Here is a 144,179-nt window from a genome sequence, read left to right on the forward strand (position 1 = left end):
GTGCCACTGTCGTGAGGTTGAGACGGGCACGTTGCCTCCAGCCAAAGTAGCGGTCCCAGCGGAAAGGCACTCTCTTGTGCTGAGACCGGGAGGAAGAGAATGTACCTTGGTGATAGAATCCAGAGCAGGAGTTTCCACAGAATTCCATGTTTTTCTTTTTCTCTTAACTCCAATTTCTTCACACCAACTTTGTTCTTCACATAGTGCCTGGATAAAAGGTGGTGGTTGGCCCTGTCTTGTAGACCCCAGCCTTGAAACCATCGGGGAAAACTGCATGAAGCAGAGCAGAGCAGCCTCTTGCAGCCCAGGGGGTTGCAGGCACGCCCTGCCCACTTCCTGATTTTCCTGGGATACTTATGACAATCATCGGCAGAGAGAACAAAGCCATCCTTCTGCCTGCTCAAGCCAGAGCTGTTGTCTCTTTGGTTCCAAACATATGAAGCCAAGTCAGGAGAAGCTAAACTTTCTGTGGAAGGGAAGGAAAGGAGGGACAGAAGGAAAGGAGGGAGGAAGGCAGGGTGGGGAAGGAGGAGGAAGTGAGGGGGGAGAGGTCGAAAGAGCACAATACTCTCTGTAAGCCATCTAAGTTAGTGGCAGGGAAGTTTCCAGGACTGCAATATCTCCACCTCACGCAACGCATCTTTGCAAAGATGAGTGTGTGAAGAATGTTGTGTTGATTGGCTGAAGTGTGAGATAGGGGAGCACACACAGGTTTTGTCTTTGCATCTGCCACTGGCATTTTGCAAGGGTTTCTGGGCACCATTTAAGCTGGCTTTTTTGACGACTCCTTCCCATCAGTCCCCCGGCGTCTATTGTGCTTTGAAGCAAAGCATCAGCCTGTGATGCTGCAAGAGCAAGGCAACATCACTGTCAGGACCCAGACACAAGTCTGGACCTTCTTGTCACTCAGCAGCTGGGGACAATGCCAATTGGAAGGCAGAGGAGAGCACAGGACAATCAGGGCCTGTCTCTGTGCAGGACATCTGTTCCCTAATAGCCTGTGTGTGCTGTCATTGAGGAAGACCAGACCTTTAAAGGACTTGAAATGAGTAAGTTCCCAGGTGTCTTTTAAGAAAATTAATATACTTTAGGCAATTCCTGTAATAATTTGATGTAGGTATATGTAGGAAAATGCATGGTTTAAGTTCAAACATAGCTTTTGCAAGTGATCAAGGGTTGCTGTTCACAGTGAAAAAAGCAGCCAAGTGCTCTCGTATGTGAGACCAGTGAGCGCTAAGCTCTGTTCTTTGCACACAACCTGCTTTACAGGGTGGCAGACAACTGTCTGAGTGACTTTGGACTTTTGGAAGTTCTGCTGCTTTCTTGATACTGCAGACAAACAAAAGCACCTGCCAAAAGCAGACACAGGTTTTTCTAGCTTCTCAGGAAGACTTCCGGCTGAGGTGGGAAGGGCTGCTCTTTGCCATCTTAAGAGCTTCAGAAGCCAAAACGCATGCTGACATTTGCCCTGCCTCCAGCTACAGTAGTTACCAATGGGTCCTGCAGCTTGAGAGGCTCCCTGTGACACTACTGGTGCTGGTGTCTGAGAAAGAGAAGTGTTATTTAAGAACAATTAAATATACTTTGTAACTATAGTTTTTCATGCTGCCTGGGAGTTTTATTTTGAAGCCCTTCTGAAGGACAGCTAGGATGGGTCTGTCAGAAATCATTGTTGTAGTTGAGGGGGACAGACTTGTCTCCTGTTGCTGCTGTGCTTGCTGCTGCCACAAGCTTGGCTGACCTGGCTGCAGCTAGTGGTGTCGTGTCCTCTTCAGAGGCAACAAGCCACAAAACAGAAAACAAAAAACCCCTATGTTAATGGCTGAGTAATTTGTTGCACCAGAATAACCTAGAGCTGAGCTCCATCCCCCATGAATGCTTTAGCTAAGTACCCTTGGAACCTCTAAATGAAATGAAATTTTATGATTTGTCAGGAAGAGATGGTGTGAAAATTATTAAGTAGAAATTAGTGAAGGAAGGATAATTTAGTCTGCCTATCACCTAAAAATGTAGCATTGGTTCTATATTATTAATATTCTATATTGTTCTGTAGGTTGAAAGGTTGAAATTTCTGGGTTAGAATAGAATAAAATATTACAATGATCGTCTAGTCCAACTGGCTGACCACTTCAGGGCTGACCAAAAGTGAAAGCATATCACTAAGGGCATTGTCCAAATGCCTCTTAAACATTGACAGGCTTGGGGCGTCAACCAGCCCTCCGCGAAGACCTGCCCCAGTGTTTGACTACCCTCTTGGTAAAGAAATGTTTCCTAATGTCAAGTCTGAACTTCCCCTGGTGCAGCTTTGAACCATTCCCATGCATCCTGGCACAGGGTACCAGGAAGAAATGATCAGCACCTCCCTCTCATTTCCCCTCCTAAGGAACCTGTAGAGAGCAATGAGGTTGCTCCTCAGCCTCCTTTTCTCCAATCTAGAAAATCCCAGAGTTCTCAGCTGCTCCTCGTAGGACATTCCTTCCACCCCCTTCACTAGCTTTCTTGCACTCCTCTGGACACATTCAAGTACCTCAACATCCTTTTTAAACTGTGAGGCCCAGAACTGCACACAGTACTCAAAGTGAGGTTGCACCAACACTGAATACAGTGGGATAATCACCTCTTTTAACCAGCTGGTTATACTGTGTTTGATGCACCCCAGGATGCGGTTTGCCCTCTTGGCTGGCAGGGCACACTGCTGACTCCTAATGAGCCTGCTGTCAACCAGCACCCCCAGATCCCTCTCCAGGGCTGCTCTCCAGCCACGTCTCCCACAATTTCGACTTGTGTCCAGCGTTACTTTGTCCCAGGTACAGAATTGTTCAATGCTCCTATCTACCCACATCCCTCTGCAAGGCCTCTTGTTCCTTGAGAGAGTCAACAGCACCTCCCAGTTTAGTATCATCAGCAAACTTCCTAGGGGTGCATTCAACTCTTGCATCCAGATCATTGATAAAAATATTGAACAGAACTGGCCCTAGAATTGAACCCCAAGGAACACCCCTGGTGACTGGCCACCAGCCAGATACAGTCCCATTCACTACAACACTTTGTTATGTAAAGGGTTGAATTGTTAGTCATGGCCATCACTGTGAGACTCCGTGCTGCCTGGACCTGGGCCACTGACAATCTGTAGAGAAAAATGACCGCTAGAATAGGATCTGTTGGTCTACAGATAACCACAGACTGCTGGAGTTGGTGTCCTTAGCCTATGGCATTGGCTGATGCTGTGCAAGGAGGAAAGGACCAGGGTGTGGTCTATTACTCCTGGGATGTTGTGCCTCCATTCTGTCTTTGGTGACAATGACTTCTGTGCTGGTTGCCAGAATATGCTCTGCCATGTTTTGTTACGTTTTGAATTTGATAAGGTTTGTAGCTTTCTCTCTGGTATGTTTTCCCTCCAATGACAAATTACAGGAGAATTACTGCCTGGGAGCTCAGCAGGGTATCCAGTACTTCTCAAATGGGGACTGCTACTACCAGAGGACTGTACTGTGAACACAGCAGTCTCAAAATGACCACTTCTGCCCACCAGAAAAAATCTCCATCTTACTGAGATTTAACAAGTTGTTCTCCATCTACATAGTGGCTAACACAAACGTTCTCTGGTTACAGAGCGTACCTTCACCCTTACAATTCTTAACAGGCACTTACAAATCCTTTCCACCACTGTAGCATTATATGTGTGTTGTCTTTGTTTGGTTTTGGTGGTTTTTTTTTTTTCTGTTTCTTCTTTTTTGGTAGTTGTTCAATTGTAAAATTTTGGAATTTTCAACCAAATTCAATCACTATGGCAGTAGGGCTATCCTAGGGATAGATATGCCAAATGAAAAGATTCCTGTAGGCTGCAGTTCCATTGGCTTCAGCAGAACTTTGCTAAGGTCCAAACTTTTGGACTCTCCTATATCAATAGATTAAGTAGTAAAAATGATTACAGGATGCAACAATGCACAATCTGATGACATTCTCTACAAAGTCAGGAACATCTAAGTGGTGTGAGAAATTGTAACAACTGAGAAATATAAGAAATTATGACAGAGGTGAGATATGAGAAGTTCTAACAATTACTATTGAAAAGTTGGAGAGAATTTATCCTTTGTGTCTTTAAAATAACATTTAAAAAATAAATATACCTGAAAATTACAGAGTAAATATATCATTTGAAGTTAGAATACAAATATAATAGCATGCTTAAAGATACTTTCTAATATTAGACTGAAGTGAATAAAGCTTTTCTTCCCTATTTGGAGTCTAATAAGCTTCATTTCCTCAGTGGCTGCAGACGCAAATGCAAAAATACTCTGTAAAAGGTGTTAAAAATATTGAAATACTATACCAGCCATTCAGAAAATTACAGGTTTTTTGTTTGATAACAATCGATGAAAATATCCAGTTCTTAATTTTTCCTTCATTAAATCTTATTTTAAAATATTTTTTAAAAAAAGAAAAAAGTATTCTACAATACCTCCTCTAAAAATATATTTAGTGATTTTCCTCTGCAAAATAATCCAAGTTGCCTCTACAGCATGACCAAGAAGAAACAATGTCTGTGCTCCCTCTTCTGGCTCTGCAGCAGCATTGACCTAAGCAAACCCTAACAATGCTGACATCAGGGCTGAGACCTGCACACACAGAAAGAACAAAAACGTAAAGCACAGTACTTTTCACCTTCCTTAAAGAGAAAAAATAAAAGTTGCTTCAAACAGAAATTAAAATGGTTAAAAAAATATTTTATTTCCAAACTTCCTGAAAATTTTTTCCAAGATCTAACAGTTGAAAAATATAACAATGCCTTGCACAACGGACGACAGCACTTTTTCAGTGGGCATGGTGGTGTTGGGTTGATGGTTGGACTTAAGGTTGGTCTTTTCCAACCTTAATGATTCTGTGATTTCTGCATAGGATTTGCATAGCAAAATACACAAGACAGCACCAGCTCAAAACCTGCCACTCCAGGAGTCAATGGCCCACGTGCTGTGCAATGTGGCCCAAAACCATAGGCTTATGGCAGAGCATTATCTGGTGTATAAGACACACAGTAGACAGGAGTTTGGAAATAACATTTGAGATGGACCTACTTAATTACGAGGAAGCCAGCCTCTCTTCCCCAGATGTAAATCGGACACACAGAGCATGTGCTTCATGACACGAAAGCCGAGACTGCAATGCCATCATCAGCGTCACAGCAGCCTCCAACTTTGGCCAGGCTCATGGAGCCACCATGTCCCTGCAAGGCACAGGTGCCTCGTGGCTGCCTCCATCACAATGGTTTGCCCGAGGGAATTGGCGAACATGTGCAGCCGCTTATCCCCGTGCACAGGCACAAACCCAGGTGTGGCTCTGCTCCGTAATCGTTTACTGGCACAGACCAGAATGACACAGTTAGTACTCGCTGACTGCAGTATGAAGATTTCTGGATGGTGAAGCTCTGCTGGTTGGTGTCATAGGGGCAGAATTATGAGCTATGTCTTTCCTGCTCTACCGCATTTTGGGAAGAAGATGAGGTATTAATTATACCCTGGGCCCTTTCCCAGTCATCCTTCCCATAGGCACAAGCAGGGGCTAAGCTTAATTTTGCTGCCATTGGCAAAGTGGAGCAACCCTGTCCCCACATGAGCACAAGTTAATGAGCAACTACACAACAAGCTGTCCCCGCGTTAGTACAAGCTAACAACGTTCCACAACACAAGCATCTTGTATTACAAAACTGACCCATTTTATTTTTTAAAACACAAGGCCATTTAGAGATATACAATATAGACTTAGCATAGTATGACTTCGGAAGTGTGATGTATATTGTTAAATATCCACTACTGGTAATGTCTCTATATTTAAACAATAATAAAACCCACAGAGTTCGTAGATTTGACTTTTGACTGTAACAACTTGTTCTGACCTTGACTTTCAAGAAAACCTGTTCAACAACTGTTAATGTCAGTTCAAAAAAAGCAATGCGCAATTCTGTGACTTGCAATCTCAGGCTAAAGGCTACATGCACCATCTACAAATACCACGAACACCTGTGGCTTTGGGACACTCTGACAAAAGCCTTTCATAGAACCACAGGATGGTTGAGGTTGGAAGGGTCCTCTGGTCCAACCTTCCTGCTCAAGCAAGGCCACATAGAGCCCTTTTCTCAAGCTACATCACCTATGTTCTTCTTGAAGCAACAGAAGCAGGAGAGATACACAATCCCATGGCTTAGGTCTATTGTATGGAAAGACCATGGTCATGAAAAGTTGTCTAATGTCTACAGCATATTTCATGATTAAATTTTTGTGGTTTCAAGATTAAAGGAAGACATTCAGATCTTAAAGACCATCTGCTCTGAGAGCTTTTCCAGGCCCCAGTTTTTAAGTGGCAATGGTGCAGTTTGATTCAGTTTACTATGCAGGAGTCAACAGTAAAAAGCAAAGGACTAAGCATTCATATAAACATTGATCCTTTTGAGGCAGTCTACTTGACTGTAATACGGAGCTGACCTGCTGCTCTGTTGAAGCACTAGTAGGTGTATTTATGGGGAAGGGCAGAAGTGCCTTAGTTTTCAGAAGCTCAGGACCTGACAGACATTTGCTATTTTTGAAGTATGGAAGGGGGTGTCTTCAGGTCTGGATCCATTCTGTGACATTATCCTCAAACTTCATACTGATGCCTCCTGAGATGAAACACACTGTAGAGTTGACAAGGAGTATCAGGAGGAATATCATTCAACCGCTTCTAAACAGAACAAAGGCAGGACCTCTACAAATGTACAGATGTTAATCTATCCATACCTAAATAGCAACTGACAACAAAATGCAAAACTCAAAACTCAATGAAAGTACAAAGTAAAAATCTGAACAACATACAGAAATGCTTTTGTTCCACCAAGCTATCTGGTTGCCATGCAATTTCCTCAGCCCTGCTGTTTTAGCCTGTGCTCTGATGCTAAGGGCCGTGGTATGCTGCAAGGAACCCTTGATCTCCAGATCATCCACTCAGATACATCTGAGGCCTGTGATGCTTAAATGCTTTTTCTGGGAAACACTAGGGGCCCCAGTTCTGGAACTGGTGGATTATATCTGTTATGCAAAACAGGAATCACATTTAACACTAGTAGAAAATCTATGATCAGAGATGAATGTTTAAATTCAATTGCAAGTGCAATTGCATTTTCCTAGTGAAAAAGGTGAAGTGTTAGAAGGATAGAATGAAGAATTTCATAATGCCATAGACCAGCCTGGCAGCTTCAAAAAAATTAAACTCACTTATAACAAATCCAAAAAACAAACACACAAACAAATAAAAAAGAATAATAATTAACCTTTTTTCTGTATGAAATAAACACTGACTGATGGAGGTAGGATAGGTTTGGCAAAAGATGGATGTGCCCAAAAGTTATTCTATTCTACAGCTACTTTTTGTATTAAAAAATTAGAGAGGCAAATCTGACTTAAAAAGAGATCTATGGACATTTAAGAAAATGTCAGGTTTCAAAGAAAAATTTTTAACACTTAAAAATTGCAGCTTTACAACCTTTGACAACATTGTCAAATATTGTTTATAAGCACAAGTCCAATGGCTTTGGAGAGGCGTTAGCAGAAATAAAATCTCAGAAATCTCAGGAAGGATTGATATCTCTGTCTTGGCTGGCAACATTCAGCTCTCAGGTGCGTACGTGAAACAATAAAAACATGAATAAACACAACTCATTATTTTTAGACGTCAAAGGTCACTAAATTCAGTTAGATAAGACTACTGCAAACTAAGCACACACCAAACCTATGAACTTTGGGAGTTATTATATAGGAAAACATCTATGCTACTCTGAAGAACTTCACAAAGTTTTTATAAGACAAAAGGGCTTTTTATAAGACATTAGGAATCTGTAATTCTGATGCATGAATAAGTAAGGGAATTAGATTTGCATTACTTTATTAACATAACAATTTATTTATATTTTAAGATTATTGATGTTAAAACGTACTTTTTGTATTAATCTACAGAACATAGATGTCTATTTTCATATTTTTGAGATTTCTATTATTTAGTTCCTATTAAATGTTTGGTATCCATAGATCATATACATGATACAGAATATCACTACCATTTAGCAACAGGAACTGATTTTTTAAAATGAAGGTGTTAGATTATTGAAACCAAAGGACAGACTGTTCAATTTTCTTTTGTTGCTTTCCAGTCTTTTCAAAGATTCAATTTTTTCCTTGTTACCTTCTTCAGGGCTTTACTTGTACAGGTAGGGATGAAATTTATGGTATGTTTTATTCTGCCTTGGACAGTTCATGAATTTTACATTGAACAACTACAGGACAAATAGAAACTTACTTGTCTCACAGAAACATTACATTGTAGAAGTTAATAATTACTTTGACCCTTTGCACAGATTCTCTATTATGTTGCATTAAATGAAACATTATCTTCAGGACTTTTTCAGTTGAAGTACTGATTTCACGTGTGACTAAGTTTGATTTAAGTAAAAACTATTCCTTATTTGGTCTTTTTAAAATTGTTATTAAGAAGCTAAAGATGTTGTGTCTTAAATAGAAACTACTTTATGTAGAGAAGTCACTTAATATTTCAGAGGAAATGGCTTCCTCAGATCTAATAAATAGTTTTATTTTGTATTCCTTTAATTCCTGACATGAAATGAAATTAAAATTGCCTGAAAGATGCTACAGAACACTGCAGTTACTTCTGAAGATGTGGGATCTAAATCTTCATAAGGCCTTAAGATTTCAAGTCTGCAAACTCTAGAACTGGGAATGTCAGCAGCTTTTATTTATCTGTTTATTTATTTATTATAGTTACTCTGATTATCGCCACAGAAGTGTAATAACAGCATACTTCTATCAAAACAGTTATGTTCAAAAATTGCCACATGCATACAAGTCTTATCCAGTGCACATAATGTATTCATTAAATCCTTTTGCTGATCACAAATTTCATTTACTTACAGCACTGTGCTTCTGAATGGCTGGAAAGCAGTTTAGAAAATGAAATGTCAACCACAGAGAAGTTCCTACCATGATCCATCTATACATTTTATGTGGGGAAGCCTTAGAGGCTGTGTTTTCTTGCTGGCCATTGTATATTCAAGGATCAAAGGTAGTTACAAAGATGAGAGTGGACTGACACAGTGCTTGCCTGAATTATTTCCACTAGACACTGGCTTTTTCAAAGGATTAAGAGCCAGATCCAAAACCAAATATAGATTCTTATCACAATGCCTAATTTCTATGTGCCTGTCCCTTCAAAGACCCATCAGAATCCCAAGCTTAGTGGCCCTTTTTACATGTTCAAGGGGAGTTAACTTACAAGTTGGTGACTGTGAGCCAGGGACTTTTTAGATGTCTACAGAACAGTCTCCAGATAATTTCAGGCTCTGGTGATTTCCTGTCTACTGACTGAATGTGCTCTCCACTATGCAAGGAAACTGAAGTATCTTGTAATTGAGAAGTCCTCACTGAAGTACCTACTAAGCTGGCAGTTTATTTGGTTGGCTTGCTACAGTCTGCAGTTTTCAACAAACATTCAAGGACGATAATCAAGTCACAAATAACCATGTGCAGGCAGCCTCAACCTCCTCCATCTCTTATTTAGCTGTCTCAGATACTGGATTTCTTGACAGTCTCCCTGTTGAGGTCAAGTGCTTCTCAGTGGCATGAAAAATTGTAAATAAGGGTCATCATTGCCAATGACCCTTGCTCCGTTACAGATGCAGCGAAGTAAAGTTGAACTTTTTCACACAGAAGTAAGCATTAGCGGTCTGTGGTGGGTTTCCATGGGCAGGATGAAGCTGGGCATGGTTCTTGAAAGAGTTCCTGTGCCAGGACAACAGGCAGGCATCTCCCTTATATCCAAACACGTCTTCCTGCCTTCACCCCTGCTCTCTAGAGACCCTGTCCTGACTCTATGTGACAAAAGTAGGGCTTTGGGATGCTGAATTTATGAATTGACAGGCCAGCCAAGACCACAGTTCCCGTCTAATCTAACCCAATTACCTAAAGTTCCTCTCTGAGAAAATTAGGCAGGCAGCTCAAGAGTCATCCACTCTGCCCCGAGAAAGGCAGGGTGAATGATTCCTTTGAAATACTTGCCTCTGTTCACTCACTGTGCAAAACGTCTCACTTGGAAGCTCAGGTGAGACACCTTTTGGAAGCCCACCAAACTGACTGAGATAAATTCACTGCGAATGTTTTCTTTCATCACTTGGTTAATCCAGGTTACTGGCAAAAGCAGCAGTACATGAGAAGGCCCCTGCACTGGTGGGCACCGGTTTTCATGCAGCCAGTCCATGCGTCCCCATCACCATTGCCTCTGGGGGTGACTGAGCAGCTGTGTGGGCTCAGCTCCTCCATCAGGCCCACTTGTGGGGCCTGAATCAGCTGGGGAACCCCCATGCACAGGCCGTTGTCAGCACCCGCCGGCACACTGCAGCGCCCCATCCCACCGCGACGTCGGGAAGACACAGGACTTTGCTGTCAACTCGCATCCTTTCAGAGAGATTTTTCACTCTGACTTTTTTGAAAGAAAAAAAAAAAGATTTTTTTTTTTTCTGTCGGTTGCAAACATTTACGGGAGTTCACACCACGGGAGAGGGAGCACTAGCTGTGCCTCCCTTCCTGCTTCTGCCGCGCGCGTTTCCTTCATGCAGCGCAATCCCGACTACCCGGGGGACCGCTCGTCCCTCTAGAGCAGGGCTGCGACAGGCCGCTCTCCGCTGCTCCACCCGGGCCACGCCGATGGCTGCCACAGATCGCAGCCCAGTGCTGCCGCTGCCGTCCCCCGTCCCCGTCCCACCCCTCCAGGCCCCGCCTCCCGGCAGCCCCCGCGCGCCTCCCGTCCTCGCGAGACTCCTTATTCTCGCGACAGCGGGGCGCCGCCATCTTACCTGCTCTCTCGCTCCGTCTGGCTCTGCGGCTGAGGGGAGCGGGGTGGGGGGGCGGTACGTTTCGGAGCCGCGCTTGGGGCCCGCCGCTCGTCGGGCCTGTTGGCTGCGCTGCCTTCCGCCCGCCGCTGAGGCGGGGGGAACTTCGGAGTGGTTGGACCGTACTCCCCGGCCAAGGAGCGGCGAGAGCGGGGCCCGCGGGGAGCAGCCGCCGCTCGGCTGGTTCCGCCCCCTTCGTGGCGCTGGGCCTCCGGCCCCTGCCAGGCGGTCTCTGCCGAACCGGGAGGCGGCCGCAGCTCCGGCGGGTGAGGGGAGGCGAGGCGGGAGCCGGACTCGCGGCCGGCGGGGCGGCGCGGACCCCGCCGCCCTTGTTGCTGCTGCTGCTGCCGGGGAGGCGGGAGGCCCGGGCCGCTCTGGATGGTGGTTAAAATGATCATAGAAAACTTCGAGGCGCTAAAATCCTGGCTCAGCAAAACCTTGGAGCCCATGTGAGTAGTTGCGACCTTTCCTCTCTTCCCCCTGCCCCCTCCAAAGTCAACCTTCTCTTGGAAAAGACGGGGATCCTTAGGGGAGGGAAATGCGAGGCCGAAGAGGCCCGTGAGGGCATCCCGGGAGATGCCCTCCCGGCGCCCTTCTTTTCCCGGCCATCTTCTGGGGGGGCCCTGCGCGGGGCTGCGTCGTGCCCCCGCTCTCCGGGTGCCGTCCGCAGCTGGCGGTAGGACCGTCTTTCTCCGGAGGATGCAGCTTCCCCCCCCTAGCGACCGCCGTCGGCTTTCCCTTTGTAGCCCAGGGCGAGCGGAAGGGAGCGTGTCTGCCTGTGCGGCTCGCTGTTCCCCGCGCTCGGCCCCCGCAGGGGCCAGGCGAACAACCACGGCCTGCCTCCCTGTCCAGTGACCTTCTCGGAGAGAGCTCGGGCGCCATGGAGGTGTTTTCCAGGATCTTGGGCGCTTCACAGTAGCGTTTTCTATAGGTTCATCGCACGTCGTTCTCAGTCCTTTCGAATATTTTATGCTCTTATTTCCCTTCCCCCGAATAAAAATTGCATCAGTAGAGCACTTGGGAGTAGGAGCCCCAGAGAATAATTTGCCTATTTGTGAATACCTGCTTGGCTGCTAAGCATAACATTCATGTGAGTAATTGGGGCTCTTCTGCAAATAGTCCATGTCTTCCTTCTCTGCATTTTAGCGGAATTTATTTTAGTGAAACTGTAGATGTGAGCTTGGTTTTAAAGGTTTTGTCTTCTGGACGTATGGCGTCTATAGACGTTTTAGATCAAAGCATCCACTTGACTTGTCATTCTGAAACACACCATTTTAACATGTCTGAATTGAATTGATGGACCTTGATTTGAGTCAATAGAACTAGAACTTAAAAATTAATTCTGCTATTAACTTTTCTTCTGAGATGTTTGGCCACTGTTAGTTTTACTCTGATGCTAACAAATGGGGAAAAACCGAAATAAACGGAAGTCTGCTTTATGGCTTCCATATATCTATGTACATGTATAGTTTGTATGGCTTATGCTGAAATAACTTGAAAAAGTTATAAAATGCTGGGATGTCTTTAGGAGAGCTTCACTTGTGTTTTGGGGGAGAGGGGGTGTGGTGCCCTTTTTTTCCTCCAAAGCCTAATCCAAACCACACTGAAATAGATGAGTCTTGAACTTAATTTCAGCGGACTTTGAATTAGGCCTGCAGCAAATTACACTGAGTGCCTTTATAGAAGGGGTTTCACCCTTAAGACTATGGTAGGAGTTCTGGGTTTTTTTATTTGCGAAAAAAATGCATCATTTTCTTGTAAAGGCGTAGTTTTGGGAAGGTGAATCAATCTTTTTCTTGAGTCAATATAAGTTAATATTAGAATAACAGAGCACGTTGTGTTCTGTGGTAATAGACCCAACTAGTCCTCTGGTGTAGAATGCTCCCTGTTAGTCTCTGGATACGTTCTTGCATGAATATTCTGTTAATGGCAATCAGTAGTTTGATATCGGTATATAGAGTATGCTGGTCAAGAAGCTTGGAACAGGCAATATTTAACTTTGGAAAATCTTGTAATTCCCAAAATACATGTTGGTAATTTGAAATGATAAATCATACAAACTTACCTCGCAGTTGGTCAGCAGCTGGAGATTGGTATGCTAGCTTCAAACAGTTTACAAGGAGCATTTTTCAATTACATTAAATCTGAAACTGGAAGTCTGCTAGTGGCATTTACAAGAGGGCTTTAGTTGACTTAAATCCTTTTATTGAATTAAAACATTAGGTTCTTTTGATTTTGCAGGTCTGTATCCAAAATTCATTTATATTTCTGCTCTTTCTTGGCTATTATGCATCAGGAACTGATATTTAACTTTAACCAGTGAATAATGAAGGTCTCCTATTCACAATATAAACAGTGTCAAAAGTTTGCCAGATACTATTTAGCAGGACGTCGGTGTGGTTCCTCAGTCTTTCCCCTCAAGGTCCATTCATTTGCTAAAGGCATTAGAGCAGTCTTCTTATCCTGGTAACTTCTTATCCTGGTAACAAACTCATTTTTTTCCGTCTCTCTCTGAAGTTGAACTGTGATATCTGCTAGTAATAGTCAGCAGTTAAAGGGTGAAATGGGATTTTCAGCTTTTGTGATCAGTGCAATTTTCTGCTTTTGAGCACTAAAAGGACCAACATGCTTCTCTTAAATGTGGTGTGTGAGCAGTTCAAATGTGGTTCTCATGCTGGAAAACTGTGTCTTGGGGTATTGAATTGATGACCTGGAGGATGTTGAGTTCTCTGGATTTTTAGTTTTGGGAGGAAACAAGCCAGCAGGGACAGTTAAATTCAACTGTCATTCAGTTTTGTGCAGTGTGCAATATAACTGCATTATTCCAATAAATGTTGGAATTAGTGGAGAAGTGTTGTCATTTCTTAGAGTCAAATACTCTTGGAGCTTCTTCTGATCTTAGCTATCTGAAATGTGTACCTATAGCCATAGCTTCTGGCTGTATAAAAATTTTAGTGTGCAGTTACTTCTAGGTGCAGTACTACTACAATGAGGCCCTAAGTGCTGGTCGTGTGGAGGTGTTACCGTAGCCTGAAAAGAATTTTTGACTTGTCTTTTCCTTTTAATGAAACAAAAAAACGTGCCAACTGTTTTTTCTCTCGTGACCCTTTCAGAAACCTTTAGCTGCAAGACAGGCAGCTGAATTTCCTAACTAGACTAAGGAAGACACCGCTGTATTAGATCATCATGGAGGTATTGTCTCAGTAGTTTTTAGGAAAGAAGTGCATTGAGGAAGATGTATAAATAAATTTTATACACATGTGTATAGGTCTATATGTGCTAGTTACCTAGACCTGAGTAGTTAAAAATGTGTTATTTTCCAAGTTGCCTGTTTCCAAGTAGCTAGCAGTTTTTAATCAGCATGTATAGTTTGTTCCAAAGGCCATAACATGTATGCTTCTGAAACATGTTTCAGACCTAGAAGATGGCAATATCCATAAAGATTGTTTCATTTTATCATGATGTTTTATCTTTAAACTATTTTAAAGCATTAGCAAGAATGCTAACTTTTCAGTGTAATGAAACATGTGAGTGTTACAGTTGTATGGACTGGACATGGTTTGGTTGTTGGGTTGCTTTCACATGGTGCCTCGGGGAAACACTGTTCATAGGCAAGAATGTTTGAAGGAGAGGGATGATGGAGGATTTGAGTTTTGGAATTTTTTGTTTGTTTGTGATGGGTTGTTGGGGTTGGTTGGTTGTTTTGGACTGCTCTAATGCCTTTGGCAAAGCCTTGGTGATCCTCCATACAAACACTTGTTATCTAAATTTGGTGGTGTTGCAGTAAGGTGGAAACTGCAAATGTTACCATGCTGGAGCATTTACATAGTCCAGCTATGCTTGAGGCTGGTAGTTCTCCAGTAACTTTCTACAGTTCTCCAAAGAGAGGCTGCTTTTGTGGTTTTGGAAATAACTCTTTGAGCAGCTCAGTCTGGTATACAGAGAATTACTGAATAGGCACACAGAACTATTATGGATACATCTATGTAAATGTACTACCAGTGTAAACAAAGTGGTAAGAGGTTTTTTTGTGCTGTGGCTTCTCTGTTTTTGACTAGAAGTATCTCATATGTTCAACTCCAGTCAGCTCTGTGAAGAAGGCATTTGTCAACAGTCATCTTTGTTGCTTGCAGACAGCAGTATGCTTAGTTTCTCGTGTTACACACTTTTTCTTGTCTTGTAAAGTGTTTGAAAGAAATTCTAAACTTGGAATATAACCTTATGTCTATCACTTCTAATTTCTGTACTAACAAGGCCTTAGCTGAGCCGTGTCTATTGTGATGGATTTCTTTTCTGCAAGTCCATTCCAGATCCTATGTAAGCTGTGTATATAATCCTTGCTGGAATATCAGGATCTGGCTTGGCAAAGTTCCAAGTAGGGATTTCTTTTTCATTTTTGTCTTGAATTTGTTTGAATCTCTACCTGTGAAAAAATTAGCTCTTTTGTACTAATGCTGTACTCACCCTTTTGCGTTGTAAAACGTTGTAATGTTCTCCCCCTTGCCCTAATTCTTTACAGTGGAAAATTTTCTTGTTTTTAATTACTTTGTGTAAAAATAAATTTAATTAAAATCCTCCACTGGCGCACTGAATTTTACTTACAACTTGATTATTCCCATATCTAATTTTTTCCACTTTGCTGTGTTTACATTTTTATGAAGGTTTGTTCATGTACTAAATGAGACTTGCAAGGAAGATGAAAAAATACATAAAACAATGTTTATGCAGTATTTATGCATACCCTATTAAAGCAGAAAGGTTTTTTGCATTAGTTAATTTTGTAAGTGATCATGGTGTTGTAAGTACTTATGTCAGAGGGAGTAAAATACAAATTGATCGAAGAATATTTTGAGTATATTTATCATTGGAATATTTTATCGCAAACTATGTTCTGGCATTCAGTTATGCCTTCATGTTCTATTTTTTGTTTGTCATGCTTTTCAACCTTTCTTTGATAAATATCATATTTTTTGTCTGTTTGTATCTTTGCTTAAATTGTTAATAGGTTACTGGTTAGTGATCTTCACCCAGTTACTTAAGATAGTGAATAAAAAAAGTTTAACAATGGTGTAAGGAATCTGCTAATAAGCCAAGATAGTGAAAGAGTTGAAATAAGTTAAAATGAAAAACTTCAGCATTCCTTTCCACATGTATCTGGCACACCATCCTGCTAACAACACCATCGGCCCACCAGGAGGTTTCACTGTTGTTTCCCATAAAACTTCCTCAGAAGTTCAAAAGCAATAGATGTTTCTTTTCTTTTCACTTACTCTGTTAACACTTTACATTAAGCTCTTTATAACTAAGATAAATAAAGCACAAATACACATCATTGGTATGTCTGTCTCAACACTAGTGAAGTTACTCTTCTGCATCTCTTACAAAAAATGATAGTTTGTTCACCTGACTCGTGGAGAGCTGCTGTCTTTGAGAAATTGAGGTTCCTAACTTAGAATGCAGATATTGCTAATCTTCTGTGTAAAAATACTATGATAGGATTAAAATACTGATATAAGGTGTAGTTGAAAGCAGAAAATAAAGAGGAGAAAAATATTGCTGCTACAGGAAACCTTTCTTGTTCTTACACTGAACATCAGCAGCAAAATGGAACCCCTCAGCTGCATTGTAGGTCATAGAGACACTATGACGATTTTTACTTTCTGCATTGAATGTGTGTTGGACAGCCAGCAAGTGACAGCTGTTCTGTGTCATGAGAGCATCTTGAATCTAGAGGTGGCATTTTAAGCTGCCAGTTATTGGTCGCAGCTGCATGAAACTGTCAGATCTGGGTATCATGACAATCTAGAACTATTGTAATGACAGTAGTAATTTATGTAACAGTATTGGAGGCTGTTGTGTTCCTTGATGTATTTCTATTACTTCAAGTACTGTTAAAGAGTTAATGAAAGTGAGAATTACAGGAATGATCCTTCTCATCTACAGTAGCGTCTCAAGATAGAAGTTGGATCTTGCTGAATGAGTCTGTCATTCATTTTACTTATTGAACACTGTAGCTTTTTATAGATCTTTTTTTAGTAGCAGCTCAACAGAATGGTACAACTGCCTAAATTAGGCTAGCTGTTCTGCCCAATATGCAATGTGTGTTTTTCTGCACTCACTCAGCCCTGCAAGTACGAAGCATGTCTTCTCAGCCTTCAAACATAACTATGTCCACCTTGGTTAATGTCAAGAACTGAGCGGTATTCCAGAGAAGTATGAATATTAATCTTCAGGCAACAAAACTAGACTCTGAAATTTAGGTTGTAAATTCTTGTGATGAGAATATGACAAATAACATCCACCTACATGTTATTTCCTTTACAGAAAGACCATTCACTGCCTGGAGGACTTCAGACATGCTTTTGCAGTTTCAATGTATTGTGGTAGTTTAAATTTGTCAAGGAACTAGTTTTGGGACTTGCAGCACCTTTTTGGTCTGTACATTAATTTTAAAAAATGAAGGAGAAAAAAACACCTCATAGTTTATTTTACCGTTTTAAAAAAGTAGTGTGTGCACACTAGCTGTGTCCAAAATGAAGCCTAATTGAGGGTCTTGGCTTGAAATAAAGGCAATGAAATATATCTGAAATGAGTAAGTAGCGTTTTTGTTAAAAGGAAACTTTATAGAAGTTTCTTTTCTGTCCTCACTCCTCTTCCTACCCCAAGCACACTTTTTCCCCTAAGTGAGTAACCATGTTCGTTTTGCGAAAACTGTCAGATTACACTTTTGACAGCTTCAGCATGAGAATTTTTTTTTTCCTCCCAGATGGTAAAAAGGTTATGTTCGCTATAGTTAAACACTACTTATGTATATCTCCCTCTGAGAATTTGCATACATTTGCCAAACATTTTTCACCAGAGGGTAGACTTTGGAATACTAGATTTTTTTTTTTTTATATATAGTAAAGGCATGTAAAAAAATGTGAATTAAGATATATTGCTGAAAAGCTTAAAAAAAAGTCACATTCATTTTCTGTGTAATGGTTGAGTTGTTGTCTCAACTAAAATTTAAGCAGCAGTTTGTTTTGCCATGCCAGTGAGATTTTTCGTAAAATAAAGGATTGTCCTCATGTTAAACTGATTTCTATAGTGTTTACTACAGTACCATAGTACCATGTCTGCACCAAATACTGTAGATACTACTATTAAAATCATTACCAGAAATTACTACTTTTTTAAGACTGCAGTTCAAAGTGGTTACTTTACTTACTAAGAACTGACTTAAATGAAGAATTGCAGCATGAGAAACTTAATAGCACTGGAGATGTGGGTTTTTCTGAGGGGAAAGTACCTGGGTTTAGATATTTCACACCTTTCCTCAAGCTGATTAGTTAATACTTTAAAAGGCTTCAGCTTGATATATATGTAGTATACTTAGAATATGCATCTTTACTTATTCAGTGCTTTGTCATGTTAGAAAATGTTATTCAAGGAAGTCAGACTGAATTAGGATAGGCAACATTAATAAGCTATTTAAATACGTGAAATTTTCAGGTATATTCTTATCAATTTCACAGCTGTCATTCTTGAGTCTGCTTGCCATATTTTAATCCTTGCATTTCTTTCTCTTTGGTTTAGTGATTCATCAGGGGTTTGGTTTTTTGTTGTTTGTTGTGTTTAGTGTTTTGTTTTTACTGCTGTTGGTGTGAGTATTTTAATATAAGGCTACTAGGACTCCTATTAAGTGTCAACCTGGTGGAGAGTTTAGGGCCCTGTTGGGGAGACATGCCCAAAGTTCTCAGTTGTTAGCGGAATATTCAGTCCGGCAGAGTTTTTCAGATCTGCCTTCCCTTTTGATACCTTTTACATTAAAAATACTCAAATAAATAGCATCTTTTGTCTTTCATTTTAATAAGTATTTTTGTACTGATGCTTAAACACACATTCAAAGGCACTAACCTGGCAAAATACGTCCTCAGCGCACCATACTCAAAGCTCATGTTTATTTTCTCTTAAGGCTTGAGAGAGATGAATGAGGTATGCTCCTATTCAGTATCTTCTAAAATGGTTCTTACGCAGTATTTATGTACAAAGGTAGTGGTTTAGCTTATCTGCCTTGTTGATTTACTTTTAGCTATTTTGGCAAAGTCTTCCTAAGTCAGTATAAGCTCTGTTGTTAATAAGGGGGTTTGTATGTACCGCTGTGCCAGTAACGTTTTTTTTCAGACAGCTTTAATACATATTCAACATTCACTGAATTTGTAAGTTAGGGCTGATGCCTGTAATTGCATCTTGATTATAAAAATTAGAGTGGGTTCTCAGAACCTATTTAGTATTTTATGTTTTAAAATATGTAAATCTGAGTATTGGAAATGGATTGAGTGGTGTTTAATGACTTGCAAAGTATGCAATTAAAAAAAACCCAAAAAACAGTACAGAGAAGTGAGTCCTCCAAATTACTTTCCTCTGCTTAAACATTCATTATTTTTAAAAAACCCAAACATATATTTAAGGCTTAAATTTACTTGTAACAACTTCAGCTTTCCTCTTCTGCTTCATTTTCTTTATTTCAAATGGTAATTTCAAATAATTGAAATTTATTATTCAATTAATAATAATTAATAAGTAATTTCAAATAATGACTGCAAAACCAGATGAGATCAGAAACAAAGGATTTTGAAAGAGAGATTTTCAACTTTTCAGGGAGGTTTGTTGCAGCTGTGAACTTTTGCTCCTACAATTGAACAAAATATTTGATTGGCTGTTACTTTCCTTTTTGAAGCTTTTCTCTGGTCGTTAGCTTTTGGAAGTATCTAGGTCATTCTCTGAAGAACATGTAGAGCTCTAGCAAGAGAATTCTTCCATCTTTGCCTGTATATTAAATACTGTTTATTGAAGCAGGATTACCAGAGCAGTTTTCCTTGTTTAATATAGGGCAGTAGACACTGCTTATTCTCTGGCAGACTACAGGCTCTTTAAAAAAACATTACTAGAGGTAAAAGCGTTTAGCATTACTAGTTAGGATCATATATTCAGAAAGTGGGTGTAAGAAAACATGCTGTGGTGTTTAATTGTAGCAGGCCATGGGATGTACTTGCTGCAGTGGAAATGAGTTCAGATTACTTGTGCCAACTGGTTTTTGTTTCTTTGTTAAAGAAAACCTGAAAGAGGAAACAGGAGGAGAAATGTGTGTGCTTACTGATTCTTAACACTACTTGTAGCACATGCCTACAAAAAGTTGGGATGTAGATATGAGATTCAAAGTTGAGAAATGTTGTTTTACATGTTTAAATGCATGCGAATGTTTTCCTAGTAGCCAAATTTTAGCATAAGAATGAAGTTATGTCTAAATTTCTGTCACACTTTTAACGTACAGATTCCATTTATGCTCAGGTCTGTGATGTACCACACCATGTTCAAGTTAAGCCAAGGATTCAAACCTGTATCTAACAACTGAAAATGTGTATCTTTCAGTGAACACTAGAATTGAAATCTAAACTTATTTTTAGTTTTGAATACAACTTAAACTATTTGAAATGTGTATGTGGTGTTACGATTTTTTCTAATTTTCTGAATTTTCAGTTAAGGACCTTTCTCTATTAATCTTAGAATCTGCAAGAATATAGCATGATATATACTGTATGGTAAGTCATCACTTCATAAAACAATGTTGACTATAAAAGCATAAAATACAAGACAGAGAGATTTAGAAAAACTCATAAAGCTAGCTCAAAACGGGTGAAAGATCCATGCATGCACAACAAAGATACAGCTAACATATTGCATATTATCACACAGAAAGGTTACCATTATGTAAGAAAATACTGTCAAACTAGAGAACGTAAGAACTTGTTTATTAGAAAAACTCAAGGCCCCTGTAATCCAGACCATCAGACTTTGACCAAACCAAAGGATGGAGAATTTACACACAACATTTCAGAATGCAATTTGAATGAAAAAGTGGAAAGGAGTTCCTTTTAAAAATGCAGCTCTCCCCAAAACAAAACCATTAACAATAATACCCAGAACTCTAATAACTATAAAGAACAGCAATTTTCAGGCAGACCTCCTGTATTCACAGTTCTGTAAAGTTTAAACTTCTTTTTTTACTTCATGAGACCAGTTATTCCTCTCTTCCACCACTTCAGGTTGCTAGCAATTCAATTTTAGCATCATCTTAAAAAAAAAAATGCAGCAAAGCATTTTATAAGAGTCTGAAAAAACAGTAAAGGATCAGACTATAATCCTGTTAAATCTGTCTAAAATACTAGCTACAGAAACAAGCATTGTCTTTACAATAGTGTGGAAAAAACAAGTCAGTTATTTGTGGGTTTCTTCAAGCTTTGAAAAACAGATATAGAAGAGGAGGCTTCTGTTTCAAGTCAGTACATAAAAAGGAAGTTTTTATGTACTGTGTAAAGATGTGTAAAGATCATTAGCAGTTTAATTTTAAAAAGTGAAAAGAAATCACATAAAAATCATAATGTCAATTTAGCAAAACATTTTCTCCATCTCACTCTACCACAAGATGCATTGTATTCATTATTGTTTAATTAGCATCAATTTGAAGTAATTTATCTGTTAGTATTTCTTAAAAAATAGTATTTCTGGAATAGCCAAAATAAATACAGCGTTTTAACTTGAAAGCATGTAAGTTCTTCCTGTTGTGTACAGGGGAATTTCTACACTGACGTACTGAATAATAATAGAGTTCAGTATGATTGTTTTGCATTGTTCATATGTGGTTGTATCGCATATGGAGTGATAAATGCTGAGACAGTGCCACAGGAGAAAGTGATTCTGTGTTTTGGAAATTAAAAGTACATTTATGTACTTTTTTATTGAGGATATTTTCTTGAGAGTATCTTGGAGTTGGGTGGATGGATTGAAATTCTGAGTTCATTCTGGAGTGGACAGTATTGCTGAGATTTCCAAAATCATTGTTGCAGGGGAGGGAGGAAAGCACTAATTGTGATTTTTAAACAAGGGGTTTTTTGTTGTTGTTGTTTGGTTTTTTTGTTTGTTTGTTGGTTTTTTGGTTACATCTTTTGGAGTCTAGATGGCTTTCCAGACAAGATTTTCCATTTTCTACCCTGCTCATGAGAGAGGAATTACTTTAAACTGAATATGAGGTTGTTGTATAGTCACTACTGTAGGAGCTCGTGAGTTAAAATACATTGCAGTAGCCAACAGCAGTGCGTTTTTACCTTGTAGACTGACTTTTTTTTTCCTTTTTCACTAAATAATTTTGAGTTCATGTGTTGACATTTAAATCAGTTGTAGCAGATTTTTGAACAGTGACAGCTGACACTATTATCAGATGAGAACCAAATTTGTGGAAATTGAAATAAAACTATTTAGTTTGTAATGTTTACTCTGATTTTTGTGGAGAATAGAATGGAGAAGAAAACAATTGAGGATTATCATACGAAAAGTGACTCCTCCCCCGCCAAAATGTTTTCCTGTTACAACTATGGGTAGATAATATGAAAATAGCACACTCATTTTATGAGGCATGATTCAGCTTGAAACTGGGAGAGGACTGAAAATCTTCTGTAGTGACATTGAAACTGCATTAAGGAACAGTAAATACAAACAAACAAAAATTTCCAAATCGAAGCATTGAGAAGTTATGAAATGCTGGCGTTACAGCCTCCTGGGGGCTGTACTGGACAAGAACCCTTACTGCAGCATATGACGAACACTCTGTTCAATATCGGCCTTACAGATAATCTGCTTGGATGATGTGCTCAGGTGCTAGCAGCGTAAAAGAGACCGTGCAGTCCTACCGCTCTTGCTGTAGGAGGTTACTTGTGTGCCTGCTTCCGAGATGACTTGGTGCTTGGACAGCATTTTCTTCTGGATAAAGAATTGTTAAATCTGGCAAACCAGATGTGATAGTTGAAGGAAAACATTTCTGAAGAACTTCCAGTCAACCTGCAGTGTGTTTTTTGATTAACAGTATGTATTTGCATTTTGTCAGTTTAATGTGTGCAGGTTCTTCTGGAATGTAGACTGATTGTGAACTCCCATCTCCTGTATCTATGAATAATGCAGACTAGTACAGACTACTGTGGTATGTCCCCTAGCAGCTCAACTTGTTTTTACAGCATGAAATTCTGCTATTGCCTGCTTTCTAGAGGATGCTGAGTTATGTTTGAAGCTTTGACCTTTAACTTCAGAGCACTGTGTGCTGCGCCCAGGCTATCGAGAGGATCTCCTGAGGATGGATGCCAACAGATCTGCTTCCTTTGCTTGGTGGATATGTTGGCATGGAGGATGTTGCTTGCTGTGCAGGAGATAGCTTCTTTGGAGAGAGGAATTAGGTAGCGTGATATGGTGAAGGATTTGGTTTCCTCTGCCCAGTGTCTAAAATGCATGTCATTTAGATGGTCAACATTCAGAGTTACAATTAAGCTTCAGCGCTGAAATGTCACTTGTTTTAATGTGGGAATTTGGAACTGCAGTTTTATTCCGTCATTGTGACTAGTGGACTTCTGTGTTTGAACAGTATTTGTGTGATATTCGTACTCAGACCGCAGTTCAATTTTACTTCTTAGTTATTTTTGCCAGAGAGGATGTGCAGTTAGGATGCATCAGTACAATTTTTTTCCTCATGTTGTAGTTCTTTAAAACACTGGTATTAACTTTGTCACCACCCAAACAAGCCAGCTGTCTGTATCACATGACCAGTGTGTGTGTGTTAAATCCTGTCTGGTTTTGTGGAGTCTGAGGTCTTCCTTTGGTTTGTGCTAAATAATGGGATTAAATGGTTTAAGAAGATGCTGCTGTTCTGCCTGATAAACCAGTGCCTAACCATGTCACTAGTTACTGGTTTTGAATTATGAAGCGTGAAATGTTTTCTGCAGTATTCTCGTTTGCTTTGGCAGGTTTTACTCTATAACACGACTGCAAAGTTCATTGTAGATTACTATTTGTGAGCGTTAGTAATAAAATTATATCAACTATATTAAATAATGTTCTTCATTAATGTGCATATACAGCTTACTCTGTTCTAAGTTCTTTGTTGATGTGCACGAGACCATCAGCTTCTACACTGAAGTGCTCCATACTTAATATTAGATTGAATTTAGATGTCTAAAACGGATAATGATCCCCTAAATTTCACTTCATTGTCTGTGTACCTATTAAGGAGATTTCTGTGGTAATATTGTATAAACACTTGTTCCTTAGGCTTTTGAAATTAAGATTTTGCAGTTAATCTGCTCTTTATGGTGTTCATAGTAGGTGTTAGTAGTAATAAGATTCTTTAAAAACATATTTAAGAGAGTCTGTCTGAGAGTCTGAATTTTTTTATAGCATAGCTCACTTCTGCTTTATCACTGTATTGATTTGTAATTATGTAGACTGACTTTTCCCTGTTCACAGTCACTTAGTATTGCACTCGGAATTACTGATTTCATCATTGGGGAAATTATGGAAGTATTTGTTGTATTTGTAATTGTTTCTAAGACTATTAGGCAGCTGAGGTTGGTTGATTATAAATAGTTCTTCCTAGTTTGCGATGAGGTGCTCTGTGGAGTATTGTTTGGAAATATTCTAGGCAACTGCTTCTCTGGAAAAGAAAGGTGATACTTAGCCATTTTACATGTCTGGACTCTATCTTAAAAAATACCCCTCAGTGTTTTTCAATTACTGTGGTAGGAAAGGTTTTGGTCCTCTATATGTATTGGTCATACCAGTTTCAGACATTAACTGCTGTAAGTTAATTGCTGCTTTTTTTTTTTTTCTTAATTAATCTATTCACAGATGTGATGCAGATCCATCTGCCCTAGCTAAATATGTTCTGGCTTTGGTAAAGAAGGATAAAAGTGAAAAGGAACTGAAGGCATTGTGTGTTGATCAGCTGGATGTATTTCTTCAGAAAGGTATGGTCTTTGTCATAACAGTTAAGCTTCAGTGAAAAGTCTGTCTTGTTTAATTCAAAGAATCTTTTACCATAGAATTGTGTGTTTATCTCTTCATTAGCTTTGTTACTTTGAAGTATGGAATTCAATTTTCATGAAGTAATTTGTTTTAAAAAACAGGTGCATAGCACAATGTGCATGTTAGGTATGTGTTTTGTGTCTGTTGGTGTTCCTGGAAGACAATTACAGATGTTAAGAGTTACTGACAGAATTAGAAGTATTGGAGCTCTGTATATATTCCAGAAATATTCTTCCCGATGTTTTATTAAGAGACATTAAATAATTCAATTTTGGAAAACCTTTATGAAACATTATCATTATTGACATTTCTTGACTCTGTAAATGTCCTTTTTAAATACAAAATTAGCAGCTGAGAATTTAAAAATTGTACTCTTCATTGTTTTAACTATTTGGTGAATGTTGATTGATTGATTTGTAAAGCAGATGTTGACTGAAGTTTTCAATAATGGATATTTGTACGCTTTTTACTTTTAGAAACTCAGATATTTGTGGAAAAACTGTTTGATGCTGTGAATACAAAAAGCTATCTACCTCCACCAGAACAGCCATCGTCAGGAAGCCTGAAAGTAGAATTTTTTCAGCACCAAGAAAAAGAGACAAAAAAAGAAGAAGTAGGCATTGATTTTATTTTAAATTTATGTCTTTTTCTCTCGTTCCTGTAGTTTGCTTATGTGATTCAACTTCATTGTGTTTATTTGTTTATTAATAACAATTTCCAAACTTATACTACAGCATTAAAATATGTCAGAAGATTTGTGCCTAGTATGTTGAGTACTGCAGCACAATTTTTCTAAACCTTAGTGGGTGCTTCAAAATAAACCAAAGTGGTTCTGACTAGGCAAATGTAAACAAAGTCACTGAGTAGTGTAGGAGTTGCTGAACAACCTACATTAGCTATTTTCTCAGGATAACTGTTTTAGTTAGCTGCCCTTTAATTCAGCATAAATCCAGGCTGCCATTGCAAATGGCAGTCCTCATTCCTCCAGCTGCTTGATTCAGATAACGTTCTTTTTCTGACACAAGTGTTTATTTTGTTCTTTGAGCCAGAAGAGTAGGTTTGTCCTTTCCAACAGCAGCCTAGGTTTGGCTGCATGAAAGTGTTTAACCATGATCTAAACCAGCTAACCTGCTGATGAAGAAAATACATTACTCTGTCAGTTGTTGAATATTCATGTCTTCCTGCATCTGTTACTGCACATTAGTATGGATTTTTGTCCACCTGTAGTAAAAGCAGATGTATTTTCAGTGCAATACAATAAGCATTGCTTATTCTGCTTTATTTTCTCCCAAACTGTGCTTTGAACATTCCTAGAAATAGAAATCTAATAAGTTACGAAGATTGTCTAATTGCATTAGTTGCAAAAATGTTCTTTCAGTTCAGTGTTACTGCTGACTTTGCTCAGCATTTTGAGGTTTTTGTTTTTCTTCGATTGTGCAGAAGTCTCCATGGTAATGTAGTCATGTTTTGATCTAATGTACATACTTTAAATTCAGATAGTTAAAGAGGAAGAGCGAGAGAAAAAGTTTTCTAGAAGATTAAATCACAGCCCTCCTCAGTCAAGTTCTCGCTACAGAGATACCAGGTAATAAATTTTGCTTAACCTCTTGTATTGGTAATCAGATGGATATGGATTTTTAGGGTGTTATTAAATTAAATATTTTCTTTCCGTATGATCACCTAATATAAGACTTCTGTTGCTTTTATGCATATGTAGTTAAGTGGTGAGTGTGTAAGTGACAGTGTAAACTGTCTACGAGTTGTGCAGAACTATCACATTTGAGTTTTATGATTCATTTTTATGTTAGATTTGTGGTTTATATTACAACATTTACCTTGCTCAGTATTGAGATTGAATTGTAATAATTACAGTTTAGAAGCCTTCCCTTCAGTAACTGTTACTGGTGTTTCCAACTTGGGGAAGGTGCAGTATTGAGCAGACAGAATTTTACATACATTTTAAAATCTTATGGGTGGTGAATGGATGGTAAAATGCATAAACCAAATTTTAAAAGACTTCTGAGAAGAAAGAAAGGTCCATAGTTAGATTTCATTTGTAGCTTTTCTCTAATTTTCCATTGCCATTTCTTGAGGTTTTTAATGGTAGTTAAGGTTTTAAATTATGGCTTCATAATTCTTGTTATTAACCTACAAAATTACATGTTTAGAAGCCGTGATGAAAGGAAAAAAGATGAACGTTCTCGGAAGAGAGATTATGACCGAAATCCTCCTAGAAGAGACTCCTATAGGGATCGATATAATAGAAGAAGAGGGAGAAGTCGGAGCTACAGCAGGAGTCGAAGTAGAAGTTGGAGCAAAGAGAGATTGCGGGACCGAGATCGAGACCGGAGCAGAAGCCGGAGCAGAACCCGAAGCAGAGGTACCAACAGTTGGTCTCTAAAATACGGTGAATGTTGCCTACAAAATTTAGACACTAAACTTAAACACAGTGTTCAAGATGTTCCAAAATTTCCTCTGTTCTTGTTTCTTTGTTCAAATTTAGCTTGGTTTTCTGTGGAAATACGGCTTAATGTGATTATGTTTTCAGTGCTTGTTTTCCCCTCTTTCCCCTCTTCTGTAGAGAACAATGGAGATTCTTCTCTAAATACCTTTGACTGTGTTGGCCACTTTTAAGCAGTGTCGTAAGAGAGGCAGAAGAGTCCGAGTTAGTTGCATTTTCACTAAGTTTTAGGAAACTCGGAATCTGGTTTGAGAAGATACGTAAATTAATACCCATCTGTAGAGGTAGAACTGGCAGAAATTACCTGTTTGACAGCAAATGATTCATCAAGCAGAACAGTACAGCTCTTTTCTTGTTGTCTTGTCCCCTCCTTGGTGTCGTAGGGAGGGACTGAAATTATGACAGTAAATATTTGCATTCACAGATGTATATGTAGGTAGGACTTATGGCTTCAGTACAGTAGTTTTTCAAATTAAACTTCTTCAAAAACAAAGCTGTTTATTCAGCTGAAAAGAATGCTTTTCCCCCCAGTACTGTTACTGATAAGTTGGAAAAAAGAACTGAGTCATTTTACATCTTTGTTCTGTCTTAAACAATGTAGAGGTAGAAATAGGCTGGTTTAAGTCTCCTGTTTTTCTTTTTGTAGAATGGGCCTTGGTAACTCAGCCTTCAAAGTAGGAATGCAGAGTTCCTGAAAGTAATGCAAGCAGATATTTTTCCAAACAACTTACCAACAAGCAAGTTAAATAGCATGCAGCAGTTTAACTAAAAGATTACAAAGTGATTAAATCTTCCTTTAAGGATTATTTTCCATAAACTGCAACAGTAGTATCTTACACACAGTATCTTATAGTGAAAGCTTTGTTTTTTTCTAAGCACCTCAAGAAAAGTCTGTTTTATCTACACTGCCATCTTTAAGTCATTTTTATTAATGTTCCTTTAATGTGGGGTTATTTGAGTCTACCAATTTACCTCATGACAGAGCTCTTCTGTCTTAATCTGGGTGCATATTGTTTATTTGATGGTAATATTAGAAAATTAAGAGAATAGTTTGTATGTATTCAGAATAAAAGGTCGTGTTACTGCTGTATCTGTCCAAGAGTGTTGCGCACCTGTTGAGCACTATTATTTCTCCAGTCATGACAAAGCTTTGCATGTGACAAATGTATGCATTTGAATGCAGATAAAATGAAGATAAACAACATGAAGATGCAATAATAACATTGTCTTGAAACATTAAAGATGTGTAACTTTCATAGTGTTTTCAAGTGGTGTTTACCTTTTTCTTGCCTGTTGCCTCCCTTTATTCAGAATAACTTTCCATCAGAAGTTCTTAGAATATATGCATCACTACAGAAGACGTAATCTGCTTGAAGTTAAATAGTAAATCCTTTACTTTGTTTAATAACAGCTGCATAGCTGTTATTAAAATAGCCCAGTAGCTGACTATGTACTTTCACGATTATTATTTCTCTGATTAAACCTTCGGAACGTAAGATTATGGAAGAATTGCGGTTGGAAGAGACCTCTGAAGGTCATGGAGCCCAACACTCCTTCGTAAAGCAGATAAACTGGAGCAGGTTGCTCAGGACCCTCTCCAGTTCGGTTATAAATAACTCCAAGGGTGAAGACTCTACAGGCACTCTGAGCAATCTGTAGAACAGTTCCGTTATAATTTTTATATTTTGAATTGAATTGATACAGATACTTAAACAGGTTAGTGGCTGCTTCTGGTGAAAATGTGCAGAAGGAATCATCCAATATAACTTTTTTTTTTTTTTTCCTAATACAGAGAGGGATTTGGGAAAGCCAAAATATGATATGGATAGAACAGATCCATTAGAGAACAATTATACTCCAGTTTCTTCTGTGACAAATATTTCGTCTGGCCACTACCCTGTCCCTACACTGAGCAGCACTATTACTGTTATTGCTCCTGCTCATCATGGAAATAACACTACTGAAAGCTGGTCGGAGTTCCATGAGGAGCAGCTGGACCACAACTCCTATGGAAGACCTCCGCTGCCAAAGAAACGTTGTAGAGATTACGATGGTAAGTCTGTTTGTTTATTTAATTGCTTCCTGCAGCTATGGTTGGCCCCTTTCTGAAAAATTGAGGTAATTTTCCTTTCTTTTCCTGATCTCCTCTAATACTGTGTACTGTGTTTTTTCTATTAACACAATTCTGGAATGCAAATTTTATCCTGCTTTTTTATTAACTTAGCTTTAAGACAGCTTGCTTTGTTAGTGTTTGTATAGGGTTTTTTTAGTTACTAGAATCATTTTATATAGATGAAAATTAGTATATTTATATAAAAAAGTTATTTTAAAAATCCAGTTTTACCCATGTTTTCTGTCTCATGTCATGTTCAAGCCAAATACTGTATTTGGTAGTTTTGACCGTGGTTAGCACCTTACTGACCTCATCACTTTTTTATTCCATCCTATCTAAGAGGTAATTTTTAACTACAAAGGTCTAGGACTGCAACTTCCGAGGCTCATGTTAGCCATTTTTTCCCATGTAGGTGTCTCTTAAAATTGGGTGGCTTTTTCTGCTTATCTGTGTCTTAAGCTATTATTTTGAATGTCTTGTGCCAAAAGCCACACAAGAGGCTGCTGCAGTTGGCAGTGACTTAACTAAATTCAGGCAGTCAACCTGTCAGCTCCGAAGAGTTTAAATTTCCCCCTAAAGTTGTTCCTGAGTTGTTTTGTTGTTGTTGTTGTATACCACAAATGATGAGTTTAAGGTCTAGGCCAGTTTACATTCAGAACTCTGATTGGAATAGAATTTATTTTTAAGTAAAGAAAATGGGAGGCTGAACTCTGAAGTGTTGGAATAGTTGTACTTGTGAAGAATAGCTTTGCTAGGATATGTCACAGCAATACTGTGGAGCAAGTAGAGTTGTGAAAGTGTAGTTTTGTTTTGAAGTTTCTTCTAAAGCAAGCAGAGCTGCAGAATGTTGTGTCATGATCTCCCAGCTCCACAGGATTTTTAGAAAGGAACAAAATGTGCAGACTAGTGTACTTTTGAAATAACATCTCCAGGCATGACACTGGGACTTTGTACCTTTAACAGTCTGTCTTTTATAGCAGCTTTATTTCCAATTTCTGAGTATGAAGTAAATGGTAATTTGTTGGAAAACTGTGATATAGTTGTCCTCAGTTTTTTACTGTTTTTTGTTTTCTTATGTTTCTGAATGTTACTAAAACGTCTCAGTCGATGTCTCTTCCATTTACTTTTTTCATGACTGTTTGTGTGTTCTAAATTTATAAGCTCATCTCTCTGTTCAGTGGCTAGCTGGTTCTAACATGCTGCTCTTCTTGTCCGCACTTTCATGTTTTTTACTTAAACCTCTGCAGAACTTCTATTTTTCCTTAATGTTTCAATTTATATGTTCTGTAACTCTTCCTGAAGATGAGGTAATACAGACTGCTTTTTAGCATCATGTTTTGAGGAAGTGGACAACTCTGCTTTCTTCCTATTTTATAGGAAGATGTTTTGAATTTTCCCCCCATATTGCATTGCATTTTATTGGGTTTTCTGTGGGGGCTGTTGCTAAAGAAATAATCATAGAGTCATAGAACGGTTTGGGTTGGAAGAAACCTTTAAAGGTCATCTAGTCCAACCCCCCAGCAATGAGCAGGGACATCTTCAACTAGATCAGGTTGCTCAGAGCCCCGTCCAACCAGACCTGGACTGTTTCCAGGGATGGGGCATCTGCCACGTCTCTGGGCAACCTGTGCCAGGGTTTCACCACCCTCATCATAAGAAAATTGCTTCCTTAGATCTAGTCTGAACCTGCCCTCTTTTAGTTTAAAACCATTACCACTTGTCCTATTCGCAACAGGCCCTGCTAAAAAGTCTGTCCCCATCTTTCTTACAAGCCCCCTTGAAGGACTGGAAGGCTGCAATAAGGTCTCCCCAGAGGCTTCCCTTCTCCAGACTGAACTACCCCAACTCTCTCTGCTATCCTCATGGGAGAGGTGCTCCATCCCTCTGATCATGGTTGTGGCCTTGATCATTTTGTGCAGCCTTCCTATGGACCCACTCCTATGTTCTACTTGCATGTAAAAAAAGAAAATGAATGCATTTTCATTTTTATTTATATGTGTGTATTTCATATTTACATATGTATGTATTTATACACATATAGAATACATATATATGAAAATAACAAAATTTTTTGCTGTTACATAAACACATTAAACTATGGCAAAATATTCTAATTCTTCCTGAAATTGAATTTTCTTATGTTGGAATTTGATAATATCAACTTTTAATGTTAATAGGGGTTTCTCAATCCCAGTATCTGCCCTTTTTACTTAGAAACGCTGTGTTTTTGTTAATGTGAGGACACATGGATTTCATCCTTTGCTTTCAGAGTTTGTTACAATTCAGTGCAGATTTAATTCCTCGAGAAAAATCTGTCTCCTATATTTATTCTGCTAGAATGTCACTACAGTCTTCCTGTGTGCTGACTGTTGAAATTGGCCATTTAACTTTATTTTATTTTCTAATATAAATTTCTGTTGGTATGTGAAGCTCTTAATTTACAGACTGCTGCATTACACATAGAACATTTCATATCTACTCTGAATCAAACTACAGCTGTTGAATACTAACAATTTTTTTTTGTTTTGATATTTCAGAAAAGGGTTTCTGTATGAGAGGGGACATGTGCCCTTTTGATCATGGAAGCGATCCAGTAGTGGTAGAAGATGTGAATCTTCCTGGCATTCTGCCTTTTCCAGCACAACCCCCTGTTGTCGAAGGACCACCTCCTCCTGGACTTCCTCCCCCTCCACCAATTCTGAGTCCTCCTCCTGTTAACCTTAGACCTCCAGTGCCACCACCAGGCCCTCTACCACCTAGCCTTCCACCTGTAACAGGTAATTAAAAAAGATTAAATCTCAGTTTTTAGTAGAAACGCCTGGATGTTACTTGGGTGTATGCAGTGCAAAAAAACTTGTTCTATGAATGCCGCTGTATGTTAAAAAGCTGTACTGTGCTCTACTATGGCATAGCTTACCCCCAAATGATTGGTTTTTATAGTAATTGTTGCATGGTTGATGTAAAATTTGCATGTTAAATGTGAACCTTGAATATGGAATAATATTTTAATTTTGTTTAAGCAAAAGTATGGAATGGCAAAACTCAATTCCTTGAGTTTTAGAGGAGAATTTGTCTGAAACTGACTACTGTTAGAGAAGAAGGGAAAACCCTGGAAACAACAGATACTTGGCATTTCATTTCTAATACTAAAATTAAGGAGGGTTCATGACCATATCAGACTTAACACCTGAAAGTATGTCATTTGCAATTAATTTTGAAAATAAAGTTGTAAAGTAACTAAGAAAGAAAATTTGCCAGCTTGTTTACTCTTTCATTGGAAAGTACTTTGGCTCGAGTACTAAAAATTACATGAAGACTTGTGTGCCTGGCTGTCACTTATAAAATAGCATTTAGCATTCAGTTCCCTTGTGTGGTTCAAAAACTTTTAAGTGAGCTTATCTGATTATTCCTTTCTCTCTTTTTTTGTTAACTTGGGTGTCCCACTTGGTAAAATTATTCAAGAGCAATCGATATTTGATATTGCTTGAATATCAAAACTGTTTTCATTTCCGGTTGATAGTATATTTCAGTAAGGATGGCATTTCTTTCTTTCACCTAGTATAGAGAGTAACTGTATTCCTGGGGTGATCAGTTCTGCCTTACATGCGGTTTCCAGATCTGTGTGAAAAGTCCAAATATGTGACTTTGTATCTTTTTCGAAAAGGTGGTTTTGCCAATGATTAAAGAGAAGATCAGGCTTGACTGCTCTGCTTTGAAAGTGTCAGGTTACCTTTTGTAAAAAAGAGCCCAGCCAACCAACCAAACTAAAAAAACCCTCAGTTTTAAGAAGGATCCCTTTTACTTTCTACTAGAATTATAGGTATTTTGGAAAAATAATTTCAATCAAGTTTAGTTATTGTCATCATAGAATATTTTTGTTATACACTGTTAAAAAAAATAGAATTTCCTTCTTTGAGGGGGGCTTATAGAGCTTTAAAGATCTGTTGTTTATGAAGATAAATACTGGTTTAGCAATTAAATTTTGCTTATAGAAGGGTGTTCGGAGAATTGTTAACCTGTTCAAATGCTTTTCTCTGTAATTAAGTTCTGAGTCATTTGCTGGTGGGGGAGGTTTTGTATGAATGAATGGTACAGCATCATGTCTGTATACATGCCCTCTCACACCCTTTTTTTTTTTTTTTTTTTTTAAATAGCCTTAAAAACATTTCAGATCAGTTTCCTTATAAGTTGAATGTAATGCAAGTCTAGTGGATAATAAATGAATGCAGAATCCTTTGTTTCTGACAGGACCACCCCCTCCACTTCCCCCATTGCAGCCTGCTGGCATGGATGCTCCCCCAAACTCAGCAACTAGCTCAGTTCCTACTGTTGTTACAACGGGTATTCATCACCAGCCGCCTCCTGCTCCACCCTCTCTTTTTACAGCAGGTGTAGTACTGAGGCTTTGCCCACAAGGTTTGCTAAATAGAATAACATTGATTCATATTATACTGTACTTTTTAAAGACTATAATTTTATAGTTTGGGAGAATAAGTTTGTATCATTTAGACTGTGACAGTAACTTAACAGTCTTTTTTTCTAACTTAGTTCAGGACAGAAGTAAAATTTGCATGTTAAATGTGAATCTTGACTATAGAATAATATTTTCACTATGTTTAAGCAGAAAATTTGGCATGGCAGTTTTTAGGATAGTTGTCATACAACTCTTCCATTGTAACTGTATCTTGTAATTTAATGAAATGTTATATTTGAAACCTTAGGGGTTTTAACTGCAATTTATTTTAATTAGACAATTTCTTTGTTACCAGAAACGTACGACACAGATGGCTATAATCCAGAAGCTCCAAGTATAACAAATACTTCAAGACCTATGTATAGACATAGAGTACATGCCCAAAGACCAAATTTGATAGGACTCACATCAGGTGATATGGATCTACCACCCAGAGGTATGCTTTCAAAGCTACACTTACTTCGTTTAGCTGGCTGTCTTACATTAATGCAGATTGATGCAGTTTTCAGAGAATATAATACTGGAAAAGAGTGTATTTTTTTAAACCTTCTGGAATTAAGAGAAGTTTAGTTGAACAGGGAGTTATGCTCATAGTTGCTTTGTGTGTGCATTTTTACAGGTAAAACGAAATCTTTTGCTAGAGTATTGCATGGTTTACACTTGACTAATAACTGGCCACTTTGTACATCTTTTATACAGAAAAATATTAATATTTCTGTAACAGACTCTTAGGATGATTTTTGCTGTGGAGAGGAGGGAGTCCTTTTTATCTGGTGGCAGACAGTTATGCACTAGTAATCTTAACCTCATAGTTCCTGTAGCCCTGAGAAGAAGCAGCAGTATACAAAATGAGAAGGAAGAGGGATGAAACCAATTTTTTTAATGTGTGTTTGTTTACATTTGTACGTATTTGTATTTAATCTTACTATGTTTCTATTCGTGTATTTTCAGCAAGGAGTCCCCCAATATGATTCCTGTTCTTCAGCAAGAGACACTCTTCTCCCATCCCATCCCTAGGTCTTGCTCCTAGTTGTTAGTGCTCTGAAGTACTGTACATTTCCTATCATGAGCATTTTTGTGTGTGCCATGTAATAGTAGAATGGAGGTGTTAGCAGAAATGGTCTGAGCCTCAGAGTATTGTATGGGACATTGTGAATCAGTGAGTGCAGTCAACTTGAGGCAGATGCCTTCTGTTACACCTCTTTTGTTTTCCTTATGTTACTGTGACAAAAGGAAAGCTATTAGCTGTTTTGATCTGTCACAGCATCTGTTGATAGTTAAGAAAAGTCTGTGACCAAGATTTGAATCAGTTTGACAAGGATCATAGTCATTTAAAAATAAACAGTTGTGTTTTTCAGTGCAAATTCAATGTGAGCAGAATACCTTTTTACAATCAAATACACAGAAAATACAAAAAATTTTGTAAAATCTTTTTGTCTGTTTGCAGAAAAACCTCCTAATAAAAGTAGCATGAGGATAGTGGTAGATGCTGAATCCAGGAAGAGAACGATTGGTGCAGGGGATGGTGGAGTTCCTACAAAGAAGACATGGTTTGACAAGTGAGTGATCATTAACACAAGGTTGGCTTACAGTAACTGGTTCTGTGGATCTCTTTTCTGTAACCAGAAACATATAAATCTGTATAAATTGCAAGCAAGTTAAACTGTGAATGAGCTGACTGTGCTAAAACAAATCACACTATAAAGTGATATGTATTTGACTGTCTTCTCTCAAAGGCAGTATAGAGATAGCTGAAGTTGCCTTGGATGATACCAAGATCTGCTTCCTGAAAGCTGGAATCATCTAAGAAACAGAGAAGCTGCAGTGTGGTGGTTGTTAGGGATGACTGATCTTAGTGAGTTGTGTCATTGCTATTTTGGATTGAGTTGCCAGGTATGTTACTGAAGAAAATACAGGGTGCAGTGCTCAGTGTCCAGCTATACCTGGGGTCACAAAAGGTTGGAAGGGATTTTGAGAGATAACTGGGACTGAGGAGAGCATTGAAAGAATAGTTATTTGAAACATTAGTGGTGAGATTCCATGGGATAGCTGAGAAATAGTTTTTGGAGAGGAGCAATGTGGAAGTCATGACTTACTGACACAAGCAAATTATTGTGAATTACCTGGCAGGTTTATGCTCTGGGGTACGCCAAGAGTATCGGTGGGGAACACTGCAGGTATATGGGCCTGTGTGCTGTACTCTTCTACACTTTTCTAAAATTACATTTTTTAAGTCTGCAGATCTTTCTGTGTCTCATACACACATGCTCCTGTGCAAGCATGTACAATTTAATATTGTGTTTGTTAGCTTGCTATGGATTTCTGGCTTGATTTTTATTTGTTGCAGGCAAAATTTTAACAGAACAAATAGTCCAGGTTTCCAGAAGAAGGTACAGTTTGGAAATGAAAATACAAAACTTGAATTGAGGAAAGTTCCTCCAGAACTTAATAATATCAGCAAACTTAATGAGCACTTCAGTAAGTTTGGAAACTTAGTCAACTTGCAGGTAAGTCAACAAAGGGAAGGCAGTATGCTTTGACTTCATGATAGATGTAGTTGCTAAAAGGGAGAATGCCAATTATTTCTTAACTGGTTCGCTGGAACTATTCTTACTATTTTCCTAACTTGTTTCTTAAACATGATCTCATTGTTTTTAACGGAAGCAGAAATGAAATATTCTGGTCTTTTTAGGTTTTGAACAAATGTTTTCCTCACAGATAAGATTTAAGTTACATTGTTTTAAACATTGACAATTGATTGGAAGTGTTTTTCCTTCACCCCTTTTCTCAAGTTTGGATACGATGGCATAAACCCTCTGTATTTTTTTGAGATAAATTGTAAATACAGAAAACCTGTATTTCTGTGACATAATTGCTTTCTAGTCCCATAGTAGGGGCAATTTATCCCTTAAAATTACTTCATAGTTTGTCCCTTATAATTACTTTGTAGTGTATCTGAGTGACCCACGTTTATGAACAGAAATAAGCAAACAGTTAGAGAAAGATACAAAAGAGTTTCAAAGAGCTAAGGCCTAACTTAGCTTCCAATGTGTAACATCAACCTATATGTGTAATGTCAATATTTCATATCCAGTCTCTAAGCTACTCAGTCTGATCTTTTATCATGTTTCATTATCAACAAGTATCAGATGTTAGTTAGTGTTTTTACGTATGCTTTTGTGTTTGCACTGAGTTGTTGAATGAAGAGGTGTAATAGAATATTTTTGTGCGTACTAATTAATACATTACAGAATAAACCTCCTGTGCCTGTCTGAACACTAAGGGAATTTAAGTCTCTCTTAATTGCTCTTAAATATTTCTTAAGCCTTTCCATAGTTTACCTAAGAATATGGGTGTATTAGCAAGCAATATGATTCAGTAAGGCAAGTAAAATTGTGTGTGGATGTATATAGAGAGATAGACAGATATGCAGATAGATATTGCAAGCTATATTTTCTTCCAAAAGGTGTAATTTTGTCCTTTGAACGTCTCTAAAATAATATATTAATGTTCACAGGAGGAAAACCAAAATGAACTTTGTGTCTAGCTCTGACACTAGATAGGACATTTATTAACTGACCTCTGTATTTTTTGTAGCAGTTTTCTTTATTTCAGTGATGCTGCTTCTTGTCTTTCAAACAGTTACTTATATTTGCAATTATAACTACTGTTTGACTGTTTAGGTATTTTACTTCAGTGTGTTTGGGGTTTTTAAACTATTCTTAGAATTTATTAGCTTAATCTCAAGGTTGCTTCTTGACATCAGGCTTTTCAAACAGAATCATGAACAGGAAATATTTATCTGCTGACCCATATTGGGTTTAAATTGTAAGCTCTTGAGCCTTGAAACTAGTGATTTTATGATAATGGAGAGACAAATGAAAATCCTACATGCAGTAAGTTTTGTTCTTCTGTTTTAAATCTTAGGTTGCATATCAGGGTGATCCAGAAGGTGCCCTCATTCAGTTTGCCACACATGAGGAAGCAAAGAAGGCTATATCAAGTACAGAAGCAGTGTTAAATAATCGTTTTATTAAAGTTTATTGGCATCGAGAAGGCAGTGCACCACAAATCCAAGCTACCACACAGAAGGTAGGAGATCTAAGTCTATTCTGGCTAGAATGTTATGCAAAATAGAATTTTTAAACATTTTCTAAAAATGTTTATAGGAAGTAAACTAAATACTTTTTAAATAATGAGTGCTTCATGTAATGCTTTTCCAAAAGTTACTCTTTAATTGTACAATTTTGACCTCAGGAGTTGATTAGCAAGGTAAGACTGAAGGTATTTAAAGAAAGCCCTTCTGCAACTTACTGAGAATTCCACTCTGTCATCTCATGTGAAGCAAGGTGTGATGCTACTGTCCACTGAATAACATCTACTTTGCTTTAACTAGTATAGGCTTTTTTTTTTTCCTTCTGCTGAGCATAAGACAGACAGCGGAGGTATATTTCTTTTCTTGGAAGATAATCTCCATTTTCTTCCAAAAGGTGCTGTTTTTTCCAGTCTTTTTCCTTTCCTGTTAGGCATGAATATTGCTGTAGAAAGTAGCAGTAGAATTTGTTTTACGCAAGGGTACCTATATGTATATACTGATATACACATGTATATATGTAGAGAGAGAGGACATGCAAACAACAGTGTAAGAAGAGCGCTGCGTTAAAGAGACTAATTTTGCGGAAATGGATCAGGGATGTTTTATATTTTTAAGTGGAGAGGGAGGTGCTGATCTTTTTCCCTGGTATCCAGTGGTGGGACATGTGGGTGTGGTTCAAAGCTACACTAGAGAAGGTTCAGACTTGGCTTTAGGAAATATGTCTTTACTTGAGAGAGTGGTCAAACACTGGAAAAGGCTTCCTATAGAGGTGGTCGATGCCCCATGCCTGTGAGCATTTAAAAGGCATTGGATAATACACTTAATAACATGCTTTAACTTCTGGTTAGCCCTAAAGCACTGTAGGTCCCTACCAACTGAACTATTCTACGTTTTTTGATTGAGTTGCACGGTGGAGCACCTGTTGGTAGTTGTCATGTGCATAGTAACATTGGCAACTTTTTAAGAATATGAAACGGCAGTTACTGTTGTGGAGCTTAGATTTGTAGCCTGTGACAAGACAGATCAGATCTGTTAGCAGGCATAGTGTTTCTGCTCAAACATAAGGGGAAACTTGGATTCTCTCGAGTCATGTAGGTTATTGGATAGAGAGCCTTGTCAGTTAGCTCCTGGTGTAGCAAGTCCCTCTGAATACTTGTGTATCCTGCTTTATTGGATTTGCTGTCAGTGTGGAACAACACATTCTACCCTTAGAAAATACGAGGCAGGCTCTGTAGAAGAAACATTCATTTATTTATGTATGCTGATATAATGAACAAGTGAGCTGTTAGTGGATTCTTTCAACTGCTGCTCTAAGTTTTTAATTCCTTCTTTCTCTGGATGGTGTATGTCATCATCATTCAGAATCAATGACGCAGTTTTCCATAGCAATCCTGCTGCAGGGCATTTTAGGTAACAGTTTCCTTTCTCTCCTTCTTTTGCCCCACTTTTTATCTACAAAAATGCAGTTTTAATGATGCCTTTCTCGCTGTCTCCCCAGTTATCATCCTTTAGACTTGGTTTGGATTCAAATGTATAAATATCTTTGCTTGATCTGAACTAGTGCTTCTCAAAATGGTATTTACTTTCTAAGGTTGATTTACATCTGGTCAGCCAGAAGAGGGCAGTGGAGTATGTAATTTGCATTCATGCAATTGTTACCTCCCTTGAGAAAGGATAGCTTGAACAGTTACTGAACTCAGTTTACTTGCTGATTATGCAGTATGGATTATGCTGATTATGGAGTATTGACTATGTATTTCCAAACAAATATCTGATCTATACATTTGTTATTTTGCAAAACATCAATTTTAAAGAGTCTTTTGGTTTTTAGTGATGTTACTAGCTTCCCAGCACACCACCCTTGTCAAGTTAACCTTGATGGACTGAGAATGAATTCCTCTTGGTACCAGGTAACAGTATTGAGGGTTCCTGCTTCACAAAGGACAGTCTTTCATCATGTGGCAGGAAACTACAATTTGAAGTCTGTTATGGGTGATAGAGGGCACACAGTGACAAGAAAAATTTAAGCAGGAAATTAAAATTTTAAGTGCGATGCTTTCATTTTCATCTACCCCAAAATATAACAGTTATCAAATTGTTGATTCAGTAAACAGGTATTTTTAATTCATAAGCCTTTCAGAAGCATGAATATTTACTTCCCTTTTAATTGAAATTAATATTTGGTATCATATCTACAAGTAGTATGGAAACTTTTTTTTTACAGTACCTCTCATACTAGTATTTTAATTTTTGTCAAGATTGCTGGTGTATTAATTAATTACAGCTGAATGAATTTCACCTCTATTTATAATGATTTCTAGCCAGATATTTTCTGTGTCAGGCACTAAAGACAGGTGCTTGAATTTTTTTAGATGTAAAATCAAACTTGGCTTTTAAGTTTTCCCTTCAGTAGTAGCTGGTCTTGTACAATTTCTTGGTCATTGTTGTTTCCTCAACAGGATTACTTTGGAAAACTCTTACTGTGGCAATTCCAAAAGCAGTGAAATTACTTAGTAAAGATGGTGGGAGTCTACCATAATAAATCATCAAATAAAAGGCTTCTGGGAGGAAGCAGAAATAATGTCCTCTCCACATCTGTGGTAAATAAAACAAGAAGTACTGGTCTTAAAATGGAGCACAGGAGATTTAGGTTGGATATTAAGAAATAGTTTCTAATGCTAAAGGATGCTGAAATACTTTTGCCTAAGAGAGGTGAAGGGACCTGATAGGACCTCTTTCACTGGAAATCTGTAAGAACTAGATAGGTAGATACTGCCAGTAATGGCTTATGTAGAGCTGACTTTGGAATGTGCAGGAATGGATTAGGTGATGTCCTGAAGGTTATAAATATGACAGGAGGCTTGCTTGGAAGCATATTATTTTAGTCTTTAATGTTTTTGTCAAAGAAAAGATGGCAAGGTGTTAGCTGTCAGGGCATATCCATGGTAGGTTCAAAGATTAGCTGCTCTGTTTTATTTTTCCTCAGTCCCATGACTCCATGTCTATATCCCTCTTTCTTTTTCTATTTTGTCTATATTTGCACATAGGAGATGAAAAGTGATACATTGCTGTAAAAAGTGGGAGTCTTAATGGTAGAAGTTTGTATTCTGCCTTTCCATGACTAAATAGTTGATGAAAGATTTGTGAATGGAATCAGAAGACTGCTTATTACTTTTTGTTCAGTTCTAACAGGTGGAAATTAAGATAGTCTAAGTAGATTCGATTAATAGAAATAGATCAGTTGTTTGATCACTTTTGTGAGCTGCAAGTGCAAAATAGATGTTGTTGCTGTATGCACCACACAAATAGTATAACACCCGAAATCTCATGAAGTGTTTATTTTTGCCATTTGGTGAAAAAGCTACTGAACGAAAGAAAGGAAGAAGTGTAAATCTAAATGCTATTGCAGCAATCTCATTGTGTGTTTATCAAATTACATATGTAGCAGCATTTCATTGTTAATATTATGATGTGCTTTTTTGGGGATGGGGTGGTGTTACAGGTAATACAACCCTTAGTTCAGCAACCTAGTTTACCGGTAGTGAAACAATCAGTCAAGGAGCGATTAGGTCCGGTACCTGCAAGTAATATTGAACCTGCAGAAGCACAGAGTGCCAATACAGAAGTCACTCAGGTATGTATGTCAGAAAAATCACATTTTTCTTTCTGTAATAGTTTCCATAGTGTATGAATGTATCCGTTACACTTACTTGTATAGTGCAAGTACATCTTTACTACTTGTAAGTGCATCTAGGTGTTTTGATATTAACATTTTCCTCAGTGTAATGATATTTGGCTTTCTTAACCCAAGAGTGATACCTAATTTTCAGTATCATAGCTTTTTACTTAGTTTAAAAAAAAAGACTGAAAATATTTCAGTAATGTTGTGTTAAATTGCAGTTTTCAGATTTCAAAATAAAGTTGGTTTCTATCCAAAGAACTAAAAGCTGTCCTTACAGCTAAAACCGTTAGAGACCAATAGTCAGCATCTAAAAGTGTTTTCAGTATTTGTACATCACCCTTAATACGAGGAAGTATGTAACCACAGTACCAATCTGAATAATGACCGAATCTGGAATGTTACTCCCATTAGAAATAGCCTTTAAATTTTTATTATACTAGAAGTATCTCATTATTGTGCCACTACTTTAGTTTTACTTCTGAAAAGGAAGACCACCATGCTTCAGAAAACATTTGTAGTTTAAATTCAAACAAATTTCTGCAATTGATGCCTGTAAATACCAGATTATAAAACACAGAAACTGAAGTGTATTTAAAAAGGCCTGTGTAGATGATCGTCTGCCAGCTAGCATGTCATGGACTTGCAAAAAACATGTAGTATGATCTTTGATTCCAAATTTGGCTTTATCTTTGTCTTACCCAAACTATTATACATGTATAGTAACTGTAAAATCCAATATCTAAAATTGTTTTTATCATCTGCTTTGGTATTATTTATCTTGTATTGTTGGACAAAATTCTATGGTTTTATTAATGAAAAATGTTTCTAATTTCCTAAAATCTGGAATTACACAGGAAACAGTAAAATACTCCTAAAGTATATTTGAATTATAATTTTGTTTTGTTTTCTTAGAGTGTGACTAAATTATCTGTGAAGGATAGACTGGGTTTTGTGTCAAAGCCAGTTACTCCAACAACTGAAAAGGTAAGAGAATGTCTCTTATTCTCTTCCTCACATTTAGTTTCAGTAGAATTAATTTTATTATCAAACCCCTTGTGTCAACATTAAGTTTGTTTCATAACTATAAATTTATTTTTTAGAGTAAGTTTTATGAAGTATAATATATCAAAACTCAGTGTAGCAGATGGCTAAATGATTATACGAATAATAAAACATGCTAGGACAGAAGCTACCATTTTGTGGTGTTTGTTTTAATATAGTGGGTTCCATTTATTCAGTCATGAAAATAACTATGTATGTTCCAGGATCCCGAGTTGTTAGAAGAATACAGAATTAAATTTTAAAAATTAAATAAATTTTGACACTATATATGAATCTATAGAAAGCCTTTCTATAAAAATGTTTTTGGGGTTTTGTGTCCCTTAAAAGATGATGCTGTAAACATTTAGCCTCTTATTTGATCTTACAATTTGTGGTACTTGTGAAAAGATAAAAGTGGAAGTTAATCAGTGCAGAGAGGACAAAGAGAGGTAAGGTGGGAAAGGTGTATCTGGATCATGGTTATGAGTTGTGTGTTTTTCCCAGTGGTTGCAGCTTTCAGAACACTGAGTTGTTGATGTGTTTACTTTAGTAGCAAAGTTCGTGATGCATGTTTCCAGATCTATTTAGCACCTTAGGGGAGAGGCTTCCCCAGTGTTTATAACATTCATTTGAGAAGAGTTGTGGTAGAAAGGCAGCAAGTTTTACCCAGTAACAAGATTCCTCTGCTTAGTTATATATCTTTTCCATTGGGAATTGGCTTGACCTGAAACGAATAAAGTATCCACTGCATTTTACCACCCCCACCCCCCTTACAGGATGTCAGTTAATGCATTTAGTAGAATATAATGAGTAAAATTCACTTCAAAGATACTATGCTGTACTTAGCATACAAAAGTGACAATACTTAATATTGAGTTGTAATTGTAGAGGATGTCTCTTCAGCTCATTTCAAGCCAAGCAGTCCACCTAAATGCACTGATCTTGGCTTCTTGCCCGAAACACTTTTCTACAAAGAATAAATTCTTGTTAAAATGGTTTTCCAGTGTGTGTTCTGACAGTACGGACTGATTTTGATTAGCTCCTGGGCTGTTCAGTGGACTGGTTGTGAAGCAGCAATTTCTTTGATGTTTTTAGTAGGATTTTGAAACTTGATTTGGCGTGTTTTTATCTACTACTGTCCCTTTACAAGGAAATACCATGCTCAGTTTGCAGTGATAATGCTCTATAACCATTAGAAATTAAATTATTGACAGCTGTCAAAAAACATAGATGTCATGTCCTAGATGTTTTTTTTTGCTTCTGACTGAGTGCAGGATTTGAGAAGAACTTTCCAGTAAGAAAGTAGGTAGCTATGCTTCCTAAAGGGCAGAAGGAAGAGGAGATGAAACAGTCACCATGAGACCTTTGAAAATCTGTATATAGGGCCTTGGAATTTATGAACTGTTGAACAGATTTACACTATTCCTTAGCTTGGGTAGTATTAAGAGATTTAGAAGACACTAATGTGTTGCTTCTTCCTCTTCTGTATTAGTTCATGCAGATACATCTGCTGTGGCATCTGTCCTTATATTAAAAGTGAGCAAACATGATCCACTTTGCCATGAAGTCCGTTCAGGGCAAAAGGAGTGTGTCAATATTTTTGTCTTTACTCGGTCCTCTGTTTGTTAGTGTAGTCTGTCCTAAAGCTACTTTGTAATAGGAGCTGTATTATTGGGATGTGTATACATTACTGTACTTTAAATAAAAAAAAAATTCCTTCATCTCCTTTTTAGTGGTGTGGTGAGGGCATTTTATATCACCTTTTATAATACCCTATAACATGCATTTTTAAATTTTTTTATTTATTCTCCTCTCTGCATTGTCTACTCTAGAAAATACTTTACTGTGGGAAGAAACTGTCTAAGTAGCACAATAGAGTGAAAAGTTTTTGTATGAAGTGTTCCTTTTGTAAATTCTTCTGATCTCTTGATCTTTTCTGTCTTTCTAATGTTTCTTGGCTGTCTCTTTTTTTTTTCCCCCTTTCTTCTCTCCTAGTGGTGGGCATTGTGTCTCTCTTATGGCATGCATGGTGACTGATAGTCTCTGCATGCATCTTCTAATTTTCCACATACATAAAAAGTATTTTTAAACTCCCAGAAATGATACTGATTGCATAATTCCTGTGATTTGCTAACAAGGTGGACAAGATCATGCCTGTGTTCTCTCTGGCACTTAGCCATGTATTTTTCAATACTAACATAGCCAAAATATCCTTTAAGGAACATGATAAGAGAACAGAATAGTCCAAATCTTAAGGTATTGTGGAGATGTACATAGTATATTTTAGAAAGGTTGTAAAGCAGACAGCTGTGTTCTCAGTAAGTCGTGGAGAAATTTTCATACCTCATTACCAATGTAGGAAAGAGAACAGAGACTTAGGAGTCTCTTCCTTTGCTGTATAATGTTGAAGACTTCCCTCTATTTGAGTTGCTTCCTCTTGATTGTGCAAGCTCTACTACATATGAAAAGGAACTATTGTATCTTCTTTGGACCTTAGTCTCTAAAATTATGTTGAATTTTTGCTTGGAAAATTCATGCAGCCATGAAAAATTGCATTTTAAACTTCAAAACAAAAAAGAAAAAGTTCAGTTATTCTTGGGAAAATCTCAGTCTTCTGTTTCCTTAATTATGCTCAATTACATGACACTTCATATATTTGAAACTTGAAAGTACATATGAAATCTCAATGGAAAGGATTTATAATCTGTTGTTTATAATTCTTAGATAGCTGATGTGGTGCTGCCTCTTTAAAAATTGTTTAACTTCAGCAACTCCAAATATAATTGTTACACCAAATTTTTATATTCCATATCATCAAAAAAGACAAAAGAAAAGATGCTTATATATTTTTAAGCAATCATGTTTTTTTTTTTTTTAAAAAAAATTGAAGTTCACTGGCAAAAAAATAAAATGATTTCCTCCTATAGGTTTTATCCACTTCTACTGGCTTGACAAAAACTGTGTACAACCCTGCTGCTTTGAAGGCAGCACAGAAATCTTTGCCTGTTGTTTCCACTTCCGTGCTAGACTCTAATGAAGCACAGAAGAAAAAACAGGTAAATTAAATATGCTTCTTTATAAAATGGACCTAGATTGGGAACTTGTGACCACTCGAGATAGTGCGCTGTGTATATTCATCTCAAGGGCATAGGTGAAAGTAGTTATAACATGAAATTGACTATAATGGTTTCTTTTCAAAGAACAAAAAAAATCAGCATTGTTCTGTTATTTTTTTTCGGTGTATGTTCAGGCATTGTTAAACAGGTTTAAAACTCTCTAGAAGTTCAAAATCTGAAACACTTTTTCTTGGAAGCAGAATCTCCATGTTGAGGCATGAATTGTCTGTTGTGAAGTGAGAAGCGAGTGTAGTACAGTCACTGTTCTTCTCTCTTAAGCCTCTCTGGAACTGGCCTTTATTCTCAATATGTTTTGTACTTGTGACCAAAATTGTTTCTTCACTTGAGAGAAGTGAGAACTGTATGACTCTGCATTTTATTGTTTCTAAACTATAGTTCTCCTGCATCCATTTTTATTTTTTGCATAGTACTAGGTTTTCTCTTTTTTTTTTTTTTTTTTTTTTTTTAATGTTAGAGAGAAAATGCAACAAAAATGCATTTGGCCTTGAATAGATCACTTGAAGTTTAGCTTGGTTAGAATTTTCAAAAGAGCCCAGTAAAGCTCCTCTTAGTTTGTTCTTATCACTTAGCAAAACTAAATGTCGGACAGTGTTTATCTTACTGGTTTCAAGACACAAATTAAGAGTTCAATACTAAGTTAGATTCAAATGTAAGTATTGAAAGCAGTATAACCATTAAACAAAGATTTTAACCTATTGGTAAACTTCTGTAACAAATGTCTTATGTAATTTGAAGTAGCAGTTTTTCACTGCATGTCAGTTGTGGCATTGGTCCAGACTTTAAAGAAATCACTTCTAATTTTGGGATTCCATTTCCTATTTGTCCTGTAAAACATGTTTTTCAGAATTAGAGCATTTACCTTTCAAGTGAGGACACTAAGTGCCTGTGAAATGGCAAAAAACCCATAATGAAATTATTGACTTACTATAACAGCTGTAGGGGTTTTTTTGAGAGAAGACACTGAAGATGTGCTAAGTGATTGGCTCTTTTTCCATGTGCTCGTGTGTTCTTCCCTGTCTTCAGAGGTTTCTATTGCAATATACTAGTACTTGTGGAAAAACATGATTTTGTGGGACTCACTCCCTTCTTTCCTCTGTCTCCCTAGTTTTTCTTAGCATTCATCCCCTTGTCTTATCTTCCCTTTCCCTTCAGAAAATGATTGCACGCTGTATTGCAAAACTAACATTTCATGCAGCAGGATTTGTCAGTATTTGGGAAGGCATACAGAAACCTCATTACTGTTTCTTTTTTATGGCTGTTGTGCATTTACACTCTTTGTAGAAGGTAATCCACTTGCAGTCTGATCTCAGTTGATTAGTGATCTAGAGGTACAAAATCATCATCTGCCTCTCCTCTTTTATCCCATTAAATATATTGGTATCAAAGCTCTTAATTGTTTTCTGCAAGTATCCTGCTAAGACTTCTGTATCTGAGAGCAAGAAGCAATTGCTTTCTCTCAAGCAGCATTAGTAGGAGCTGAGCACAGCACTGAGGCATCTCCTTCTGCTTCTCCTGAGTGCAATATGTCACAAATTTATCAGTTTCAATTCATTTTGATTTGCCCATTGCAATGTCAAGATTCTGTTCTTAGCAGATTGAGTGGTAGTCCTTGCGGCTTCCAAGTTATAGTCGTCAGATGCAAGAGAGACGGTTTTCTTAGAGTAATGTTTTAATTTTAGAAAATAGAATTTTTTTTTTTTTGCTTGTAACTGTACTGTAGAATGTGTTTTAATTGATGGATTTGATTTACAGTTGCTTTCAACATACTGTCCTTGCACATTTAAACTCTAGTATGTTGTACCTTTTGTGGTAGTGTATTATATTGCCTTTCAGCTTTCAGTGGAGTTGTGTAAGGGGTTACTTTGTATGTAAATAATAATGAAGTCTTCCCAGCACAGATCTAACCAAGATCCTTAGCTCCTTCACTCATTTGATGATGCATTGTTTTCCAAAACATAATTTGAAATATTGCCTATTAGGACCTTGAGTTTCTGTTACTGATTTTTTTTCCTGTTATTGTATGTTACTACTGTTTAGTTGTCAGGTGCAGTGTATTATTCTTCTGGCATTATTTTTCAAAATCTAGAAACTTTCTGTAATTTTTTTTATGCTTCTAGGAAGCATTACGACTTCAACAAGATGTCAGAAAAAAGAAGCAAGAAATCTTAGAGAAGCACATTGAAACACAAAAGGTAAGAAGTTATCATTAAAGAAAGTCAGCAATTCAGTTGTAAAATCTCAGGTCACTTCTCTAAAATATTTCAGAATTTGTAAGCATGAGCTACAAAACTGACCTATAAAATAAGCATTCTCTTAGAAAGGTATTATCACTTGTCTTGTTAGTTCACTTCAAAAAGTTAGTTCACTACAAGCTTATGTAGTTTAGGTGCTGTTTGAGTTAAAATTGCCTAATTTGGGTGCAACATGCATATGTTTTTTGGGGAGAAGTGGAACCCTGTGAGTTCTACTTGACAGTAGTCAAGTAGTCAAGAGCAAGAGAGATTGATGTAGAAAAGTATGCCTGACTGCACTCAGGCTTAGGAGGAGAAAAAGGCAAAAATGTAATTTAATTTGAATTAAAGTTTTGGAATATTTTAAGTTTGTTTAGCAAATCTGTCCAAATGAGATGGAGCTGTCAGATGTTCATTAGCAAATTAATTAATTGGAGATTCAGGCAAGGATTTTAATTTAATATAAGCTGTTAAAAGCCCCATGTATTGAGTTTGAAGATCACAGCAAAAGAAATACAATATTCAGTTTTTCCATTAGTTGTAATGAGTACTGGAAAACAGATCTGTAACAGTAGTTGCTAAGTAAAGAGGTTTTTATTTTTTTTTTTAAATTGGACAGATGCTGATTTCAAAGCTGGAGAAGAATAAAGCCATGAAGTCAGAAGACAAAGCAGAAATCATGAAAACACTGGAGATTTTGACTAATAGCATTACCAAATTAAAGGATGAATTAAAAGGTGTTTCACCAGGAGGAGGGGCTCCTTTAAAAAGCATGAAAACTAAGACTCAGGTACTCAAGTTTTGGTCAGCTTTTTGATAAGATGAATTCACATGCTTATGTCAGCAGAATAAAAATATGCAGCCGCATCAGCAGTATTTAGAACCATACTGGTTTAATTCTGAAGTCTTCTTTGAAGTGAGATTGGTTTTGCCCTCTTTTGAAAGGAACATAGTTAATTTTAAAACCATGCTGTTGTGTAAAAGGTTTGTCCACTCTTACACAGGTATTACATCATCTGGACAATCAAAAAAAAAAATCTTACTTATTTTGCCTTATCTGATGTTTTGTCTCTAGTCTATTGCTTTCTTAAACTTTTAATAGAAATCATGAGAATAGTATTTCTTATGCAAAAGGATTATCATTATGCAAAACATATCTCCTGGTCAGATTTAATACACGAAACAAACTGCTTGATGAAACTAGTTGACTACTGTACCGGTACATAATTTTCTGGGGTTTTTTATGTCACTGAAATTTTTCAATATATTAAGCTTTTTAGATGGAAGATTATACTGGTCAGTTTTTGTTTGATCTAGCTGCCCATGTTTGGGTTGAACCTGTGAGAGGAGTTTCCCTTCTCTGCTATCATTCTCGTTAGTATATGGCTATAACCAGTTTCCCAACAGCTTAAAGATGCAATTATATTACCTTTTCAAAATGCAGAATTTTGCATTTTATGGAAGTATTTGCTCTTAAACAGGTCACAAGGTGATTGAGAATTAAGTGAGGCTTTGAGAAATAACAATTTAAGAAATTAATGTGTTCTTTTAAACACATTACAAGTTTTTCTTGCTTTATCGAGGACGTGCATAGTAATAAAAGAGCAGATAGTTGTACGGTGTATTTTCCATCAGAAGACAAAAAGCCTTGATCTCTTCTTGCTGTTCTCATTCAGTTCTTAAATCTTCAGAATGCTTAGTCTTCTAATGTTTGACATTCTGTTTTAAAAAGCTGATGTAACATTACAACCCAGATTTACTTTAAATGGATCATTAGTTTTCAGTTTGAAACAGCATTTCTGCTGCCTTATTTTACATAGAAATACAGGCGTGTTGTGTTTTAGTCCCAGCTGGCAGCTACGCAAGGTACAGCTGCTCACTTGCTCCCCCACTCCCCAGGTGGGATGGGGAGACAATTGGAAAAAAAACCTCGGCGGTTGAAATAAAAACAGTTTAATAGGACAGCAAAGAAAGGGCAAATAATAATAGAGAAAGGAATATACAAAAACAGGTGATGCACAGTGCAACAATTGCTCACTACCCGGTGATCAATAGCTGATCCCCAAGCAGTGATTCCTGCCAAAACACAGCACTATACCAGCTATTAAGAAGAAAATTAACTATATCCCAGCCGAAACAAGGACGACTGCAGTGTAAATTACAGTGATTTCAAAAAGAAATATCAAAAAGAAATACTGAAATGACCTGTATGTATTCACCGTAGCTTTTTAGATCATTCATCGCTCGGGAAAAAGTTGAGGCAGCACATTTTTGTTCTGAAATTGGACATAGATTATAATTTCTTGAAGTTAGTTTATACCTCTTAAAACAACTTCAGTTGCAGTGGAGTGCAGTACTGTGTTTTGGAGACGGAACTAACTGTAATAATCCCAGAATTCAGACACTGCTAGAATAAGATTAAATTTCTCTTTTTTGGAAGATGAGACATGAGGGTTTTTTATTATGTTTTTGGCAGAGAGTGGACGTTGTTTGGTGAGAAAATGTTTCTGAGAGATGAAGGAAGTTACCTACCTGCAGAGTAAATTTGAACTGTAAAAGTCCCAGAAATTGGCAATATTTTCAAAGCTTCATTTGACTGTTAAAGCCTCTCATGTTTTTGAGAAATACTCTTCTGCTGGTGGTGGACAGCACTTCCTAAATTTGAACAGGAAGAAGAGTTCGTAATAATTTTGATCCAAAAATAACAGTTGGTTGTGGGTTTCATCACATGCCAGGGAAAGAATCCAGACCCATAGAAATGAAGAAACAAGTTGCATCATGAAAACTTTGCAAATTCTTGACTAGAAAATTGTGAATACAGCATTTTAACCCGTGACAGTTCTTTTACCCCGAGAGTGGCCCAGTAAATTCTTAGAGTTGACAAGAAAATAGTCGAGTAACACAAAATTGCTCAAAATGGTTGAGATGGAAAAGTATCTCTGGGGATCATCTTGCTCCATCACCAGGCACAAGAAGAGTCTGGATGTCTTCTTTACTCATCCTGTCCCCCCACCGCCTTCTCATGCTGAAGTCAAACATTTCCAGCTCTGTCAGCCTCTGCTCATAATAGTAGATGCTCCAGTTCCTTAAGCATCTTTGTGGCCTTTTGCTGGACTCTCTCCAGTATGTCTCCCTTGTGCTGGGGAGCCTGGAACTGGACACAGCACTCCATATGTGGTGTCACCACTGCAGAGTAGCAGAGAAGGATCACCTCCCTTGATCTGCTGGTGGTGCTCTTCCTAATGCAACCCAGGAGGCTGTCAGCCTTCTTTGCCTGAAGGACACATTGCTAGCTTATGTTCAACAACAACTCTGCTACCAGGACCCCTCAGGTCCTCTTCATCTGGGCAGACCCCATCCTGTACTGGTGGATGGGGTTATTCCTCCCCCAGGTACAAGGACTTGACATTTCCCTTTGCAATGCAGGAGGTTCCTCCTGCCCCATTTCTCCAGCGTGTCAAGGTCCTTCCGAATGGAAACGCAACCAGCTCCTGTAGCAGCCACTCCTCCAAATTTTTTGTTGTCCATGAATTTGCTGAGGGCACACTCTTGTCTTACCATCCAGGTCACTGATGTACATGTTAAACAGTACTGGCTGCTGGGGTTCACCACTAGTGACTGGTCTCCAGCTGGTTTTTCTGCTACTGATCAGAACTCTTTGAACCCAGCAGTTCAGACAGTTTTCTGTCAATCTCACTGTCTACCTATCTATTTAGCACTTCATCCTTTTGGCTGTGAGGATGTTATGGGCGACATTATTGATAGCCTTACTGAAGTCAGGCTAAACAACTTCCACTCTGCTCTTGTCCCGCAAGCCAGTCATCTCATTGTAGATGGCTGTGTTAAGGTTAGTCATGATTTTTCCTTCCCTTTCCCCAATCACTTCTTGTTCTTAACATGCTTGGAAATGGTTTCCAAGATTATTTGCTCCTTTGTTGTGATGAGGTTCACCAGCATGTAGTTCCCCAGATGTCTGTGCCTTTCTTGAAGATGAGTGACACTTGCTTTTTCTCACTCCCAAGGGACCTCCCCTAAATGCCATGACCTTTCAAAGATAATTGACATTGGCTTTGCAATGACATCAACAAGCTCCCTCAGTATGTATGGTTGCATCCTATTGGATTCCAGGTATTTGTGTATGTCCAGTTTGTTTAAATGTTTCCTAACTTGATTCTCTTCCAACAAAGGTAAGTATTTCTTGCTCCAGGCTTTTCCACTGGTCTCAGGATGTGGGATTGCTGAAGGCAAGTCTTTCTGGTGAAGACTAAGGATTAGGAGGTTTTAAGTATCTTGACCATTCTTGTGTCCTTTGTTGCCAGGTCCCCTTTCACATTCAGCAGTGGGCCCACATTTTTCACAGCATATCTTTCCTTTTGTTGCTGATAGGCCTGCAGAAGCCTTTCTTCTTGTTCCTCACCCGCCTTGCCAGATTCAACTCTAGGTGGGCTTTGGCTTTCCAAGCCAGAGCCTGCATGTTCAGACAGTTTCTCTATATTCCTTTTGTGATCTGACCCTGCTTCCACGTCTTGTGTACCTTGGGTTTGGATTTAAGTTTTGTTAGGAGCTCCTTGTTCATCCAGGCAGGCCTCCAGCCACCTTTGCTTTATTTCCTGCATGCTCTGGAACTTGAAGGATGTGTTTCTTGAAAATCATCCTTTCTTTCCAGCAGATATCCAGGCCCAGGGTCTTCAAACAGGAGGCTTCTTCCAACTGTCCGAAGGCAGCCTCATCTGCTTCTTCTACCTAATGAGGCAGTGTGTGGTACACACCCCCACTGCAACATCACCCGCATAGGTCTGGTGTCTTAATCCTGACTCATAAACTTTCAACTGGCTCATCATCTGGCCCCAGGCAGAGATCCATGCATTCATACTGTGCTCTCACATAAAAGACAACTCCTGCTTCTCACCATCCTGGCTTGTCTTTCCTTAAGAGACCGTATCTGTCCACTGCACCATGCCAGTTGTGTGAGTTTTCCCACGATGTTTCTGTAGGCCTAGTGAGATTGTAGCCCTGTAACTGTGCACTGACGTCTAATTCCTCCTCTTTGTTTCCCATGTTGTGTGTATTAGTATAGGCTCTTCAGAGAGGCAATGATTTCCCAGAAAATAAGTGAGTTCTTCCCTAGTGATACTGTTATGTAGGCCCTCCCTCATTTATGTGGATTGGTGTGTGTATGTTTGAAGTGGTAGCCCTTCAACCCAGTTTGTTGATCTTGAGATCTCTTCTGCCCACATCACTCTGCTTGACCACCTGGTCCACCATCTCCTTGTGTGATTGTTGTTTTTACTTAGTAAAGTGAGGTGGTATGCTAATTTGAATTACAGTTTTAATGAAGTTCTTGAGCTGGTTTTCCATTTCCTTTGTAATATGGAAAGTGAAGAAACACTTTAAGCAAACCCATTTCATAAATGACAAAATACCCGAACTGTAGAAAAGTTGATTTTATTGACAGCTTTCCTCTCAGGGAGACTCTGCCTTGTCTGTGAACCCTGTTAACATTAACATTGAAAGAGAGAAGACAACCAGTCCCATCTGACCCTTGTGAAAGTGAGGAATTAACAGAGCCTTTGCTTAAAACTTACAACTTCAATAATTTCTGAAAGACTTTGCTCTAGGTTCTCTTGCATTTTCTTAGCGTTTAAAACCTGGGCAGCTCAGAAGACCCTGCAAACTTTAAGATGAGGCCCATGTGACTGTGCCATCATCTTTATCTATTTTTGTCTGGTTCCAGTTCATGCAGATTACAAAACACCATTCCCCCATGAGTGTAGAAACTTTTGCTGCCTCATGGTGTATGTTGAAGGAGGTATTTTCTTCTTGAGACCTGACACAGCTCTATAAAAGAGAAGTCTTCATTAAGACCACTAGAAATAATACTCAAAATTCTAGACACTTCCTTGATGACACCAGTGTCACTGGCTGCTTTGTGAGTTCTCACTGCTGGTCATGATTAAACTTCAGAAGTGGTTGTTTTGCCATATCATTGATGTGCTGCAACATGGTGGGATTTGAGAGAAACACTGTTTCCAATTTTGAAAACTTTGAAAACCATTATGCAGGAAATAATGGATTTTTTTTCTGTGGTTGCTGTAGATAATCAGAAAATGGGGCTGAAAGGGGTTTAGGTTGAAGTTGCCAGTTGAATAATCCAGCTTTTTTTCTTTTAAAGCTTCCAGGAAAAAACAAAGAAACAAAAAACCCCCTTCTTTATCATTCAGTGGTGATACTTGGTTTCCAACTGTCACAACTGCGAAACCTTCATCTCTTGACAACCAGCCTTTGAATACATTACATGCTGTGGTTCTGAATCAACGGGTGTAAATGTAAAACTGTTTCACAATCATCTATAATTTTATCCTTCATTTGTGATGTCACTGGAACATTTGGCTGCTGCTTTTTCCATTTAAAAAAAAAAAAAAAAAGCAAGGTTCCAATTTGGAATAGAACTTCAAATAAAATTTCCATGGTCACATAAAGCCCTTTCCTGTACCAGCACCTGCACCTCAGTGGTTGCAATGAACATGTCTAAATTTGGGTTCAGAGACACCTTTGCATTTCATAGATATTTTTGAACTTTCTAATAATTTTTGTTAAGGTACTGTGTGCTGGAAGGCAAGTCCAGGTGCATCAGAGACCAGCCTTTTGTTAGCAGAGGTCTTGTAACTGTTTTTTCTACTGTGGTCTGAACAGAACTACCATTTGTGCTTTTTCCATTATGGAATTGTGATAAACATAGAAGCTTTTTCTTATTATTAATTATAGATTTTGTATTCATTCATAATTGTAATGCTTTTTTTTTTTAAGACTCCGTTTTTATCTCATCATCACTACCATATAATTTTGCATTCTCTATTTTATGTATCTCTAGTTTAGAATAGATTCCATTGGCTTTGGCTTTGTGTGGTAGTCTAAAAGTTTTGACATCGCCAAGCTCAGAAACGTACTACTACACACTGAAGTTTTATCTTGCCAAGAAGGCTCCTAAGCTTGTGCTTGGTTTGTTTTTGAAGATAGAAATCTAGTGTAGTAAGCAGTATACCTGCAAAAGTTACAGCTGTGATCTGAATAATAAGCCACAACTTGGGTTAAGTTTAAAATTTCACTATACCTTCTAGTTTTCAAATTCCCTTTCCTTAGAGTTTCTAGGAATTTATTTTCCAGATAGAGGTGCTATGGCAGACTACTACCTTACCTGGAGGCCAATGCTGGCCAATCTTTTAAGTCGCGGGGTATTTCTGAAATAGCCTGCTGATAGGAGCATAGTAGTAGATTGTTGGATTTTATCAGGAATTTTTTTCCTCAGTAGAGAACGTGAACTGTGGAACTAATAATTTACCGTAACAATTTCTTAGATGCAGAAAGAGTTACTAGATACTGAACTGGATTTATACAAGAAGATGCAAGCTGGGGAGGAAGTTACTGAATTAAGACGAAAATATACAGAGCTACAGTTGGAAGTATGTTTGTCTCTTCTTTTGTAGCTATTAACTTTTAATCAAGTATTTTCATATAAGTTTATTAGCTTGTGTATTGTATCATAAACTTTTTTTTCCAGAGTGCAATATTAAGTTGCATGTAGATGGAGACATTTAGCAATAACATTTTTTAAAAATGAGTCTCCTAATTCCAGTGAGGAAGACAAGAAGTATTGTCTTTAATTTTGGTTGCTAATGCATTTAAATTTTGTAACTATTTAGATGATGTGATATTTTGTAGATTTGTGGTAGTAATACGTGAGAGCGTGGAGTGTTTTTAAATTGTTGCCTGTAGGTGGTGGTGTGTTAAAAAACACTGCTTGTTCTTTTATTCTTAAGTGTTAGTGTATTAAGCTTAAGTGTATTCTTAAGCTCATCTTCTTAAAGAGATGAGCCAAAAAGGCTGAAGTGCCAGAAGTAATACTGTTACAGGATTGGTTTCAAGAGGAGAACTTACCAAAAGTAAATACAATGTTTCAAGAAGTGTATAGAAACATGTTGTTTTCTAAAGTACTTTTGAAAAAATTCACAAGACTGTGCAAAGGTCTTCATATCTGTGTCTTATTTTGAGAAATTCTGAATGCTGTGGGTGTTATTCTGTGTTATATAGGCAAGACAGTGCCATATGGTTGTGTAACATCTACTGAATTGCATGATAATCTTCTCTTCTTACTGTTAAGCAGGCTGCTGTGTCACTTAAATCCCTGTTGTCTTGAAGTTTGATCATGTCTTATGTATAAGTACATATGAACACAGTGCACATATATACGGCTAAGTTGCATTAAAATCCTACTTTAAAACTAAGTTGTTATGCAGCTTTGGTAATTGTGAAAATAGGTTTGTTAATAAGCCAAGCCAGTTGAATATAAGTGACATAAAAGCTTATGTTAGCAATATATATTCTGATGGTGAATAGTATTTCATAGGTGTACTGAAAGCTTATTTATAAATCGTACATTTTAGGAAATAGGTGAATGGAATGATCTGTAAAATAGCAGTAGAAAAATAGATTCTTGTTCAAGATAAAGTTGTACCATAGTTAAGTGTCCTAAGACTACTCCATCTCTCGTTGAGTCTGTTTGAATTTCAAGTTGGAAAAAAAAGTGTAGCTCTTTCAGGAAAATAATTTTTGCTAGTAAAATGAATATTCTGAGGCCTTTAGCAAACTGATCAAAGTGGATGGAGAAAAGCAGGGTTATTAGTAAAGCATACCAGTATGTTTCAAGGAACAGCATGAAATGTGTCCCTTGTAAAATGTACAACAGGGATGTGGGGTTTTTTTCTCTTGATGGTTGTTTGATTCTTTAGAAAAACTTTTATTCACACGCTGTCTTAGTGACTCTAACAGCCACAACATACGTGTTGCTTCTATGGCTTATAACCTGCTGTTCTGTTCCAGGTGGCCCTGATTTTACTGTGAGAAAATCCAAACAGTGTACAGCTTTATTGTTGTGTCAGCATAATCTTTAACTTCCTGGATTATTCATTTAATCATTTAAAGAAACACAAAACCTCCAGGATTCTCTTTACAAAAAATAAAAAGTGATACTATTGTATAATTATCTGAATAATTTAATTAATAAAGTCATAACAGATTGATTTCCTCATGGATGACATCAATGGCACACGTTACAGTAGTACTATAGTGCTTGAGTTGTAAACACTGTAGCATGTGTTTTAAAACATTGTTATGGTGATTTCATTTAACACTTGATTCCTACATCAGATCTATTTGGGATTGAAAAGATTTTTTCTTTTTCTTGTTACGAACATTGACATTAAATCCTTTAAAGTGCTTTTCTGAAAATCCTGAAAATTACTTTTTAAATGGCTGTCAGAGATACTGTCTTTCGCCTTTGACTTATCTTGGAGAGTCAATGCCTATTCTTTAAAAGGGAAACACTGATATTGTGGGAATGGAAATTAATGAATACATAGAGCCAAATTTTTAGCAAATACTTTGTCCTTGGAGGTGCTTGTTGGAGCCTCTGTTTCATTCTCACAATTTTGTGGTGAAAAGCTATTACGCTGCATTAATTCTGGTCAGAATAAAAGTTCTGTCTCGACTTCCAGAGACAAGTCAAGAGGCAAAAATAAACTAACGAACTAAGTAGTTAGTCACCACATCAAGGAAATATGTTAATGAAAGTTCAAATGTTGCACTGCAGTTCCTTTCTGCTCTGAGGAATTATCCTCACAGATAAGGGCTCTTTTTAATATCTGTTTTTAATACCTGGTTCTTTTTTCCTATTTCCATCCTAATTTTTATCTGTTAATAATTAACAGTATTAGCTTTTAAATGTTTATTAATATGTTCACCTTTTGTTATTTTAAAACCTGTAAGCTGCTCTTTCTGAGGCTTGTTTGGGGATGTGTTTTTAGGAAACATCAGAATATGTGTTTGTTAATTTTGTCTAAATATTTAGATTATGAATTTTAATACATCAATGTGTTATGTATAAACGTCTTAGGCTGCCAAACGAGGGATTCTTTCTTCAGTTCGTGGTAGAGGGGTTCATGCAAGAGGTCGGGGTGCATCACGTAGCAGAGGTAGAGGAATACGAGGCCGGGGTAGAGGCAGAGGCGTTCCTGTGCATGCAGTTGTGGATCATCGACCTAGGGCATTAGAAATCTCTGCATTTACAGAAAATGATAGAGAAGATCTTCTTCCTCATTTTGCGGTATGTGGCAATTTCACTTTTCCTGTTCTTTGGATGACATTCTTCCATTGAATGACTTGTTTTCTCTTGATTCAATTAATCTGGAAATATTTAGGGATGAAACTTTAACATGATACACTTGTTCATGGGAAAAGAAGGTGCATCAGAAAAAGGTGAAACAAAGATAAATTACAGCATTGACTCAACTAGTTCTAACTAACCACATAGCATTTACAAGGCTTCATTTATTTCTTAAAAAGAAAGGAAATTGGGCATATAAAGTAATGACTTACAATATTTATTTGTTCAGGGTATCTGTAAAATTGTTACAAATTTTTAGGTATAGAAAGATAAAATAACTAAAGGGATGGTGAGAACAAAACCTGATTCAGTGCCAAACTTTCAATACCTGAATACCTGCTTATCTTTATTGAAGTAACCTAACAAGTTGCTTAATGAAAATTTTCAGTGCTTTTGCATAACTTTCTGAATTTAAGAATCAAGGTGAGAATTGTGCAGCCATGTGCAGATCTGTGCCAGAAGTTTCTGTCTGTTCATCTCTGTAAGTTTAAGGAGTCAGAGCTTTTTCTACATTTTTTTTTTTTAATCTAAAAAAATATAAATTTACATACATAATTTTTAGCAACTTTTTATTTGCAAATATAATAAAGTGAGAAATCAACATAAACTTATAAAAACCCTTATCTGCCATTAAAAAAAGGCTATAATAAAAGAACGTTTGTTTGTTTTGTGGAATGAATGCTAAAACTGTATAGTGGCATAAATTGTGTGAATCTTCGTCTATGTCCACCCCTCCTGTTGTTTGTGCTGTTGTTCCCCCCCCTCCCCAGTATTTAATTGCAGTGGTCCTCTCTGAAGGTAGAAGTCCAGCAGTAAGTCCAGTACGTTCTACTCCTGTCAGCATACTTAATATTTTCTGTCTGGCAGCCATGGAAGCAGCTTTTCAAAAGAATAAAAGCCAACAAGGACCTCTCTATCTTTTTTCAAACAAACAAACAAAAAACCCCAATAAAAATAAAACTGAAGAACTCCACTACTATACTGGCTTCTTTAACATGTTCTGTTTCCAGGAGATAGATATACAGATACAGCTATATATAGATATAAAATACATAAATATACATATATATTTTGTTCCACATAAATACACTGCATCAAACCCATATAGTGGAACAAAAAGGGAACCATCATACCCATAAGGGGAACAAAATTATTTCCTGTGTAAATGAATGACAGACCAAACATACATACATAGGTATGATGTGTATTTAAGGGGAGCAAAACTACTTTCTATAGAAATGTATGATGAACTGAACATTTGAGCAATGACTTCACAAATTTTTCATGTAAAACTAAGAACATCAGATTTTAAAATGAAACAACACAATTCACTTGGTCAACCGTAGGATGTTTCTGAGTCCAGTTTCAATTATAAGAAAAAAATTATTTTTAATCTACAGTATTATTTTGTGATTTAGCCTGCCTTATCAATATTGCTGAAGTAAATTTTGCTTTTATATTTTTAATTTCATTACTTCTCTTGCTGACTGCAAAGAATATAAAAACAAAGACAGAGAATCTGCCACTGTTAAAAGCTTGCTGCGAGGTGTCAGTTTATGGTCATAAATTTGCCTAGAATTCTAGCATTTTCTTATACTTTGAATTTATTACAGGGAGTATTAAATTTACTATCTTTAACAAACAAAAATATTAACCATAAAAAACTTAATAGCGTCAACAAATACAATTTTATTCACAGTGTTAGTAGTGTAACACTGAGAAGAATGTTAATTATTTTGCAGATTGTACATTTGCTGTATTTAAGCTTACTCCAAATTCCGTGGAAATGTACTGAGCTGTATTTCTGTTTCTGTCATAATGATATCACAGCTCTGCACATCAGCAGTGCATTCCACCTGTACAGATGTATTGGGATTTGCAGCTTACAGTGATGGCAGCATTAAAGGTAGCAATACCATAGAGACCATTACAGGGATAGATGGGCCAGATTCTTAAGATGCTGAAATCAAGTTAAGTTTCAAAAAACTTTTTCTACAGTCCCTGCATCTAATAAACCTTTTTGTGGAAAAGTTTCATAAAGACTAATGGAATCATCTCAAGATCCCTTCTTTCTGATCAAGAGAGAAATATTGAAGCAGAAGAACCTTTTTTTCTGTCATAATTTTACTTACACGTGTATATTACAATGAGGAAATCCAGACACTACAGCACTTTTGTGTTCTAGAAATGCAAATAAAAGTAACTATATTCTTTGCAAAGACAAGTACTCTGGCACTAAGGCTGTGAAAGGTACACTATTCTAATTTTATATGATTTTTGAGGGCATTTTATTTAGGACAGCATTTTTAGAGGTGGAGAACTATGTCACTAAGCTTTTTTTCTATTTATTAAAAGCAATATGGTGAAATTGAAGATTACCAGATAGATGACTCTTCTCTCCATGCGGTGATTACCTTTAAAACAAGAGCAGAAGCTGAAGCTGTGAGTATAGTCTATTGAAAATACTCTGCGACATTCAACTACTTTCTAGTTACATTATACTTCTATATTTGGTTAAATGTAATACTGCTAATTATTTTAAAACATATTAAAAGAAGTCTGACACAAAAGTTTAGTTCTCGATAAAACAAATCTGTCAGAACAGCATATTACTGAAATACTTAGGAAATGAGGATGTTTATAGCAAACTGAAGTACAGGATGTAAGAGAGAATTTAAGAGAAACACTTGTGAATTGATAACTGGATGTCTTGGTTTATCTTTATTTAATTGCCAGGTTTTTTCATCTGAAGACTTCATACCTTTACAGTCTTCCCAAAATTTCACTGACATACTGCAGAGTGAACCTATATATTTTATTTGAGATCAGTTGGATTTACCTTTGCCTGAAATCTTGTGATAGTGTTTGATATGATGGGATTTCCCCCCCCCCTTTTTTTTTCTTTTTTAGCATATTTTTTAGAAATTTAGGAAATTACAGAAGTATAGAATTATAGGAGTAACTTTTAGAGACTAAAATCCAGAGTTGATGTATGTTGTAGTTCAGCACCCTTACATATGGGTTATTAGGACTTCATACACTTGGCTCAGTGGGACACCTGCCTTACTGCCTATACCATGGACTGAATATGTGAACCTGCGCAAAATAGCCAACATAGTTATTCTGCAAATTATTTTGTTTTCTTTAAAATCCTTGCATCACTGTTGGGAAGGAAGTATCCTGAAAATAACAGGGACTCTAGAAAGAATGGATTCATATTTACTATGTGGTTCTATGGAAAGGTGCCATTTTATGTTTATATTTTGCACAAAGTTCAGCTTGAACACAGTTTTCATACCTGGCTGAGGTATGAAAGACTCTTCTCTTTTTATATGCTTTATCTTGAGACACCAGTGACCTGATTGACAGAAATACTGATATTTACAATGCAAATTAAGCAAATGGGGACAGTAGTTTTGAACACTTACAGTATCATTATGTTTACATATTCTGAGAAACAATTTGATGCATGTGCTAAAGATGTTTTATGGAAACACAGAAATTTTGTTTGTTAAACTCTTAGATATAACAGTGATGAGGACTACCTATATGGAGATTGTTATCGTTCTGTAAAAAAGGAAGTGTAATTAGTAGTACATATTATATACTGACAGATAGGGAAAAACAGTACTGTAGAACTGTATTGAAGGAACACAGTTCAACAGAAGTTCTGTGAAGAATAAGAAATACCTGCTAGCAGAAAAAAGCTATTGTAGTTAATTCAGTCCACTTGTGAGTGTGCTAAGTTTGGAATTTTAGTTTTGGTGCTTCATGACATTGGGTACATTATTTTGGAACTTCATATTCTCTGACTTTGTAGTTTACATCAGTAATATTCTAAGTATTGAGAGGAACTTCTGCTTCCTTAAAAATAAAAATAGGTAGGCTACAACAATAATCTGGTTTTATGGACTGTCCAAATAAAGTACTACAGATACTTGTTTATCAGCAAAATACAGTTTTTACTGGTATAATTTGTTTTGCCTAAAAATTGATACGGATAATCATTTCAGCCTTAGCTAAATTTCTGTACCCAAAAAGCAGGGAATGGTAGTATTTTGGAACCAAACATAGAAGTGTAGAGATAGGAAGTTGAAAAAGAAGGTAGTGCAGAGAATGAAGAAAGATGTGAGCAGGGGGAGAAGGGAGATGTGCTTGGTGGAAAGGTTGAGGTCAACATTATGTACTTCTCTTTATTTTCTTTTCTTCTTTTTTTTTTTTTTTATGGTGCATTTCACTGCATTTGAAAAGCAGTATGGTTTTCTCAATCACTCTCAAATAGAATAGGTGGAGTTTCCAAGCTGTATTCAAGGTGAAGTTCAGAATATGCTCTGGAAAGTGGGGATATTTTAACTGTGTCAGAATTTAAGATGGATGTGTGAGATGTCCACATTCTAGTTAGCATTAAAACTTTTAATTGTCGAATGACTTCATGTCTAATTGCACCTTCATTTTAAAATTTTTTTTGAACTGTGTTTGATCAACTATAGTAAAATCTTTAGTTTTTCCTTAAGATGTTCTGATATATTAAATATATTTCCACTGGAATTTCCGTGTTTACTACTAAAGCAGACTTCAAGGCTGGCAATTGGAGAAGTTGTAGAAGGTAATCATTAAAAACCTCTGTTGAGGCCAATTTTGAAGTAAATGCAGCTAATATTTTACCTTCTTAAATGAAAATAGACCTAAGCTTTATGACCGTATATGTTCTAGCCTGGAAGGAAGAGGAGGATTCCCTATTGTAATATGTTGCATTCTTATGTAGTAGTAATTTCTTCCAAAGATTACAAGTTGTTTCTGGACCTAAATGTCACATATAAGTACTTTTAAAAATTCTAGTTGTGTGACATTGTGATGAGACCATGGACAAAAAGCTCCTGAGCTGCATTTTAATAAGCATAGAATCTCTTAAATTTATCATAAATTTATATGTACAGATTTAAAATTTATACCTGGGGACTTTAATATCACACAATTCATGTTCAGATGTCATTGAACATGTAATTGTTTCTACATTTCACATTATGCTGTGCTTTCAGATTGTACTATAAATCTTTTGTGACCATGACGGTTATTTCGGAATGTTGCTAACACTGATTTATGCTCATTCATGTTACTTTAATTTGAACATACTATTTCCAAAGCAGGCACTTAATGCAGCTGGTACTTAGAAAGGCATGAATATCCCATAAGTTAAAAATTTTTACATTTCAATTACAATGGCTTTACAGGCAGTGGAGCATTTTCTGGTAGATTAAGTTATAATCACAAAGGGACTTTTTTTAGTTGTTTGCCTTTTTGTTTTGTTTTAGTTTTTTAATATATTGAATTATTTGTATTTGTGGGATGTCTTACTTATTCCAGAATGTTATGCATTAACAGTTTTGTGCTCATCTTTGAAAGGTGAGTAACCCATCAATGTAATATTTAAAACCGGGAGGGTGTTGATTCAGTATGTTACCCACATCACTAAATGATTTATGGTTTTCAAAGCTTATTCTCTTCTGAATATATTTTGATCATTTTCCTGAAAGCATGTGTGAATTCCATGTGCCGTGAATGGAGTTCTTTTGTTTTAACCTATTAATAGTAATTCAGTATGAATGTGTTACAATTTAGATTTTCTTTTGAAAAAGCAGGCTGTTGGTTTATTTCTGACATTTAAGTATTACTGAAGTTATTTTCTCCCCTGACAAAGAAATATATAGCTAAAATGTTTAAACTTGTTTTAGGCTGCAATTCATGGATCTCGTTTTAAAGGACAAGAGTTAAAGTTGGCATGGAACAAGCCTGTTGCTAGTATGTCAGCTGTTGAAACAGAAGAAGCTGAACCTGATGAAGAAGAAGTAAGCTTGCTTTTTTGTTTTTTCTTTCATTTTTCTATTTAAGGTTAAATAGTGTAATTCTTTCAAAAGAAAATGATTTGTTGATTCATACATCTATTTTTGAATCTAAATCATGGTTTTGATATCAGAAAGTGGAAGTCAAGTGATCTTTTTTCTAATTCATTTACTGTCAGTTAACTGTATATACATAATTGCCATAGAATAGCTGAAGTAGAAGTACACCTTGACTTGGTGATAGTATTTTGTCTGTATCTTTCTCCTATATTTTGGCAAGCCTACCATAGAAGCAGCTTCACAAGATTGTTTTGATATAACCAAATTCTGTTATTCTTTTTACATTTATAGTATTCACTCCCTGTTTGTTTTCTTCACTGAAGAAAGCAAGTTTGTCTGTTTCTGTCTCCAAAAATGGTAATTTCTTTTTAGCGTGTCAGCCAAAGACAGGTAGACTACCTTCACCACTGTGTATTTATATTAGGCATTGATGCATTCTGACTTATTAAACATTACTTTCCTTGTATATGCAAACCTCAGACATTGTCAGATAGTAATGAGCCGTGAGTGAACAAGAGGCTACATTGGGGAATTGTCAGAGCATCTTGGATATTTTGTCACTTCTCCTTCAGGGATGTATTGCTGTGAAGATGAACAGCAATGTTGCTGCAAGGAGTCTACCTTATTGAGAGGTCTCATTGAGTAACAACTTCACTGAGACTTGTCCATTTTGCATAATGAAGGAAGGGCATGGAGGGATATGCAAACACTTCAGCAGAGTAAAGGAAGGAACGTACAGATTCATTGGTAGGTGAACTACAGTGAGATTCATCTTTTAACCGCACCTAACTGAGTGTAGGAGGGGATCTCTGGGGTATAGTTAGTGAGGGAAATGGAATTAAGATAGTAACAAGCTACATGCACTGGCTGCCCTGGCAAAGGGGAAGGACAGATTTACAAAGACCTAGGTGTCTTTGATTTACAGATTTACAAGACATTTACAAGCCTAGGTGCTTGATGACATCTTGTCAGCTGAGAAGTGTTTGTGATAGTGGGATACATCTATTTTAGGTGAGGGTCATTCTCCTAAACAGTAGTCAATGAGGCATGGAAAGAAAACTCAGGGAAAAGACTGCATGCGACCGTTTTCCGTAATTCGTAAATTGATGGACTCATCTAAAAGTTTGCAGAAAATTTTCAAAATTTAAGTAAAAAGAGGAATTGATGGGTTTTTTGTTATTAAGAAATAATTTCATTATCTGAATGTTTACCTTTATTGTAGATATCTTTTTTTTTCCCTGACCATTTATTTTTCTAACACTTTTCTTAAGAGATCTGATTTTTGTTCTTTAATTTAACTGGTTTTATTTGTCTCTGGACTCTTTCTGCAGTCATTTCTTGGCTAGTTGTTTTTGTGAAAAATGTATAGGAGTTGATCTTGGATCAAAATCCCTAGCTGTTCATTGCTTTTGTATGCTTGCTGAAACCTTTGTAATAGCAAATGTGTAATAAAAAAATTAGTTTATCTGTATTTTTGTTAATAAATAACATTGTAAATAAAATAAATACAATGTTTATAAATAACATTGTAAGTAAAATTTGTAAATAACTCTTGGCCCAGCACTTAAAATTTTTTTTTAATTTAACATGAGTGATATACTTACCTCTGACCCTTTCCCATTTTCAAAACAAGCCAAATATATGTAGGTGTCCTATCTTCTTTGTGTAATTAGATGAGATTTTATTTGAATTTTCTACAGCTGAATTATTTCACCTAACCTTCACTAAATTTTTTTACATGAGGGATTTCTATTCCATAATTCTTGGGGAATTTTGCATTTAAACATCATTCTTTCCATCTGTGAGCTTTGTATTGCTTCTAGCATTTGGCTAAGTTAGTACATGAAGTATAAAGTTATGATCCTCAGGTCCCAGATGAATGAGTTCAAGAACTTCATGTTCATGTGCTGAAGTTTCAACCAATTGCATAAAAGAAATTGTACATAGTTTTATTATTTAAAATTTGATACTTACACAGGATTAGGTGGGGGATGGGGCAGGTTCTTATAGTCAGTGACTTGAGTGTCAGTCATACATTCTTTATATATGTAAAATGTATTGAGTTTCTGCATGCCTACAATTCATCATGCTTATTTATTGTATAGCAGCTATTGTAAACACATGAAAAACATTTCCTTCATTTTTCCATGTCTAAACTACCATTTTTGTTCAGCTAAGGAATACTATGCTGAAGAGGAATAGCAGGCTTAAGACTTGAGTGAAACAAGGTACTTTGATGTTTAAAAAAAAAAAAAGGGAGCTAGATCATTTAGCAGAGTGACATTCTTAATAATGAAACAGGGTTCTTAGTCCTTTTATGAAAATGAGGTAGGTCCTTTGACTTGGATGCTGTAGAAAATCTTTGGTGGGTAGCCACTTAATTATGAAAGCACCTAATCTTCCTAGATGCCTTACGTTTTACACTTGGGTGCCTAGTAAAAGAGTTGACTCTGAATCAACAACAGATGCCTAGGAAGTGTATAAAACATGTGAGTAGACATAAGCTTTTAATCATCAGTTGTTTGCAGTTTGGAGACCTCTTGAATCAGAAGTGTGGTGTCTTTGTAGTTGAAAACCTTTGATAGGTGTTTATTTCATTAATTTTTCTGGTTTCTTTGGGATCTGTATAGCATCTATAATATCCTGCAACAGGGAATGCTGCTGTTGAACTACATCTACCAAGAACAAGTATCTTTATGTGGGAACTGCCACCTGCATGTTTAATTTTGATGTTCTCCTGCTCTTGCATCAAGAAGAAAACCCATCATTTTCTCTTCTCTATCTCTGAGACGCTTACTATATTTGGACTCCTGTCAAACTTCCCCTCAGTTACTTTCTCTCCAGGCCAGAGAGCCCCTGTAGTTGTGCACCTTAAGACTTCTGCATTGTGCGCTGCCCAGGACTACTCCTTTTCGACAGCACTGAGCCAGCAGTGTGCCCAGGTGGCCAAGAAGGCCAACAGCGTCCTGGTCTGTATCAGAAATAGTGTGGCCAGCAGGAGTAGGGAAGTGATCGTGCCCCTGTACTCAGCACTGGTGAGGCCGCAGCTTGAATACTGTGTTCAGTTTTGGGCCCCTCACTACAAGAAGGATGTTGAGGTGCTGGAGCGTGTCCAGAGAAGGGCAACGAAGCTGGTGAGAGATCTGGAGCACAAGTCTTATGAGGAGCGGCTGAGGGAACTGGGGTTGTTTAGTCTGGAGAAGAGGAGGCTTATCGCTCTCTACATCTACCTGAAAGGGCGTTGTGGCGACGAGGGTGTTGGCCTCTTCTCCCAAGTAACCAGCGATAGGACAAGAGGAAATGGCCTCAAGTTGTGCCAGGGCAAGTTTATATTGGATATTAGGAAAAATTTCTTCACTGAGAGGGTGGTCAGGCATTGGAACAGGCTGCCCAGGGAGATGGTGGAGTCGCCATCTCTGGAAGTGTTTAAAAAACGTGTGGATGTGGCACTTCAGGACATGGTTTAGGGGACATGGTGGCGCTGGATTAATGGTTGGACTTGATGATCTTGAAGGTCCTTTCCAACCTAGTGATTCTGTGATTCTGTGATTTTAATCTGCTGGACATCTAGACACCAGGGGAAGAGGCTAAGTCCTCAGAAAGCTTCTGTGTTCTAGTCTGGCTCAGAGTACCCAAGCATACATTGACAAGACAGGTCAGGTGTTGACAGAGCCACTTTTGAAAATGTGCTTTCTGCAGGCAAAAGTAATGAAGATAGTAGTTTCTCCCTCTTGTGAAACAGCCTACTGGATAAAGAGAAGGCTTAATTCCAGGCTTTCTTCAGCCTAGAGCCTCACATCTCTCCAGAAGGCTCCCTAACTTCACAAATCAACCTTCACACTTCCTGTTGAATTTGGAAATCCTGTAGCAAAAAACTATAATTACTGGGACAAGAAGACTAAACAAGAACGTAAGTGTTGTCTGACAGCTGGGAGACTTTGCTAGGGAAAGACATCCTTGTGGTTTAGTCCTTTCTTTAGCTGGTGCAGAAATTGATGTGATAGAACTTTTTTGGTGATTGCACCTAAGACAGGATAGTTTATATATACACACATGTGTCTGTATGTAGACAAAAATTAAAACAACTCACTGTTTATCTTTTTTTAAACTTTGCCTCTCTGAAGCCTGTGACTGTTAACCTGAAACGTTCAGGGTTTTGTGAAGTCTCTCAAGTTACTGTGATGTTACTGAAAGCAATTGGAAATACTTTAATATATTTTGTCTAAATTTCTGTAAATACTTGTCTCCCTGCCCCAATCTTTTAAATCTTTATATCGTGTTTTAAACTTGATAAAGCTGTCAAAATCAAAATGTCTCGGATTCAACGTTTTTAATACTGTGGCACAGGTGGATTAAGCTCTTGTGATGAAAACAGGTGCAGTTACTCTGAACGTGCAAAACCAAACATTAGTTTTCAGTATATCATCTTAAGTTTCATGGGAACATTGCAGCTTGGGCATGAATGATATGCTGAAGAATCAGAAGAGCTGTTTAAGTATGAGGTGCATATGTCCTTATCATTTTAAAGTCCACTGAAAAGGAAAAAAACCGTGTTCCATTTGCCACTTTAATAATATGTGTATATAATATGTATACATATAGTTGACTTTTTTGACAGCATTACTGTTTACAATTAAAAAATAAATTTGTTTTTTATTAAATTGCAAGTAATTTGTAATTGTAATTTGCCTTTGGTGTCAGAAAATGTTAAAGAGAAACAGAGTATCACGTTTTTCTCTTGAAGTTTCAGGAAGAATCTTTGGTGGATGACTCGCTGCTTCAAGACGATGATGAAGAGGAGGAGGATAATGAATCTCGTTCATGGAGAAGATGATTCAACTGATCAGTGACAAAGCTAGAACTGCACCTGTGTTGCATTAGTATTACCTAATGTACTTCTGCATCTTTGTATTAAAAGGGGTTTTGTGATGAAATTGGATTCGGATATAGACTAAAAAGCAGCTGGTCAGTTATATGTTTTGAGAGATTGATGTTTGAGTTACATTTCAGTAAATGATTGCTAAAGACATCATACTAGGAACATATGCAATGTTTTTATTACATAGTTCTACAGAAAGTTACAGAATTCTTTGGGTTCTTTGTAATTTACTGAATTGGTCAAACACAAATGGCCAAAAGTTGTTATAACATAGATAACTTTTGTTCTATTCCAGATACGGAATGAAAATTTGCATTTAAAATCTTTGTGAATGTTTTCAGAAATGAATAGATAACAGTACTAAACCGAAGTCTCTAAAGTTATGTATTCATAATATTGCATAGTAGTATGCTTAGGCTTTACTATGTACTAGCCTTTTGTTGGATTTGTGTACGTATTTTACCTATGGGTTTTAATGATAAAGTGTATGACTGCTTTGCATATAAGTCCTTATGACTTCAAGATGTTAAAAAATAAAGAAATGGAATGGTCTTCAAAAAAAAAAAAAAAAGAAAAAAGAAAAAAAAAAAAGCAATAACCAAAAAAGCTAAGGCAATGGTCCTTCATAATGAAAAAAAAAGAAAAGAAAAAAAAAAAAGAAAAGGAAAAAGACCGTTCCAAATGGCAACCCCCACCCCCATATTCACAAAAGGAGCTCTAATCACTATCACTTCATAGTATTGAATATAAAAAAAAATCTCAACATAATGATGTTGCATTTACATTAACACACAGGTGTATCTGTTGCATAAAAGCTTTTCGATGTCTTCTGAATTTTAAACTGATTTAAGTCAAATGGTAAATAGAATAATATTCCAACAATAAGGAATTTACTTTGTATCCCTGCACTGTGCAACTGTAGAAGAAAACTTGATCCCACAAAAATATATGCAGTACTAAGATGTAATTTAGAAGAATACATTAGGTGAAGTGGAATATTTGGTAGCTATTATTCTAAAAACTTTACACGCACTAATGCATCTTTTTTATTCCTGTGTTTCTATGATTACATTTTTCCGTTTCAAAAGTAATAGTCAGTAGATACTAAATTCACACTATCGTGTATATTCATCATTTAAAAATGTGCATACATGAAATGTTAGTAGAGTTCCTACTCCACAGAAATACTGAATTGCCTCTTTCTAATGGGACATTCTGTTATGTGAGGTCTAAAGTTTCTCCTCTTCTTAGGAAGGGGAACTGCCTAGTCCTTTGCAGTAAAGGACCTCTTTCACTAGAAAGATTTTTTTTTTATTTCATTTAGCGGCATTCTGCTGGTCTGTTTTCGAAAGCAAATCCATTTATTAAGTATTAGAGTTGTGAGTTTTATTCCCCCCCCATCAGCTTATTAATGAGTGCAGCACTATCTCATTTATCAAATAGATGTTGGGTTAACAGTGTATTTTCTTTAGCCCATGTCTTTGTCATTTTGGGGGGGAGCTGGGAAAGAACTGCTGTAAGTCATGTCTCTGGCCTTTTTTTTTAAATTCCAAAATAGGGATGGAGGAAAATAGAAATAGTAGTATGCCACAGAGAAGAGCTCCAGCTGTAGAATTTTTATTCTGTGCTTGTCAGTTGACGGCTTTTTGAGACTTGGATCCTGTTTTGTTTTGTTTTGTTGGTTGCTTTTCCTACATCCCTGTGTGTATGCATATCTTGTTGCAAAAATATGCACTTAAAATTTTTGTATAGTCTTAGTTTCACATTGAAATTTCACAATTGACTGCCATGCTTGTTACAGTAAGTTCTAAATCTCGCCATAAGGAATTGGATTTGGGAAATTGATTTTCTTTTACACTGAAGTTCAGGAAAAATAAAATATTTTAAGAACCTTTTTATCTAGTGCTCTGAATGAGCTGTTCTAGTTCACTGAATTAAATACAAGCTTTCCTACTTTTCTTTTTTAATAATTTACTACATCTGAAGGGTGCCAGACTGAGTCTAGGAGGTGAAGGTTTTTTTGTGTGGTCTTACAAGACAGGTACAGCACAGGAAAGGACTGTCCATGCTGTCTTAAGGTAGTTCTGTGGCATGCTTTGTCTGGTGCTCAAACGTGCTTTTTCACTGCAGTCAATCAACACAAGCTAGTGACAACTGTTAATGTGGTTTTTATGTGGATGCTTCTTAGGAATCATCTGAAATTGCTGTATCACATAATTTTAAAAGTACTATTGCAAGTTTGCCTGCTTTTGAATGCAAGCCTGGCAAGGCATCCATGGAAGATTCATTTCTTAATAGCTGTTTGCACCCTGGTCTACCTGTAAGGGGGTGAAACCTTTTAAAATGCTTTTTACCACCTTCCTCCCCCAGACTTCCGTCAACGAAAGGTGTCAGGGGAATTCTTACTGGCATGTATTTTGTCCCTTGCTGTTACCTTGTGCCACTGAATGATTGAAAACCACCTGGATCAGAATGGCTTGGTTTACTCTCACTTTAAGAAACAAACCCAAATGTTTGTTTCAGTCAAAACTAATCTGTGAGTTGCAACCTGAATGGATTCTCTACGTATATCTGTCATTATCAAATGATTTTCTTGATTTGATTTGTTGTTTGGCTTGCTCTGTCCTTGTATTCTTTGTCTAGCTCTGCTCTCCCCTCACTTTTTTACTACTACCTTAGCCAACTCTTGTCTTTTCAGTTCAGTCAGATCCTTATTAGCATAGCCTTCAGTAAAATCTGTTGTCACCTGGAGCAGCATCCTTCCTTGTTTGAATCAACAAACCAAGCATCCTGCTGACTTTCATTCTCTTCTTTACTTAGTTGATGCTTCTGAATACATTCCCAAGTATGCCTCCACCATGATTAGCTAAATCATTGAATTTTTTTAACAGTTCTGAAAATGGATTTTCCTAGTCTGAAAGGCCAAGGGCGGGGTTACCTCCCTTTTCTCCAGACAGCTTTTCAGAAGTTCTATGGAAAAAAAGGTAAACATTTAAAGAAGGTATTTTCTTTTCCAGCTAGATACTAAAGGGCATCTAGCTGGAAAGATGAGTAAGATGTGATCTGACATGTAGTTCAATGACAATGTTGTAGTAAACCACATTTGGTTGAACTAAAAGAAAAAATTAAGTAATGGGAGTCAATAATTCAGACTATGAAACAGTCTGTCTACAAAACAGTAAAGTAACAAGAATACCTCTTTGAAGTATTGCTTATGGACAGTGCTATTTGTGTTTTTTTTCTCTTTAGAACTTATTTCAAATCAGAAAACCCACAGAAGAAATACAAGTTATGTATTAGTGAAACACAAAGGTAGAGAATTTATTTTGCAACTAAGTCTAAGCAGGTCTATTGCTTAAATAGAAGAACCACCCATTGAAAAGTATTTGTATAACTTCAGGCACTTAATATACATTTCTGTTCTAAACCACACTCTGAAAACAGTCTCTACTCCTTAACTAGAAAAGGAGTAAAAAAAAAAAAATTATCCAGGTAACTTAGGTATTTGAGAACAGTGCAGTACGATTGAACCTGATTTAAAACATCCGATTTTGTTGTTGACCATCTATTCTGAAGATGTCCCCACACTGGCTAAGCTTACTATTCTTGTCAGCCTGTGGATAATTTAAAAACTGTACACTTATTTGAGGTTTTTTATAATTTTTATCAATTTATCAAATTTTATCAATTTTTCATAATTATCAATTGTCTCATGAGCATAAAAGCATAGAAAGATGCACAAGAATTTGGTTTTGACTCAAGAGGATGCTCTCTCTATTTTTTTAACTAAACCCTGAACTAGCAGGTCTCACCAAAAACATACGGGAAGGGGCGGGGGATTTATTTTTTTCTTTCACCAGTGGTGAAAGAATTTGGTATTGTTGTACCAATACACAAAGTAGCATAAAGGTATAGATGTTCAGTGAAGTGCCTCATTTACTGTAATTCAACATTGTTTTAATGTTGCAACTAAAGAAGATATAGTTGGTTTTAATCCTATACCACTTACCTTTTATTACAATCAACAAATTAAGATTAGAACAACTGGAACAAATAGAAATTTGAGAGGTTTGTGGGGTGAAAAAAGTAATTAAGTCTGAAAATCTGAGCAATTTTGATTGTTCTTTGTCATCCTGTTCTGAGTGGAGTTGTTTCTTACTGCACAGGTGTTAATAGCACTTAATTACTTTCAAATGAACCTGTTAAGTCAGACAAATTAGAAGTTCTTGATCAAGACTTAAAAAAAAAACAAAACATCTTTTTCAGATCAATATAGCTGTAAACTTATCCTTGGTGAAAATGGACTCTTGGTTTTTGTGCACTCATGTAGACCTTTATAAACACACTAGTATTCTTGTCACACAGTTGCCTAAATACTGTCATTTTATAATTATTTTAATTTTTTACTTTAATATGTCTCTACATGTTTTATTCTGAACCACGTTTTAAATCTGTAGACATCAAAAATACTTGCTACAAAAACAGACATCGGTGATTTCAGTGTTTTATTTAAATTCTTTTCAGATCTAATCGGAACAGCAGTGAGAGGGATTTCAAAAACATACTGCACAAGAAATTTATCTTTTTTTCCTAACGGACCATTATTTGTAAAATCCTTCTATATGTGTTAATGCTAAAGCTTATCTGTATGTTGGTACTTTGTTCTTTGTCCATGTGAGTGAAGATTAATTTTTTTTTTCTTCTTACAGTAAGCTTGTAATCCTGAAACCAGTTGATGTCTGTCTTTGAAAATCATCTCATCTGACCCTGTGGTATTTTATAATAATTTTGATGTTACTGTTTGAATTCTTGAATTCCATGATCCTTCCTGCTTTGTTAGCACAACAGACTAACTCAGTTTCTCACCTTTCTCTGGCAAAGACTAGAATACCATATTCAGCAAATCTGTCTGTGCTAGTTGATGAGCTGGATTTTTAGTATTTCCCTGTCAGCAACTGGGAGAAAAAAATTCGAGGCAGGTACTCTTCAAAATTAATTTTTCTGCGAACATCTGCAGTAGACATTTATTTTTTTTACCTTTGGGATGCAGAGAGGGTAAAATAATATTTTTATTATTTAATCTTTTTCCTTATTTTATTTTACTCCTTTACACTATTTTACTCTTCTATGTTACAGTTTCACATAAGGTTTTTGGATAGTAATTTGATGAGTAAATCAGATCTTTTTATATCATCTAGGATATACTTTTCTTTGAAAAGGAAGGAAAAAAAATAGCAAACTGGAATTTACAGTTCCTCCTGACAAGCTATGGAGATTATTTGAAATCAGAAATGTTATTTACAGGCCTCAGAACTTGAACAGTGCAAATGACCATTTCCCAGTTGCTAAAGAATGCCTTCTGCTTCTTAGGCTTAATGTTCTTTTAAATGCAAAGGAAAAAGGAAACACTAACTTCTCCAAAATGTTTTCCTAATGATCTGCAGCTAGGGAGAAAATTTCTCAGCTCTAAGGCATACTAACTCTTCTCTCTATACAATAATCTGCTCTCTAGGGAAATGAGAAAAGTTTCTTGTGTTTTAAATGTCAATTTATTCTCCATCTTGGATGGAATTTTGTGCGGTAAAGATCTTTGAGCCAAAATGTTTGCTCCTTGTAGAAAAAACAAAGACTTCACAAAAACGTATGTTGATCTATGCATGTAAAAATCTATATCCTTTTGCCAAAACCGTGTGCATGCTGCTAATGCTTATACGGTGTAGGTGAGATTCACAGAAGCACAGAAATGCCTTTAGGGTACAAGAACTCTCTTTTTACAGAGTTTCCCAACTCTGCAGGACTCTGCATAAAAGCTGAGAGAAGTGTCCTTTCCATTAAAGTACCTTGTTTTTAACATGAAGAAATGTTCTTCCTCAAATTTGCCAGCTGTTCTTTCTCTGCTGAAAAAAAAAAGGCTGTCCTGACTTTGTGGGGTTGTGTTTTTTTTTTCCTTGAGATAAAGCCCTGCACTTTCTCTTTCGACTGCTAGAGGGCACTATGGCTACACAAGTGAAACACGGTAACTGAAGTAATTTGCTCCCATTTCAACACTTCTGTGATATTTTTCCTGTTTCAATTCTCATACTAATATTTGCATTTCTTGCAGAAACCTGTATACATCTCTACCACGTCAGCAGAAATTCTATTTGTGTGAACTGAAACAAAGTATCTCTCTTTGGATTTAGGTACCAGTGATAGAACGTGACCCCAGGTGTGTAAGCTGAATAAAACAGAAGAAGATTTCTGTGTTGCAAGAGGCATACATCCATCTCCTTTTCTGCTCTGGGTCTTGAATTAGTTTTTGATAGATTACAGTTGAAGTTATAGAAAACTTTTCAGTCATCCTGTTTGTCAAGTCTTTTCATAAGACTCTTTTAAGCATGTGTTTGTGCTCTAGAATAGGGCATGTGCAGTGAATAGAAAGCTAAAACTTATTGCTGGACAGGGGGAGGGACAGAAATGGCAGGCAATATGACATTTTTATACAAATTATGAAAGGAGTTGCCAACCTAACATGGTGTGAAGAGATTTCATCACTGTAGCCAGTTATCTTTGCTTTATGGTGGACTCATGTTAAATACATCAAAGAATTACTACTGTAGCTCCACCAACTGGTGCAGTGTAACTACATGAAACAATTTTTCAACTGCAATGTGGAATACTTGTTCATCCTGTTACATCCTGATAAACTCTCTGTTACTGTCTTGCCCAAGTGCAGTGGGAACCAACTGGTAGCCCCTGCATCTCTACAGTTGGAACTCTGACTGTGCAACATCCATGCACACAAGTCACACTTAGGCCAACAACATGACTCATTCTGTGTTGTTTTCTTTTCCCTTTCAGTCATTAGTACAATATCAGAAAGTGCTGAGGTATCACAGATACTCACAAATTCAGCTATGTGGAGATTATTATATGCTCTCTTTTTTCTTGCAAGATAGCAGCTGTATCATGACCTGTGGACAGACATCGTAAAGTGCTGGAAATCTTCCAAGAAGTCAGTGTCTCTGAATTCACTTAAGGATGGAAACCTTGCTTACCAGAAGTGATAGTGAGAAGAGAAATTATTGCTGAAAATTTTGGTTTTATTTATCACAATTCTCTGTTTGCATTCAGATCTGGTAGATGGTTAACATTTACCCACTGCTTCTCTCAGAGAGGTATTAGATAATGTTTAAAATTTTTTACCCTCTGTGTGCTATTTCTACCAGTTTGGTAACAAATAGAAGAGACATACTATGTCCATATGTATTTTGATACAATTTTTAATTATGTTTTTCCATCTACATTCTCCATGGTAATATTTTACCTTGGGAAACAGAGAAGAGTGGTAGGATACTATTTATTTATTTGCAAAGTTCTACAATCTTAACCTTTCTCATTGCTGCTGTTGTCAGAACGCCCCCATTCTTCATGTATAAGACAAAAAAAGTTGTGTAAGGTTAAGTAAAATTGCAAGTTTTATCAAAAAAACCCTCAAAAATAGAAATACCCAGTAAAGCAGCAAGTGAGCAGGTTTATAAAACTTTGCTGCAGTATAGAATTGTGCAGTTGCAGATGTTCAGAAAGGTGAACTTTCTATACCTGAGTAATTGAAATCTTGACTGCTTTTCAAACAAATTATTGCAGTGAAGGGAAACGTTATCTGCTCATACCTGAAAACTGAGTCCATGCATTATTCCAGTGATTGAATGGGCCTGGATATGGAACCGTAACTGCTTAGCTACTGGAATGCCATTTAAATGGGTAAATTTTTCTACAGAGAGAATAGAAAACTTGTTTTGCTGCTATATCCAGAAGTACTTACTCAGTATCTTGCAGGGGGAAAAAAAATCTCTACTTTTAAAATACTAAGTCAATAATTGGTTAATATTTGTTTCCAACATTCAGGGATTTGAACACTGGGGGTCCTACAGGCTACTTTTGTTGGGTTTTTCTTCCATGGCAAAATTTCATCAGTTAGTTTGCGAAACTATTGCCAAAAAACCTATTAGAATCTGAAAAAGGCATTTTCTGGTTTTAGAGTCCGGAATTCTTTGTTCCCAGAAGCAATATCCTGTACATTGTGTATTTACATGTATTTATGTGTGGGAGTATTCTGTTACTGAAAAATGTGAGATTAAAGAGCAATAGCAGTAGCCTTTGTGGTGGAGGAAGCTGAGAGATGGTTTAACACGCAAAGTGCTGGTCAGCAGACTTACTGCCTGACCTGAATTACAAAATATTTTTTTCTATAAGAAATTATGTAAGGATATTGGCAGTATAGCAGAATGAATCTGAGCACTTTTTTCTGTCAATACTTAGTGAAAAATTAAGGAACATAAGTCACCATTAGACCTTGTTAACTTTTAACGGGTTAATGCTGTCTGTATTTGCAATTTTGTATTGGTGAATTTCCCACAATTTTATTTGTATGTCTTCACTAAATTTATGTTTTGATAACTTTAATATTAAAATAATTTCAAATGTATTACTTCTGTTTCTGTGTTGAACTATATCTAAACATCCTTTCAAGTGAGTTTGAAATAAGTGCTATTTCTTTTCCATCCTCATTTACTGTAATGCTTCCTGTACTGAAAATGTGTTTGCTCTTGTATTGGCCCTTCTCTGCAAATTTACTATATGTTGAATATTTTGAAGACAATTTGTCAGGAAAACACTGAAGAAATAGCTTTGTATTAGGGGAATAAATTACAGAAACTGGAATCTGAAATAATAAAAAGATTAACCAGTAACATTCACTACACTGCCATTTTTAAGATTGCAGTATATCATGCTATGATACTACCTGTAGATAAGCTTTTGTTAAACTTTTAAAGTAATTTGAGTAGGTAATTACTAGTGTTTTAGCAGTCTAAATCAGGATTAATGGCAGCTTGATTGGCTGTAGCAGTTACTAAAGTTCACATTTTATGACCTCCTTAAAAATATTAATTTAGAAGCTTATGAATTACTCTCTGGAGTCACCCTGAATTAGCAAATACTGAGCTAACTTTTAGCTTTTGAATCTTTTTGTTAAATAATTTCTGCCTGCTACTGAACTTTATAGTGTTTTTTCAAGAACTCGTTTTCTAGATAGAGCAGGAGTAACTCTTTCATGGCCGGGACTAAGTTGCACAAAAACATAGAATCATAGAATAGTTTAGGTTGGAAGGGACCTTTTAATGTCACCTTTTAATGCAGGGACATCTTCAACTAGAGCAGGTTGCTCAGAGCCCCGTCCAACCTGACCTTGAATGTTTCCAGGGATGGGGCATCTACCACCTCTCTGGGCAACCTGTGCCACTGTTTTTTACCACCCTCATTGTGAAAAATTTCTTCCTTGGATCTAGTCTAAATCTACCCTCTTTTAGTTTAAAACTGTTACCACTTGTCCTATTGCTACAAGCCCTGCTAAAAAGTCTGTCCCCATCTTTCTTATAAGCCCCTGTATAGAATGTTCTCATGAATAGTCTTGTTCCATGCCAACATTAAAGATGACCCTGGCTCGTCACTCCTGCCCACCCTTTGTGCTTGAAAGAGCAGTTATTTGTGTGATAATACAGTAATTGAGGAGCTGGGCCATGCTTTTAAGAGTGGGGTAGTCCAACTGAATTACCTTCCTAATCTACTTCTCCAGGTGTCTGAAAAGACATTAGTGTTGGGGATGCTGGGGCAGGAGTGAGCAGCTGGGATCGGTAGAGTTCTTCATCCCGCAGGTCTGTTTCAACCTGAGCTATTTCCATTGGAAACACTGGCACTGCTGTGCTCTTCTCAGTTACATGTGTTTGGCTTCAATTCTTGTTTTTTTCTCTTCCCCCAGTTTACATGAGCCAGGACAAAACATTAACAAAACATTTAGTGAGCACAGTGTGGAAGCTGAAGCGCTTCCACAGGAGATTGGAAGAACAAGAGAGAACAGAAGCATTGCACTTGCACAGGCTCCTCAGAAACACAAGGCATGCTGTGGTTCAGCAGTGACCTGCTATATTGAAAACTGCATGGCCCTGCATTTGAGCTGACCTTCTGTACCCATTTGAAGCCAGTAAAAAGGTAGTCTTAATAGCCTTATAATCAGGGACTTCGCTGTGGGAGCTCTGTCCCCTTTTGGCGTGTCCCTCAGTGGTTCTGGTATTTTGTGAGGGGAAGAACACTCTCAGATAAGGAGGTGTGAGAAACCTTGGAAGAATTTTGCCAGACCTTTTGGATCTTCGCTTAGCTTACTGTGGGTATAGTAGTTTTATGTCAAAGGCTGTGATTCATGCGTGGGTGCAGTGCTAATGCAAGTAGTGGCCAGCTACTTAGGAGATGCTTCCTCCTCCACGTCATCATTGAGCAGCAGGGCCTGAGTGCCTGCGCTTTCACTTCCTAGAACTCGGGTTTGCCAGGTGGATAAAATAGCTCTGAGGCCAGGCTGCAGCAGGAAGAGATCATTGCCTCTAATGGATCTGTGTAGACAAGCTAAATCATTGGAAGGGAACATGGACAATTCTGATGGCATTTAGGGACCTTAGCCAGTCAGGGAACCGAGCAGGTGGGAAAAGAGTGGAATAAGTATAGGCGTGTACCATGTGTTATAGGACTTGAAATTAGGTTAGACAGCATCGAGGCTGCTTTTGCTGAAGCTTGTTGGGTGTTGGTGAAATAAAACAGCAATATTAAATTGCTAGAAGGGGGTGCTGAGGCAGATGAAAGCTGAGGTTTCAAGTTCTTAGCCAAACAATTGGTTATATGCATGTTTCCCTTCCTGCAATCCACCTGCTGTCTGCCACGCCTGTGGGCAGCCCAGTTTGTTGCAGAAAAGACTTGCTGTAAAAGTTCTGGGAAATACTGCTAAACACAGAATTGGGCAAGGAAATACTGATTCTCTGCCTTGTGCTTTCACAGAGGCTTCCATCTGGAACTTTAAAATAGCATCCAAGATACCTAACAGTTTAGAGAAACCTTAAGTTAGTGGTTCCTTCTGGATGGCTTAGAGATTGCAGAATTCATTTTTCCTTATTATGAATCCCTATGGAGTATGTTGTGTCTTCAGTCAGTTGCTGTTTTGAAAGACTACTGTCCTTTTCCAGACAGTCTCTGTGTGTTCACGCCTATTTGTCCAAGTTAGATTAGCTTAAACATGTCAAGTAATGGATCTTTGCTGTTATTTAAACTGTGATGCTTGAGTGAGCAAGTTAGGAAGCAGTTACACAACAACGTAATGTGCAGATCATAATTTGAGATGGGGAAAACGAATGATGATGCTATACTGCTATTGTAGTATAGGAATGTAGGTTCCTCTTTGGTCACCATGGCTGCAGAATAAGCTGGAAGGTACAAGTCTAAACTCTGACAGTTACATTGACAGGAGCTTGTGTCAACTGAACTTTAGAAGTGGACACTTTTGCAGTGGAAAGCATTTCAGTGCCTAACTCCTTTCAGATACCTCTCCAGCTGTCAAAAGGTTCAGTGGTCCTGTCTTGCCCTTCTTTCTCTAGACAGATTGGGAACTGATCTGAACACTTGAAGTTTTAGGAGCCGTACCAAGTACTGTCTTATCTGAGAGAGGTTGTGCATGCTTTGATGACTGCTTTCTAAAATTGGGTAATAAAAAACATTCAAAATGAAAATATTAATATGAAAGAAAAGGTTGAATGTAATCCTACATCTTTGTTGGGAGTCCAAAAGTCACAATGAAAAGTAATTTTCTAGTTTTGTCTCCATGGATCCACTGGTCAATTTAAAGTTCAAAGCTGACAGTAGCATATATGAAAATCTCTAAAATGTACACATATATTATATGTATTTTTACTTCCAAAAATACACACTGCCTTTTGAAGAACTCAACAGTTTGTTTCCTTCCAAATGTCCGAACAAAAAATTAGTAGACTTCTCTAGCCACTCTATGTTTAGTATTCTCTGGTGGTTATGGGAATAATGTGTTAGGAACCCTCAGCATGAATTCTCTAAGTTTGGTTACAAAGATACTGAATGAAATTTTAAATTATGTGGGTGTCTCAGGTCCTGAATTTTACACCAAATGTTTATGGAACAAAGGACAAATGATTGCTTACAACTTGCACTTCTACCCTGCAATCAAATGGTGAGAAAAGCCCATCGATGTTTTTGCAACACCAACTCCTCCTGCCTGTAGCACCTTGTCCAAAGATTTTTCAAGGTGGTAGACTCTGGTGGTTTCCAAATGCCTTGATGTCATGCAGTCATGCTGTGGTTTAGTCTATCCAGCACTATCACATTTCAGCATGTCCTTGTAGTTTTTGCTTTTAGGAGAACCCACTGGAGACATAGGTTATTTCAGTGTCTTTTTCCCTGTCTGAATGTTGGTACTCAGCCTCTTAGTCTACATCGATACTAGTAAATTAAACATGGCTGAGACTGTTCTCTGATGCTGAGGCCAACTGGCGTGGAACAACTCTCATGCACACTATTAGGCTTCAAAATGGGACAACCACATCCACATTCTCTGCTGGGAATGGTCTCTGGCTTGGGATAGCTGATGCAGGTCTCTGCGGTGCGAAGACCTAACACTTTAATAGTACTGACAATAAGGTTCCAGTGCCTATGAAATATGCTGGACCTGTTTATTTTACTAATTCTGATGTTGTCTGAGTTGTACTGTATCTTTAAATGCCAAGCTTTGTCCAACAGCAGCAGGTAATGGGATCTAGTTCTGCTGGTAGGGAGAAGGGTCTTGAGGAAGATCTGTTCTTTGGAAAGGCAGTGACAATTGACAACACTGTTCTGCAAGGAATCCATCCTCTTTAGCAATAAATGTCACTAGCTAATTTCAAGAGAGGAAGGGTACTTTAAAAAGAAAAAAAAATCCTAGTACTTTTGCTAACATACAAATAAATGGCAATTAGCAATCAAATCTTTATAGACCATAGTAACTACTGTATTTAATGAGAAGTGTAAAATACATGATGGTCTTGTGAGATACAGAGTTAGAAGAAACCTTATTAAAGAAAATTCATAAAAACCTTAAACTTGAAATACAAGTAGGCCATTATATTAAAACATTCCTTACATTAGTAAGGCTTGGAGGTCTCTTGAACTTATCCAGTAAGTAGTATCAGCTATTTAAAAATTAACCTAGCAATAATGCAATGCTGTAATCAAAGGGGCAAGCAGTGATACTTTTCTGACAAGCCTACCTGCAGATTTGCAGTTTCATATAAACTGACAAAGGGGGAGCTATATGCAGATAATTCGTCCTCCAGCCCTTCATGTGCAAGTATGCTCTCTAGCACAATACATCACCTTAATTATTTTACTTTATGCAGCAGGATGGAATTCTCTGACCAGACATTTTTTGTTGCCAAATTACTTGCCTATACATTGTGAAAATATTCTTCTCTGTCTGTACATGTATTTCATCAGCCATGCTCCCATCTGTTAAAGTAGGGTGAATGCTTTAATTGCTTAATCAGCTTTCCAGGTCTCCCATGCAGGCACAAAAACACCGCAGTGAGTTGTATAGTTACACACGGGTGCATAAGCATTTATTAGAGGTAGTTTTCCCAACTTTTGTATTCTAGTAGGCAGCAAGCATGTTGGATTTAGTGAGATTATAAGCATGGTCATTTACTAGCAGAAGCTGATGGTTTTCTCCCCTCTATTTTTACATTTGAGGATAAAGTACAATTTCTGTTCTGGGTATCGTCTTGTGGAAGTTCTAAATCACTTCATGAGGCTTTCAGCCTGGCTTATGTCATTTATCCATCAGCACTCAGTCCATTTAATCCAGGCCTCTCAGCTGTACAGACCTAGCTCCTGTTGTGAGTGATCGGCCTGCTTGAGTGCTCCCAGCTTCTCCTGTCACATCACATTTGCATAAAAGAGGACGGATAACCAAATTTGAGCACACAAATGAAAATGCTAAGCGCTGAACCTGTCACAGTTGTTGTTCAACTAATTGTGAAAAATTTGATTTGCTGGCATTTCACTGTTTATCATGTGGACCCCCTTCTCAAATTTGCCTTGGCTTCTGCTTCTGTACATGTAGCTTTTAAACTCTCTACACAAGCAGCCCACCCTGGGGATTACTTACCTCTCCTACCAGCTTTTAATGTTGGCTCATCTACTTGACTAAATTAGGCCACCATGGCAAACAAACACATAATTAAAAACCTGGGAAAGACAACTGCAGTTGCACTTCTTAAATTGATTTTGCAGTCTATTACTGGTATATGCCTTTGCATTTTGCCATTTTATCTTGTCCTCCTGTAAACCCTGAAAATGTCTTTGCTTTTGATTATATATATAGGAGGAACCTGTATTATTTCAAAATAAAGACTAAGATTTTCTTCTCAAAAGGGAATAATAAAAAAACCCACGTTCTTATTTCTGGGTACTTTATGGCAGAGATGCTGTATTAATCTGAAATTAAGACCCATTTTTGAATTGGCATGAAAACTCATGGCTGAAGTATTGTTCAAATTATTGTGATTTTTCAAAATTTTGATTTTTGACTTAGCTTTCCAAATGTTCTTACAACTGATGTCATGCTGCTACTTCAGATCACCTTCTCTTAACTTATCTGTATAATTTACGCATCACTTCTTATAATGTATACCAAAAGGTCACCAATTAAAACAGTTGAATGTCATGTTGCTTTTTTGTGAGGGGAGAGGAGGTTCAGCCAAATGATTATCTGTACAAAAATGCAGAAAAATTCATCTACATATCCAAATCATCCATCGCTTTGGTATTGATGTTGGTTATACTCTGAATGTCCATAACTATCATCATTTAATAAGGTGGGTGATAACACGGACATAGTGGATACAAATCTATTAAGACCATTGAAAGCTTCGAGAAACAACCTGAGAAGAAAAGCTGGTATCTAGACATCTACAAATGATCACTATTTTTCTGGCAGTACTAAAGTATCAAAATAATTGTTTTTGAACAAAGAAAATAATTTGTTAGCAGATATGACTGAAATATTGTTTAAAAATAAAATTGAAAACATTTTGCTTTAAATGCTTTTTAATTCCATTTCATCCTGCTTATGAAGGGGGAAAAGTCCCTGAAGTGACCTTCATGTCAAGTGCAGTTCACTGATAACAGTGGTAGTAATGTGGCATAATCCCTTTTATAAACTGATTGTGACCTATCTTAAAACTGTAGGATATTTTAATCTGTTTCTCTGGTAAGGTTGTAAAAAAAAAAAAAAAGCATATTTTTTCTGATTATTAAGAACTATATATTTTGTAGCCTAAACTGTTAACATTGTTTAGCTATCCTTTGTTCCTTGATATATTCATGAACAGCCGTCATGTCGTCACAGCCTTCATTTTACTAGGTAAACAGGCACAACTGTTAAAGGGCTTTGACAGACAAAGTCTGCGGTATTTAACTGCAGCAATTTAAGATATTACCATTCACAGCCCAGTGTGTTGGAGATTACTCTACTTCTGCATTGAATTTTGCTCTTTTCCTCATTTTTACTATTGAATTCTACTGTCATTAAATATGTGGCTGGAGATATAACTCATGCTATACCCTATACTCACTACATTTTCCTTGTTTATGATCACTACAATACTATGATTCCTTTTTCACAGGAAAAGGATTTCACGTCATACTTTATCTCTTTCCTCATTAACAGCTTTCCAAAGTTGACCTCCTTTCCTGTCCTCTTTCTCAAGTTTCCCAATGTATTACGCTAAATGCAATGTATTACGCTGAATGCTAAATCATATTTGCAAAATGAAGTATTTGGAAAAGAGGGATGCAGGAGTTTTTGGAAGACACTATTCATGAGCATGTCAGGCCCACAGCATCAAACAAAGGCAACGGAAATTCAAGAAATGAGGCAACTAAAAAAAAAATCTGTACTTGACAAACTGCACGTATATTGCTTAACAGGTTTGATTCTGAAAATCAATGAAGTAGCAACTCTTGGTCCAGACCGAAATGATGGCTTACAGAGTTACAGAATGTTGTTACATCTTTTAGGTTACTCTGCGTAACCTTCAACAAGATGTTCCATAGTGAACCTAATATTCCCTCCCAGCTTCTCCCACTTTCAAAATATATCCTGATAGCTGAAATGTCCTTTGTGATTAAGGACAGAAGACTATCTTTGTGATTAAAGAGACAGAAGACTTACCTACTCAAGAAAATAGGTACTATTTTCAAAACCTATTTTCTTCCTATGAAGAGAATGGTACAAATTCCTTAGTTACCCTGTTCTTAGAGAGCATGGTTAGTATCTATTGATAAACTGTTATCTCTTCCTTACCATCTGATCTGGAAATTTCACAGATACGTTAAAGCTGGTAGAATTGAATTAAATATTTAGGCTCATGCACCCTATTTTTCTTAGGAAGATCTATGCTTATACATAATATTCTGTCCTCTGCTTTTTCTCAGATTTTAACAAGAAAACACGACATTAATTTTTTGCTTTGTTTCTAGTTTAACTTATTTGAACATGGAAATTTTATTGTTAAATCCTGGAATTTTTTCATTCATTAAGAAAAAACCCTCATCCCTCATTTTACTTCCTTTGTCTCTCTCTGAACTCAGTTGCATATTTTGTTAGATTTGTTCTGAGGTAGTGCAAGGAAAAGAGAATGGAAGGGAACAACAGCCACAGAACAAAGTATCGGCTCTCAGGGTAAGTTTTGCAGTCAAAATACTTGTGACAGTAGAACTTAAAGGCAGTTTTTGAAAAGGGATGTTAGGTTCTAAACTTTCTTAAGTTTATCTGTCTCCTAAGTGTTCACATGAAGTTCTCTAAATTGCATTCTTGATGTAAATGCCTAATTTATAATTTCAGAAACTAAATTGCAAAATTTCTTCAAGTTCTGCATTCTTCAATATTCTTATCCATAAAATGTTTTGCTAGGCAAGTCAGAGAAACACAACAGAGCAAGGGCAAGAAATGTGTTTAAAATTTTGAACAAGTATTAATAGAAAATGTTTTGCCATATTCCCTCAGCTCTAATAAAATGTACACTTTCCATTTATCCTTCAACTAGATATCTATTGATGTTTGATTAAAAACAATCTCCCCTGCTTCTCTAAGTACCTTTGTGTAATTCATGGGGATTTTCTCATTTTCCCAGGTCTGCTTGGGTAAATAAAGGTTTCTCCTCAGCTCAGTCTCTTAGGTTGGATGTTAGAATAAACAAACTTCCATTAACTTGCTTTTTGTTTTGCTTTAGATTGCAAGTAACTTCATCAGCATGTAAGAGAGACAACTGCTCCATCTCTTCCTGTATATTCCATTATACAAAGCTGACCCCCTTCCCATGAGCTTAGCTCTTGACTATAGCTAAATGCAAAAGAATAAGCACACACAGAAAGGATTAGCAGGTTACACATACACATCTACACGGTCTGTAGGTATACGCAAAGACAGACATATGTTGAATTGCCTGTTCTTTTTATATAAAAATAAAACTTATTTACCCTATGGCTAAAATGTGTGTTGACCTACTGTATTACAGTATAAGCATGAACAAGGTTACTTTTTCACCCTTTCTGCTAAATAATAAGGCAACTCATGCTGAGGATGCACTTAAACTATACCTATAACTCTTGGAAATTCATAGATCGTAAGGCCAAATGGGACCATTATGATCATCTCGCCTGACCTCCTCTATAGCACAAGCCATAGGGTTTCGACAACATAACAGTATTTGTAATTTCATATGCATTAGAGTGCTATTTATAGTATATGTATTGTACTGAAATGGCAGAATATTCATTGCTCTGAAATTCTGGTAGATAATTTTACTACTGTAGTGGCACCTATAGGATTCTCAGTTGGTACATATTAATAATAAAAAAAAAATCCAAACAGAATTTCAAGTCTTTTGTTAAAAATGTGACTACCTCTAATAAATCTGCTTGGGACAACAGCTGCAAAACCATATGTTAAATATAAAAATACAGTTGATACTAAATAATCCAAATAATTTATTAATTACTAAGTGCTGTACAATCTGAAGTCTAATTAAGAAAAGAAAAATGATGGCTAACTGGTCCATTGCACTAACTGAAGTATTTGAGCAAGAATAGAGAAAACTAAAACAAAATTTATGTGTCTTTCACAAGGTTTACTCTTGTCCCATGCTAAAGCTCTTTTTTCTTTGGGCTGATCTTGAGAACTATGGTGCTTGATTTTCATTTTCACCGAACTACAGCTGCAAATGGAAGCTGATTTTAAATGGTGACTAGTGCAGAAGTAGACATCTGCACTGTTACACATCTAAAGCAAACTGAACTTCATCCCCTCCCTTGCTTTGTAAAACTATCACCCTTTCTTTATATGAGGAAGTATATTAAAAATTAATATTTCCCTTTTTTAAAAAAAATAAAATAATTAGTCCTCAAGTTTCGTTTCTTACCTATCTGAAAACCAGAAAATGTTCTCTCCCTTTTCTATAGGAGTCACTAATGAAATGTACTACAGTGAACAGTCCGAAAGGTCCCAATCAAACCAAACTGGCTTCACTGCTCAAATCTTGGAAACAGATAATATGCCTGATTTTTAAAGATAAGAAACCAGATATCGCCCATGTTTGTATTTGCTGCTGTGAAGGGAGCAATAAAAGGGCAATTAGCGTTTCTACTGATCATTGGTTAAAATGATTTAACCCACCTTTTAGCGAAGTAATAAAGATCCTTGAAGTAATTACATCATTTTGTTAAACGCTAAGAATGACGAGATAAAACAGCATGTATATCATTGGTCAAAGATGTTTATCTGTGCATATTAAAAGCTTTTAAACATGATCTTGGAGACAAGCCTGTGCCATTCAGATCAGTCCCTTCTTCTCCCTGTCTTGTCTAAAATGATACAAATTTAAAGACATATAGTTATAGGAACAACTATGCCTCAAAAAAGCAGATCGATAACTAAATACATCACTTAACAGAAACTATCAGGAAAAGAGTTATCAGTAACATAACCCAGTTTTGTAAAATCTGCAATGCTTTGTTCAGAGAGTCTCCCTGCTAAGTGCAAGCTTTGACGAACTCTTGTGACAAGTGCAGGACGAGGGCTGTGTCTCAAGGTTTGCATTTTGATCCATTCACTAGTAAATTCTCTGAGAGCCTAGATAATTACAAGATTTAGCTAAAAAGGGTTAGTTTAAAAGCAATTTTTAAAGATATTTCATGGGAGGGAAAGAGAGCAAGGATGAGGAGACCAATTAGCCAATTTTTCTTGGCCTTTCTCTCATGCACAGACACATTCTGTACAAACCCCTGTTTTGATGTATTATTTTAATTAATCCCGGTCTTTTGATTTCTGAAAAAAGAAGGTTAGCAAATGTAACAATGCTCGAGAGTTTCTTTATCGTAAAAGACACATAATTTCAAGCATTTAATAAGGTAGATTTATTCTGGGTAGTTTAGTTTGCACATTCACTCAAACAGCCCTCCCCAAAGACAACATTAAAAATGTGATTAGTTAGCTGCCATCAATAACACAAAATAGGAAAACACTCTCTGAAGGGACAGCTTTGTGGAGGGCACTGCACAGTGTGTAGTAAAAATATATGGCCTAATAAGTTTACATTTGCAGGCTCATTTGTTAAAACTCTTGAATTTCTAATTTGTGTCGGAAAGATAAATGGATGGGGCCTCAGTAAAGTGTGAGATTAATACTGATGGATGGGGATTCAGATTTTTGCTAGCCTCTTACTTCTGTACAACCCAGTAGGCAGTTTATGGGGAAAACCAAATGTAAATAAAAGAGGGAACATTATTTACCTTGGTCAAGGCCAATTACCAGTTATATTGTTCTTTTCAACTTTATTGTTTGGATTTAAATTATCCTTATCTAATTATTGTTTAATGCGTTTTGGTAATCAAGCCCTTACAAAGTGTAATTAGATGCTAAAAAGGACAGGCACCCGATGGTTACTTTGAAACACTGCGAACACTCAAATGGTCGAAATGGAGGCCGCTGGAACCTTTAGAGGTATAAGGTGGAAGAATAATAATAAAACATACTATATGATAAAGCCAACCTTATACCTGAATCAAAATGCTCACATAAAATGAAAGTGAACTGAGGTTAATATGAATAATAAAATAAGTGGGATCTGTGTATGCCGTACACCGCTGATGTCAACGTCCTGCCTTCCGCATGCAGTGCCAGGGCAACGCTATCAGTGCTGTAAAGAGACGCTCAGTATAGGTGACACCAATATTTCTTACCTGTCTGGTAGAAGGTACCTCTGAACTTGGATGAAATGTGCAGCCAGTCTGGTGACTGCCCCTGGATCCTCTTTTCTCCAGGTGCCTCATGTATGGCCACACACAGGTCTCAGCCAACCTCCAAGCTCCAAGATCTCTCCAGTGGTCAGATGGGACTCTCCTGGTGCTTCCAGTAGCAAGCTCTTCCCGTGGTCTTATCCTCAGACACTCCCCGGCTCCTGAGCCGCTTTACCTACTCACCAGCTACTTCCTCCCGTGCACATCCTACAGTAAGTCCTGTGCAATCCCAAAACACTCTTCTCTTGGACCCTATAACATGCCCAGTGCCCCTAGGCAGTGACCCCCATCAGTCCGAAAGGTGCTCTGAAGAGCTGCTCCCCTTGACTCACGGTGATGGGTTTCACCCCTGGGACTGACATCTCTCCTGTGATGGGCCTGGAAGTCGCTGGGCAGGGTTTTCGTTGGGTGCTCATCTGTGCACCTTTGTGTGTGTGGAGATGAGGTTTTTATCCCATAATCTAATACAGACTAATACCTTGATGAGCTACATACTTAATGAATTTGAACATCCATCTTTAAAGAAGCAGGCAGAGTTAGAGCCAGGGTTTGTAGGGAAAACTAGCATCCTGTTAGAAAGGTGACAGTATCAAAATTATCTGTTTAAGTGGCTTAAAATGTGGTTGTGGTCAGGAAGGTGATTTACATCTATTTTTCCTTTACAGATGTATAGTGGGTGTCTTCTTGACTTCATATACTTCCTCCAATACTGGTGACATTTCATTATTTTTTAATCTGTGCTGCAAAATAAATATAACTGTTAAATTTGAAGGGAAGTGCTTCTTCAGCTTCAGCATCATCCATTGCAGAATTTTTACTGTAGGAACTTCAACCTGGAGCCTTACTCCGCAGATATGTGGTTCAGGGTATCAGTGCTCTGTGAATCATAAGAATCAAATCCCAGGTGTAGCTTGCTTGCTTTCATTAGGGACTTCTTAACAAAAGAAAAAGAGAAAAATCTCTTTAGGTGTACTGGGTCTGGCTGGGAGGAAGTTCATTTTCCTCGCAGCAGCCCACGTGGTGCTGTGTTTTAGATTCGTGATCAAATCAGTGTGGATAACTCACCAATGTTTTAGCTGTTGCTGAACCATGCTTGCACAGGTTCAAGGCCACCTCTGTTTCTCACTGTGCCCCAGCCCAACCCCACCAGTGAGTAAGCTGGGAGTGGACAAGAGGTTAGGAAGGGACACAGCCAGAACAGCTGACCCGAAGTGACCAAAGGTGTATTTGATGCACTAGGTGATGCCAAGCTCAGCAATAAAACTGGGGGAGTAGTCTTTCCAAGGTTGCTCAGAGACTGCCTGGTCTGCTGGTGGGAGCTGATGAATGATTGCCTTTGCACCACTTGCTTTGGTTTGGATTTTCTTCCTTCACTTGATAAACTGTCTTTATCTTGACCCATGGATTTTCTCTAGTTTTCGCTCTCCCACTTCTCTCTCACATCCCACTGCAGGGTAAGTGAGTGAGCAGCGGGTGGGTGCTTAGTTGCACCATGATAGGTATGGCAATATATTGCCAAAATAAAATAAAAATAAAACTGACAAATATGTCCTATACGGATGTAAACACTTCTTAGTTCAGTAAAAATAAGGAAGGTGGAGCAGTGACTTGACACGTTCTGCGTAAAGAGGAAGCTCTTCAAACCCTGTGGGCAAATTTTAGCAAGGGTAAATTTTAACGAGGGTAATTTAGGTGATGATTCACTGTCCTGTGACATTCTCAAATTAAGATTTTATGTCTTATTAAAAACAATGCTCAGTCAGTTCTCTGTTGAGTGAATGTCCATCTGCATGCTCCACACTTGCACACAAGCATTTTCAGCTCCTGAGGCTGGAGTTTTGGAATAACCTGCGTCTGTGTGTGTTTTGTGCTGAGGACATAAAAGGGCAAGATGGACCTCCTTCCCGCAACTTTTTTTCTAAATGCCGTGCTGTAATTCAAGCATAAATGACTACACGTGGTGCAGAAACCGCTGACTAAAGCTCTACAGCCAGTGTTACGAAGGAATGGAACAGAATGGAATGGAACAGAATGGAACGGAACAGAACGGAATGGAATGGAATGGAATGGAATGGAATGGAATGGAATGGAATGGAACGAGCTCATGGGCTCTTACTACCTTTGCAAACTCTGAATCTGTTAAAATGGATACTTATGTATAACAACAGTTGTTGTTATTGTACAAGTTTAGCTGTAGTTTCTGTACGACTTGTGCACTGGTATGAGTGCATGTTTAAATGCATGTTTATTTGAAAAGGTGACAGAACAATCATGACGTTAATGTCAAAACAGCCCTTTTATTGTGAATAAAGCTATTACGTTATTTTTAACTGACTGCAGCTCTACATTCCGGCTAGATAAAGGATCCATTTGTATTATAGAAGCTCACGGCTTGAAACTTGAATTTCATGACTGGAAGCAATTACACTATCTGTGCAGTCTCTGCACGTAATCCCTCATTTAGTAATTTAATTAAAAACAAGTAGTACCATGAGCACCAGAACTAATGAAGCTTAGATTCCAATAGAACCATGTCACATGGTTGATTGGCTTTAAACTGAGCTACGAGGAAGCTTCAGTGTGAGTCCCTCTTCTGTTTCCATCATTTCAGAAAATGTCTAATTTCTCGTTCAGAAACATTAAATATTTTGTATCTATCTCCATTGCTCATGACACAATTTGGAGTTGCAAGAAGGAAGCAAGTTTGGTCAGGGCAGTTGTGGCAAGAAGAGGCTTCTCAGAAAGAACAGGGCACCCAAAAACCCAACAACCACTGCTTTAGCACAACTGCTTGCTTATGATGGAGAAACAGCGTATTTGTGGGCTAACTGTGCAAAATTTGGAACATAAAAATAACATAGCAGTACTAGGGAAATTCACAGACCAAAACACACTATTATACTTGCATTTCTACAGAAGCAAATGACAAATGTAGTGTATTTCTTCCTTTTTCTGCCCCCTATTAAGTTTTGAGTTTTCATTCTTCCTATATTGGAAAGAACAGGTAGGAGAGGAAAGATTTCAACAGGCTAAAACCAGGAAATTTAAGAAGAGTTCGTACAAGCTTATTATAAGTCTGAGTCGGCAGCTCTTCGACATTGACTACATGCTGCGCCTGATTCCTAACTTCTTAAGGTGAAAATGATGCACCCACTAGTATATTCTCTTATGAAAAAAGTTAAATGCCTTCATTTCCTCTGTTGAGAAGTCACTACCTGTAATTTCTCAGAGTTTGGGGGATTTATCAAAAAACTATGTTCCTGCACACTGGAAAACTGACTACCTCTTTTTACAAAATGTTTAAATGCACAGCAGCCAGATTCTTTTGAAATTAAACCCTGCTAAACTTGAGAGAAGTGGAAGCAAAAATCATCTGTGTGCACACTGTTTTTGTCACATACCTAGCTAAGAAATGTACCTAAAACAATAGCGAATACCATCTCTTGCACAATATTGCACATCTATGTTTTTAATCCACTGGTGTTGAATTGTCTCAACACTTAGAACAGGAAGATTATCAGTTCATTTATTTGCAATTATTTTATTTACAAAGGGAAAATATATACACAAATGTGGACAGAAGCCTGGCCACTTAAAGTTAATTTGAAATAATTGTTCATTGCCTTTTTTTAAAATTATTAATGCGTGGTTCTTTGCTTTGGCATGGAAGATTCTGTATAAAAACAAGTGCAGGAAAAAAAATTGTGACAATAACCAAATAGGTTGAGCTTGGACCACTGTAGGCCATTCAGCCTGAGATTTCTCCTGCAGAATGGCTGAGGTGGAACATCAGTAATAAAGAATGGAACTTATTTTCAGATTTCTTGTGATTTTTTGGAAACTACATTTTATTGTATAACACTGGCGTTGCTCTTTTGCCTAAAGCAAAAGTTCAGCAAAATATTTTCTGAACTGTCGTGACAGCTGGGTTTCTGCATGGCGCTCAGATGTACACCGGGTGACTTTGTGATGAAAAAGCCTGCACTTTGCAGGGTCAATACAGAGCCAGCGGTGACTGGGTTTGAAGCTGGGCAGTTGCTCTTAATAAAAATTGTCAAAATTAAGAGTGTAACAAGTAAGACAAAAGAGAAATAGACTTGGCACAGGTCTGCATGGGTCAGGCTTGCAAGGGAGATTACATCCATTAAATATGAGAAAGGGGGAAGGTTTTGAGTGTTAGGATATATAACGTACTGAATGCAAGTTTTCAGTGCAGTGCTTCAGCCACAGTGAAACACACCTACCTGTCACATATGCATTGGACATGTATTCAAACCAGAGACACCATACCATAGGTTATAGGATATGATGTGGCAGCGGGTACGTTGTGTTTGGTTCTGGTGTCTCCATCATTAAAGGATGTTAGGAAAAAAGAGGTAGCTCAACATGTGTCTGCCTGTTTATATACCAGATCTTGCTGAAAACCAGCCATCTGATCTATGATGGAGAAATTGCTGGTATCAAGGGTTGCCAGGACAAAAAAAAAGGTGAATAATTACTAGTGGGAAAAAGGACAAACACTCTAGATTATAAACATAAGAAATTACAAGAGCTCAAAATTAAGTGTAAAATAGTTATGGATTGAAACCTTAAATTTAGAGAAAAACTGTTGGTGTTTTTTTTGTTTGATTTAAATCTAGTTCTAATGAATCTTTTATTCTAGACACTTGAGGTAATGGTTACTAATTACAGAGTTTTATTTGGAGATGCCTCCAAAAATGTTTCACTTTATAGTCTCTTGAACAATTGCTTCTGGTAAACTTTTATTGATGATAGCACAATGGGACCAAAACTACACATGCACTAAGTCTGTTGTTTTGTAATTTAATTACAACTCTTGAAAAAATAATTGAAATTACATTCACATTGATACCACATTCTGAACAACATATATTTGAGTCTTTATACATTCAACAAAGGATACAGGCACATCTTTAACGTTGTACATGGATTTTAACCCTTATTGATTTCATCAAGATTTAAACAGATTCTTGAGTGTTTTTCTGGTAAAAGCCTCAATGTAAGTTCTCTTTCTAGCACTAACAATATTGTAAATGTTGCATTTTCAATCTATTAACCACATTTAATAACAAGTTTTAGTGATTGTGAATGCACCTTTTCAGACCTGACGAGGCAGAATTCTGTATCCCTCATTCTGTATACATAATTCTAGTCTTGCTTGCATGGTTTTTAGAAATTCTTTATTAAAAGCAATCTCGACCTGTTTGCTGTGGACTGATCAAAAATGTAGTTCTTCAGATTACTTTGAAAGAAACAAATTGTATTTTGTATTACATAATTTTAAAATTCCCTAAACCATCTATAACAGCAAGCTGTTTAAATGGGATACCAGAGATACAGAGGATCTGGTTTTCCATGAAATGAAATAGTTGACATCATTGTTATGAATTATTACTACACCACTTTATTCAATTAAACCACAGTGCACCGAGACATTCAACTGTGGAAAAAAATTTCCACCCTATCCTTACAATTTGGATCAACTCATATATATAAAATTCACCACCGACTAGGCTATGTCAAGTGTGAGTTTATAATTAATTTTTTTCACCCAAGTCAACAGAAACTATTTTAAAAATCAAACTATTCAGACATAAAACCACCTTCTTCCTTGTTTTCTTCTCTTGTTGGCACCCACTGCTTGCAGTGATAGAATGAAACGTTTTCACAACATTCTCCAGACATGGTCCGTACTGAAAGTTTCGGCTCTGATAGGACTTTTAAGCACAGCACTCTTCCACTCTTATTCTCCGGTATAATTTTAGTTCTGTTTTCTCCCATGCGCTGTTCATCAGTCACTTGGGGTAAAGGAGCTCAGCTGTTTAGCACTGTACAGCACAAGCCCCTGCAATAAAACAGTAACAACCAGAGCCTTTCAAGGAACTCCTTTCCAGAAATTGTAAAGTCAGTGGAAACTCTCATGTAATGCCATTGCAATTCACAAGAAGTAACGGTTTCTGCAGAGCCCATAAGCTGGGCTGCATATTCCTGAAATTCAGTAGTTTCCCTGCTACCTCTGTACACAGAATTGGTGAGTATGTATGTCCTATTTATAGAGCCCTCTGGCTGCAGAAGCTCAGCTCTTTTGCGAAGCCTGGGTATGGCTTGAGGAGACTTGCTTTAGGCTCTTGCTTTAAAAGTGTATCAACATAAGTAGTTGCGGAGTTGCATCAGAAATATGTGATGAGGGTCTGTAGGTTCATGAGTTTCAGCAACAGAAAGGGCAGGAGGGGGCAGGTACAATGACTCTGGCTTTCCTGCGTGCCTGAATGGCATGTTAGCTGAAAGGTGGGTATCCTTCTCGAAAGTTAAACTGATTAAGCACCAGAACTGAGGCTGGCTGGTTACCTTGTTCTTCATGAATTTTATGCAGAACAGGTATAAGTTCTGTAATGAATCCTTGTGCAGTTGCTTTCAACTCTTCTCCAAGCCGATGACATTCCCGTGTATGTTCATCCACATTTGCAGCTCAAATGGATCACTGCATTTGACGTTTCAAAGGCTAAAAATGATCTAAAAAATAAACACACTGCAATAATTTTGAAGGCTGATCAGCCTTCTAATGTGGTGTCAGTTGACTGTTGTTTTGTAAATTAGGCAGCGATTTGATTCTTTATCAATTTTTAGCGGTGTTTAACATCACCTAACTCATGAAGAAGGCAGCATCAGTAGCCTGAAATGTAATAAAGCTTTTATCTACTTGAGGAACAATGACAAGTCTTTTAAAAAATTTGGGATGACTTAAGCACTCATGAAAGAGATGCTGATGGCATTAGCTAACACAGATAGCGTGCCGCGTGCCTTGTGAGCTTCCAGGCACAGCTCTGACAAGTCCCCTCTGTCTGCTGGCAGTGGTTTTAGTAAGGGACATCTGCTCAAGCAGTGAGTTTTGTGAAAAAGGGGGAATTCAAACCAAATCGGTGATACTGATACAAAGTTCCCCCGGATTTGTGACTTATTTCCTTCAGGTCTCCAGTAATGGAAAGGGGACTATTTTTGGTGATTTCAGAAGAGAGAAACTCCTTAAGTGCCAGTTTTGAGGACTGAATATAGTTTTATTGGTGTAACTAACTAACTCAGCCATAGTTACTGGTAGTCAGAATTAAAGCAAATGGGTTTTTTTTTTGTTTGAGTCATTACACAATGTAATAGAGTTTTTAAAGGATTTTTTTGGACTTTGAAGGGGTTTGAGATCCTAATACAAAAACATGTGAGGCATCATGTGGTAGATATATTTACAGAAAAAAGTTTGCCGAGAAAGAGAGTCCAGATGCCATTACTAAAAGCCATAAGACATTGTGAAGACTTCTGCAGAAGACCTTCACTCGCAGAGATACTCACAGGCTACCCTGACACTTTTGTTGATTACTTCTAAGAGATTTTGTCAGTGGCTGAACCAACTTCAGGCAGAGACTTCAGCACAATACATTAGTAATGAAATTGCTGTCAGCATATTTTCTTTTCAGTCTTGCTTTCTTGGAGTTAAAGAGTGTGTTTTGGATTAATTTAATTTACCATTAAATTTATTATTTAAATTACTTGACCATAGAGCTGTTTTGCGGGAGGCAGCTGGGCCTGTGGTAGTGTGGAAACCATCTGGGTTGTCTGAATTCATGATAATTTAAAATAAGAAAGGTGGTTTTGAGGCCTCTGGAATGGACAAGCAAATAGAATATGGATTTGATTAGAAATTTAGTGCACAGTCTACTCTGCATTTAAGTTATAGACGATGATGTGGTTGATTATCCTGCAGTAAAATAGTTAATGCCAGCCATCACCAAGTGAGCTAGCTTTTCTAAAAAAGCAAATTGATAATCCTCCTTATTTTTACAATATTATCCTGGAAACAGGAAGTGTAAACCTTTATGCTTGTGCTGTCAAAATGGTTGCATGGACTCTCTTTCAGCCTTTCAGTTCTACTTTAAGACAGAAGAGTCTTATATGAGTTCTTACCGTACTGGGTAGGAGTCATGTGAACAAGACAACTGAACCAAAACAGGCTTTCTGAAACAAAAACTTCCCCTGTATTTCATGGAGACATATAGATGCATTTAGCACATCATACAAAAAAGATAGGTTCTAGCTGCTCTTACACCTGTGTGAACCCAGTGAAATTCTACTTAGATCCATCAGGGATGAGGAGGCAACTCCATGCAGGTCAGTAACTCCAGGACTCTTGGTCTGGATTGACAGTGGCATATCTGATTCTAGTCCAGCATGTGTAATGATATGGCTACTTTGAGTATGCAATGCTGAGGCAATGGTTTGCTCATGTGTACAATTCCTAAAAGCACTAGCAAATAGTCTCAGACGTACTTCCTCTTTAAAATGGAATAATTACCTGCAAGTAAGTAGTGAATATTAAGAAGTATATGAGCAGCAAATAATTTACTACTGGCATTATCTAATAATTATCTCTAGATGAAATTGCAAGACTGCAGTGTTTTTAGAGCCCATTTGTGACCCATAAAATATGGGTTAAAACCTCACATTCCACCACTTGCTTTTGCCATTATTACTGAAAATGGTGAGAAAGCACAAAGAAATCAGCAGGAGAAGACATCTTTTAACTACTATAATTTCTAAAACTAATCAAAGAGATAGAAGAACTTGCCCAAAAACTTGATACCTATCTCATTTTATTCACCAGCGAGTCAGCATAAATGTAACTTGTAGCAGTAACCTCTCTTTCCAAATCAATCTCCTTCTGTCTAAATGATAAGGAAAAGGTCCTTCATCTTTACTTTTCTATCATAATATGAGACAAAAAGGATCTTAGCTCACATTTAGAATGGAAATTAGAAGACCAAAGCAGGGATCGAAACAGGATAAGACTGCCTTCAAGAAGTGTATCAGGGTAATATCTGGAGGAAAACAAAAAGACTAAGCCTCAGCCTTGTCATAAAATAAGGTTAGCTCGTAATAAAAATAAGCAAGACATGACAATAGTTTCTTCTATTGAGCACAGCAGCAAGAAAAAATCTTTCCCACATTAAGAATGGGGGCAACCCCTGCAAAAGAACAGTTTTAATGTGGAGCTTGTCAAATTCATGACAGATACAATGTGTGCTACCTGGTCACCCCTGGTAATAGCGAACCGGATTGAAAAATCAGGAAGACCCTATCAGTGCTACATTTACATAATGAAAATAAATCCTACAGTCAGGGAATATTAAATTTTTTTGTGACTAAACCAAGATGATTCATTTTATCTCATGCTCAGGACAATAACGACAAACTAATTTTCTTTTTAAAAAAGGCTGATTTTTACTGGATTCAGTAAGATTCAGACAACCTCTCTCTCTAGACATCAGGCCCACAGTCAGCTTTAGATACAAGACGGGCAGCAGGCAAAGCATGAGAGAGAGATGTCTGAAACGATGAAGAGAACATGTAAATATACAAGTAAAAGGCTTTAGTGTAAGAGGCACGTTGACTTCAACCCATAATAGCCTCATAACCTCTGGTGATTGGAAACAAAAGATTACCACCAAACTATTTATGTAAAAATGAAACCAAACCCAAGTGAAACCAAGCAAACTCTCCTCCAACAAATGTTACAGAGTGAAAATAAGTGAGCTAACTTATGGCAGGTGTCTACTCCTTCATGGAAGCCAAGTGCAGCTTCTCTTGCCGCACTGCATTCCTATCACTAAGTGGCAGTATGTTAAAGTGTATATACATACAGACAGCACCACTAGTAAGAGCTTGCAAAGTCCATTCATCTCTCCCGTAAACTAAAATGGCTGCATGCCAACATCATGTCTTTCCCCGACTCCACAGAACACTTCTGACCTATTGATTTAAAAAAAAGTTTCCCATGTCTCCACCTTTTGAGATCAAAAGTAGTTAGAAGAAACTGCTATGTAGCACAGCAACTTTGCAAGTGGATTTGTGCTTATTTCTTTTCCCTTTAAGACCTTCCCTATAACTCAGTATAAGTTTTCATGCACAGACCTGTATTTTGGATTAGTATCCAGATCAACCCCTTGGTTTCAATGCTCCTACGATAACTTGATCTGTCACAAGAAATTCTGGAAGAGGAGTTAACAGAAAACACTGAAAGTGTAGGAGCATTGAAACTGCTTCTTGGAAGTAACTGTAATGTCTATTTACCTTACCGGGAGTGTATTTTATGATAGGATGCCAAGTTACTCAGGTGGGATGAGCCAGGTAGAGTCAGCAGGGACCTACCTAATTTATGTAGCAGTTGCTTCTGCGGAAGAGACTTGTGCTAACCTGCAGTAGAAACCATTTCCTCTAGACTCATGAAAACATATGTCTTTGGCATGCAACCACCATGTTGATGGCAAAGTGTATAGGGATAGGTACAAGCAGAGTGGTATACTATGATTTTTTTTTTTTTCCCAGAAACGCACCTGACCAAATCACTTAATGAATGGACCCAGTTATGACTGAAACATCCTTGAGTTCTCTGCAGTTTCTCATTTGATCCTATCTCTACCTCTTTTCTTGAAACTTCTTTGGTTTGAGATGTAGTTCAAAGGAAGAAGACACTTTTGCTCTGTGGTTCAGTATAACAAGCAGGTTTAGCTGCTGTTTGCAGCATTAGATACCAGAAACAGTGGATACAGTGTCTTCAAGTGAGGAATTTTGCCAGGCAGTGGGGAAGAGGGAAGTAGAAAGGAGAAGAAAGGAACTGAGATCCCATAGTTGTGGTTGAACCATTGAAGAAGCATGAGCAGGCATCTCAGACATGTTACCTGTAGCATCACATATGCTTTACAAAGAAAGACCCATATTGGGGTAGACCTGCCCAAAACACTCATATTACAATAGACACTATCTCTAGTGTCATCAGTTACTCTATTACTCTTCATATATTATATATATATGAAGAGTATATATTACTTTTCACATAAAAAGAATGATATTACACAATTAAACTACATCATAGGAAAAAAAAAGTGAGATGAGGCCAGAGATCCCTTGTCTCTGTCACTGTTGTGATAAAGAGTGAGTGAAAACATGACTTCACTGTCCATTCACAATGGTCCTCTACTGCTGGTCCTCTAAAGAGAATTTGTGGTGCCTCACGCTTTAAAAATGACTTGCCAGTGGTAATTTTCTAGCGGTTTTTAACTTTTCCTATCCATCGCTTCAGTAGGATAGGAAAAACTCCCAATTAAGCTTTCTGAATAAAATATAAACATTTAAAAGCAACACTACTCAAGCTCTGCTGAAACCTGAAACAGTACACACAAGAGAAAACTGCTGCTCTGTGTTTGCAAGCTGAAGTGCCAGTTGGCTGAACATGTTTTGCATGGGGGAGAGGAGGAGGGAGGGAGTGAGCGAGCTTGAGATGGATAACAGAGGCTTAATAGTCACCCTCTTCCATCCTTATCTCCTGCAATGTCTTTTCGTCTTTCTCTGTCTGACCTGGCTCTCACAGGAAGGATGATTTCTAGGATCTTTCTAACAATTTCAGTGACTCCCACAGCTATCAGGCACGAATTTCCACAGATGCTATGTTTTTCTCCACGCTTACTTGGGAGAAAGTAAGGAAGGAAAATGGAGAATATCCTTTTTCCAGAAATTATGCTGTCTTGTCAATCCGTGTAAAGGGACACAGGAGCCTGCAGCATGCCCTTGTATGAAATCTCTACAGCAAGAAAACATCCCCCAGAGACCCCAGATGCTACAACATGGCATGGGAGAGAGGAAAACTCTCTAGAAATCTGCATCCATAGTTGAGGCTCTGTTGAACCTCAAGTTGAAGGGAGGGTTTGCGGGGTGTTTTTTTCAGATTTAGGTGTAATTTTTCCACTGAAGTTTTGGAATGGGCTGAGAACCACAAAGCTGGCAATACCAAGGTAGTCTTGCAAATACTGTAGGAGAAAAAAAGTCTCAAAATGTTAGAATATCTATTTAATTTCAAAAATTCTTGATTTATTACAATCTTATTGATACTCTGTCCTGATTTCTTCCTCATAGAAGATAGTGTGAGGCTATGTTTTGGATTTGGGGTGAGAAAATGTTGATAACGTGCTGATGTTTTGGGTTGTTGCTAAGTAATCAAGGACAGTCCAGCTTCTCATGCTGGCCTGCCAACGAGAAGGCTCAAGGTGCATGGGAAGATGGGAGGGGACACAGCCAGGACAGCTGACCCAAACTGGGTCACATATTCCACACCATATGATGTCATGCTTGGTATATAAAGTTGGGACAAAGAAGAAGGAAGAGGTGGAGGGACATTCAGAGTGATGGCATCTGTCTTCCCAAGAAACCATTACGCGTGATGCAAACTTGCTTCCCTGGAGATAGCTGAACTCCTGCCTGCCCATGGGGAGTGGTGAATGAATTCTCTGTTTTGCTTTGCTTGTGTGCACGGCTTTTGCTTTACCTGTTAAACTATCTTTATCTCAAACCATGAGTTTTCTCACTTTCACTTTTCTGATTCTCTCCCCCATCCCACCGTGGGGGAGTGAGCGAGTGCGTGGGGGTTAGTTGCCAGCTGGGGTTAAACCACGACATACTCTTTAAACAACTCAAACTCTCAACCTTTCAGATCAACAAAAGACAAACATAATTATTTTCTTCAGCCTGAAAGAATATAATTTATCTGGTTTCCCAAGGATATGAAACTCACATGACAGCGCTCTGTGATCGTCTATGTACGTATATGTATGCCTATGTATCTGTCATCCCACCATAATAATTTCAAATGCATTACCCAATTTTAACTCCATTTGATAAGATGCTACATTTTTACAAGTGCTGTAGAGTTAAGTGGTTATAGAAATAGGTAGGAGTTCCTATTCCTGCCTCAGAGGTGAGAAAGGCTGCAATGCAAGCACTGACACTACAGACAATTCACATAGGAGGTGAGCCTGAAGGTGTAAGTTCGTAACAAATGAGATCTCATCTACTCTGCTGATGGAAAATGTACCGGGTTCTGGAACTGCCAGAAAACCAATTGGATAGCTCTTTGAGAAACCAGTCTTGGCTATAAGATATCTTAAGACCATTTTGTCTTTTCTGGACATGGCTATCTTTCCCATCCAGAGCACCCTGAATGATACTTGAGTTTGGCTTCCTTTTTGAACCAGTAAGATGTCCCTTAACATAGAAAAAAATCCCATTAGTGATGCTGAAGGGATCAGTTCTTCCATTATCTCCCTAGGACCTAAGTCTTTCATTCCAGTTCAACTCCCAGATGAACTTCTCCCACAACAGGGTTACTGATCTGCCAAATGGTAGCATCAAAGAATAATAGTTCCTGGAGGAGGACTTCCAGTTTGGAGCTCTGCTTCCTACTTCAATTTTCTCTTTATCCATAGCATTGGTTTAAACATGGTTTCTAGATATAAATGCTTCCATGCTCTCTGTCTCTATGAACACCATGACTAAAATGTTGACTGTATTTCCCCATGGTCACACCTCAGCAGAGAGCAGCTGATGCTTCACACCAGGGAGTTCTTGAATGCAGAAAGAAGTCTTGTGGTACTGAAACAAATAGTTTATCTGGGGAACGAGGGACAGCCTCTGACCACAGACCTCTGGCTAAAAGGTTTCAGTACACTGTCCTGAGAGAGAAATTGTCTTCCCTTGTATTTCTGACATTTCTTCTAGTCCCTTTTCTTCACATGCTGTTCTTTCCTTCTAACAGTTGACCTTTTCCTATTCACCTCTCTACTTAACAAGTCTCTCTCCCTCTCTCCCCATAGAAGGATGTGCTACCACTTGGCAAACTGCTTGCCATCAAAGCTGCGTGTGTGATTTAGGGAGGTCTGATTTCCAGCTCCATGAGGTCAGCACAGACCCATTCAATATTCTTCAGATATCAAGCTGGCTCACTCTTCTGCATGGAGCTGGCAGAGAGATGTTCCCTCCCTCTCCTCTTCATTTTATGTGCACATTAAAAGTATCCATGACCAAATCAAAAATTGTGCAGCTGTTTCAATAGCTGCAAAACTGCTTAGAATGGAGAGCCCAGAGTATAGAGAAAGAGACCTTTGTGAATTGAACACTCTCTGAACTAACTTGTTTGTGAAAACCCATGTATAATTAAAGCCTCTCTTGTTAATGAATGGAGCCATACTTAAATACACACAATGTATATCTTTACTTCCAGCTCAAATCTTTTTCAGGACATTTTCCAGCAATGTGTATTATGTGGCTTCAGCAACTGCAGTGCATCATCATCACCATCATTCAAACAGTGGAGGTCCTTGCTATATTATGAGCATCTTTCCCCTAAAATACTTTTTGATGGACTACAGTATAGCCAGTCTAGACTTGAACTGCATAATAAATGGATGCTATGATTCCTCTAATGGCAAGGTCCTTTCCCCCACTGCAAATGGAGATGTAATTCAGATGCACACTATCTCACCCTTTGCATGCTGAGAGACAAAATAAACAGCAACATTCATTTGTCTTTTTCCATTTCCCTTACCAAAACGTCAACTTCCAAAGAAAATGTTTACCAAAACATTTCCCTGAACAATCTGAATAATATTTTAATGGACCACTTACTTAGTTAGTATCTAATTAAATTTTGCATCATGAAGAGCATATTCAAATCACTATGGTATTGTGAATAAGGATTCAATAAAAAATGCAGGGTAAAAGAAATCTGCAAAATAACCACCATTAAACTAATGAGTGAAAATTCAGCAGCTATAATAAAATTCACCAGAGAACAAATAAACTGCAAGCAACCGTATTACCAAACAATATTAGTCAGATTTCATCTTGTTCCCTCATGCATCCCTTCACAGAACAGGAAAAAAAGAAATACTCAGAGGAGAACATTTTGAAGGAAGTAAGGGCCAAACACACATACACAGAGAGATGCAGTAAGCACTAGCAGCTGCATGGCTTAAGGTACCAAATTGTATGAAATCTCTTAATTAAAAAATGAATTAATTGTTGTGAGTATATTTCTCTTGACAGAGCACATTTACACTTCTGCAGAATGCAATTCTTAACACATTTAACAAATAAACTCTGTGACGGTTATACCTGTAAAATAAGGGCATAATATGAAGAAGGAAGCAAGCAATCAGTCTTCCTCTTTCACTTGAACTTGGGCTTATCACAGCTTATCACAGCCCACCTGGATCCTATAAATATTTTCCTAAAGGTTGCTTAGTTTCTGCACTGCTCCACGACCCAGTTCAGCAATACACATCCATAACCCTAAGCTTGAGCTGCTCCACTGAAATCAATACTCACGTGCCTAAGTGCTTCACTATAAAAGGGACTGGATGGCTATAAGGCTGTTGCCCTGTCACTTCATATAGAGTGATTTCCCTGCTGTGCAGTATAAGCCTGTAAATGTAATCTGTTCAGTATACCAAATAAATATCTCTATTGGAACATTCCACCTAGGGCTTATTTGTGATGTGTGTGAATGTTATTTATTAGAAAATTTAAACATTATTGCAGCCAATTAGAAAAGCACTTTTTATTACTTGCAGCCATTGCCGCTGCCAGTGCCCCACCTCCTCCCCCTTGACACCACCATTATATACTGTCTCACTTAAAAGGCACTATGAGCAAGTGTGCCCAGCTCTGCAAAGGCATTCCGTAACCTGAACTCCAGGCATGTCAGGAGTCTGATTTCAGCTGTGCTGTTTGTGCTTAAAATCAAGCAGGTGTGAACAGAAGTATTTACAGGACCCAAATTTCTACAGATTCATAAATTAGGAGTTCAACCAGCATAAGAGAGGGGTTTGCCCATCTGAACTTTTGTTCAAACTAAAGGACATATTTTTGGAATAGTAACCTCCTGTTCTCCATATTCCAAATTTTTGGGATGCTTTTCAGTCCACTTCCTCTTGGTCCATGTTTGGGCAAAATGCAGAATACAGATATTGGAAACCTCTCCGCGTATATTGGTTTGCTGCAGGTAAAGCAGTGCTTCACAAATAATTCAATTTACGTTGATGTTTTTCTGAGCTTTCATCAAACGTCTGCTCCTTGAAGAGATAGGGGAGGCTGCCAACTTGTGAACAACACCTTGTTGTAAAGTCCCATAAAAATTGCGGATTGGTCCCACAATTTAAATACACGCAACATGTATTTTGTTTTGCATATTTAACTTTCATCTCAGAAATATACATAAAAAGTGAATTTATATGGTGGGTTTCTTAGAAACTTTTCGTAATCAAGTAATTTGGATGAACACTTGACCTAAAGCAGATTATTTTCATACCATCTCCACGCATATTTATAGTCTCCTCTGAAAGAGTATTTTGATGCTTTGACTCCAGCTATCAGCCCACAAAACCAAAAATCTTTATGTGGTGAACTTGTGAATATTTTAATCCCAAGCTCTACCTACAGAACTTGTAGAAACTGAGTATCGAAAACAGTCTGCTTCACACAGACACTTAACTTTGCCTGGAATCTGAGTATGAGTTACTTTTTCCTGTAGCTGTAGACACTTCGTTTCCCAATAAAGTCAACAGAAGAGACTTTAATGTGGAGATGTTTCATGTTTTCAAAGGATCCCAAAGGAAAGAATTTATCTAAATTTGGATGTAATCTCCTGCTTTGTGAGACCTTGAAAGACGTCCACTGCTTTCCACTGAGGAAACAATGGACCTAACTGTTCCAGCAGATGGTAACAGCTACCTACGTGGTTGGAGGACTGCTTTGCTCTGCACCTTAAAATGAAGCCATGGCTAGGTTAATCCTGCCTCAGGATCTGAGTTAGGCACTGAGCAGTTCCTGCTTTTTGTTGAAATATCTGTCCTCTGCACCTGACACTGGCCAAGGAATCAAATTTAGTCTGAGGAGGTAAAAAGGAGGAAAAAGATTAATATGGAAATGCCCACACTGATTGATCACATCTCGTTGTTTGCAAGGCTGAAAATACGTACATTAATTGTATCAGTAACAATTCTGCTTGATAGTATAGAACAGGATATACTGCATATAATAGAAAGATATTCTAGCTAACAGCATTTGCTATTTCTGATAAACTTAACAGGAAAAGGAAAATAAACATAGCTGAAGACATATAAATATATGCCATTAAAATACATATGAATAGACATATATACATACACTTATATACATATATGTACACATATTTATATAAGAGAAAAGAATGAATGAGGAATGCTCATCTTTCCCAAATTCTCAATTCATACTACCTTTAGTTACTTTGCATGTGTGTTTTTTTTAGTTTGTTTTGGGTTTTTTCTTTTTAAATAAGAAGAGTTATTTAACTTAAATTTAGCTGAGAGGTTTTAAACTGAATTTCCTGATTTCATTTTCCACAAAAAACACTATATTAATTTGAATCACAATTGTGTTATTTTTGTTATAGTATGTCCACATACCTGTGAAACCTAGCAGTGCTGAGCAAGGGCAGAGACAGTGTTATAAATATTTGTATATTATTTTTCATTATTTATTTTTCACACATGTAGGTCTCATTCTTCAAGCATTCTCCTGACCTGTTACCTTGCAGTAAACAAGGGTGAAGAAAGAGAGGACAACTGGTGAAGTTTGGTAGGATGTATTGGCAGAAAAGATGTTCCTCCTTTACTTAGTAACGTGACATTTAGGACATGCCAGGATATTGGAGCCCTAGGTTCAACTCACTCTTCTGTGTGACGATATTTGACTATCAGTCTCCCATTGCCCCGGGGACTGGCTTGACAGCACAATGCTACCGGGTTCTTAGTTTCTTTTAAGATGGTGTTTCCTTTTGTATAACTATTAAATATTAATGTGAGAAGAGGCTGGTGTCCAGATCTCTCACATTCTGGATGCATGCCCTAATCAATAGGTTACCATAAAAAAGGACACAAACTCTCTGCAAATCTACCTTTTCATGTCCTTGTTTTTCACCTAAGCTCCTAAAATTGAGGTATTTTATTGTATTCAGCATAAAATTTAGTTCTTACACTTTCCTTTAATGGAAAACTTCAATTAAACTTCAAACTTAGTTTAATCTAGACTTTTATTCCTGTCACCACAAAGAGACTGTCCTCAACCCATACCTCAAATCAGGGCCAACTCAAGACTAGAGAGTAGATGCAAACAGAATGGGAAATGAGGGGTAGTGGCACAAAAGAAGCAGCTGTGAACAGAGTTCCTGCTCAGACTTATGCCTGCGTGTATGATATTTCCTAATTAAAAAGCAGAATTTCTATCATCTGTGCCACTCACAGTAACAGAAAGGTTACACTGTCATTGACTTAATGGGAACTGACACGAGAAGGGGTTACTATCGCCATCACAAGAGCGACGAATACTTTCATGAGCTCTATGAACAACCTTGATTGAATACTTTTCTCAACTAAACTCCATTCCCAGGTGAAGCAGGATGAAATATATCCCTGTGTCAACATGGCTGTTCCACTTTTGCTCTAACTTTCAAAAAAATCCCATTTACTCTTCAGACCAAAAGTAAGCACAAATTCTATCTGCCTAAAAATCAAACTGGAAGAAAGAGATCTGGACGCCAGTAAAAGAAAGGGCCAGAACTGCCACGAGGTTTTAAAAAACACTGTAATAAACACTCTCTATGTCTACAGTAAAAGAGTAGGAAATTAATATGCTTAAAAGGCATATATATATGATATTTTCATGTGAAAACAACTTAAAAATTCAGGACCTTGAATTCTCCTTCTCTTAAGAACATTCACTCTGTTACGCCTTATCATAGATTCTTAGAATCATAGAATCATTTAGGTTGGAAAAGACCTTTAAGATCATCAAGTCCAACTGTTAACCTAGCACTGCCAAATCCACCAGTAAGCCATGTCCCTAAGCACCACATCTGCATGTCTTTTAAGTACCTCCAGGTACTTAAACCTACTTCCAGGTACTTAAACTACTCAACCACTTCCCTGGGCAGCCTGTTCCAGTGCTTGACAACCCTTTCAGTGAGGGAATTTTTTCTAATATCCAATCTAAACCTCCCTTGGCTCAATTTTAGGCAGTTTCCTTGTGTCCTATTGCTTGTTACTTAGCAGAAGAGACCGACACCTACCTCACTACAACCTCCTTTTAAGTACTTGCAAAGAGAAAGTAAGAAGAAAAAGAAGGAATGAGTAAAAGGACCGTGGAGAAGAAATAACAGAGTTACACAAAAAAGGAAACAAAACAGGAAGAGAGATACAATTTGAGAATTACAACAAGAGATGAAGCACTGGGCATGTAATGACAAAAGTTTTGCAGTGAGAGGGGGAACTGGAAGGATGTGAAGAGGGGAAAGTGCCTTAAGGGCACTGGTGCCTCTGCACCACACCTGCAGAAGAGCAGGGTTCTCTGAGACAGTCTTTTTCTCTGAGACAATTGATTTCTCTGGGAACACTTTTTATACAAGTGTATAAAAAACCACAGCAGCCTCCAGTGTCATTCGTCTTCTTCTGGTCAGGCAGAGATCAGAAAGCAGAATCATTACGAGGAGCATGGATGCATGGACAAAGTCTGAAAGTCCCTCTGGAAGTGTAGGACTGGATGTCCATGTCACTGGAGCCACTTGAAATGCTTTTAAACAGATGACAATACTGTAGAACTGGCTCAACCAATTCTGTTTATCTGATGCCTTTGGGAGGGAAACAGGTTTTCAGACTCTTTCAGATTTAAATGCATTGGTTACAAGTGAAATCTTTTCCACATGCTGGGTAAAGTTCTGGCCAATATCTTTAAGGACTGACTAGCTCCTTCCTCATCCAGTCTGTCCACAATAGCCATACGCTCCAATACAGAAATCGTGTATCACTCCAACATAAAGATCAGCAAGAAAGGTGTTTGGGTTTTTTCTGCCCTAGCCCAGGTTTTGAAGGCTTAAAATGTTTTTGCCCTTGACTAAAGACGTTTTGGCTACTGGTGGACTTTTCCAAGTTATATAAAATTTAATTTGCAATGTAAATTGCCATACATGACCAGCAGCATGAATAGCAGCCAAACTGAAAAGTCAAAATAATTTTTGCTCAGTACAATTTTTTTACATCATATATATATGGACTGCTTGTTCAGAAAGGAAAGGATAGAAAATGTAGTGAGTATGTATGAGTTCCTACAGATTCTCTCATGACAGGAAAGAGGAAAAAATTCAGTTTTAATGTGTGCCAACACAAATATGTGATTTTTACTTATACTTGGCAAACATATTGTAATTACTATAACATAAAATCCTAGTGAAGACAAGAAGGAGATCTTGCCATTTTCACAGACTGGCAGACAAAACTTTTTGGGAATATGTCTGGTTTATCTCAATCTTCTAGAAGACCAGAGAAGCCAGGATCTTACCCCAAACAAGTCATATGTTATCTAACACAAAATAAAAATATGTGTTTTCCCAGAATTGAGAAGAATTTAACTTGAGATAACCCATTGTGGATTTGCACAGCTTCACAAAGAAGAAAAGAGCACTAATAATTTTTTTCCCCACTTGGAACACTTTCTATCCTGGTCACTGAAGAGAGCTAGTACCACTTAGTAAGCAAATTTGTATTAAGTTCATTTGCTGGGAATATGTTCCCTGCATTTTTACATGCTTTGCAGTATTTATTTTAAAATATTCTTGCTCTAATGCTGAGAAAAACCTTAGTTATAAAAGGACCTCCTCAGTGCTAGAGTTCAGGTGTTGCTTCATTGTTCATTTAAAGAAAGGAGTCAACCACCGACTGCCATAGAAGGAACACCAAAATACTGAGCTGCTTGAAAGAAAAGTTGAACGATCTAAAAACTCATATTTACCTGTGTGGAAAAAAAAAAATCTGGCAGTTTATAAAGAAACATATTTATGAGTCAGAACAAATTTTTATTTTAAAACAGCTCTCTAAAAAGATTCAACACTCTGCATCAGAATATTTTTGCTCTAAAGTGATTTTAATATGAAATCTGACCAAAAAAAATCTAAAACATCAATCATCACACTAAGTCACTGAATTATTGTGTACTAGGTAAGAGCTAATACTTCTTCCTTTTGAGCCACTCCAGTGGTTAAAGATAACTTTTCCACTGCTCTTTATAAGAATAATATAATCATATAATATAATCATAAGATTATATTATGATTTATAGTAGTAAGAATGATTTTCCAATAGAGAATTTTCAAGAATAACCATCATAGTTGTCTGGCTTTGGAGCTATCCTCACCCTTTTATGTCATTTTATAACAAGACCTGTACTTGGTACTGGTGAGGACACACCTTGAGTACTATATTCAGTTTTGAGCCACTCACTACAAGAGGGACATTGAGGTGCTGGAGCATGTCCAGAGAAGGACAACGAAGCTGGTGAAGCTGGTGACAGGTCTGGAGCACAAGTCTTATGAGGAGCGGCTGAGGGAACTGGGGTTGTTCAGCCTGGAGAAGAGGAGGTTGAGAGGAGACCTTATAGCTCTCTACCCTTCTCTCTGAAAGGGGGTTGTGGTAAGGTGGGTGTTGGTCTTTTTTCCCAAGGAACTATCGGATGAGAGGAAATGTCCTCAAGTTGCTCCAGGGGAGGTTTAGACTAGATATTAGGAAAAATTTCTTCACTGAGAGAGTGGTCAAACATTGGAACAGGCTGCCCAGGGAAGTAGTGGAGTCACTATCACTCTAAGTGTTCAAAAAATGTGTAGACATGTCACTTTGGGATGTGGTTTAGTGGGCATGATGGTGTTGGGTTGACAGTTGGACTTGATGATCTTAAAGGTCTTTTCCAAACTTAATGATTCTGTGATTCTACGATTCTAAGACAACCCGCACAGAGTCTTGTTTCCTCTTTTTAATATGTCCACACAAAATAGAGACGCTTGGTGGTTTGTAAGTCAAATTTATCCCTGGTTTTGTTAGCATTCACAGTGGTGTTATAGTGCTCTACTGCTGTGTTTAAGAATGATAACACCATGATGATAGCCAAGACCTCAGTGCAGAGGGAGAGACCCAGACTCTCAAGTGTGCTTATACAGGTCATGCTAAGTGGAGTCAGTCATGGCTTCTCTAGTCCTATTACTCCTGCTGACAAGATTAAAGCTAACATAAATATCTACTGCTTATTCATGCTGCAGTTACACCTTCATGTACTTGTACAAGGAGAGACCTAAAGGCTATAGCTTAAAAAATAATTACCTCTGCAATTCATAGTAACAAAAGGGATTAGCTTATGTGTCAAGTTGAATTATGTGCTAAGCAAAAAAAAAAAAAAGTCAAGATCATGTAATTAGCAATAATAGTATGAAATTAGGAAATAATAATGTGAAGGACATTTAAAACAAGGTTAGAACAGGCAGTAAAGATTGCTTAAACAAACTACCACCATCTGTTTTACTTCATGAATTGACTAGGTTGGGACCCACTGTGTCTATTGCAACCCTAAAACTTATAAAGTAATACTAATATACTACAAACCAAATGGATATTTGTGAAAATTGAAGGGAATCAAAGCTATTGAGACACAAATAACAACTTAGAAGCTGAGAATATGCTTAATTTTGTATAGAAATGGATCCCTTATTGTCCTGGTTTCAGGCAGGATAGAGCTGGTTTTCTTCACAGAAGCCAGTGTGAGGTTGCGTTTTGGATTTGGGATGAGAAAATGTTGATAATGTGCTGATGTTTTGGGTTGTTGCTGAGCAGTCAAGGACAGTCCAGCTTCTCGTGCTGCCCTGCCAGCGAGCAGGCTGGGGGTGCACGGGGAGCTGGGAGGGGACACAGCTGGGACAGCTGACCCAGACTGGCCAAAGGGATATTCCCTACTATACGACTTCATGCCCAGTACATAAACTGGAGTTGGCTGGGGGACAGGAATCGCTCCTTGGGGACGGGCTCTCGATATGCGGGTGGTGAGCAATTGCTGTATTGGGCATCACTTGTTCTTGTACGTTCCTTGGTCGGTATTATTATTGTTGTTATCATTGTTGTTTCCTTCTCTCTTGCTGTCCTATTAAACTGTTTTTCTCTCAACCCATGAGTTTTTTTTTCCAACTGTCTCCCATCCCACTGTGGGAGGGGGAGTGAGTGAGCGGCTGTGTGGTGCTTAGTTGCCGGCTGAGGCTAAACCACGACACTTATGGAACAGATGAGATGCTTATAAGCGAGATTGTCTTTGTAACACTTACAGTGTGCATACTTTGAGAAAAGAAAGAATTTTAAAGAATTTTTATGATTTATTAGTTACTTTGTAAACACTGTAATGAAAATGTATCTAGTGAGATGTTTTGCAAGTTCTATCAATCTTTGTTACGAATGATTAGATTTTTTAGAATAACATACATGCCTCACACATTCTATGATTAAATGAATTCCATTAGTTAAATGAAATCTTGTACATAAATTGAATTTGAGAAATTATGAGTCAATTGTAATGAAACTGTTCTTACTAGCTACTGTATTAAGTGGTTACAATCACTAGATTCAGGTAATTCAAAAGCGAATCTTTTGAGACATGACCAGTAACTTGGCAAAATATCATCTTCTCTTGTAACTAACCTGGATGGAAGTATTTTGCTAGAGCGAGTCAGCAGTATGAGACAGAGTGAACTTGTTTGCCCAGCAGTTTCATTTGCCCACCAGGTTAAGATCTTTAAATGATCTGCTACCAGGGCTATTGGCACATTAAAAATTCCCCTGTGGGGTCTCAGGTTGTTCTCTCCCAGAAAACAGCACAGCCAGATGAAAGTAGAAAGAGCCAAAAGTGGTCAATGTGAACAAAATAGAAGTTTTTCAGCCTAGCCCTTTCTAACAGTACTAGTTTTGCAATATTGTCTCCCAGAACAAATAGCATAGTGGAAAATGGATGAATAAAATGAAGCCTAGAGGTAACCTTACAATTTGTCTGATTTGCACTGACGCAGTGTCACAATTAATTTTTAACTAGCCAATATACTCCAAATGTTGAGGAGGAGGTTTGGAGATTCAAAATTATCCTCTAAGGCACTGCTTGTTTCCAAAACCACTGGCTCCCCAAGCCAAGATCTGAGGTGTAATTTTTGTTGTGACCTCAGAAGAAAATTCAATTGCAAAAGAGGGTCTTGCAACCAGAAATGGGAGGATGCAGCTGGACATGCAAGAAGAATTGAAACCACAAGGCAATGATTTCAGAAACTGCTTCCTTACACTGTAGGGCATCTCTCACTCCCACTGTGACTATCTCACTGTGCTCCTTGGGTGTTCATCCCTGTTGAAACTGTTTAACTGGATACTCATTCTCTGTATTTGGGAAAGGCACTCTACAAGTTTTTCTCCCATATAGTTCCCACAGCCTTACAGTCACCTTTGTAACCGCAGTCCACTTTATCATCAAGATTAAAAACAGTCTAGAGGGCTATCTGGTGAAAGGTTGGCATGTTCCCCACTTCCCCTGCATCCTCAAATGCAAAGACACCAGGGTGATGAGAAAAAGGTCCTTCCCTACAGTCAAAAGCCCACAGAGACTCTCAGCAGAGGCCCTGGATTAAAAGCACCGATAGTGTGTTCAGGTGGGAAAGGAGGAACTTATTTAGCCTCTGTTCATTTAACTTGATCAAGTCAGTACCAATCTTTTCTTCTCTCAGAAACAGAGTGACTTTGGGACTACCCTGAAGAGCCTTTCTTTTGCTGTGGAAACTCCCAGACGAACTTTCAACATCTGGTTGTACTCCCCTGACTGCAGCAGGTAGATTTGCAAGGAAAAGGAAACTCGCTTACTTATTTCCAAGCTTAAAGGGGAGTTTTTCTTTTACATTTTACTTTCTGAAAGGAGAGGGCCCCTGCTGCATTAGCGAGCCTCATGGGCTCGCAAAACCCACATGTGCATTGAAAGGGCTTGCAGGGATGGCAGAGGTACCAGAGGAGAAGGAACCTGCATGTCTGCCTCTCCCTCCTGTTGCAGCTGCAGGCAGGCCTGCACTGATTTATTCACATTACAGCAGACTATCAGCACTGAGCCACTAATGGGATAATTTACGTCTCCATTCACCTGGTGCTTGTAGCAGGAGCGAGCAATGAGACAATGCAATGGACATGAAAAGGAGGAAAAAAAAAAGAAAAGCAGAGGGGAAGAAGGAAAGCAGATGAAAAGTGAAATTGTGACTGAGGAACAGACTGACTCCTCTAGTATGTGTACCAGAACTTCTGCTATATTTGCTGGGCTTCTGAGAGTAACAGAATGGTATGTTGTTCCTAATGCAAACGTCGTTCTGAGGCTGTTCATTTTCATATTTGGTCATATCACAGTAAAGCTAAGGGGGTGTCAATCATGCTCAGCACATCTGACTGGGAGAGCGCTCCCTTCACAGCTGCATCTGGTGGAATACACTCCTTATTTACTATATTTTTAGTAAGGCATGCTATCTTGTTCATGTGTGAGAAACTGTAATGCATCTTTCACATTTAAAGTGCCCTCTGAAGCTTTCTGCCTCGCAACCTCCTGCCTACTTTCACTGTTACCACTAAATTTTTTATATTGTCTTGAGCATCTCTGAAAGAATTGCAAATTCCAGATAGAATATGATTAATTTAGGACTGTCGTCTCCTACAATATAGTGTACAGCCGTCCATCCTTCTTCAGCGCGACTACGTCTTATCTCAGCTCTTAGTGAAAAACCAAATTAAGGCAAAGGCTGGAGTCATTCATGTGTGCTACTTTTAAAATTAATTTTTGCTGACAGCACCACAGAGTCAAAAGCAAGCAGTTGCATTATGAAAGCCAGAATATAGATTAAAATATATGTGTACTTTTTTATTCCAGGAAAGAGAGTCTTTTGCTCCTTCTACATAAGTAATTTTCCCAAAGGACTTTACAATCTTCCTTATTTGGGGAGTAAAGTCGAAACATCAGTCTCCTTTCCATTTGTTAGGGATTTCTGCTTCTTATTGTGTTTAACTCCTTATACTCACTATTTTCTTCATAAGATGTGGGTGAAGTTTTATGATGGGCAGTTTGGGTGAGGGAGATGAAGGACAATTTGAAGACACTAACATTTTTTGCAGTGTGTCTCATTTTCAACAAATGATTTAGTTTGAGATGAATCCTCCTCAGTTTCTAAAAGCTTAAGATGTTTCTGTTCCATGTACTTGAAAAAATTCTTCACCCTAAAATTTACTTTTATTTTAACTTTAAAACTTGTAAAATGTTCAGAATGAAAACAATTTTTTTTTTTACCAAATTTTACATTTTTTCAACTTTTTGACTATTTGGGAATACAGTACTTCTCTCTTAGCTTGATCCATAGCAAGTTTTTCATTGTAGTTTTTAAAACTATGGCAAACCCCAAATCTGTGTTTGTCCAGTTTTATTTTCTTTTTCTCTCCCCAGTATTATCAGGAGCCACTTTTCACCTCTGTGATGCAGGGGTGAAACTAAAGGAAGGTCAGTGCGGAAATTAATATGTTTTCTATGCTAGAGCTGCTTCCCCAAACCTACATCCGTTCAAGCTGGTATGAAGTGCAGCAGAGGCAGGCTCTGCCATTCCTTGTTTCACAGAATCACAGAATCACTAAGGTTGGAAAGGGCTTTCAAGATCATCAAGTCCAACCATTAATCCAGCGCCACCATGTCCCCTAAACCGTGTCCTGAAGTGCCACATCCACACGTTTTTTTGAACACTTCCAGAGATGGCGACTCCACCACCTCCCTGGGCAGCCTGTTCCAATGCCTGACCACTCTCTCAGCGAAGAAATTTTTCCTAATATCCAATCTAAACCTCCCCTGGCACAACTTGAGGTTCACTCTTTTCCAGATTACCAGCGAGGTTTAATTGATGCTTCTGAATCAGATCAAAGACAGAAGAGAACAGGGACAAGCTCAGCAGCAGCCTTGCTCATCCAGCATTCCCTTTCAACGTGACTAATGCTAGGCAAAAGCCTGGCTTTCCTCACAGTGACCATGCTTACAATAAGCCTTTGCAACAACTCTGAAGCGTGTGTCTTTCAGGACGCTACAACGAAAACAGGCCCTTTGAAAACATGTTTGAAAGCAGAGAGTGATATGCCATCAAGCTGAGCTCCTCTCAATATGTGTATCAAACAGTGAGAAGACAGTGTTGTGATGGCTTAACAGAACCACATGGACTTCTCACGCTGCAATTGCACTTGTCAAGGAGCATTAAAAACTGTATCCAGAGGTAGCCCGGTATATGAGACTCTATGTGTGACTCTATTGCAGAAGAAGGCTTTCAGGAAAAAGTAAGGAGTTAGAAGGATTTTGATGAATAAAAGTAACATTCTATATAAGATCTACAAAACTAGTTATGAACTAGGATTTATAATGGATCACAGGCTAAACTTGGCTGAAAATATCACACTTTTAGAAAGGCAAATTTCACAATGTGATGTAACAATTGGAGCATAGCTTTCAAGACATATGAATGCGTCCTGGTCTTGACAGCCCTGACAAGTCTCCACTGTAAATCTGTCCTGTTTTGGATACCATATTTCAGGTCAGATATGGGCTAAAGCAAGACGTTGAGTGAGTTACAAGAATGATGAGAGGTATAGAAAGCTTTTTGACTTTTATAATTGGAGTTGTTTAGTCTAAAGAACAGTAATTTAAGTGGGAATGTGGTACAAATTTCCAAGCACAAAAATTTTGTCCTTATAAATTTATTTTCAAAGAAAAAAAGATCCTACCTTTTTTCACATTCATGTGACCAGGAAAAGAAGGAATGCACTGAAATCAGGAGAAATAGATTTATGTTGGATAACAGAATAAACTTTTAATAGTAAGGGATTTTGAAACTCTGGGATAGTGTTGACACATGCAGATGACACCAAATTGTGTGGGAGTGTTGATCTGCTGGAGGGTAGGAGGGTTCTGCAGAGGGATCTGGACAGGCTGGATCAATGGGCAGAGGCCAACTGTATGAGGTTTAATAAGGCCAAGTGCTGGGTCCTGCACTTGGATCACAACAAGCCCAAGCAACGCTACAGGCTTGGACAAGAGTGGCTGGAGAGCTGCCTGGCGGAAAAGGACCTGGGGGTGCTGGTTGACAGCCAGCTGAATATGAGTGACTCCACCACTTCCCTGGGCAGCCTGTGCTTCACTTTCTGTAGCCTAACTAGTGAAAGGACGAGACGAAATGGCTTCAAGTTGCACCAGGGGAAGTTTAGATTGAATATTAGGAAAAATTTATTTGCTGAAAGAGTGATCAGGCATTGGAACAGGCTGCCCAGGGAAGTGGTGGAGTCACCTTCACTGGAGGTGTTCAAAAAATGTGTTGACATGGCACTTCAGGATATGGTTTAGTGGGCATGGTGGTGTTGGGTTGATGGTTGGACTTGATGATCTTAGATGTTCTTTCCAATCTTAATGATTTTATGATTCTATGATAGTCTGTCTGCATCAGTTAAAGATTATTTCTCAAAAAAGTGACCAGGAGTGATATGAACAGACATGATCCTGTATTGCAAGAGTACACTGGACTAGATAAACTCTCTAGGATCTTTTTCTACCTACTTTTTATTACCTTAACCAGTCCACAAGACAGACCGTGAAAATTAGGCGTTAGGTTTAATATCACTTTGAGCTTCTTCCAACAGGTGCATGAATAGGTCAAAGGTGACTGGAAAAAGTCTGCTGACAGAAAGCTTATTAATAGTATTTTGGATGAGATTCTTTTTCACTTTGTTTTAAAATGCACATCACATTTTGTCCCCTTATCTAATGGATAAAAATGTTATCCATGGATAATGGATGGCTAAAAAATCTTCCCCAAGAAAGGACGTTTTTGCCATGTATTTGAACCATAAGACATTAGGTAGCACATGTAGAGGAGAGCAGATCAATAACAAAGGCCTCCATTTTTTTAGGAAGTTTTGAACAAAGAATGCAGGAATCTTGAAGCAACCAAGAGACTAAAAGCCCAGTTCTGGTAAAGTGCTCTTCTGGTAGATGCCCATCCCTGCACAGCCACTTGGCTTCTGATGAAATCCATGCATGGATGTCTTCCAGACTTGGACATAAAGGAAAGAAAAACCTTGAGACAGAATTACTAGGGGTAAAACCTTGCATTGTGTATGTTTGGGGCAAGAGGCACACAACTCACATGTTGATCTCTGTGACAACTGCAATATATCAGGAATACACAGAAATCAAAACATAAGACAGAAGATCATTTTGAAAGAAGCGTGAAATTTTTGCTAATTAACTTTTGGGAATTTGCTGAAGGACAGCTCCTTTTTGAGAGTTAAGATCTCAGTGGAAGACTGAAAACACTGATTGTAGAGAAAGCTCACCAAAACAAACAGAACATCAGAGCTCTCATTGAAGTAATTCCATTAACAGTGTGAGTGAAAATGATATCCTTTTCTTGTGGATTCTTTTTCTTCTATTAACAACTATCCACAAAAATATATTGGATTATTTTGTAATAATTTTACCATTTTGCCAAGATACCAACATGATTTAGGAGCCTAACACTCATCTTCAAATTCAGTGAAGCAATAATTAAAAAAAATAGTCTCAGCTTCCTTTTAGCTCATCAGGCCGTACTTTATATCTACTTGATTAAAACTCAGAGTGGTGATCAAGTGATTTACCTAGAGAAAGAAATTTGGTATTGTAGTTAGGATTTAGGAGATCTGTTTCAGTTCTTAATTTTACCTCCAAATTGACAGTGAGAAATACGTAAAGTAACTTAAGGGCCCACACCTAACTTTCACATGCCTGAGGGGACAATTTTTTTGAGGAAACAGACATTAATAATTACTTGGAATAACTGTGTTGCTGCAGTGATTATAGTTTCCATGTAGAATATATAACTACTGTGAGAAAGAGGAGGGATTTAAAAAACAAAGTTATAGCAAAATTAATGGGATAAGTGTGAATGATAGTTTTTTTAGTCTGACAAATAAGTGGGGAAAAAAGAGATTCAGTGAAATAAAAAAAACTTTTCTTTTTCTTTAGGCTAACAGACAAAACCAAGAAACTTCCTTTCAGATAGACTTGAAAACATTTTTGACTGAAAAGAGTATAGTTAAGAGACCAAAATATTTCATCCTAAAAACGCTGAAACAAAAACTTCTCACTTGATAATTTAACTGACTGCCTCATTTTTCTGTTTATTTGCATCACAGCTATTTGCTAAATTCACAAGGAGCTATGCTGTATATTGGACTACATTTCTTGCTGGTGTTTTGCAAAGCCACAAATTAAGATAACTTATTCCTAAATTACTGGCCATGTATTCGTTAATACTAACGTGAACAGTTTTCATTGCCTCACAAAAAAAATTTGTCCACCAATTTCCTTGCAAAGATGAGCTTTAAATATAGCTCCCTGGAAGTCAAGAAGACTTCTAGAGTCTGTCATTTCATGATTTTAGTAAATTGTCCTCCAACCTTCTACTCCTACACATACATGTGTACAGATTTCTCTATACTGCATGTATTATTAATAAATAAATATTAAAGCAGCATTATGAAAACACAAAAAGAAAAGGAAATTCTGAGATTTTACTACCATATATTTGAGCTTTAAAAGGAATTAAATATACAAATGAAAGGAAACTGCTACCACAAGCACTTCAGTATTAACTTCTAGGGTGCCAGATCACTTTTAAGTAGCTTTCTACAACCCGCTGTCCATGTTCCCATTCTTCTCCCCAGGTAAGCAACTACACAAGACAAATAACAACAGTTTACCCACCAAGTCTGTGATTTCACAAACTCTAAAAAAAATACTATAAATAAAAAATTGTCTAGAGTGAATTAAGAGTAATATTTGCACATTTTTCTGCTTGGCTGAGCTCATATTTTTTCTTTGGGAATAAGCTATCAGTTTTTAACATTTCTTTTGCCTTATTCCCCTAGCACAGCATCACTCATCTTTTACATTTTCTGCTGCTTTATCTCCGTGAGAAAGAGGTGTATGTTAATTTTGCTCTTGGAATAGAGATATCCAAGAAGCAAAATTTCCAAACTTCCAATTAATGGCTGGAGGCCACCAAAGGATTGCCACTCTTTGGCCCAAGATTAAAGGTTTGTTGCATGCTGAGTGATGCTTTCAGGCTCTTAGAGTTTGCACCTGAAGCCTATCATTTAAAATATTGGCATCAAATAGGTTGGTTTGAAGAGAAAGGCCTGCTCCACTTGCCCACCCTTCACATGTATCCATGAAGAAATTCCTCACTGTCTGTAGAAAAGCAGGGTGCCACTTCTTTCACAGTTCTTGTCTTCTCCTCTGTAGTACTCTTACTGTCCTGTAGCTTGACGAAAACTGTTCCTCCTAAATTCCTGGAGTCCTTTCACTTCTCTTTTCCTTTTGGCTAATAATGTTTTTTTGGATGACAAAGGCACAGAGGAAAAGGTGGCACAAACTCATGGTTTGGAGGAGGGGGTGTCTCACCACTGCAGGCTGCAGGGGTGCATCATTCTTGCTCAAGTGTAATGTTCTGCAAGGAGCAGGGGATCACGTCACTTGGGAAGGTCACGACACCTTTTCACTCTTCTGCTTATCCCCTCATATACTTTCCTGAAGGTTTTTCCTTTGTGGCCAATTCACTTGACTACTGCAGCAAGGTGTGAGTTATTTCCCATGTTCTTTCTGTCCATGCATCTTTTGTTTGCAATGGGGGGTGCCAAGGGCCACAGCCTTTTGGCTTCTTCTCCTGTTCAGCACGTCTGTTCACGCACCAGCAAAAGTACCCAACGTTTTCAGGCCCGGGGTAGGCAGCAGAAATATTAAGGCAGAGCCACATCAGGTCTCCGCATATTGCCAGCACGGCAAAGTGTCAGAGGAGGACTTTTTTGGTTGAATTTCAGTCACAGGCACTGTGATTCTCACGCAAGGCACCATCCCTCAGTCTGAGCAACTGGAAAATAGTACATGGAGATGATTTTGTGCAGCTCATATTTTAAAAATGAACTTGTATGTCATAGCTTTCAACTTGCTGCTGGAGGGAATGCAGGGGCCCTGAGTGGATAGAAAGGAGAAACTAAAACCATAAACTGTAGGCACTGTGCCAGGAGAAGGTGCCCCTTCTTGACATGGCTCCATTATCATTGCAGCAGGCTCTGAAAGCCCTCATTTCACTCCCAGAAGCAAAACGTCAAGTATGGGTTGACTTTAAGGACTTCTTCACTTTGTCCTGTGCTGCAGGAATAGTCTGTGCCTTTTCACCATCTAGCAGAGGCTGTGGGTGAGAGTGTCAGGATTTTGGCTGATAGTCCTTGTGAGAAGCATATGCTAGAATAGCAACCACCTCATTCCCAAGTGACATGTCCTTGTAGGTATGGAGCTACTCCACATTTTATTGCTCAGAAGTATTCAACTCTGCAACAGCACCTGTTGTGATGACAATATCTAACACATCCTCTGCACAATCTAACAAAAAACAATTTGTGCTAATTCAGGCTAATGAAAATGCAATGGATGTGTGACAGAAGGTTACACATAATAATGATTATTTTTTTATATTGGCTGGCTGCAAGATGGAGCTTGACACATACCCACCACAACAAACAGGCATTTCTCTGCAGGCAACCCAGAAAAACTCCAGAAGCATGAGGTGGTGTAACTGAAAATGCTGATGGAATTTTTTCCACACCTTTCAATGGGTTATGCAAGAAAAGTATGGAAATGTTTATGTGATATTTAGGTTAGTGGGTAGTATAGGATGGGCACTCAGTGGTGCTCCCTGTGAAGTTGTGGTGAAGGCCAATAAAACCATACTGTATTAAACCTGGCAATTTTTATATTAACATATCCTGAAAAACTTAAGAAAGAAATCAAGAGAAAAATAAGCATATCTCCATCACTTAAAACTGACACTACAAGGTACTTTCTGTAAGTGAAGCACCATGATTAGTTTTCCATATTTATGTGTCTTTTTAAGAGAAAAAGAAACCTGTCTGATGAACAAAGCAAACCATTTCTGTAACTGCAGACATGGAAAGGTACTTTCAGTACAGATACTACCAGATGTAAACTGCTTGTGGTGCATGGCAGGGGTTACTGCAGTTAGAGTTAATATGCAACGTTTAATTTGTTTAATAAGATTTGTGCAATTGAAAGTGCTATATAGTGACTGCTGCGATAATACAAAGGAATTTTATTATTTGCTTAAAAAGGTCAGTGGGGAGATGATGGATTTATGCAGACAAAGTAGAGGTGTCTGTGAGCAGCCAGCTTTGTGCAGTTCTCTGAAAAGGTCTGGCAATCCAGAGTAATTTTTGAAAAATTCCTTAATGACTATGCTGCAAAAAGAAGCATCTTATACTACCATCTAATCCCTCCTTGCTAATTGGGTCAATAGATTAAATGCTATTGGTTTCATTAAAACTGAAACTGTGCCTCCCCAAAACAAGTTTGGCCTCTGTGATCTGAAGGAATTGTTCAGAAATGTGTTTCTCCCCCAAAACTTTGAACAGAATGAAAACATTACAACATTTTTGTATTAAAAATGCAATCACAAAAGGAAATATTTGATGAAATGTTATACACTAGACACTTCACAGCCTGAGAAGTTCAAGTCATATTCTTTCAGCTGGCTGTAGGTTCTCAGAAGGGACTTAAGAGGTTTAACCATACAGGGATTTTCTGCATTTGATAGGATTCTTTAAAGTCAGTCTCTTCACAGGAGGAATGAGAGAATACTGCCTGTTAGATGGAGGGGGTTGCTACTACATGTAGAAACATTTTCATCAATACTACAGGAATGTCACTTCCTTCAATTCGGCCCTATAAACTGCATCTGTATATTAAGTGCACAGTGTTGCTGTCCTGCAAAAGAGAGTACTTAATGTCCGATACAGTCAGTAGAGAAAAGCAGGTGATTTGGGGCCTTCTAGATTGCCTTCTAGATGCATTTAGATTGGGCACCAAAGGTAAGTTCTCCTTGTGGGGTTTTCTCCTGCATTTTTGCATGGACTAGATAGGGAACTTCTGCACCTCTGAAGTCCTGCTGCCCTGAGCATGTACAACTTAGATGCAAATCAGGCATCCCAGATCATCCAGAGAGGCCAGGTCCCATCCTTTGCTTCTGGAAGCATACATGGAACAGTTCTGAAGCTGCAACTTCCAGGTGCAGTAAAAAGCAGGGGAGTTTAACATCTGCTGACTGTCCCACCTCAGTCAACTCAAATGTCACCTGTGTTAGCAACCTGCTGATTCTACTTCTGATTTGAGGACAGTCTTCCTAGGCCTGTTTCTACAATTAAGCAGAAATCCCAGTCTAGCATTCTAGCCAAGTTAAATTTCTTTCCCTTTCTTGCCTTTACAAGCCAATTAAAACACTACTCAAACATGACTTCAGCATCATGTTATACTTCTGAGGCAGCTAATCATCATTCCTTGGCCAGGCGATTCGTGAAATAAAAGACTGATCAGTTGTCTAACATGTCTCACCAAGACCACGACATAACCTTGATTAGACCCAGCAGCTTCCAACCTCACTGCTGTCAATCATTCCCACTCTTCTATCACTTGTACTACTTAGGTGTATCATGTGCATTGATTAATTATTGGCTTTATAGTCTTACTCAGCAAGAAGGACAAACACAGTTTTTCTTTGTGCAGAGCAAAAGTTTCCCAAACAAAAGTAACCCTGAGAGGGAGAGTCAGCCTTGACCTTATGACTTACTGAACACCCACAAACCCCCACAGAGAAGAGATGTCACCACCCAACAGTGAGAAAACCTTCAAATGGGGTTACATTTAGCAAAACACCTGAATTCAAACATACTATCCCATTCTGTAGTAAACCTGGCTATTTCTTTTTAAGAAGTCCTAATAAGTCAGATAATTAATTTTTCTCTAAAATAAATTTAAAAAATTAATTACCTATTATGCTTGCAAAAAAAATCTTGAAGAACTAAAGCTGAAGGCTAAAAAGCCGTAAAGGAAACAAAAACCACTTTTTTTTTTCCTAAGAAACCACCTCATGATCTGTATGCCAGTGTTAGAGTTTTATTTGCTTGCTTGAAATACTTAGACTGCCAGTACATTTTCATTGATCATTTTTCATGCTACTTCTTAATTAGATTAAATGGAGGACAAAGTAGTTTGTTGCTTTTGCAGTACTAGAGAGGACTTTGAAGTGACTTCATTCAGAAGAGGTACTAATGATCCTCGATTTCTTTCCTGAAAGCTAAAGTTCAAACTCTTTCTAACACATTTCTAGATCAAATCCTAATTTCTGGGGAATTTTGAAAAACTCTGGTCATTACAGGAAATCTCTTCCAATTTTTTGTGCACTTTTAGCTGTACAAGTCAATTGACTTCAGGTAGCACAGGTATGAGCAAGATTAAGGTATGACCTTCTGTATACGGCAATAGTTTTAGAGTGGTCCAAAAAAAAATCTATCCTCAGATTACAATACTCAGGAATGGAAACAAACCAGAGCTAAGCAAATTATGATTTTAAAAGTAAAAGGCTGCTAAACTATTTGTAATAATAAGATACAATATCACACATAACAGCTTTGCAAAGAGATTGAGTCCACCGTGATTGTTACTTCAGAGTGACCCTCCACAGGCTTTTTGCCTATTTTTCTTTAAATTCTTAAAGAGATTCTTCACAGAGTTTTATATTCTTTCGCCCCCTATTTGCTGTCTGTGAAGTGTGCCACCAGTGGTCATAATTTTACCCTAGCATGTCAGATCCCATTGCAACATCAAGAATTATTTCATAACCTGTTACTGCTATAAAGGGTGCCTGTAAGAAAGATGAGGACAGACTCTTTAGCAGGGCCTGTTGTGATAGGACAAGGGGTAATGGTTTTAAACTAAAAGAGAGTAGATTTTGACTAGATCTAAGGAAGAAATTTTTCACAAAGAAAGTGGTGAAACCCTGGCACAGGTTGCCTGGAGAGTTGTTAGATTCCTCATCCCTGGAAACATTCAAGGTCAGGTTGGATGAGTCTCCGAGCAACCTGATCTAGTTGAAGATGTCCCTGCTTATTGCAGGCAGGTTGGGCTAGATGACCTTTAAAGGTCCCTTCCAACCCAAAGATTCTATGATTTTATAATTCTATATCCGAGAAACATTTTGATGATCAAGCATCTTTCAGAATACTGTTTTGCAGGGGAAGGGAACACACCACCTCAGGCTATTTTTGGAAAGTACCTCCATTGACTAAGTGGCTTTAGAATATATTCTTTGGAAAGTCCTCCTGGAATTCAATGCTCCAGGTCAGAAATCAAATCAACAAAGAAAATACATGTGAGTCTTAATGTTCTGGGGAATCTTAGTACTGCAGTCATTGTCCTGGCTCAGCAGAATTGATTTCAAACTAAATGTTTGGTTTGCTTTTATCAGTATTGCTTTTGCATTGACAACAGGTCTTTGATTTCAGTTGTCTTCTCCCTTGTTTTGGTTCATGAATACCTGTAACAAGTAATTCCTGAGGTCTTTTGTTTATCTGTCTTCTCCTGATTAAATGTAACAGTATTGTAGATTTTAAAAGATCACTTTCCAGGCAGAGGTTAGCAGCAAAACAGAGAATTTTCTTCTAACATGTCTTTCTTCCATCTTTTAAAAATCAGGACTGGATGTCCTCACAAGGGATGTGCTATCCCCCACAGGACTCATAGAGTCTATGTAGAATTTAATTGATAAAGCACTTAAACCTGTATTATGCAGGAGATCACATTACATGATTATAATAGTCTCTTTCAGTTTTAAAAGTGTACAGTTTTTTTTTCTGTGACAAAGAAAGATCTTTCAGTCTTCACTCTCAAGCTGGTTTTACCCCAGTATGACCAAAAGAACTCCAGCAGTGCACTCTGCATCAGCAGGTGGGTCCAGTTTGCTACCAAACTGACCATTTTAAACCAAAACCCTATCTTTTCCTCCTTAGCTGTCTGTCCAACATTCAATGTGAAATGAAAGTGACCACAGAAAGGTATTGCCAAACATTTAACATATGGCTATTTCCTGTATTTAATGCAAAAGCACAAGACAACATTCCTTAAAAAGTCCAAATTTCTACATGTGGTTTGTGTCTCAACACACAGCAATGAAGAGTTCAGTAGATAAAAGAGTATTTACCTGAGTGATTATTTAACTTTGCAGGCTCATTAATCAAGTAGGACAAACCTCATTCAACAAACAGGTGTTTAATTGAATAGGTTTTTTCATCCATCCAATTTATGTTAAAATACCCTGTGCTAATTAGTTCACAGTTACTCCCAAGTTGATCTACAATCAATTCATGTTCTTCACAAACATTGGTGATGTTTTTAGCTGAGGGTACTCAACAAATGAAGAAAGGGTAATATTTTGAACTGACCTAAGTTATTGTCAGGATGCTGTAAATGTTGAGACAAAATACTAATCATATAATGACCAAAAAGAGCAAGAACAAGTTGAACAAATGACACTGCTTCCTTTGCAGTGGGGGACATCCTACTGCATTGATCCCTCTCTGATACCATGCAGAGTTTATAGCAGAGGCAATTAAATGAATTTGAATGGTCTATGAGAAGAAAGGGAGTCAAAAGGGATTTTGAGATCAACGGTAAACACAATGATAGTCTTCAGTACATAAGTCTTGAATCAGCTTTGAAAGGACAGGCAGCATTGTGGAAGGCCCTGGAAAGACTGAACCTTACCAATCAAAGGAGAAGCAAAAAAATCTTGACATGTATATAAAGTGCATATAAAGTGACTGCCTTGTAGGCGTTTACATTGGAGGTGAGAGTCCTCATAGACAGATTTCCTGGCACCTTCTCCAAACCCCCATCTTTCAAACTCATTTTTCCTTTTTGGTTCAGGGAAGGTTGCTAGATGCTCCACTGTGAAAATACTCTCCATGATGGGATCTCTCCCATATCTCAGAGTTTTTAAAGGAAAATCAATCAGCTGCTGAGAAAAGCCAGCTAATACTGTGTTCTCATTTTGAGACGTGCACGGGTGGGGATTATTAGCTCACTGAAAACTATTTCCTGCTGAACACTGAATGAAACTCCCAATACTTTCTTTCGAATTGGTTTTGAGCACAAACATGTGGGAAGAAACTATTAAGTTATATGGTGATAACCTGGCTGTAGATTTCTTACCAATACTATAGTTTTGGACCCTACTTCCTTTTGGTTTTTAAGATGTCAGCCTGTGATTTAAACATGGTATAAAAGTCTGTAAGTAGAGATTTAATCAATTTCCTGATTGTGGGAATGACTCACTGCAGCAGTGACCTGACCTGAGCTGGCTTTGGTGCCCAGTAACTCTATGCAACAACCCCACCTCGCCTGTCCTGAGTGACCACTGTAAGGGATGGAGCCCAAAGCCATGGACTAACTGAACTCAGTGGACATTTCATGGACATTTTGGAGGGAGGTCTATGGACTAAGGGGATGATAATATGGACTAAGGAGATGATAATCTGTGTAATATATTAAAGGATGGGAAGGGGGGTGGTGGTTAATGAGGTTGTATTTGATAGTGTGGTACCTGAGCATAACGTAAATGGTATGGAATAAGGGGTAGATAATGTCCTGGTTGCAGCCAGGGTAGAGTTAATTTTCTTCACAGAAGCTAGTGTGAGGCTGTGTTTTGCATTTGGGATGAGAAAACATTGATAATGTGCTGATGTTCTGAGCTGTTGCCAAGTAGTCAAGGACAGTCCAGCTTCTCGTGCTGGCCTGCCACCCACCAGGCTGGGGGTGCACAGGAAGCTGGGAGGGGACACAGCCAGGACAGCTGACCCAGGCTGGCCAAAGAGGTATTCCATACCATATGACATCATGCTCAGTATATAAAGCTGGGACGAAGAAGAAGGAAGAGGAGGAGGGATGTTCAGAGTTATGGCGTCTGTCTTCCCAAGAAACCATTGTGTGTGATGGAGCCCTGCTTGCCTGGAGATGGCTGAACACCTGCCTGCCCATGAGGAGTGGTGAATGAATTCCTTGTTTTGCTTTGCTTGTGTGTGCGGCTTTTGCTTTACCTATTAAACTGTCTTTATCTCAAACCATGAATTTCCTCACTTTTACTCTTCTGATTCTCTCCCCCATCCCACCGTGGGGGAGTGAGCGAGCAGCTGCGTGGGGCTTAGTTGCCGGCTGGGGCTAAACCACGACACCCCAGAATCCCAGATACATAACAACTACCTTTAGAGGTGAACTATTATAACAAATACCTACTGAAGAGTAATGTGCAAAAATTAGGAATTTGAAAACTTTGTGTGTTGGGTGGGTAGGAGTTAGAACACCAGAATGAGTGATTTTTAACTCTTAGCTTGATTTTAATTCAATAACTATGCTTTAAATATAGCACGAGCAATCACTTTGAGATGTCAGTTGCCTTAGACGTAATGTTAGATGAGCAAAGAAGGGAAACCAGGAGGGCACGTTTTCAATGTCAACTTCACCTTAAGCTGTTTGGAACCCTGATCTTCAAGAATGAACATACATGATGAGGACTTCTGAACTGTAAAGTGGTATATAAAGCTGAGAGACATTGTTTTATGATACCAAGGTCCTCAGTTTAACACAGGCTTTTGGAGCTGCTTTTTCAGTTCTGTAAATAAGAAATTATCTATGCCAAGAGACAAGGAGACGACTCTTCTTTTCAAAGGAGCAGATGGCAGAAGCATTGGAGGCATCCCTCGTTCTTCTGTGCAAATAAATATATTTTAAAATGCTGAACCTGATATGAAGTTTATTTCAATAATTAATGTAAGTGGTATGCACTTGGAGTCTAGGAATTCCCATCACTTCTGGGCAGTGTCCACAGAGAGATCTTGGAACAGAAGAATCCTGTGCCCTTCAAACTTTCACAGATTTTTTTCATACAGAATGCATACATTTATTCTATCAGAATATTTGTGGAGATGCTAGAAAAGTGTATAATGTAAAAACAACAGAAAAATTATAAAAGCAATCTTTTCTATTTTGAAACCTAAGAATCCCCTCAATTCTTGGTTGTTGCATTTCCCCCCTGTAACCCAGCTGCTCTTTGGTTTATCTCTTCCTAAGTGGAAAAATATATTTTACATTATTTCTAGCCCCAGGGGAACTGAACTGGTGTTAGCTAGCAAGGAGATGCTTTTAGGAAATGTCACTAATGTAGGTGGCGAAAATAGCAAGAAACTGTTGAGGACTGCAACAGCTCAGCTAGATCTGAGCTGAACTTAGGGCTGAAATAAATGAGTGCAACATTCAGTGTCTTCTCTGGAATATTCAGCCACTGAAGCTCTCTGAAATTTCCTGACTCTGTCTTCTTCTCATTAGGAATCGAAGAACAGGAACTTCCAGGGGAGCTGTTTACTCCCATATGCAACTTTTGGTTTAAAATACATAGGCTTACCAAAACTAACGTCTGTAGAAATGTACAAATCTAGAGCTGCGTTCTCTGCTGCTTTTTCATATCTTTAAAAGAGCAACAAACTATAGTCATTCTAGTTTGTTGTCTAGTCATGTCAATTGGACTAGTTATGCCTAATTAGTGTAAAAGTTTGAGCATAAAAGAAGTTGAACAAGTCCTTGGTTTGGAGGCAGACGAACATCTTCAGTGGCCTATGTAGAGAACTCTCCACCATATTACAAACATTAAGAGTGGATTTTTTATCTCTGTAGAATGATTAAGACCTCCAGAATTTAAAGCCTAGGTAGCCTACACAGTTCAAAGAGGGAGATGATAATGTGTCTGAAAACAGGTGGGACTGCAAGTCAGGAGCCTACTCCTCTGCATCGACCACAGAGGGATCTAAAGTGCCTCTGTAGAGGAACTCAGCGAATCAGGAGACTGTGTCTGGAACAGCCTGGAGGTACCTTTCAAGCATGGGAAAATCCAGGGATGATCTGAACGTGTCTCATAGAGGCATTTTCACTTGCTGGGGTGCAGAAAGCTGAGGGCAGATGCCTCTCAGGGTGGAGAGAGGAGGTTCCTTCCTCCACACAAAATCTATTAGTTGGTGAGGCTTCTCAGAAAATAGCCTTATGTCTTCTGCTTCAGTTATTGATTATAGAAGTGACCAACTCTGTGGTCCTTGGAGAAGTCACTTGCTTATCAAGCTATATTGTCTGGTTTTGATCTCCTCACCTACCTTTGTAAATCCTATATGCCTTTCTACACACCAGTCAGAGTCAGGGGGAACAATAAAGATGCATACATATAGGGTGACATCCTTCTTGTCCTGCAGTCATATGTAACCTGATGAGTGAGGTATATTCCTGGTATGCAGAAACAAGATTTAAAAGTCAGTCAATCTGACAAAATCCCCTGGATAGGAATAAAAAGTGAACACTACAATTGATTATTAACATAGTGCTATTTCAGTAATTTAGACACCTGTAAGGTGAAGTTCACCTGTCCCCAAGTGCAAGCATTGCTGAGCATGCATAACAAACTTTGATCAGGTGCCTGGGAAATATCATGGCCCGCGACATGAACTCTGGCTGATTTTCAGACGTATTCAGAGGGCTGGATGTATCTGGGACAAGCCAGTCAACTCTTTCCTGAGACTCACAGGACTTGATTTATCTAACCTAATTTTAGATATCTAAAAAGTAAATGATGACATATGAGCCATACACTGTAGGCTCCCTTTATAGATAATGGAAAGAAAAATAGGCATTTGTAGAGTTCAGTTATTCTGGTGTAGTTTATATATCCACCCTATGATAAATTGACTCACACAATCTCACAGGCTGCTGCTTTTTGAGAGGGAGACCGACCTGATGCAGACATCTGCAGTGAGCAGCTGAAGAAGGAACTGAATTTTCTTTCATGCGATGCAACCAACACAATCGAGAAAAAGCTTAGGCTGAGTTTAGACTTGCTTATGCTTCCCACTGTCCCAAAGTTTGTTATGCTTTTTAAAGTTTAGCAGTCAAGGCAACTGCAAGATAGGGAGTAAGCCAAGACTGCAGTCAGCCTTGCTCTTTCTGGTGCCATTAGCAGGACAAGACCATGTTCTTATCTCCTGTAGATGTCCATGTTTTAGCAAGTTTTCCCAAATGCCATCCACTGGTATCTGCTTATTTCTGACTTGTCCAGATGCCAAAACACACAGCGCTCTCTTCTCTGGGTTATGTTGAATCGTTATGCTAAGTATGCATTAAAATTTATGTGGGTTTTAGGGAAAAAATTGATTAAATAAAACACATTTGAGTTTAGAAACAAGGTGCCTTGAATATCTTATTGAGCTTAGGTGGCTAACAAAGTTAAATCATCTCACTTTCTGTAACCAAAACAATTCAGTGACTAAAATCATATCCAACCAGCTTCCAGTCACCTGAAACAAGTGTCTATCTGTGGATTGGTTAGGTGTGGCTCTCAGCATAAGTGTGAATCAAGCTTATGCCTTTGGATCAGCTGCAAATTGACTTCCAGATGCTACCCCTGTGCCTCAGAAATGCAACTGAAAGGGATGCAAAACACCTTTACTTGAAGGTCATTGCTTCCCATAAGCTCTCTAGAAAGACAAATCATGATCTCTCTTCCTTTGTGGTCTGCCCTATACACCTATGGAAACGTTTACAATGGAAAAATAATACAAGGGAGAGAAAATGGAGTTGGGGGGGATTTTTTTACTTCCTTTGCAAAATTTCAAATTTTTTTCAAATAAGCTCATTGTATCTTAGCAATAAGGAAAGAAGGAAGCAGGTGACAGATTTAAAATCCATCAAAGCTGAAAGTGGGTTTTTACACTGAGTTCAATGGATGCATTTGGTCAATCACAAATTAAATCTGCTTTTCCAAGGGTCTGTCTCACAGCAGTTTGCAGTGTAGCATCTCCTCTTTGATTCTTTCAAACATTTCTAATAAACTAACATCTTTAATTTTTCATGGGAAACAAAAGCCTCTGCTTAAAATACCTCGATGATTCAGGGGTACTGAATACCCTTATGAAATTAGGAATTTACCTAGGCATTCACTCCACTCTGCAAATTGATGCCATTTTGGAAAAGTGTGGTTTTGATGGAATCAACACCATGATCTGAATAATGCTGCCACTTCAGCAAAAAGTGATATTTAAAAAAAAAAAAAAATGGAGTAATTAGTTCACCATCTACTCTTGCCGTTTATTATTTGGATTTGTCTGACAGGTTTAGCAAGCTTTTCTGATACACCTTCCAATCACTACATTTGTGGTTTGATAAAGAACTTCATGTGTATGAATAATCTGTGATGATAAGGCAATACACTTTCCTTCATTCTGCAATGCATTAGCAGCACAAATCCTACTAAAACTAGAAAGGGATGTATTACTGGTTTGTTTTGTAGGTATTTATTTGCTCAGTGAGTAAATAAATATATATTGTAAATTAAGCATTTAAGCTTCACTGCACAGAAGTGGCTTTTAGTTACAATATGTGCTTGTAATATGAATTACAGCAGTTATCTCTAACACACTTTATTAGCAGTTTGAAGTTGAAAGAGAAAATTACAATATTACAGTGTTATCAGAAATGTATCTGCAGGGGATTAAAAATGGAACTTCTCAAAGTTCTGACACATGTGACAATATTTTTATAGATACAATCCCAAAATGTGCTTTTCATAGCTAATAAAATATAACAAACCCTTGATATGTAGCATTTATTATAAACTATCATGTGCTATTTTTTCTTTCTCGCACAAATTGAGACACTAAGCTTTTATTTCCTTGTTTCTTTAATAACACTTTGCAATTTTGTCAACAATATGTAAAAAAAGTTTTTAAACCTTCTTAAACATAAGGTGAAAAACAACATTCATTTTTCATTCAGTTCTCCCATCAGTCCTACTAAAAGTGGCAACAGTTTTAGACTCCCCTAGTTTCCCTTTAGGGAGAGATCACATAGATCAAGGCTGGAAGTGTGCATGACTGTTTATCTGATATATTAAATGTTTTATGATATAGACTGTTATGCCACCATTCTGGAGAACTGCTGGATCTTTTTGTAGATATCTGGTCTGTGCATTAAAATGAATGATTTCTCTCTCTCGTAAAGTTTATTTTGGCTATGAAGGGCTTTCTAATGCTCCATCAAGTACTTCACCAGTTTTCTTGAAAAGAGATGTGGCTGGTGGTGATTTATCTTGCACAGAATAATTAATTGGCATTTTCAAGTGATGATCAATCTGCAATGATGTGATTGGGATTATTTGTTTAAAACAGTATTTCACTTATTGACAGTGTGTGGTTTCTGTCATTATTTTGATGTGAGGTGGCAGAATGCTCCAAATAAAGGTAGGTGAAGCTGCCTGTTACAGAAAACAGGGAAAATAGCTATATTTTGTTTGAAACAATGGGATGGTTTTCATTGAGTTTGTGCAGTGGACTCCTGGACATAATTAAACAGCATGTGGAATTCATAATCTCACAAAGATCCCTTCACAAAGCCATTGCCCTAAAACACGTAGTCTTAAATATCTTTAATGGAATCCTCAGAGCAACAAGTAACTCCCACTCCCTAAAAGTGGATTATTACAGTCTTCACAGACTTGTGGAAGTTTTAATTGAAGGGCACTACTTAAAGGGATGGTGTGGGATGACTTTAAGGTAAGATTGATCAGTACAGGCAGAATTTTATTACAAGTGTCAATTAGATTGAAAAGTGTTATAAAAAAGATCATTTGCATAGCTTTAGGGGACAAGGAGACACATTATTCTGAAATCTCCTTTGCTGATTGTTTAGTGATTCTCTAAGGGTAACAGGGAGGAAATATTCCCTCCTGCAAGAGGAGACAGTAGCCACTTTCTGACTGGCTTTGATTTAAAGCTCGTTAATGAGATATGTGCAGCTAATTAAGAGCAGGGAGAATTTAGCTATATACCACAGTGGAGAACAGCATTTATCAGAGAGGATTGGACCATCACCCTATGGAAGTTCAGTGCTGTGCTACCAGGGATGATTCAGTTCCCATGCTGCAGAGAAGGGCAATACAGCAAATAGCTGAAGCTGGTTGAAGATACATTTTTTCCCCCCTAGAAAAATAGGGTTGCACTGACAATGCATTCTTTTAATGGAAAACCTCCTTTTTGTTAATTCAACACAGTGAGGACAAGCTCTTCCTTTTCATTTTCACCTTTTTTTTCATCTGGAGGGAAGGAACAAATTAGCAGACAGAAAGCCTTTGGCTATTGCAACTTCATCTTTTTTGGTACTTGAGCTAGATCATGTGAGTGTCTACAATAGCATTTAGTTTGGGCCAGGAGCATCCTTCTGAAACAAACCTTCCTGGGGCCCCCTACTTCCCATACTTTTGTTTCTATTACAGAAATGGAAATGTGATCACAGGAATGAGTGTTCATGAATTAGATTTCTTTTTAGACTGAAACGTGTCTGAAAGATGTAGTCCAGGCATGCGCCTAGTCTGCTCCAATTGCTAATGAGCATCCAGGCCCTGGACCAGTCTAAAGCTAATCCAAAATAAAAAGCTTTAATAATAATGTTGGGATCTCAGCACCAACTGTTTCACTCTAGCTATCTCTTCTTTTTGGGCTGCACTACTTGCTAACACAGATATAGTATGTGTCCATATAGCTTTGTCACTCCTGGTGTGATTCATAACCACGCAGCCAGTAGTGCAGTTTGACTTGCCTTATGGCACTGGAGACATATCTGCACTGACCTCACACATTGGACTCACAGAAAATCTACTCCGTGTGGCATGATGAAGGCCAAGTGAGGTAGTCCACAGTGCCTAAAATGATAATAGGTGGCCTATGTTTAGGCAATGCAATCCTGCTTACTGTCTGGGAATTCATCTCCAGAATGTAGGCACCCAACCTTCAGTATATAAACATAGGTGTCTGTAGATAAGTTTGTTGTTTGTAGTCCATTAAAGTCAATGCAAACAGATGACCTAAATATAGTGCCATTTTTAGATAACTTGGGCACATACCTGGCCTCCAGGCTACCTGTCCTATCAACTAGTATGGTGTAGATATCACACATATCACAGAATAACTTAAGATGCTGAATCCCACCTCGAGACAATACAGTCAGTGGAGCCTAGAGATCCGTTAGTTCACCCCAAAATAGATGTAGGACACAGTTCAGTTACCTAGACATAGGCATGTGGTGCTGTATGAGATAGATACCTCAAGGTATAAAAACATCTGTACAGGGCTGGTAGCTCTGACACAGGAGCCTTCTGCAGCTGTACACCAAGGTGAGATACCCTACAGTGTCTGAAAAGCGGCAAGACGCCCATGTTCAGCAATGGCCTTGAATAGAGCGGCACACTGTAGAAACAAGGATAACATATTTTGTCATTTGCTCTGTCACTTCCCTCCTCCATATCATCCAAAATATTTTTATCTTTGGGTAAGGTAGTGAATATACATTGACAGGTGGAAATAGTGCAAAAGTGAAATATTTGGGGAAAAATATCCACAAGAAAAAAATCGGACTTTTCCCTTCAGGTGCTTCACTTTCTGTGCCTTTTCCAACAGATGAGTTCACAGCAAGGCCAAAATGTATGGTGAGAAAAAGTATGTTGCTCAGTATTCTGTGGCTTTGGAATTGTCTGTGCGAGGGAAAGCTAGGCACATCTCATATTCCCTAGTCTGTAATATGCATATCATCTCCTGGTTGTATTTTGTCCACAGATCAGTTATAGTGTTCTCCAGGGAGATGAGATCATGCCTTGAAGGAAATTACAAGAAGAGATCTATCTTAGAAATTTTCCAATACCATGTATATTAATCTATTTATTTAATTTCAAATTTTATTTTATTCATTTTTCAGGGGACAGATTGCAATTTAGAGTAAATACATTTTTTATCAGAAGAAACTGTTTGATTGTGAATATCTGCAGTTTCTAAATTGTACTTTTGGATATCTACCTAATCTCATGCAGTCATTTCTTTGTCAGGTGTACTAAACCTCAAAATCTTCATAAAAAATAAACTGATAAAAATTAGAAATACTTAATTTGATGCATTAGAAATAGCAGAGGGACATACTCATAACATGTGCTATTGCTACATACAGGTCTCTCCTGACATTTCTAGCTAGCAAACTTACAGGTGTTAAAGTAGTTCTTGGTATTCATCTCTCAGTGCAGCACTTTGCACTTTGTGCAATTAATTTTTAAACCATTTTCTTTACTGGAATCTCCAGAGTAATTTACCTGTTTATAAAATATTGCAACATTCATTTTTATTGATGTGTAATGCAACTTCATGTCATCAGCAAATGTCATTTCAACACAACTATATTGTTTGCCTAACTTAGACATTAAAATGTTAGATAACTTTGGTCTCAGATATCTAGGAAAGAACCCCATTCCAGTCCAATAAAACTCCTTGTGAAACAATCCCTTGAGTTGGCTGTATTTTATCAAATATATCATTTTTGTTGTCTCTCTGAAAACTTACTGTTTCATCAAATTTTCCCCTCATAATGGACATAGTACAAAAGTCAGTAGCTACTCAACAATATGTTGTCCTCTTAGGATGCAGGAATTTATTTTGCTTTTCTCTCAATCACAGTAACTCCTTCAATTTGACAGATTCATAAAGAATACTGTTTTGGTGGCATAGCTTATTTAGGTAGCTTGTCATCTCAGTGTGACTTGCTAGTGGTCAAAATGAACATTCAGTTCTGAGAAACTTATCATTTAGTTATGCTCCCTCACTTGCTGTTGCTTTTGCTTGTTGACTGGATTGTAACATGGAGATCAGTGTATGGTTTTGTGGATGTGGAAGTGCATGCCTGTGGTGTGGAAATCAGCTTCAGAATCACAGAACTGTGAAAGCATAAAAATGTTGTTTGGAAGACCATCTAGGCCAACCTCCTGCTTGAAGCAAGACTATGGTCAATGCTGGATTAGGTCAGATGTGGCTCTATGTAGTTTTTGGTGGATACAATTTCTCATGAATTTGCTTGAATGCTTTAACATTCAAGGAAAGCAAAAACAAATGGGTCATGAGTAAGGGTGATGTGAAATTCAGATTTGCATTTGAATTAATATTCGCAGCTCTCTTTCATATTATTCCCTCAGGCAATGAAAAGTACAGGCACAGATTACTGAGAACTCTCTAGACTGACTGATTGATATGGTTTGTATTTGCCATGTAAATGTATAATATTTAATACTGTATCTATACAAATACAATGCTGATTGACAAACTTGCCCAGAAACAGTCATCTCCTAGGAGGAGGAAGTCATTAACATTTTAAAAAGCAAAATCCTAAAGGAAGGCTGTTCAGACACTGCAAAGGAAGGTGGTACTTTGAAATGTGAGAAGGTATGAGCTGTCAATATTAAAGATTCCTTTATTTTTATTGGAACAAAATTCAAGGATTTTTTTCAATAAGAGAAACACTTGATATGCAAACTAGAAGAATTCAAAAAGGATTGAGGAATAATTAATTTTATAATATATATTGGAACAAAAACAGAATTGTAAATTGCATATTTAATTTTTTTAAAATGAGAAAATGTACAACATGTTAAAGACGCCTTTAGCATTTGGGTTCCACTGAGGGCTGTAAAGGGGAAGGACACTAGCTCTGAATACAGCCTACTTGCTCACAAGTTTCCAGAGAGCAATCCTCTAAGTCAAACAATATGCTGCTGTGCAGGGGAAAAACACACCATTTCTTAGGTGAGGTTTTTTACCTAGGTAACCTATACCACAAGAGTAAGATAACAGTTGAGATAGTTACCATTTATTGTAGTGCCCTGCCTTGAAGAATGAGCAAGTAGTTTCCATTTTAATGAGCAGTTGTAAAAGGAGGATGTTAGTTCACACAGCATCAGGGACAGAATTGCTGATGGCATGAGCAAGAAGTATAATGAGTTTTGTTTTTATCAGCAGAGATTGCTGCATCTTCAAGTTTCCTTTTCAGTCCCTGTGCACCCTCTTGTCAGAAAGGGTCCCTGCACCTTTCTTGATGTCCTCAATCTACTTTGCCTCTTTGAACCTATATACCATTCTTTTCCTTTGGCTTTTTGATTCCCTTCAACCTTCATCTTTTTACTGTGTCTCTTTCTGCCTATTGCTTCCTCTCCTGCCTGCTAAAATGGGAGACATCTTCTCAAAGGACAGCCCAGGTGCCATAAATTTTAAAACCATGGAGTTTGTGACCATCTTTCCCAGGTTCTGCTTGTCAAAAAAATAAGACCAGCCCAGCTGTTTTGATCAACTGTATCGAGTGCTTTCATCTTCCTCAAAATACTGAAAAGCTGTGTTTGATTCTATCTGCTGGATGATCACAGACATCTATGACTTACCTATCATTCATTGCCAGGCTTGTAGTTAACATTTAAAATTGCAACTTTGTGAGGCTGCAGAAGTCGGTTCCTCACTTTGCTGCTGCACATCTGAAACAGAACATGAACGCTGTGGGGCAGGCCTGCAACATATTAAACTGGCTTGCTTCCTATTAACATTGCAAATGGAGAGCTCTCTGCATGATTTCTGAGCCATGGGATGACTCACTGCAACTTGCTCTCTGCTGGAAGGGGACTTCACAATGCCTGCAAGATCCAATTCCTCTGCAAAAGCAGGAGGTGGTCCTGTGAGCCTCCCACACTATTCCTCTGCAGGCTGGCTGTCGTGGTTTAGCCCCAGCCAGCAACTACGTACCACGCAGCCGCTCGCTCACTCCCCCACGGTGGGACGGGGGAGAGAATTGGAAGAGTAAAAGTGAGGAAACTCATGGTTTGAGATAAAGACAGTTTAATAAGTAAAGCAAAAGCCGTGCACGCAAGCAAAGCAAAACAAGGAATTTGTTCACCACTCCCCATGGGCAGGCAGGTGTTCAGCCATCTCCAGGGAAGCAGGGCTCCGTCACGCGTAATGGTTTCTTGGGAAGACAGACGCCATCACTCCGAACGTCCCTCCACCCCTTCCTTCTTCTTTGTCCCAGCTTTATATACTGAGCATGACGTTATATGGTATGGAATATCTCTTTGGCCAGCCTGGGTCAGCTGTCCCAGCTATGTCCCCTCCCAGCTTCCCATGCACCCCCAGCCTGCTCACTGCAGGCCAGCATGAGAAGCTGGACTGTCCTTGAGTACTTACTTAGCAACAACTCAAAACATCAGCACCTTAGCAACATTTTCTCATCCCAAATCCAAAACATAGCCTCACGCTAGCTTCTATGAAGAAAATTAACTCTACCCTGGCTGAAACCAGGACACTGGCCAACGACAAGTAGAACAATGCAGAAAAGGTAATGCAGGCTATATTTGAAGGCAAACTGTCATTCTTGTAGTTCAGCTGTGCCTAACCAAAAGTTGTTTTGAAATGCACCAACCTGGGGAACTAGCAATGCAATTTCTAGAAGGCAACTTCACCTCTTTTTCTCTCTCGGCCTATAGCACTAGGATTTCTCCCTCATTTCCAGTGTAATCAATGTGATGACTTACAGATAAGGTTGATAATTCTGCTTCTCAGTATTGCCTGAGGGTCAATACATTTCCTGAAATCGCAGCCTTCTTATCAGGATGTCACTGAACATGCAATTCTGCTTCATGATTTCTCTAGTAGCAAGGGAGTTTCCAGGACCGATCTATTCGCTCTTCTTGCCCACTCGCCACAAGTTACTGCCTATGCAGCAATACTTGTTCAACTCCTTGTGCAGTCACGACCTAAAATTGGTCATTGTAGAGATCTCATGTTTCACAAGCCTTCCAAAAACGAGGGGGAAGATGCCAAAGATGATTTCTCAGCAATGGTGACTGCCATGTGCATTCAATATTATTTGATACTTAAAATGTTCTAGGCCTAACATACCAATAGGAGATCTTGACAGCTGCCTGCTGGTTCCAGGCTCTCACAGGTACTTTTCTGCCCCTTTTCTTTCTTCAGCCTCCCCCTGCCCCCTTATTTGCCCTTCTCCCCCTTATCCTCTCAACTGCTTTCAATCCACATGCTGCCTCTTCTTCTTCTTGGATTTCAGTACAGGTCCTCCAATTTCTAGGGGAAAATATAGGAACCTTTTGTGCCCTGATCTCCTCTTTGGCCAAACATGCAAGGCTGGCACAGGGCAAAAAGCAAGCAAAGTGTTTTCCTGTAGGCAAGGCTGAACTCGCAAAGGAGACTGAAATTTCTTCCACCAGGAGACTGGTCCTTGACAGCTGGCAGCACTTTTCATATCTTGCATATGGCAGATTTATAGTGATATTTATTGTTATACATACATCGTGGTTTAACCCCATCTGGCAACTAAGTACCACGCAGCCACTCGCTCACCCCAGGTGGGACGGGGGAGAGAATTGGAAGGGTAAAAGTGAGGAAACTCATGGGTTGAGATAACGACAGTTTAACAGGTAAAGCAAAAGCCGTGCTCGCAAGCAAAGCAAAACAAGGAATCCATTCACCACTCCCCATGGGCAGGCAGGTGTTCAGCCATCTCCAGGGAAGCAGGGCTCCATCACATGTAACGGTTACTTGCAAAAGGCCATAACTCCAAATGTCCCCCACTTCCTTCTTCTTTGCCCAGCTTTATATCTGAGCATGATGTCACATGGTAGGGAATATCCCTTTGGCCAGTTGGGGTCAGCTGTCCCAGCTGTGACCCCTCCCAACTTGTTGTGCACCCGCAGCCTTCTTGCTGTGGGGAAAGAGTGAGAAACAGCAACATACCCAATATATTTTAAATACAAAGTGAGTACCGTTTGAAATATGAAATCCATTGCTTCTTCCTTGCAATTTCTGTCACTTATATAATTGAATTCCAAGAACTGTGTTTTTAATAGTAGTGTGCTTTTTCTCTCAGTCCTTCCCTCAGAGTGCTGGTATTATAAATGTTTTTTAACCAGAAAATCTTAATAGATGCTGTTGAACTTTGCAGAAAAATAAAATAATTGTTACCTGACTTAAGTGAGGTAACAGTGAGTTTTATCTGCTGTAAGCAGAATACACATTTGTTTGTATTCTAGAATCATCATATTTTATAAGGTTGAAAAGTGCATAACAAATAATTTTAACTAGTTTTTAAAGGACATGTTGATTTTGCATTTTTGCTTGGTTCCTTAGAATATTTTGCTCATTTCTATAAGGCAGATGTTCAAAAAGCTCTTCCCTAATAAGGTAAAAGTTGTAGAAAACATGCATTTGAGATTTTGTAATTAAGTACTCAATTTGAGCACACTTGCAAATGCCAGAGGTAATGATTCTTTGAAGTTTATCGTTCATAGTAGTCTTTTCATACTACAAAAAAGGCAAGTAATATTGTGACAAAACAAAATTAGAACCATAAATCAGATTAGCCCTTTGCTTAGGTTTTCACCAAACAACCAGTTCAATAAATCACTCTGCAAGGCCTATATATTATGCTTACTGCTTTTCCTGTATCTACATCAGCACAACAGTGTGCTATAAAATGTTATTTGATATATGCAAAGTGAGTCAATGGATATTTTAAAAAGAAAAAAGAGAGAGAATCTTTACTGTTTTAAATGCAGCACTGTTTCCAGAGGATATTTGAGGATACTGAGAATATGAACTGGCTGTAGCTGTGCAGTAGGAACATGCAGTATATTTCTGCAGTATCATGCTCCTACAGAAACAGTCAGTTAGTGGCTGTTATCCTAAGTGACAGGGCCAGCTTCACACTTTGAAATGTGGAGGTTAAACTGTGCGATTTCTTTAAGTACATTTGAAATGTACCCTGTGCGCGCTGGTTGACACCCGGCTGAATATGAGCCGGCAGTGTGCCCAGGTGGCCAAGAAGGCCAACAGCGTCCTGGCCTGTATCAGAATTAGTGTGGCCAGCAGGAGTAGGGAAGTGATCGTGCCCCTGTACTCGGCACTGGTGAGGCCGCACCTTGAATCCTGTGTTCAGTTTTGGGTCCCTCACTACAAGAAGGACAGGGAGTTGCTGGAGCGTGTCCAGAGAAGGGCAAAGAAGCTGATGAGGGGTCTGGAGCACAAGTCTTATGAGGAGCAACTGAGGGAACTGGGGTTGTTCAGTCTGGAGAAGAGGAGGCTGAGAGGAGACCTTATCGCTCTCTACAACTACCTGAAAGGCGGTTGTGGTGAGGTGAGTGTTGGTTGCTTCTCCCAAGTAACTAGTGAGAGGATGAGACGAAATGGCCTCAAGTTGTGCTAGGGGAGGTTTAGAATGGATATTAGGAAAAATTTCTTCACTGAGAGAGTGGTCAACCATTGGAAGAGGCTGCCCAGGGAGTAGTGGACTCACCATCTCTGGACTCACCATCTCAGCGTGTGGACGTGACACTTCGGGACATGGTTTAGTGGGCATAGTGATGTTGGGTTGATGGTTGGACTTGATGATCTTAAAGGTCTTTTCCAACCTTAATGATTCTGTGATTCTATGATTCTGTGAAATGACACATCTACATTTTCCTTTGAATTTTTGTGTATGTGGTATGTTCCTATCTCTGGTCTCACTGGTGGAGCTGGTCCATGTCTGCACTCCCTCTCTTCCATTTTGCAGTACTTCACAAATGACCAATATGCTTGCGTTTCCCCCAGCCTTGCAACACAGCTCTGCACAAAGTCCCACATGTTTCAGCACACACCTTTTGCCAAAATGCAGTAAATATATGCATTCATTTTCATGGTATGGTCTAGAGACAGCAGGAGTGTGAGTCAGCCTAACTCACAATGTTCAGAGAAAGAGGGAGGTTAGGTAGTACTGGGAATGTTACTGCAGTCAAAAGCAAAGATAATCTGTTTTCTATTCCCCATGCTTCTAACAGTGAACAAGCTGCAAAAACCTCAAATTTGACTGGCAATAAGGAGTGTTGATAAATGAGTGTCTTTTAACCATCCCAAGGTAATAGCAATGGATAAACAAGTGAATAAAGAAATAAGAATTGTTCCTTGATGCATTGTTGGTTAGATCCCTCATCTCCTTACTCTATTACTATGCTTTTTATGTTATCTATTCAATATCTCTAAATGGTTAGAAACAATAGTAGACACAACCTAAGTACAAACTGGAATGATGAGTACCTTGGTCTTTTTGATTAACATTCCTGTTTTGAAGCTGAGACATTAAAACTGCTTAGCACAGGGTATTTCTTATTTATAAGTACCGATTTTTGTGTGAAAATACTTTTTTTCTGAAATCAAAACTATTCTTAGGAACAGTGGTTCTGACATAACTTTGGCTGGAGAGGTACCAAGGTGGAGCTTGAGACTGTAAGGTAGATAAGTACTTATGGGCCAGCTAATGTTAGTGATATTAGCTATAACACACTATTAGCTACCAATCTCTATCCATAACAGTAGTAAATTGTTTATCTATATCACAGGAAATCTTTAATCTGCATTTGTCAAAGCAGGGACACACATGGTGATTTTGCATGTCTTAGCTTAATATCTTTGGATTACAGAAGACTCTCATGTGCTTTTCTCAGATGTTTGTGAATGGATCTAGTTTTCATTCTATATATAATTTTAAAGCAATTAATCCTATAACTACTTGACAAAATGCAGCCTATGTTTTCCTGTTAGCTTTATCTATAAAATGTGCCAAGAAAGAAACTTAATAGATAGTATGAAAAATGGAGAATATTCTCCTTCTGTCTAACATGCCTTTTGACTTATTGAAGATATTTATAACTGGAGATTACAGTATCAAACAGCCTGAACACTCTTTCTTTTACAAAATATTTTTTGTTAACTATGCTACTTTATTGTTAACTATGCTACTTTTATAACTAAGCCGCACAGCTTCTTTATGAACCAGTCAGTAGTCTCCCCTTTCTTTTGCAAATGAGGTAGCTGGGAAGCCATTCACTCTTGGCTTGGTCCTGGCTGGGAATAGAAGCCAAGCCTGCAAAAGAGCTAACCTGTGGCTCCTGGGGAGCCATGTTGCCTTAAGTTGGGCAATTGGTACTATTGATAACTATTTTTTCAACCATTGGACTTCAGACAGCCCAGTATGAAGTCTGAACATATTCTTCTTCAATCTCACAGTAGTTTCCCATAAACTAATTGCTTACAGTCTACATGAGCACAGAGGGCAGCTGTCCTCTGCTATTCTTTGCTAAAGTGGGAGAGCCAAACCTATTGACAAGCCATTCCTTGTACTACATTATTTTAACCTTTGTAATATAATACGTAATATTAAAGTATGCTAGTATTATAATGTACTAGGTACATTGTCTGAATAAGGAAAGGTTTCTTTATT

General features: G+C 37.9%; 1 protein-coding gene across 4 annotated transcripts; it reads left to right on the top strand.

Moving 5' to 3' along the window:
- Positions 1-11,302: 11,302 nt before the first annotated feature.
- Positions 11,303-68,999, top strand: RBM26 (RNA binding motif protein 26; the record flags this gene model as incomplete). Of its 4 annotated transcripts, none has more annotated exons than XM_082012086.1 (22): positions 11,303-11,373; positions 24,635-24,753; positions 25,288-25,424; positions 26,308-26,396; positions 26,980-27,191; positions 29,065-29,325; positions 31,923-32,162; positions 33,634-33,774; positions 34,155-34,295; positions 35,307-35,418; positions 36,207-36,366; positions 37,787-37,951; positions 41,458-41,589; positions 42,550-42,621; positions 45,606-45,734; positions 47,933-48,007; positions 48,666-48,836; positions 55,402-55,506; positions 57,996-58,205; positions 60,621-60,707; positions 63,998-64,111; positions 68,910-68,999. In XM_082012086.1, 22 exons carry the CDS (start codon positions 11,303-11,305, stop codon positions 68,997-68,999), a joined length of 3,033 nt encoding a protein of 1,010 aa, XP_081868212.1. The 4 variants fall into 4 exon arrangements, with proteins under 4 accessions (XP_081868212.1, XP_081868211.1, XP_081868213.1 ...); XM_082012085.1 differs by having other exon boundaries at positions 33,634-33,770; positions 34,136-34,295; positions 41,467-41,589; XM_082012087.1 differs by lacking the exon at positions 42,550-42,621.
- Positions 69,000-144,179: the final 75,180 nt, after the last annotated feature.

Source organism: Phaethon aethereus (genome assembly GCF_964289735.1).
Source record: "Phaethon aethereus genome assembly, chromosome: 1".
In the NCBI taxonomy this organism is placed as follows: domain Eukaryota; kingdom Metazoa; phylum Chordata; class Aves; order Phaethontiformes; family Phaethontidae; genus Phaethon; species Phaethon aethereus.